At 34.9% G+C, this 144,179-nt stretch overlaps 1 protein-coding gene across 1 annotated transcript; it reads left to right on the plus strand.

The window, feature by feature from the left end:
* Positions 1-37,667: 37,667 nt before the first annotated feature.
* On the plus strand, positions 37,668-114,762 carry FSIP2 (fibrous sheath interacting protein 2). Its single transcript, XM_090287853.1, has 22 exons — positions 37,668-37,766; positions 38,073-38,198; positions 40,375-40,536; positions 41,236-41,325; positions 42,640-42,779; positions 43,868-44,009; positions 44,518-44,628; positions 48,014-48,134; positions 50,473-50,522; positions 61,926-61,971; positions 63,408-63,514; positions 65,757-65,817; positions 70,818-70,875; positions 76,633-76,669; positions 78,906-79,299; positions 79,540-85,584; positions 85,648-88,071; positions 89,809-99,290; positions 102,229-102,624; positions 107,306-107,403; positions 111,730-111,776; positions 114,626-114,762. The coding sequence occupies exons 1-22, from the start codon at positions 37,668-37,670 to the stop codon at positions 114,760-114,762; spliced, it is 20,373 nt and encodes a 6,790-aa protein (XP_090143979.1).
* Positions 114,763-144,179: the final 29,417 nt, after the last annotated feature.

The following is a 144,179-nucleotide window of genomic DNA, read 5'->3' on the forward strand; positions in this document are numbered from 1 at the left end:
ATTGACTCAGTTCACTCATTTTTGCTGCCATATGGACCACCTACGCAAGGCACGAAAGGAAACTCAACAGCTTCCACATGAGGTGCCTGCGACGCGTCCTGCATGTCGCCTGGCAGGATAAAGTCCCCAACACCGAGGTGCTGAAGCGAGCCAACATGAGCAGTTTGCATGCAGTTCTTAGTGAGAGACGCCTCAGGTGGCTCGGCCATGTCAAAAGAATGGATGCAGGCCGTATCCCCAAAGACCTCCTCTACGGCGAGCTAGCAGAAGGCAAGAGGATGACAGGGCGCCCAAAACTGCGGTTCAAAGACATCTGCAAAAAGGACATGACACAATGCTCCATCAATCTCAACACATGGGAAGTTCAAGCAGACGACCGCCTAGCCTGGAGGCTCGCGGTCAGGCAAGGTACATCACGCGCAGAGGCTGCGCGCAACGAGGAGGCGGTCCAGAAAAGATCGAGGCGGAAGCAGCGTCAACAGCAGCAACAACGGCCATCTGCCTTCACCTGTAACAAGTGTGGCAGGGATTGTCACTCCCGAGTCGGACTGCACAGCCATTCTCGGCGGTGCAGATAGACTCTCAGGAAGCTACGCCATCGTCTCTCGAGACGGACGGCTGCCGACGACGACGACGACGATGTTGGGGAGACTTATCTTCCTGGCACTGGAATCCTGGACCTGGGGCCTGGTGTGGGGCTGGGACTCCTCACTCCTGAGATATCCCTCCTGAATTTTTATGTGCCACACATGGGTGAGAGGCCAGCCCATTCCTCACCTGCACTCTCCTACTCCTCTCGATGAATGCAGTTTCTTTAATTCCATATTTGTCAGACTTCTACTCAACTCAATTTCTGATGGATCTGGCTGATGGTCGTTCTATATTTTAGTTGTAATTTTGATGTGGTTGTGTGAGGAGGCAAGTTGTGTCTGCCTATGCTGCCATCTTGACCAGATCTCCTGGCTCTGTATTTCTAGTGCAGCGATTTTCATCCCTTTTCATCCCATAGCACATAGCTAATCACTAAAATTCTACAGCACACCAAAATAATGCTATATGTTTTTGTCAATCTGATGAAAAATAAGTATAATTTTGATTCATTCATGCTGGGTAACTATTGTGTTGGCTGTTGTCACTTTTATATTTGACAACCTAAGGGAAAAGAAGTCAGTGTTTCTGACTAAATAATCAGATATGTATGTTTTGAAAATTCTTGTAGCACACCAGTGTGCCTGACACAGTGCACTGGCTGAAAATTGCTGATCTAGTGTATAAAAAATAAAAATGAAAACAAAGATAAAGGAAATGTTCCCTGATTCTAAGAATATCTGCATTGGTAAAAATAGATTTAATTATAATTTGAGTTTCCTTGTTTGTGCTCATGTAAAGTCATAATCATGAGAGAAGCAACTTCAAATGTTGAATAAGAATGTTCATTAAAAAAAAGTGTTACATTTAGACATTTAATACTTCTTTTTATATTCTGCACAATACTTGCCAGGCCAATACTCAACTTATAGCCCTAATTTACTGCTTTCATTCAATCATGGGACTAGCTGCTCTCTATTGTCAATAAAATAACTTTAATATCTTAACCCTTAGCCTATATTTTTGGATGTTCCCTTGTTCTTGCTCCAAGAGCCCACACAATGATTCAACACTTACACAGAACTTTTCTTTCCTTTTTAAAAAATGTTATCTATATTCAGCACATACAACAAACAAAATGTTGAAAAATATGGATGGAGGTAATTTTCAAGTCATTTGAATACTCTAGACGTTATGTGTCCTTACTTGAAGTCATTATATTTAAACAGAAAAAAAGGTGATATGGTTTCAAAATGCAGAACTATAGTTTGTTAATAAGAAACATGTATAAAGGGGAAAAAGTAAAAATAAAATATAGACCTACATAGGGTTTACTTCAACTGAGGATAGATGGATAATGGAGACAAGTTGGAAAGTATAAATGGAAAAGCACAAGGATACACTATAAAATTCCTATGTGACAAGCAGCTCTATGAAGAATTCAGGTATGAATTACCATAGTGCAAGCTAAGCAGCTAAAAGCTTTGGAAGGAGACAATATGAGTTGTATACTACTTACCAGTTAGTGAAAGACAAATACCATATGATCTCACATATAATAGGAATCTAATGGACAAAATGAGCAAAATAATACCAGAGGCATAAAATCATGGAATAGACTAACAGCTATAGGAGTGAGGTGGGGACTCTTTGAAAGAAGGTGAAAGGATCAGTCAAATAACATATATGAAGGACCCATGGAAATGGACAATGGTGTGGGGATCTACCATGTAAGTGGGTGGAGGGCAGGCTGGAGAGGGGGCAAAGGGGAAAAAATTGGGTCAACTATAATAGTATAAACAATAAAGCATTAAATTAAATTAAATAAATTACCAGAAACAAAAAAGAAATGAAGATGAAGTATACTGGTACCCAGCCCAGATCTAATAAATTAAGAGGTAATATCAAGGACAGGGAAAATATTTTAAAATATTTTAGCTTAACTACTTCATTGTTCTTGAAATAATAATTGTCATTGAAAAACACATGTCATAAAAAGTTAATAGGCACAAGTCACAATTTTCCTAAAAGCAAGAGACATGCTAAAGTATAAAATATTCAACACATATCAAAGATAAAAATAAAGAAAATTAACCAAGTACCAGAAAAAAAAATAATAAATTCAGAAAAATATATGGAAGATGATGCTCTAGTTTTGAATCAGATACAGATCTTGGAGAGTGTAGGAACATGTGAATTTTTTTATAGCCCTATAGTTTCCTTTTCTGGCTCCATTAAGCAGAAATTTAAATTGCCATCTCAGACTTCAAAATATATTTTAAAGCCATTGTTTTAGGATGACTTTTCTTTTACATAAGAAAAAAGTTGAGTGAGTTTTTATCTTTGAGAATGTGTTGCTGTTGAGAAAGGGGTAGAAAACATTCATAGAGAGATAAAGTTAATTCATTCCAATGGGATAATAGACCAATCCGAGTCTATAGGAATCTACATATATAGCAAGATTCCTAGCTGATTCTTTGGTACACTAAAGTGTACATAGTCGTGACTTGGGGATATAGTACAATATAATAAAAGGATTCTATTCCAGATAGGTTAGCTCAAACTGACTTTAAGGAAAAGAGAGTTTATTCTATTCAATTCCCTACTAGCTCTGTTATTTGTAATGTGAAATAAGATTATATAGTGTCCACTTCTAAATAGAAGCAGTAAAACAATTTCTTTCAATACAAAGGCCTAATAAAGAAATTGTTCCAATAAGCCTATTTTGTTTAATGTTTTTATTTATATTACAATGGGACAAGAAGATAAGTCAGTGTCATTTTAAAAAATATGGTAGTTTCTCAAAATTCATTATTGAAATAATATATACTTCATAATTAAGACAAATTTATATGTTATTTCTATAGACAATTTGAGAAGTAATTTAATTGCTTTTGTGAGTTCTTTCCTTTCTTCTAGGGACTGTTCAATGTACCAAAGACATTATCTAGGAAGGAGTTTTGATTTTCACTAGCTTAAACAATGAATCAATTCAAAATAATTATGTGGATTCTGAATCTGAGGTATTTACTGAGTAATATAGGCCCTCTCTGTGCCTTGTTGGATTTACTTTCCAACATGTGACAGCAATAAGTGGTTAAAATCAGGATTTGGGGTTAAAAAACCATTCTAATCTTCCCCTGTATTCAGAGAAAAACTAAATATTGAAAGTTGGATTGTGTTGGAGCACATGAGTTTCTCTTCTGGAGGGAATTTGAATTTTGGTCATGAACACTTAGAGCACATCTGGTATACAGGATAAGTAAAATGATAAGTCATTAGGCAAACTGCAGAGAGTCGCAATGGAGCATGTGCCCATGCGTGGATATGGGGAGTGCACTCTGGAGTAGCGCTGAGGCATGTTTGGCCTGCTGCTTTCATTTGTCCTACATGGTTTGTTAAGCAAACACAAGAACAGGGGAATCTTGTTTGTCTGAGTGTGCCAACGCTACCATCAGGCACTTCACCCATTCTTTCCAGCCCCCAACACTGCGAGAGCTGCAGATGCTAAGTGTTGGCTGTTGCACCGAGGTAATAAACATGGCTCAGGAGCCAGAAAGGATTGTGAAATACAACAATGTAAACTACAGATGCTGCACTGGAAGAATGCACAGAGGTGGAAAAATAAAGCCGAAAGAATATTAAACAGGCCTAAAATATTCATAGAAAGCAAAAAATAAAACTCACCCTCTCGGATATCTATGTAAGCAAAAGTTTTTGTATTTAAATACACTATGGGCAAGTGATATCAGTAGTGCTGTGAATTGCATGATAATAACTGAATGTATAGAGGAGAAAAACTGTCACCTGTGTGGGAAAATGGTTTGCCAAGCCACAACATAATTTGAAGCAGGACTAGAATTATAACCCAGACCTCATAATTCCTAGTCTAATTCTACTTTCACTGAAGCACGCTGCGTATCTCCCACCAACATGCTCTCTTCAGCACCAATATCACTCACATTAGTTGCTGTTCAACATGCTATCGGATTATTTTCTCACTAAATTCAAATTATCACTTGATGTTTTGGTAGTATGTGAAATGAGCATGCCAATTTTTGTTAAATTTCTCATTTTATTAAACATATTGTGATAGCAGTTTTAAAATTATAAAATTGTTATATTAAAATTATAATTTTTCCTGCGATAATATTCCTATTATTTACCCCTTTTGTTGTTGTGTATTTTATTTTTTTAGTTCCTTAAAAAACTGGATATGCTGTGTTCTTAATCCTTTTAAGGAATATTAATGAAATTTTAAGAAGTCTCTTCCATTCTTTATATTACCTCAATGCTATCTGTGTTTCAGTTTTTATACCCTGACATTTCTCTTTCTGCTGCTGGCTTTCTCCAAATACTTGTTAATCCTTAATTAGTATTTCATAGTTATATATGACAGGCTATGTTGATTAGTATAAATATTGTTATTTTATTCTTGGAATGTTGCAAACAACTTAGTTTTCTTTGCACTGTATGAGGAATAAACCTAAGCTCTGAAAAAAAAATGGGTAGGTTCTAAGTAGAGACAGCCTCCCATTTAAGGTATTCTATTAAGGAGATGCTTAAGACCTTCCAACTCACTATAATAATAACGATGCTGCTCTTGTGTTGACACACTTAATATTTATTTTAAAACTGAGCGGCACCGAATTTCTTTCTTTTTTTTCTTTCTAATTTGATCATTGACTACTGTCTTAACCTCTGTCTGCTGTCCAATTGTCACACTAGTCCCTTTATGTGGGTTGGTTATTTGGGAAGTATTTTTTGGATTTAGCCAGAGGCAAATACTATAGCCAGTTGCTCCTTGTAGACAGAAATCATATATTTTCAAAGATAGTTCTTTAATCCATTACCCTAATTTAGTTTCCAATAGTCCATCACTATATTCAGATTCTCTACGCATTCTCTTCTGTGCAAAATTAGAGTTACACGTCCTTCCCAGATGTCTCTGCCAATAAATTATCTGCTCTTTCTCTTCAGAAATCTGTCAGTGTTTCTCTTCTGTTGATGACACTATTACCTATTTTAATATGAATATAAATTGATCGCTCATATTATTACTATTATACATATATATAAACTCTTACTTCAATTAAATTGTATGAAGGAGAAGAGGTAAAAAATGTGTTCTGCCATCTTGAATTAGATAGTCATTTGCTTTTACCTTTATTTTTAATGTTTTGATCATGCATTTTTAAAAATTCAAATAAATCTGTCTTTATTTTTAGTTTCTGTCTTTGTAGTTTTTATTAAGATTTTGCCCTGTCTAACCATGTACATTAGTTTCTTATTATTAATTTCATTTCAAGGTTTTATCATTTTTTAAATTTTTATATGATGATAAAAACCTAATGGGCATGAATGGAACTGGAGAGCATTATGTTAAGTGAAATAAGCCAGGTGGTGAAAGACAAATACCATATGATCTCACCAAATACAGTACCTAATGAACGAAACAAACAAACGAGCAAAATAGAACCAGAGGCATGAAAATAAGGAACAAACTGACAGTGATCAGAAGGGAAGAGAGAGAGGGAAAAGGGGGAAAAGAAGGGGAAGGTTCTGGTCAAGGAACAGGCATAAATGATCCATGGACATCGACATCAGCGTGGGGATTGGTTGTGGGAGTGGGGTGGGGGTGGGGCAGGGGAGAGCAACGTAGGAATTGGGACAACTAAAATAGAACAGCAATAAAAAGAAGAGCAAAAATATATAATGGGCAAAAAGATAATAATAATGGGTATCAACATATGATTTACCTATTTCCACCTAAAGGAAGAAAAGGCTAAAGTTCTAGAGTATATTGTGTAATAATAAAGGATAGGACCAAGGTAGTGTGGACTTGGGTTTTCAGTAGATTATACAGTAATGAGAAAGCGACTAAAGCATTTATGAGACATCACAACCTTACAGTTCTTTCAAGTGGCATGAATTATAATCAGTGTAAATAAACTGAATATTTAAAAATCTATATGTTTACACCCTCTATCTTGGCATGGCTTCCTGAGAGAAAACTTCAGAGATAAGAAATGTTGGTTCCCATTCCCTGATTTCACCTGTGATCTGACTTGGTGATGATCATCTTGCTGGTTTGTTTGATCTTCTTATTCCCTGCTTTTACCAAAACAGATCAAATAAATCTAAAGGAAGAGCCACTATATTGACCATACTGGATTTTTGCCTTACATTCTGATTCAGGAATTTTGGATTCTGTGGAAATATAAAGAATATGTTTCATTTAATATATTTATGCCATGACTTTTTTTAATTTATCATGACATCTTATTAATTTTTCCTTTTCATATCTTTTTTATATATCAAATATTTAGTTTAATTTGGTTTATATATGGCACATTAAAATTACATGCTATGATTAATATTTTTATTAAAACTATATTTTAGGACAGTTTAATATTCACAGCAAAATTGAGGGGAAGATACAGAGGCTTCCCATATGCCCCCTGTCTCAACACAAAATTATCTATTTAAAACTTTCTTAAGAATCCTTATTTCCCTCTCCTCACCCTCACCTCCCCTCCATCCCTGTATAGAAAACCTGCACTCAGTTATACAAGGTCTGTTCAGAGGTATTCAGCCATATAATATGAAAAATAGAGACATTTATTGAAGAAGATACAAGATACAAGAAACATTGTATGTAGGACAATGACGCCTCAGTCCCCTTCAAAGTAGGTACCTTGGGACCTCACACAGTTCTTCCAATCGCCATCGGCTGCCCCATTGTATTTTCCTGAATTTCATCAATGGTCTGAAATCTTTTCTCATTAAAGGGTGATTTTAGTTTTGGGAAAAGCCAGAAGTCACAGGGTGCCAGATCTAGGCTGTAGGGGGGCTGAGTCACCTGCGTGATTTGATGTTTCTGTAAAAAACTCTTCACGAGATGTGATGCATGAACAGGCATGTTGTCACGATGAAGCTTCTACTCACCAGTTGCCCATAGCTGTGGCCTTCTGAATCATCCAGATAGTTTCCACAGAGGAATGTTCAACCTTAACATAAAATTTGGTGTAGATTCGTTGCTCTACTTGCTCAATCATTTTGAATGCAACAGTCACATGGTACACATGCTCACTCAACAGTGTCTATGGCACCAATGCACCAAATGACTAGTATAGTTAAGTCATCACTGTTGATGCATGTGCGTTCCAACCCACTCTCGTAAGCTTCCAGGTTACATCAATATTGTACAAACTGTTATCATTATTCAACAGTGGCTGGGCTTTTCCCAGACAGTCTTGAATATATAACAAGTGCTATAGTCAGACTCTCTTCTAATATCTCCTTTTATTTTTTCTGTTTTTATGCTCTTGTTTTTGTGTCTTTATGTATTTTCATTTTTGAAAATAAAGCAAATTTCTTTTAAACTTAACTAAGTTTATAAAGAAAAAAATTTTCTATTAAAGCTCTAATCTAGCATTTAAGAATATTATTAATATTACTTGAAGGGAAATTCTGATTATCAGTAATATCATAAATGAAACAAAATCTATTGGCCAATCCCACATATACTCTCTGATTCCTAGATTATGATGATGTACACTAGAAAGTTCAGGGCCGATGACTAATAGTAAAATAGTTTACATATGCATTTCTTCTATCAAAATAATAGCTTATTTTTCTGCCATTTGCAGTCAATAATTACACAGACATTTAAATCTTCATTTACTCCTGAAATGTTGGCAAAGTACACCATACTTCATATGTCTTTTACTTTCCTTTCCCTTGTCTACTCCTAACACATACCTACTTTATCCAAAGTGCTTTTCTTCTTGATATCTTTTATGATTCCACCTACTCATCAGCTGTTGTAGGCAGAGATATGGAAAGTATTCTTGACTCTTTCCTTTTTTCAGCTCTCAGCTTTTAATTTATTAATCAGTGAGACAGCTGTGTCATTCAAATCTGTGCACTTTTTTTTACATTGCTTTCATTTAAGATTATACCATAATTTTTCTCATTTTCTGAGCAGTTTCTTATATTACTCCTTATTAAATAATTTCACACACTGCAGCTATGAACAGTTTCTTTCTGAATTATTTTAACCCATAATTAAAATATATTAGTCATCAATAAAATTATTTTTTCTGAGCATATCACTATAAAGGTTTAATCAATAAAGTGGGTTTATCTTGTTTGTGTTTATAGATTTTACTATATGCCCTTTTTATTTCTGTAACTTTATGAGTACCTGCAAGCTAGCAACTAATTTTATTAAAGTTGAGGTATCTTGTGCAATGGAATCAAGCGTTAATATAGAGTATATATGTTTTTACTAAACATATCTTCAAAGCTGTCAAGTAGAATTTATTTCATTATATTTTGGGGTGGGGAGGTGACAGGATGGAGCAAAAAAGAAAAAGGATTCATGGACACAGACAACAATGTGTTGATTGCACAAGGAGTTGGTGGAGGTGGAAGAGGGTATGAGGGATAAATAGTAATGAAAAAGACAATAAAAATAAAATATTTTTAAAAATTTATTTCAGTTTTTAAACATTTGGGTATATTTATTTTTAATGTGTTAAGATAAATGAAACTGCCATTAAAATTCTATGATATTTCAGAAACAGCTCCATGGTGATATTACATTTAGGGGTAATTCAGGCATAAAGAAAAATAAGCTATATGGCCCTAGCTGGTGTGGCTCAGTGGATTGAGCACAGGCATGTGAACCAAAAGGTTGCTGGTTCAATTTCCAGTCAGGGCACATGCCTAAGTTGTGGGCCAGGTCCCTGGTTGGGGGTGTACAAGAAGCAATTGATCAATGTATCTCTCATGCATTGATGTTTCTCTCCCTCTCTTTCTCCCTTCCCCTCTCTTTAAAAATAAATAAATAAAATCTTTTAAAAAAGAAAAATTTCTCTAAAAAATAGGGCATATTTTCTAGAAAATTTTGCATGGTAACCTTGCTCATATGTATAACATAAAAAATTCTCAGGAACTAAACTATCCAGAATAATGATAAGATGGGTTTGGGAATAAAATTAAAGGTATTAATTTTGCATCTCTTCAGTTTTAAGAGATTATTGCTTATATTTTTTATGATCTGTTAATAAAGGTATAACTTAATTATTTAAATTTGCAGAAATAAAATATGACCTAATATGCCTCATTTCTTACTTAATGATGAGCTGTATTGCTTTCCCATTATTTCTTCCTATAACTTGTGAAATTATAATATCAGAAACTAATATTACTGTTGCAATTTTATTATAATAGTATTTGTACATTCTAGCAAGACTATTCATTTTATAATATTTTAACAAACTGAACTTGAAAATCTATTTTGAAGATGTTCTTATCATGTTAGGATCCATGGGGAATAAGTACATTTTAGTTTTCAAATGCTATTTTAGTCCTATAACTTTAATGTCCTTTCCCTTAAGTAATTTTAACTAATGAGATATATTGCTTATTAACAAAAAATATGTAAGTAACAGTTTTTCCCCTTGAAGATTAATATTAAGTGACAGTAACAAAAATGTACTCAGAATGAAGTATTGTAGAGAAGGGAATTACAAGAAAAGAGAATTCCAGATGTCAGCTGCTTTTGACAAAGAAACAAAAGCAATTTAATTAAGAAAGGAAACTGTTACAGGAAGGGGGGTGTCCAAAAACCCCCAGAGCTGGCTGGGGGATGGGGAAAAGGAGGCAGCTTTCAGGATGCCTTCACATGCCTGGGGCTAGGGGTTGGTGTCTTTGTTACACAAATGGCTTGGATGTTTCCAAGGCCTCAAGGAGATGGGAGGGGTCTTGGATGGGGGGGATGGTATGGAAAGAGCACACAGAGCCTGCGTGAGGTTCTCTGAATGGTCAGAACTGGGTATCATGCCCATTGCATCACAGGACACAGTTAGGGATTTAAAAATAAGCAGCAGACATTTTAACAGGGCTGACCATGCCATTTTGAGGAGGGGACTGACCATGTGGCTATGAGAAGGAAGAATTCTATGCAGTTTACAAGGAGGCTGAGAATCCACAAGGTTCTGGATTAAAAGCTGGTGAGCACCTTAACACAGACAAGACCTCCCCCAATCAGAAATGAATGATTGGCAGCTACCGGTAAAGCTGAACTGTGTCTAGGAAGTAGGAAAATGGTATCTCTAACTTTTCTAAAACTAGCCTGGTTTGGTAGGGGGAGGCAGAACTATGTGTTTGTGGGTGTTTTAAGGAAAATAAGACCTAACAGCAGAAATCCACAAATAATCTAAATCTATATAACTATTAAATAAACATTTCTTTTTCTTTTCACTAAAAAAAAAAAAAGAAAAGAAATGAAAGGATAGTTTATTTTCAACAAATGAATCTGGGACACCTGTACATTCATATGTAAAAATAAAAGTAGAAAAATTAAAATTAAAAAACATCTAAACACAGACCTTACCACTGTCAAAATTAACTGAAAACGGAACACAGGCATAGCTGAAAATTTAGCCAGCATTGGGTTTGGTGATAACTTTGAAGGTACGACACTAAACATGGCATATGAATAAAAAACATTTCTCCACTGCCAAAGGCAGTTACAGGACTGAAAAGACAAGCCATACATTGGGAGAAAATATTTGCAAAACACACATCTGATCTCAACTGGTATCCAAAGTATGCAAAGCACTCAATAATATACAAAATATACCAAACAAAAAATAAATCCTACTTCAAAAGTAAGAGAACAAGTGACCCCATTGAAAAGTGAACAAAAGATCTGGACCTCACCAAAAAAGCTATATGGGTGTTAATTAAGCATATAAACAGATATTCAACAACATATAATGCTATGGAATGGGAAATTAAAACAATAAGATACACTACACACATATTAGGTGGACTAAAATTTAAAACACTGATGACATCAAATCTTGGTGAGGATGTGGAAGGCAAATTGTACAGCCCCTTTGGTAGACACCTTGTCAGTTCCTTGTAAAACCAAACAAACTCTTAATCACATTATCCAAAAATTGTGTTGCTTGGTATTGACTTTACCCAACTGAACTGAAAATTTATATTCTCACAAAAACCTGCACACAAATGTTTACAGCAGCTTTATTCATGATGTCCAAAACTTGAAAGTAATTGAGATATACTTCAGTAGGTGAATAGATAACCAAACTGTATTATATTACAAAATGAAATAAATATTCAGCATGAAAAGAAGTACACTCTCAAGCCATAAAAAGACACGGAAGAAACTTACATGCATTTTTTCTGAGTGAAACCAGCCACTTTGAAAAGGCTGTTTCCAACTATATGACATTCTGGACATGGCAAAAATATGGATTCAGTAAACAGTGCCAGCGATTCCAGGGCTTTAGGCAGAGGGATGGTGGAGGGGAGAAATAGGTAGATCACAAGGGATGTTTAGGACATTAAATCTATTCTATATTAGACTGTAATGATGGATACATGTCATTACGTATTTTTCAAAACTGACAAAAAGTTTAACAGAGTGATTCCTAATATGAATTATGGACTTTAATTAATAATAATGTGTCAATATTAGCTCATCTATTTCAACAAATGTACCACAGTAATGCAAGATGTTAATAATATGGGCAATGAAACAAGTGAGAATGTATCTGGAAACTCTGTACTTTCCACTCAATTTTTCTGCTATGCATGCCTAAATTTTCCCTAAGAAATACATCTGTTAATTTTGAAAAATGAACAAAAGAATTGAACAGACATTTCTCCCAGAAAAATAAACCAAATGTCAATAAGCACATGAAAAATGCTCATCATTAGTACTCAGAAACACTTTAAAACCATGGGACAGCAATTCACACTCACTAGAATAGCTGCCATATATACATATACACACACACACACATATATACACATAAAAATACTAGAGAAGATATGGAGAAATCAAAGCCCTTATACTGGTGCTCATGGAAATATAAAATGGTATAATCTTTTCTGAAAACATTTTGGCAATTTCTCACAAAGTAAACATAAAACTACCATATGACTCAACAATTCTACTCCTAACCATATACCAAAGAGAATAGAAAACATATTTCACATAATAACTTGTACATCAATGTTCATAGCAACATTGTACCTAATAGACAATAAGCAGAAACAACTAAAATGTCCATCAGCTGATGATTGATAAACAAATGAGATATATCAACACAATGGAATAGTATACAACCATAAAGAGGAGTGAAGTATTAATGCATGCTACCATGTGGAGAAATTCTGAAAATGTCATGCTAAGTGAAGGAAGACAAACACAAAAGGTCTAATATTACATGATGCCACCTATAAATATCCTAAAAAAAAATCTACAGAATGGCAAAAGTGGTTAATTATTTTGGGGGAGTGTGGGAGAATATAGAGATGATATCTAAACGATATAGGTTTCTTTTTGAAGTGATCAAACAGGGTTATAATAGACTGTTTATGACTGCTCATATCTATGACTATACCATAAATCATTGAATTGTTCATTCTGAATGTGTAAATTGTATGTTATGTGAATTATCTCAATAAATCTGTTTAAAATACTATTGGAAAAATTAGTAGACATGCAAAGAAGCATCATAATTAGAATTATAAATAGTAAAAAAATCATCTATAGAAACAATATTAAAATTAAAAAATGGAAATAGAAGACAGTGAAATATCTATTATAAATATACATAAGGAAATAAATGAAAATATGAACATGAAAAATATTAAAACAGAAATGATTTTTTTATAGCTGAAAAATGTAGGAAAAGCAATATATGAGATTATCACTTAGTAGATTTAAGTTAGACACTCCAAAACAAACAATCTGTGGACTTAAAGAAATAGCACTCAGGCTATTTCTAGCACTTGGCTACTATAAATAGCACTGCTATGAACATAGGAGGGCATAGGTTCTTTTGAATTGGTGTTTCAGGACTCTTCAGTATAATCCCAGCAGTGGGATCTCTGGGTCAAAAGGCAGCTCCATTTTTAGTTTTTTGAGGAAATTCTATCCTGTTTTCCACAATGGCAGCAGAAAGAAAGAAGGAACTCCTACCTTTCATGACAGCATGGGTGGAACTGGAAAGTATTCTGTCAAGTGAAATAAATCAAGTAATAAAAGACAAACACCATCTCACCTAATACAGGAACCTAATGAACAAAACAAACAAATGAGCAAATAGAACCAGAGGCATGGAAACAAGGAACAGACTGACAGTGATCAAAGTGGAGGTGGGAGGGGAAGAAGTGGGGAAAGAAGGAGAAGGGGCTAGTAAGGAACTAGTATAAACGACCCATAGACATGAACAGCAGGGCAGAGAATGACTGCGGGATGGGGTGGGAATGGGCGGGACAGGGGAGAGCAGTGGGGGAAAAATGGGACAACTGTAATAGAACAACAATAAAAATACAGTAATAAAATAAAAAAGAAATAAGCAAAAATAAAACAGCAAACCGAAGCCTAGACAGAAAAAAATTTAAAACACTTCTTTGGTGAAATGTAGGACAATATTGAGCAGTCTTTCATATGAATAATAAAGGTTAAAATGTCAAAAGTCTTCTTGCAAGAAAAGAAAGGCAATAGAAAGTGGAATGACATTTTATAATACAAAAAATTTTTTAATTAAATTTTCAATCCAAAATTTGATATTGAGGAAAAAATTCATCAGAATTGAAGAAAAAATAGTTTTTCATACAAAAAAATGTTGAAAGAATTCATGGCTATTAGATATGAATTACGAGAACTATTAAAGTATGTGATTCAGTAAAAAAGAAAATGACATTGCATTAAAACTTGGACTTATTCAAAGGAATTACCAAAGTGTTGTAGATAAATATGAAAGATGTTTTTCAATTTATAATTTCATTAAAAAATAGTTTACAGTTAAAACTAACACTTATTGTGAGTTTTATAACATATGTAGGGAAAAAAATGACAATAGCAAAAAGAGCAGGAAGAAGGAAATGGAAATAAACAGTCCTAAGATTCTTACACTGTGAGCGAAGTGGTTTACTAGTATTTGTAGGTAGATTGTGACAGGATAAAGATGCTAATTATGTTCTCTGAAGAGTGACTAAAATCAAAGAAATATAGATATTCTATATAAGAGGTAGCATGGAACGCTGAAAATATTCAAAAAGGAAAAAACAAACTAATAGTATATGCGGGGCAAATAGAAAATTGAAACAGGATCGTGAGGCCAGGTATGCTTTGTCCCAAGCTAGTTTCTCCCTTGAACTTTAGTGTTGCTTATCCCAAAATATGTTCAGTTGTCTCAGTTTCCAAAACGATTGGTAGTATTGTTGGTCCATATTATCTAAGACCTCTACCCCATCCCACTTCTGTAGAATTTAGGATTCAGTTCCTTTAGCTGTAAAGGGAATTCTTCCCAGTGAAATAAGTTTTATGTTAACACTGAATTATCTGACTACATATAGATCACCTAAATCTTCCTAACTCTGCTCAACCAATGCTCGGATATATATATTTTTAAGTTTACATTTCCCTGCACTAAGTATTTATACCATAATTCCCTAGATGCAAGGGGTAAATGTGAATGCTATTTAGAAGATATTTTCAAACTACTTTCCATTCAGGCATACCTGGTGTTTTGTTTTTGTCTTTGTGTTGATCCCTAGAATCCTTGAGTCTCTTGAATCCAGGCTTTATACTTACCTTCTTTGCTGAAGATTTATTTCTGGGTAGTTGGTTACTTTCTATATGAATTTAGACACTGGATTTGGGTACACAAAAGCGAGACCTGTGCATAGAAGCTTTAACAAATAGGATTTGTTTTCCTCATGCAATTAGAAGTCTGAAGTAGGCAGTCTAAAGCTCATTTAGCTGTTAAAAACAAAAGGAAAATAAAAAGCTCCCTTCTACCTTTCAGTATTTGAGGCTCTGTGACTTTTTTCTCACAGTGCAAAATTGCTATTTTGGCCTTTAGTCTGCTATTTATATTCCAATGCAAAAGAAAAGAGCAAGATGAAGTAAAAAATGCTTTCTCAGAAACACATTTTACTGACTTCACATCCTAATTATAATTCCACATGGCCACACTAGCTTCAGAAGAGTGTGAGGAGGTAAGTATATTTACATGGACACATTGCCTCTCTAAACAAAAGTATAGTTAAAGAAGGGAGACACCGGAAATCAGGGATGCAACTGCACTCTTCCTCAGGTTTGCTTTGATCACGTTAGGCACATAGCAATAGCTGTATCTATGCTGGCCTTGCCAACTGGAAGCCCATAATACCGAAGGCTGTGCAAAACATTCATCCCTGCCATCCTGGCCATTTTTATCATTAACCCATTGGGCAATGAAAGGAATGACTAGGGGAAAAAATAACTGGTATCTCCAGAACAGGTCATTCTTTGGTGAGCACTCACAGGGAACACAAATACCTTCATATTTTTGACCTCTCACAGAGAGCTACAGAATTCCTTAAGAGAACAGTGGGAGGAAATTAACAGTATATATTTTTGGCAGTGTAGTAGGGTCTCTCCTTTGTTCATGAGGGTCTGGGTATGTAACTGTTAAGGTGTGAGTGTTGACAAAGGGGCCATGACTCTGTTTTGGTGATCTAAATTAGACTTACGTGAACTAGAACTAGAACTCTTTTACTTATACAGGTCAGGTAAGAATTTAGTAGACCACCCACATCTAGTTTTCCTAGGGATACCACAATTAATCAACTAACCACTGTCATAGATGTTTGTGAGTCAGACTATTGTGATCACTGCTTTGAATTTGTTACTCATTACAGTAATCATGCCAGCTTAGTGTTTGGAAATTAAGTGCCATTGTTTGGATCCTGCATTCAGGGTCATATTATTCTCAGGGCATTCAGGGGTCATGGTTTGATTGTAGATGCACCACTGTAATTTCTGACCTAAAGAGGAGAGTGAATACAGAACTCTTTAATTCAAGAATGCTGGGACTCCTTTAACAAATTTATTTCTTATATAATTCAGTAGTCATCAAGTCATCAAACATTTGTTATCCCCTATTTGCTCATTATTCTTTGCACCCACCCTACCCCCAAAAAACTTTCAACATATTTTAGTGAGTCAGGGTCATTCTAGCAAATCCTACTTCTAACACCAAATGTGATGGTGTTCCCCAACCATTCTCAGACTCAATGTTTTGCTAGTAAAACACACAAGACTTGAAAGGTTTTATACTCATGATTATGGCTTATTCCAGTAAAAGAATACAGAATAAAATTAGCAAAGGGTAAAGGATGGATTAAGATATAGAGAAAACCAGGCATACAATTTCTTTGGCCCTCTCCCAGTGGAATCACAGAAGACATGATTAATTCATCCAGTAACAATGTGTAACAATATATATATATACAAAGTGTTGCTAACCAAGGAAGATCATGGGAGCTTAGGTTTCCAGGGCTGTTATTGAGGGTCAATTTCATAGGCATAAGGTACCTGTGTAATTGGCCTCAGCTACTCAAGCTCCAAAATGCCAAAGGTAAAGATGTTACCATAAGCTATCGCAAAAAAACTGGTATGGCATGGCTCAAAGACTGAGGCATGCAAAAACATTCCAAGGGCTGACTTCCCAAGTGTCAGCCATGGAACAATCTTGAAAACAGTTTTCTCTTGGGAATGTGCAAGGTTTGAGCAGCCCACGGATGCGGAGTTAACTAACGCTTTTCTGCACAGCATGTAAGTATTTTTTAAGTCACTGTTTACTATAAAAAAACTTTCAACGTATAGAATTCTAACAAAAGATGTACAAGACTTCTGTAAAAGAAGCTACAAATATTAATGACTTTACTCATTCATTTTCCCCAGGTTTCATATATTTATATATTAACATATAACTGTGTATGTTTAAGGCATAAAATGAGATTATTTGAGATTATAGGAAGCAAATGATTTACCACAATAAGACCAGTTAATACATTCATCACCTTACATAGTTAGGTTTTGTGTGCGATGAGAACATTTAACAAATACTTTGAGCATCTTTTAAATATATAATTCAGTATTGTTAAATGTAGTCACTATACCATATATTAAATCCCCAGAATTTATTCCTCTTATAACTGAAAGTTTGTACCCTTTGACCAACATCTCTCTTTCCTCCAAGACTCCTCAGCCCCTGGACAACTATCAATCTGTTCTGTTTCTATGAGTTCAGCTATATGAGATTCCACACGTAGGTGATAGCACACTGTATTTGTGTTTCTCTGTCTGATTTATTTCACTTAGCATAATATCCTTAAGGTTTGTCCATGGAGTCATCACTGATAGACTTTTAGTATGCTGATAATATTCTAGATCATGATCTAGGTGATAGTTGCACAGTGAATTCATTTTGTAAAATTCATAGATGTATGCTTAATATTTGGCATAGCTACTGGATATAGAATATCCTTCCATAGAAAGTTAACAATAACATATCAAGCCCCAATTCGGGTACAGTTTCTTCAGCTTCAAAGAAATATGTGGCTCAGACAAGACCGCATTAAGCCTGTAGAAATCTTATTTTTTTAATAAGTTAAAGAAACTGTTATCATACTTATAAAAACAAATATAAAAATATGAAATGCAAATTGATGGCAGTGTGTGATGTTCAACAATTAACTAAGAAAATATTTTTAAATTTTTAAGTTTCATAATTTTAAGATCAACATATTTATTCTCAAAGAAAGATTGTGACCCTGGCTGCTGTGGTTCAGTGGATTGCGCATCAGCCTGCGAACCAAATGTCACTGGTTCGATTCCCAGTCAGGGCACATGACTAGGTTGTATGTCAGGTCCCCAGTTGGGGGCGCGAGTGAGAGGCAACCACACAGTGATGTTTCTCTCCCTCTCTTTCTCCTTTCCTGCCTCTCTAAAAAATAAATAAGTAAATAAACAACTAAATAAATTTTTTAAAAATGCTAACAATTAAAAAAAAGAAAGATTGTGACGGATTAACTTTATATACTCAAAATACAAATCCAGGGAAAAATTGGAAAGGTACTACAAACATTGTATCCTATTAAAGTTCTAATCACTTATTTTTCAACTCTTTGTATTTCATTTTATTATAATATAAATACATATAGCATAGTTTGTTCTCTAAATACAAAAATGAACCCTAACTAGCATGGCTTACTTGATTGAGCATTGCCTTGCAAAGCTAAAAGTCAACAGCTCAATTCCTGGTCAGGGCACATGCCTGGGTTGCAGCCCATCCCTGTTTGGGGCATGAGCGAAAAACAATGGACTGATGTCTCTCTCACACATTGATGTTTCTCTCCTTCTCTTTATTCTTTCCTTCCCCTATCTCAAAAAATAAGTAAATAAAAATCTTTTAAAAATATGAAAATAAAATGCTTATTCTTTAAATATAAAGAAAACCTTATAATTATTCTAGATTATTTCTTTGTGTACTTGTAACTACCAAAATCTTGGTAAGGAGGAGAATTACTATTACCACAATCTTCTCTCCTCTATGACTCTAGGTTAAAATTTGCCAATAAAAGTAGTTTTTCGGATATAAAACTGAACCTCATAGGCACAGACAACAGTATGGAGGTTACTAAAAGAAATGCGGTGGGGGGTAGTAAAAGGGTAAAAATAGGCCAAATATATGGTGATAAAAGGTGATTTGACTTTGGGTGGTGGGTACACAATGCAATATATAGATCATATATCATAGAAATGTACAATTGAAACCTATGCAATTTTATTAACTAATGTCACTTCAATAAATTTAATAAAAGGAAGAGGAAGAAAAAAAAGTAATTTTGTGTTATATGGAAGGCAGAAGTGAAGTAAACGTCATTATTTTCAGAGATCAGTCATGGTGCCTTAATCACAGTGACTTTGCAGATGACTTTACAAGCTCACACTGTCCCATTGAGGCAGACTTTGCAGAACACTCTATTAGCTCTCTCTTCATGTTCCTACCTTTTGGCTAAGCACACCCTATTATCAGAATTCCCTTTGAACACCAGCTTTTCCTCCCACTCCAGTGCTTTAAGCTGAAGTGATTGTTTCACTGGTCATCCAGCTTGGCATTCCAGATACTCATACTAGTCCTTTCTGCTTTTGTGTAAGTTCATATTCCTTTCACTAAACCCTTCACTCCTCTAAAATTTTAGTGGCTTAGTTTTAGCAACTAAGAAGCCACTGTCAACTTTGAAGTTTTCCAACTGTCTTGGCTCACTCACAGACTTATTAAAGACTGAACTTGACAGGTTATTTAAATACTCCAATGTAACTTAAAGAAATCTAATTTATAATAATAAGCACAAATGCATAAATGTTAGACAAGAAAGAATATTTTCTATATTTCATATGTCAACTGTAGATTTCATGAATAGATACAAAATTAATAATGAGTAACTTTCTTAATTTTAAAGGTCGGATTGCTTCCTTTATCACTCTAAAAGCCACATACTGAAAAAATTTGAATTATTTTCAACAATAGTGTTTTAATTCTTGCACTTTATGAAGAGTATAGTAATACTTTTAATTATTTTGACTGTGAAATATATTTTATGAAGCTTAATAGCTATAGATATTAAAAGTTTGCAAAGTTTGCATGTTGTAATGTTAGAACAATTTCAATTAGCAAAGGAAAAAAGAGTATTCTTAACTATGATTAACTAAAAATAATGTAGGAATTTAATGTGCCAAACAAACATCTTTGGACAACCAGATATTCATTGGTAAGAGTTTCCTACCTAGTAGCAAAATAGTCTAAATAGGTGTGATTAAATATTATTTTTCAAGTAACTTTTTAAACAAATTTTGATAAAATTTGATAAAACTCACAGAAAACTGCATTATTTGAATGAAAAAATTAATGAAAAATTAAAGGCACCTGAAGAAACTGTATATGTGTTTGAATCATTTGGTCATAGGCATACATTACACATTTTAGAGCTAAGAAAAAATTTTACTTCCACAAAGAGAAAAGGAAAAATATATGTGAAAAAAAAAAGAGAAACATAGCACATTTAAGGCTATCTATAAATCATTACATGAGGGAAACACCCTCAAATAAATAATCTTCTGGAGGGTGGGCCCCTTGTAGTACAGGTTTCCCCTGCTAGAGGAGAGTTCTAGGAATCCATCTGTATCAGTGTACCAGCTGGCATTGTTGTGAGAGGCTGCATTTGGCTTCAGTGAATTTTTTTTCGAAGACTCAATGTGTTTGCCCATTTTATGATGGGCAATTTACAAGAACACCTGCCCACACCGCACTGAGTTTTTTCTTCACCAGATTTTTTACCGAAAACAGCATGACCCCCATGCCCCACCCTCCCTATCCATTTGATCTTGATATGAGTAACTTTCTTTTTCCCCAGGTGAAAAAAGTCGTCAAAGGAAAACATTTTGCTGATGTGGAAGAGGTGAAAAAAAAAACAGCAGAAGCACTAAAAGACATCAAAATCAACAAGTTCAAAACAGTTTTGAGCAATAGAAAAACATCTTGATAGGTTATTGCATCAAATGGAGAGTACTTTGAAGGAGACTGAAGTTTAAACATGTAAGAATAAATACACAATTTTTAATAAATAAATTCTTGTTTTTTTGGTTGCCCCTTGTACAATTTTTTTCACATAAGATATTTCATTATCTTAAAACAATATGATTTGAAATAAATATTATTATTACTGCCATTTCATCAATTAAGGAACTGAGACTCATAATGCATTCAGTTAACAGTAAATATAGTAAAGGTAAATTTAGAACTATCCTGTAGAAAGGCTTATTCATGTTTTTTTAGTATAAAAAATAAATTATTTTTACAAACTATTAATATATGAAAACTCTGGAGTGATATAGGAAATCCTTACTAATTCTGTAAACTTGAACAAGTTACTAACTCTGAGATGACACAAAGGGTTCCATTTTTAAATCAGACTTACATGATTCAGAGATATTATCCAGTATAGCTTTCCTAATTATTTCAAGTTCACAATCAATTAAGAAGCACAGGCAAAGTGAGGAGAGTGAGATCCTGTTTGCATCCACACTAATCTTTTCTTCTCAAATATATGCATTATAAAATACAATATCTGTCCAGAAGGTATCCAGCCATGTAACAGGAAAAATAGAGACATTTATTGAAGAAGACACAAGAAACATTGTACACAGGACAATAATGCCTCAATCCCCATTAAAGTAGGCACCGTGGGACCTCACACAGTTCTCCCAATTGCCACCAGCTTTCCTGTCATATTTTCCTGAATCTCATCAAAGTTCTGAAATTTCTTCCCTTTTAAAGATTGTTTTAGTTTGGGAAAAGCCAGAAGTCACGGGGTGCCAAATCTGGGCTGTAGGGAGACTGAGTCACCTGGGTGATTTGATGTTTCACCAAAAAACTCTGCATGAGACGTGATTCATGAGCAGGCATATTGTCTTGATGAAGCTTCCAATCACCAGTTGCCCATAGCTATGGCCTTCTGAATCATCCGAATAGTTTCCATAGAGGAATGTTCAAGCTTAACACAAAATTTGATGCAGATTTGTTGCTCTACTTGCTTAGTCATTTTGAATGCGACAGCCACATGGTACACATGCTCACTCAACAGTGTCTACTGCCCCCACTGACTAGTATAGTGAAGTCCTCACTGTTCAAACATGCACATTCTAATCCACTCTCCTTGACTGCCAGGTTACATCAAAGTCGTGCCAACCATTCTCATTATATTAACAATGGCTAGACTTTTTTGGACAGACCTCATATATATAATATCCATGATACATATATAACATATATAATAAATCATAAATATATAATATGTACGATCTACTATATGCACCATGTATATAATTTATTGATAGAATGTATATTGATATGACATACATTTATATTGATATAACATATTAGCTTTTTAAAAATTATATTTTATTGATTATGCTATTACAGTTGTCCCAATTTTTCCCATTTTGCTCCCTCTACCCTGAACCCCCAACTCCCTCAGGCAATCCCCACACCATTGTTCATGTCTATGTCTCATGCATATAAGTTCATTAGATACTCCATTTCTTATGCTGTACTTTATACCCCTGTGGCTATTCTGTAACTACGTACTTGTACTTAATCTCCTCACCTTTTTCACCTATTCCCCTATACCTCTCTCCCTTTTGGCAATCATCAAAATGCTCTCTATATCCATGATTCTGTCTCTGTTCTTCTTGTTTGCTTAGTTTATTTTTTAGAATCAATTGTTGATAGATATGTGTTTATTGTTCATAGGTTTGATCTTCTTTTTCTTTGATAAGTTCCTTTAACATTTCAAATAATAATAGTTTACTGATGATGAACTCCTTTAGTCTTTTCTTGACTGGGAAGCTCTTTATTTGCCTTTTGATTCTAAATGATAGCTTTGTTGGGTAGAGCAATTTTGGCTGTAGGTCCCTGTTTTTCATGACTTTAAACATTCCTTGCCAATCCCTTTAAGCCTGCAAAGTTTTTTTTTTACTTTTTAAAGAAATCAGCTGAGTTTTATAGGAACTCTCCTGTAGGTAATTATGTGCTTTTCTCTTGCTGCTTTTAAGTTTCTCTCTTTATCTTTAATCTTTGACATTTTAATTATGATGTCTCTTGGAGTGGGCCTCTTTGCATTCATCTTGTTTGGGACTCTCTGTGCTTTCTGGACTTGCATGTCTACTTCCTCCACTGAAGTAGGGAAGTTTTCATTCATTATTTTTGCAAATGGATTTCTCTGCTGCTTCTGACACCCCTATGATGTGAATGTTGGAACACTTGAAGTTGTCCCAGAGGCTTCTTAGACTATCCTCTTTTTTGTAGATTCTTTTTTCTTCATGTTGTTCTGATAAGTCGTTTTTTGCTTTCTTATGTTCCAAATCATTGATTTTATTCTTGGCTCCATCCACTCTACTGTGGTTTCCCTGTAAATTGTTTTTTATTCCAATTTTTGTATTGTTTGTTTCTGACCACATTTTTCTTATGCTATTGAAGTTCACACTGAATTCCTTGAGCATTCTTACAATCAGTGTTTTGAAATCTGTATTTAATAGATTGCTTATCTCTTTTTCTGAAGTTTTGATCTGTTCTTTTATTTCAGCCATGTTTCTTTGTCTCCTCTTTTTGGCACTCTTTCTGTGTTTTTTTCTTTGTATTAGGTAGAGCTGCTATGACTCTATGACTCGGTAGCATGGCCTAATGTAGTAGGTGTCCTGTAGGGTCCAGTGGCACAGCATCCCTATCACCCAAGCTGGGTACTTGAAGTATGCCCTCCGTGAGGACTGAGTACACCCTCCTCCTGTAATTGTACTTCGTTTCTGTTGGCAGGTGAATGAGAGGGATTTACCCAGGCCAGAGAGCTGCAGGAATTGGTGGTGACCACCAACCTCCTCCCTCCGTGGCGGATCAGCTGTGTAGGGATAGAATTGTTGTGCTCCAACATGGTCCATAGCTGTCTACTGGGTGTTGGCCCTGGGGTTTCCCAGTGATGCAGGCCAAGGTCAGCCCCCACCTGTGTTTTGCCTGAGACCATCCAGCCTGAGCTATAAAGCAATCTGAGATGACTCCCACTTGTGCTGGGCTTAGATATTCCCAGGTGAAGCCATGTTGTGAAACTAGGCTGGCTGCTACAAGTACTGGGCCTGGGACCACTTAGCAAGAGGTATAGGAGCTATGGGCTCACTGAGGCTAGCTGTTGCTCATTTCAAAAGTTTTAGCAAATTGCAAAGAATTAGCCAAGACTAGCCCTTTATATGGAGAAGCCATTATTAATAGCATAAATTGGGTGAGATGGAGCCCGAGGGGATCTCCAAAGTGGGGCAAAAAGTATTAACCAGGTTGATGGAGTCTCAGATATGGCTCCCTTTTGCCAGCTCTGTGGGGGACGGTTTGAAAAAGGGACAATGGCCTCTGCCCACCTTTCTGTTTGGGAGAAAGCTGTCCCCCAGCTCTCATCTTGAGGCTAGGCACTTCATTTCCTCCCTGTATGCCACTGGTGCCTTTCAAGCTGCTACCCCGGTACTGGAGCTCAGAGGGAGTGTGTCTGAATAAGTTTGTGTGTGGGTTCTTTAAGAGAAATTGCTTGCAACTCCAGCAGTTTTTTCCACTGACAATCCCTGCAAATTTTTGCAGAAAGAAATTATGGGGTCTTATCTTCCTGGCACTGGAACCCTGGGCTGGGGGGCCTGGTGTGGGGCTGGGACTCCTCACTCCCGAGATATCCTTCCTAAACTTTTTATCCACAACATGTGGAAATGGGACCAGCCCATTCCACATTTTTACTTCTACTAGTGTGGATGGATGTGGTTTCTTTAATTCCATAGTTTTCAGACTTCCATTCAGCTCAATTTCTGATGGGTCTGGGTGATGGTTGTTCTGTAACTTAGGTGTAATTTTGATGTGGTCGTGCAAGGAGGTGAGATGTGTTTACCTACGCTGCCATCTTGACTGGAAGATCATATTAGCTCTTTTTATAAGGATAATGAGCTAATGCATGTAAAGCGCTTAGTGTAATGCTGTTAAAGTTTTAACAGTGTCAATATCAATTAATATTATTTACACTAAGAGTGTATAGTTAGTTGACACTAATGTAGAAAATCAAATATGTACTTATTTTTCAAAATGAAAACCTGTTGATTTCCTCTTATATTAATTTTGATCTAATTATTGAGTGAAAAATAACTTTTTAAGAAGCATATTTTAACAACAAAATTACAAACCACAAATTATTATGTAGATATTCAACAACAATGAAACAATAAAAGGAAAAAATAAGGAAAGAGAATATGTGAAGGAGGAAGAGATAAAAAGATAGAGAATGAAAAATTTAAAAATAATGTAAAATATTTTTAAAATTCAATTTCTGCTGCCATTGCTATGCTGGAATAACACAAGAAATTTTGCCAGCAATTTAACACTAATTTTCTTCTAAATGTTTAAATCAAAAGTACCTAATAGTTTACTTGTTTTAATAAAATAAATGACATAAAGCATATTTTCTTCACATTTCAATCATATTGTTTAATATTATCAACATAGAACAATTATAAAAATAACTTTTACTATTTTTATAATATCAATAATCATTATATAAAGATGTATTTATAAATCTGTCTTTTGTATCAAAGCAAATACATTTCATTATAAAAGTAAACTGTGAAATTGAAATACATCTTAAATTATATTAATTGCATAATTTAATAAAACATGATACACGCATCTGAACATTGAAAGCTAATTTAGACAAATCAATTGTATTATTCTTCCTATTCCTAAACAAGAAGTGAAAAAAAGCCTGAGAAAATTACTTTAATAAGCTATTACCCAACATCCTAAAATCTTTCATTATAAGGAGTTTTTTTAAGACAATTGCTTTTACATAATTAAGTAGCTACAAAAATAATGATTTCAGTGATTATCAAGGTTCACCAAGTCAGAGCACAATAAATTTCAAGTGAGAACAAGTCTAAATATGTGTTTCCAATATTTAGATCCATCAGAGACTAAAGTTCATATCTGAATGAAACATCTACATATGTAAATAAGAACACATGAAATATTAATATTTAAATGAAACTTTCTCTGAATTTTCTTCTTTCCCTCAAAGAAAAATTTTATTTTTGTATCTTCAAAATCTCACTTAGAAACAAGAGCTCTAATGGCTTTGTGATTTGGCTACAATTTTGAAAGATTATTTTCTTTTCATTATATACAGTATTCCCTCACTTAACATGGGTATTACATTCTAGACCGCCCCGCGATAGGTGAAAATCCGCGAAGTAGGAACCTTACATTTATTTTAGTATTTATATATATTTTAAGGCTTTATAAACCCTTCCCACACATTTATAAACCGTTCCCAATCCCTTATTAACCTTTCCCACTCCCTTATTAACCTTTTCCACACTTTTATAAACGCTACTTATGTTCTTAAACATATTCTATGCTCTTAAACCTACATAACTTTAACAACATACTTATACAGTACCGCAAAATACTGCGATATAGTGAAAAATCTGCAATAAATAATTAAATATAATATTTTTCAAAATCCCGTGATACAGTGAGGCCACGATAAGTGAACCGCGATATAGAGAGGGACTACTGTACTCCCTGGGCCAGAATGAAAATATTACGGGTACATCCCTGTAAGTTCATGATTGAAAAATAACTTTATTATTACTTTCTGTAAAGGAATATTTATTTATTAAATATAAAGACAATATTTCAAAAAAATTTAGAAGCAATATTTATACAAATTAATAATAAAGCAATATTTATAAGGCAGTTAAGAGCTTAAAAAGGTTAAGCAAGGAAGTCACCTGAAGAATCATAGTAAAAATAGCATAAAATAATTATACTGAGAAGAATATGCATATTGTTTATATTAATAAGCAAAATGGGTTAATTTATTAAATTTGAAAAATATATGAAATTGTCCCATTAAACAAAATCCAATTGTTTTCTGTATATAGGAGATATATCTAATACAAAGTAATTCAGAAGAATTTAAAATAAAGAGATAGGAAATGGCATGCCAAACATATGCAAATACTAGTGCAACAGGAGTGAGCTCCTGGTATCAGACAAGGTAGAGTTCAGACAGAAAAATCTTCAATATTGGAGAGAATGATTGAGAGATTTTGTAGGGGTGTGTGTGTGTGTGCAGAATGCCTTCTAGGGTCTTTTTCATTCCCATCTTCCTTACTTCTGAAACCAGGCTAAGGATAATACTTTGCTCAGACTGCTCACTGGTTAGGTGAAAAATTAACCAACCAACATAAAACAAAATAAAAACCCATAACCAATAAGCTGTTTCTTGAAATAACCCTGTGGTCCCCTGAAATGTTAATATAAATGACAAGCTTGCAGAGAAGATAAGGGTATGGTAATATTTTTAATTGGTACTTCTTCTGAACATTTATATTAGCATAGTTATAAACCAACTACATGAAAAGGTGATAACTATCCCATGTTAACAAAAATAATTTATCTTAATTCAATATTAGAAGAAGAAAAAAGTTTAAAAAATGATGTAACTACAATTAGAGGCACGTTCCTTAATGTTTAATAAACATTTAAATTCATGTTCATTCTTTTAAAAATTGGAAGATACAACCATGCTCTATGGTGACTGTACTTACTATAACAAATGTGTTTATACAATCTAATGAGTAGAGCAGCTCCAAAGTTACATGCTTGGAAAACATAAAGCACTGTATTCTCTATGATATGATGAAAACTTGACAGAAAACTTAAGTTACAAACTTAAATCTCCTGCTAATCAAATTTCAAAAAATAATTTTGTTTCACTGATCCCATGTATCCTTCTCTGTAAAATAAATGTATTCTTTGAAATGATGTCCACTAAAATTTTGAATGGTCTTTAATTTTATAAATCTTTTATTAAAATATAGACACTTATAATCTATTATCTTGTGTAACTTTCAAACTTTCTCTCCTTAAACTTATACATCTTATATATTTACATGAGCAAAATATGTAAATTACATAGCTATAAGTAAAACAAATTTGCATTAAGTAAAATTCTTGTTAAATGTGATGGACACTATTTTCTTTCTTTTCTCTTTTGCTTTATCTTTAAAAATACTGCTCTTGATCCACTGAGTTAACTTTAGAAGTTACAAACAGTTTTTGACCCTCCATTTAACAAAATAACTACAGGATCGGTAAACCCTGTACTCAGTTTAAACTGTCGGTATTGATAGACTTTATAAGATCAGTGTATGAAAGCTGAACAGTTACAATTAAAATATTCTGTTGCAGTCAAAGAAAGTATGTAACAAAGTAAACAATGTGCATATTCATTAAATAAATACATGGATGAGAGAAAAGAGGAATTACAAGCCATAACACACTTTTTAATATTCCATAGCTCATGTTTTTAACATTGTGTAGGAAAACAGTTAGTAATTTAGGGGTTAAAAATACAAGATACTATACAAAAGAAGACAATGTCAATTAGAAGGATCACTGCTCAGAGTTAAATGTGGAAAATAAAAACCTGAAGATACCCCAAAGTAAGCACTGGCAGTGTTCATTTAAGTAGTGACCAAGGAAACAAGAGAACTGATCCACTCTTACTGAAGCAGTTATTTATTGAATACCTACTATTGAGTCCTTTGTATTTAATAATAATTACCTGGCACAGTTCTAGTTATAGAAAAGTGCATTGAACAAGACAGACAAAAATCTTCTTAATTTTACTGTGATGAGACAAATAACGCAAGACTCACAAGTACAACTATATACTGAGTCCCATCTTTGGTTTTAGTTTAAAGTCTAAAAAAGATTCAGATATGCAAGATTTCCATCAAAAAGGAAAAGTGATTATTCACTGACAAATTAAAAACTCTACCTACAAAATTGATTTTTTGGAACATTCTGTTGGCTTTGTGTGTCTGGGATCCCCAAGATCACCTGGACTTTATAGCTATGCTCATTTCTAGGGTTTATTCCAGTGAAAGAATACATAATAGGGTCTGCAAGGCAAAAAGATTCAAGTGGAGTCTGGAGAAATTCAAGGACAGGTCTCAGTTAAATGCTCTCTACTGCCCATAGGGGAATACATCAAGCATGCTCTTTTCCCCAGCAGTCAAAATGCAGTAAAATATGTGCAATGTTTCTGCCAAGGTGTCCATTAGAGACTCAGGTCATTAGTTTAGTTAGACTTAGTTTTCTAGAACTGCCATAACAAAATACCACAGACTGGGTGGCTTAAACAACAAAATGTTATACGTATTCCCATAATTATGTAGGCTAGAAGTCTGAGAGCAAGGTATTGTCAGGGTTGCTTTATTCTGAGGCCTCTATCCTTGACTTGATAGTCTTCTCCTCATGTCTTCACATGGTCTTTCCTCTGTGCCTGTCTGTGTTCTAATCTCTATATAAGGACTCTAGACCTATTAGATTAAAGCCCATCCTAATGACCTCATTGTAACTTAATAACCTCTTTAGGGGTCTTCTCTTTAAATACAGTGACATTCTGAGGTACTGTCAGTTAGGATTTCAACCTGTGAATTTTAGATGGACACAATTCAGCACATAACAATTCCAGACTCCCAGAGAGAAAGCATGTATTTAATATAAACCACATTGTCTTTACAGTCTGTGTACAGTGAACCAGTGTTTTCAGTTGTGAATGGCTCAACTGCCAAGGTCCCAGATGCCAGCCCAGAGAGAACCTTGCAAGAAGGCTTTTCTGACAGATAGCAGTCTCGCACCTACTATCTTAACTCTTTTTTATGTAGTCAGGCTGACAAATTCAAGATTATTTTTAACTTGTGATATATTTTAGATACAATATATGCATATGTGTTATGATTATTAAATTTTGCTTTGATTTTTAAAGATTACAAAAATTATAGTATCTTGCAGGTTATTTTATAATACAGAACTTGAACAATACTTTTCTTTTACTCATCCACTAAGCTTATATAATTTTTAAAATAACAGAAAATTATCCAGTGATTTTGTTTCAAGTTAGTTGAGCAAAGTTTTCAAAATACAAAATAATAAATAAAGATAGTGAAAATTCAGGGAAAAGAATCTCTATTGTCTCCAAAACAAATAAAAAATAGGAAACTAGTTTAGTTATTACTTGAAATTACAATTTGTGAGAAGTATCTACCCAGAATTTTCAAAAAGACACTAACAGCAGGTACATACCTTATCAAATCTCCATTTGGGGAATGATAAACTAGCGTAACTGCTTTAAAATCAACATGTCCTTCATCCAGTAATCTATGTAAAAAGATACAGACTTTTGTAACAGAAGTAAATCTAAAAATTCATAAATAGAAGACTAGTTAAATAAATTATGATAATTAAAACATTATATGCCCTAATGTGTAGTTAAAAACTAAGTTAAATTGGTGTGCATATATGGAATGATCTTCAGGATATATTGCTCAGTGAAAAATGTAATGGTGAAAATCAACACTAAATAATTCATAAGAAATGCTTGCACATGAATAACAATACACAGACTACTGTTATTTGCTTCTGAATATCGTCGTCGTCGTCGTCGTCGTTGGCAGCCGTCCGTCTCGAGAGACGATGGTGTAGCTTCTTAAGAGTCTATCTGCACCGCCGAGAATGGCTGTGCAGTCCGACTCGGGAGTGACATGGTAGTATCTGTCTCCTCCCGTGTTGAATCGACATCTTGCGATGACGCTGAAGCTACAGAGCCTGGGCAGGGTAATATGGAGGGTCTGCTGTTGCCCATGCAGCAGACCCCCCCTCTCTTCGCAGCTGAAGGATCCAAGGGAAAGACGGAGTCAATACAGCTTGGGTTCAGGTGCGCCGCAGGAGTTGCCGGTGTTGACTACAACGTCAAACCACCTTAGGGACTCCGGCTCCGGATTTTCTGTCGGGGTTTACTCCCTTAGCCTTTCCCCAGAAGAGGTATGCCGCAAGGCAGCGGAGGTTTTTTGGAGTCAGAGTTTTCCTTCTCTGATGTGCCCTGACTGGAAGATCGAACCAGCGACACTTAGCTCGCAGGCCGACGCTCAATCCACTGAGCTAAACCAGCCAGGGCTTGCTTCTGAATAAGAGCATTAGGATCTGGAAGTGAAGGTGAATTATTTGACTTTTTATTGTTTAAATTTTTACCCAGACATATTATCGCTTTACCAAAATAAAATTCTACCTCCTGTGCCTCTGAGGGACACTAAAGTGATTAAATCAATTAATAAAAGAATAAAATTTGAGGGCTATCATTGACATCAATACATCTTAGAATTTAATACAACACAGTCAAATTGATAAGTCTGGCTCACAGGACTCAGAGCTCTTACCTATAATCAAATTTTACTAATAATTTCAAGCAAACATAATCATGAAGCACAAGAAAAGTTCAGGACCTCTCGTGCAATTCCACAAGTCCTAACATGCCACATTAGGTGCACTCTGGCCCCTGTTAATATATGATGTTTCTATGAGGTATGCAATCACCTCACTTTCATAGAAGGAGCCAATTAGGTTATGAGATATTTATATTTTATAGTTAGAGGTTTACATAGATTATGTAACATCTTCCAAGCAGCCATTAGCCATAAATCCATTTATTCCAGTTTGCTTACCATAAGCACTTATAAACAATTAGGCATATCCTGCTAAAAACATTCTATAGAAAAAGATTCTCTTGCTGGCAAAAACTTTATTGTCGTTGTTGCTGTTACAGAGGGTTATCATTAGTATGTATGCAAGGGGATTAGTTTGGGTCACTTGCTTTCTTCTTTCCCTGGAGAATCCACAGCAAAGAAAGAGATTGCATTAAAGACCTGCAACTTAACATTTTCCTTTCCAAATGACAAGGATGAACTACCATGGATGGGTTCACCAACTATATTTACATTAGAGTGGGGAGAGAGCTAGTTAACTCTTAAGGGCCAGGGAAAAAAATTAATGTTTAATTCACAACATAGTAAATTTATATTCTGTTGTATTAAGCACAGAAAATTAATGAAATTAAAATAAAATAGATGTTGCTAAATAGACATATGGGATCATAATGAATTATTGCAGAATATAAAGTAGTCTAGAGATTGTATCTTTAATTAACATCTGAGGTAGAATCAAAGAGATTAATCAGTACATCAGTCCTCTTATGACATGACCCTGACACCTATTTCTGGCTCTGTCAAGGTCATAATAATACACAGTATAGAAAATGAAGCTATACCCATGTTGTGGTTTTATTGCTAGTTTTCTATTATTTTTCCTAATTTTATGCTAGTGTAGTTCCACATGAGAAGAACATATGTACATAGTTTTTCAAGATATAAGGGAACGGGCAATTGTAGTCAGCAATGTGGTCAGAAGGTACAAACTATCAGTTATAAGATAAGTAACTACTAGGTATGTAACGTATAACATGATGACTATAGTTAGCAACATCATATGATATATATAAAAGTTGTTAAGAGAGTACATCCTAACAGTGCTTGTCACATCACAAGGAATTTCTTTTAATTTTTTTTGATTTCTCTTTTTATTGTATCTATATGAAATAATGGATGTTAACTAAACTTACTGCAGTAGTCATTTTACAATATATGAAACTCAAACCATTATACTGTACATCTTAAATGCATACAGTGATGGATACCAATTATACCTCAATAAAACTGAAAAAAAGATTTAAGATGTAAAAAGTAATTTTACTTAAGAAAGTGATGAGAAGAAAGGAAAATTGTTTGCCAGTTAAGAATCTCTTAGAACTGAGACATTTTTATAGCTTTATAATGACAGGCAAACTAATTTCTCCAAGCCTAAATTTCCTGTTTGCTAAATGGAGATTGTAAAAACTGTCTCACAATATTAATGAAATGATTTAATGATATACACCCCAGTAGCCACCTAACACAATGAATGGTACATAGTAAGCATTAGTTACCTATTGCTATGTAATAAATTGTCCCCAAATTTAACAGCTTAAAACAACAAACTTAGTATTTCGCAATTACTGAGCCTCAGGGATCTGGACACAGCTTAGCTGTGCGCATCTGGCTCAAGATCTCTCACAAGGTTGCAATCAAGCTGCCGAGCAGGGCTGATATTTTAAATACAAACCACATCTGCTTGATTAATAGAGCAAAAATATTCCTTTTATTAGCTATTTTCCAACTCTTTTTCAAACTGTTTTTTCCTGAAACACACCAAATGTATACAACATCCTCCCATTAATAACAGTGATCAGGATTGTGGGGGCAATGAATTCCAATAAATAAAATGAAAAGAAATACATCTATAATAATCAGAAAGTCCAGTTCTTCATTGTCTCTCTGATTTTAAGCTGCAAGATGTGATACAGTGGCCAGTACTACACTGAACTGGGACAGACTGCTCACAATTTAATCATGCCCCTATTAATGCCACCCAATAAAGTAATGCTAATAATAAAACTATCATTGATTGAGAATCTCTATAGGTCAGACAGAACATATGAAGTGACAGTTTTCATGCCACTGGGCATTAGGCAAAGTAAGACAATGATCTCTGAGAGATAATAAACAAAAGAGCTCAGGCATTGTATTGTCCCCACTTACCAACTTGAGAGAGTTTCCAGACCACAGCATCTCCCAAACCCAGGAAAACCTATATGGCTAGAGTGTGTGGGACAGAGAACTAAGAAGACAAGAGATGCTCAGAACAAGAACTTCCAAGATGTACAGGAGGTCATCTTTGAGATTCCCTGCCTACTGCTCAGCACATACGTGTGAAGGAACCACCAGATACTGCGGAAAGAACCCTTCAGAAGGATCTGAGCCAGTTCTGGGGACTCAAAACAGAGTTTAAATAGTAGTGCTTCTTCCCACCAGGCACTGCGTAGAGTAGACAGAAGTGTCTTGTCTCAGGGCTATTCTTGTCCTTGCTGACTACTCTTAAAAATAATATCTTAAAGGCACAGTTTTGTAATAACTTTTAAAAGAGCTGATGACAGCTCTCAGCCTTCAATCTTTCAGCTGAAGTTTCAAATGGCACAAAGTAGAGGCAAGCTGATTCCTCTGTGCTTCACCTGAATCCCTAAACAACAGAAACTATGAGAGGTAATGTTATTATTGTTGTTTTAAGACTAAAGTTTTTGGGAAATTTGTTATTTAGCTATAATTAAGTTCATAGACCTCTGAATTAACAAGGGCAATATCTAAAGAACTTCCCCTAGACATGACTGTAGATCACAAGATACTGAACTGGTAACATAATCGAATGAATATTTTGTAGTCTAAGAAGTGATAGTATTTAAATATGGAAGGAACGTGAGTCAAAGGGGTCAGAGAATGAACTATAATGATTTTAGGTTTGCCGCCGTGGGAGACATCCAAACCCTTACATAGTTCCTTCCCATGCTCACTCCAAGCTTGGCTATGTAACTTGCTTTGGTCAATGGGATGATATAAAACGAGATGCTAGCAAAGATTTGTAAAGCACAAAAGCACATTAATGTTTACCCTCTCTTGCTGATGGGATCCCTGAGATTCCATGTAGAAAATATGATCTAACCACCTGGAAGATAAAAAGAACATCTGTAGAAAATGGCCCAGCAATGCCAACCACTCCAGCCATCCCATCTGAGGCCCTCACATGTGAGTAAAGCCATACTGGATAATTCAGCCCTAGCTGAGATAGCCCAGGCCAAAAGAAATGCAACCCAGAGAGTTGTGAGAAATAATAAAGCACTGTTTAAAGCCATTAAATTTTGTGAATTATTTGTTATGAAGAAAATGCCAGCACAAACAATCTCTGAAAAGACCCCAAACTACATACTCCTCTAACAATTCCAAGAATGCAACAAATCCTTCTTTACACATAAATATAGATTACTGTCTTTCTATTCTGAGTCTCCAAACTGCTTTTCTTATAGAAAGAACTCACATATTTGATATACTTTTTAGGGAATTCATTTACTTTTCTGGCTTAACTCTTCCCTCCAGAATCCACATTTGTCATCTACCCTTATCCACCTCACAACAGCAATCATTCCATTCAACTCAGTTGTTTTTAAAGTAGGTGAGATGAGGAAGAACCTCAAGTTATGACAATGTTGCCTCAAATGTCTCTCAACTCCATTCTATTCCCTTCATTCCAATTGCCTTTGACTCGTTATTTTATTACTTGCTTGTTTCTTGCCAATGTGACTGCGTATTATGAAGCCTACCAGGTTTCTAGTTTCCCCTTTACAAATACACCCTCCAAATTGTCACCAGAGAAATCTAAGGACAGCGAATGTATACTTAGGGCTCACTAAATGCTTGCTAGGCACTGTGTTAAAGCCAAATAAGCCAATACCTGCTTTCAAGGAGTTTCCATTCTATTAAAGTGAGACTGACAGGTAAAGAGATATTTTTGATGTAATGCGAAAATGCTATATGGAAGGAAACAGAGGGAAAAAGTCATCAGAAAGGCTTACTAGAGCTGACAATAATGAAGAAGTCTGAAAATTTGATTGAAATTAGCCAAGCATTGACATACAAAGGGCTGCCAGGCAGATGAAACAGCATAGCAAAGACACAGATACTGGAATCTCCAGGCTCAGTGAAGGGAACTACTGCACACAATGCTGTGTCATTCAGGTTCAATTTTCAAAGGTAGTATAGGGATGTTCTGTCTTAGAAAGGGGGAAAAGAGCTGTGGTAGGTAGTATGACATCCCCAAAGTTGTCTGCATTATAATTTCCAAGATGTGTGAATGTTAAGTTTCATAACAATGGGGAATTAAGATTGCTGATGGAATTAAGGTTGCTAATCAACTAACCTTGAAATAAAGAAATTATCTGGGGTAATCTAGATGGGCCCAGCATAATCAAAAGATTTTTGATGATGGAAGAGGGAAGCAGAGGTCTGAGTCAGAGAGAGATCTGATGATGCCACACACTGGATTTGAAGTGGGAGAAAAGGGAAGCTTTGAGAAGCCAGAAAGAGCAAGGACATATATCTATGTTGCCTATAGACTCCAGAAAAATGCAGCCTTGCCAACACCTTGATTTCAGCAATAGATTCATTTCAGACTACTGACCTCAATTATTGTAAGATAATACCTTTGAGTTGTTTTCAGCCACAAAGATTATGGTCATTTGTTACAGCAGCAATAAGAAACTAATATAGGGACCAAGCTACAGAGCCTGTTATATGTATGTTAAGTCTTCCTGCGAGAAATTAGGAGTTCAATGCAGGGTAGAGAAATGTCATCAAAGATCAATTTAAAAGAAGGATTGTTGGGAACAAGTGGTAGTAGAAATATGTTTGTTATAAGGCAATGGCAATCACACAGACAAAAAAAAATTAGTGGCTTAATTGGGGAAGTACTATAAAAATAGACAGTAGAGGACCAATTAATTTCAGTGATAAAATCAATAGGACTTAGAGATTAAATAAATGTGAGAAATAAAGGAGAAAGTATCTAGGAGCATTTCTCTCAGTTTCTGACTTAGGAAGATACTGGTATTGTGATTGGGATGGAAAATGGAGACAAAATAAGGCCTTTGTTTTGTCCTATTGTGGTGGAGTGTGTGTTGTTGGCTGAGATTTGAGTACGATAAATTTGAGATGACTGTGATAGATTCATGTGGAAAGCTGGCAGTGGACTACATCCCAAGGTTAGATTTCAAATTTAGAAGTCCTGAGTATATGAGTAGCATCAAAACAAATAGAGCAGATCTACAGTAGTACATGTGAATTACGAAACTGCCTTTGGGGACACTATTTAATAGGGATTCTAATTCTTCTTTAATCTTTGAATAAAAAAGGGTCATTATCCACAGTGCTGTTGTCAAGGTTAAATATGGTATTTAGTACAGTGTCTGGAGTTAGTAACTTCTCAATCAATGGTAGGTATTATTACTAAGTGGCCAAGAACTAACAGAGAACAAAGAATCTAAGAGGCTAAGTCCAAATTCCTGAAATCAGGTCCAGTCTCTGCCCTCAATGTACTCACAGTCTACTTAGCTCCTTGAAGAAAAGGGTCATATTTTACCCATCACTGAATCTCCAGTGCCCAGCTCAATGACTGGCCCAAGGGAGTCAGTCACTTTATAAATTTCGGCTGAATGGCTGTGAGGAGAAAGAGGGATACAAGAGAAAGCAAGAGAGTGAAAGAGAACAGAACTGGAAAGGAAAGTGGAAGACTACACGGAGGAGGCTGGGAGGAAGGCAATGAATGAGCCCATAAGGAAGCCAATGCATGTTATGTAAGAGCTGGAGTGGGAAGCGGTTGAGGAGCCAGGGATAGGGTGAGGGGGGCGGGTACAAAGAGGCCTCGGGCCCTAGAATGGGTGGTACAATCATTCCGGGAATTTTTTTTTTTTTTTTTACCATAGGTGTTTGGGGGGCCAGGGGAAATAAGCTTTATATGTTGAGATTTTTTTATTTTGTTTCACTGTTGGATTGGTGTTGCTTTCAGAGAGGATATTTCGACTGTAGGCCTCTCAAGCCAGGGCCCTGGAATTGATATTCCCAACTCTCAGTCCCTACGCCTCAAGCGTGAGGGGCCAGCCCTTTGAGGGCTCCACCCTTTGAGACCCCACGTTCTAACCTAGAACGCCGAGGAGGGTGGGACCTCAGGGACAAAGGGGTACTGTCCATTCCCGGTCCGGTGCGGACAAGGGACGAGGAGGGGCCCGGGTCAACCATGGACCTATACCTCAGCGCCTGCTCCAAGACTGCCGGCGATGCCGCCACCAAGACAGCCACCAGCAGCGTGGCCGAAAGCAGCCATCAGTGCGGAGACGTGAGTGGCAGGAGGCCTAGTGTCCTCGTCTTCCCGTGAGGTGGGGCAAGGGCAGCCAGAGCCAGACAGGGCCCGCAGTTCCTAACCGCCGCGCCCAGGGTGCGCTCGGGCTGCGCAGCAGGGAGCGGTGTCCGAAGCTGGTTGGTGTCCGGACGGGAGGTCTTCCGGGCTGTCAACCAGCACTGGCCCCTTCAACCCTGAGTGTGTGCCTTTTCTGTTCCTTTGGTTAAAGTAGTTGTAGATCATACTAAATTAAGTAAATAAAGCCTAAAAAGAAAGACAAAACTCTCCGACTGTACCTGACAGGGCATGCACAAAACCCACTTTCCGGGGATCGGAGCGGCTGAATTACTGGATCTGCCTCTCGGGGTCAAGCTGCCTGTGATCCCAGGGAGCAATACTGTATACTACACCACGAAGTTAAATGAAAAGGTAACTTTGGTCTTAGCGTTGGTTGTCTTTGCCCACGTCTGCTTGCTGTAAAAGTCAGGCGCTATAGCATACAAAATTCATTAAGGGGACTTTTATTAAAAGTCATAGCAAAAAAAGAAAAACAAAAACAATACAAAAAATAAAAATAAACCTACATCTAAACCAAGATATTTTTTACTATTTATGCCAAGCAACTACATCTAGTACGACTTGTATAGAATCATGAGCTGGAAAGTTTAGACGCTTAGTTGTCTCTTAAAAAGATATTCTATTCTTTATTGCATTTATTCCTTCAAGTTGTCTTCATTTAATTATATTTAGGCACCATACTATTTCCTTGAAGACTGAATTTGTGAGTGTTCCTTTTCAGTAAAAGCTCCTCAATGAAGTAATAATTTATATTTACACCTTTAGGTTTTCTTTTATTTTTTTAAATGAAGACAAACCAATTACTTTAATTGACCACAAAAGGGTTACCCTGACTCCAGTGAATGGATTTGTTTAAAAAATGATCGTTGTTCATAGGTCAGTAGCCCAGGCTTGATCTTGAGAAACAGTGAATAACAGTTACAAGTCAGCATCTCATAAAGAAGTCAACAGCTAAATGTCAATGTACGAAAGAAACAATCAGTCCAGTCCTTGACTCATGATTGTTGGTTGTTTCATATTTGAATGCAAGAAATTGCCCTAAGGAGTTCCTTTCTTTGCCTTCTCCGGGAAGCACTGGTGATTAAGGAGTTACGCTTTGTGATTTCAGTTCTTTGGAAGGGATCGAAGTCTGGTGTTAAGCAAGAGAACAGAAGTTTTCCAAGGAGGCTTTAAATGGAAAAGGAAAGCTAGCATCCTATCTCTTTTCATCTATCTGCCCCTATGCCCACATAAGTTGTGCTCCCACCTACCTTAATGGAGTTCTTTTGACGATCCACCCAACCAGGCTACTGTAGACTGACATGGCTACTGCCAGACAGAACAGCAGAGAGGTTACAAATTGGTACCTGCAGACAAGTCAGGACTGTGGAATCTTATAAATTGAATTGGATGCCTGCAAACAGGGCAGGTGCTCTCAGGCTTGTCAAGAATCCCACACATTCCAGTTGTCTTTCACATGAGCCGGTTCCTGCTTTGACATTGCTTTAGACCAAAACTACTTTTTTTGGGGGGGGGGGGGGCAAAAAAAAAAAAAAAGGAAAAAGAAAAAAAAACATGAAGGTAAACAACAATAATGTAAAGACATTAGGAAGTGTCCACACCTACAACTATCCTCCACTTTTTTTCCCTGTCACAGGTTCTCTCTTAATGTATTAACACCAACCTGCTATTGAAAAATGGACTAAGAACTCACTCACACAAAAATACCTACAATTGTAATGTTTTAATTTACAAACGAAACTAAACAACTGAGCTGTTTCCTCTAAAGTAACAGATATAGAAACATGACTATTTGCTTCTATTTTCTTCTTTTATATGTTAATGGCTATTACACAAGATTGTATTTGGTATTTACACGAATGAAAAGATTTCAATTCCTATCTATATTCTTTATAACTTGTTCTTCAATATATTTAACTTTATAATTTAGATTTTGAATTTTTTCTTACTGTAACACTCAGAGATTGTTGGGTTTCTTGTATTAGATAAGACCCCAAGATACAGTAACTCTTTAATCCATAATCATTAATATCAGAGTTTCACTTCTATTTTTGATAAATTTGTTTCCATGGATCTTGAAAAAAGATTCCTCATTTTCAGAATGAGATATAATAGTCATAATTAATATTATCTCTTTATCCTTTGAATGCAGTGCCTTGACTTAGAAATGAGAGGAGGAAAATGGAGGACCTTAGAATTAGCTTTATACATTTAAACAGATTTTATCCTATTTTCTTTCTTTTCCTTGCTTCCTTTCTTCTCTGGCTCAGGCCAAGGACTGATGGAGATCAAGGGAAAAATTGGGTGAGGGTGGGTTTTTTAAATAATTTATGTCAGTGGGAGAAAAATTAGGAATAAGCGATTGGCATTAGTCAATCCAAATCTTTCTGTTACTGGCTTTCCCTACTTCAAATTCTTCTTGCATGGTTGATTTTTAATGAACGTTCTAGGCATTTTAATAGGTTGATATTTAAAAGTGAAACTCATTAATTTTACATTTGTTATATTTTTAAATCTGTATTTGCAGCTTTTTCGACCTTCTTATGGTTTTAATCTGACTGATCCTTATTGTCGACTTTTGGAAAATCAATATAAAAGTCTCCATGATCCACATTTAAGAGCATACCATACCCGCAAAGATATCCTGACGAGATTAAGGAAAGGTGGCTATATCACCAGCAATAATAAAGTATGTCGAAGATTACTTCTTTTTAATCATCGAAGACTTCCAAGACTTGATATGAGCTTGCTTCTATGCCTCACTGGGGTCAGGGTGCGGCTTCACCTTTAACTTGGTCCTGAGAGATACTTAATGCGAAATTCTGTAAATTACTTAGTATTTTAGGTCAAATCAGACAACTGTTGTTTCTAAATGATACTACTTCTTCCACCTTTTTTATTTGTAATATCAAAAGATGATTACCAAAAACTTGAGGATATAAAGATAATTTCCCAACTGTATCATAGTTCTCTCTCTGCTGCTAATGGTACTGTACGTCTGTCAAAGATTATGTTCTATTGAACTTTTTAAAATGTTGAGACAAAATAAAACACAGCAAAATTAACCTGATAGAATCCTCATAGAACATAAGAATAACCATATATTTTAATTTGTGTTGAATATTATTATTACAATGGTATTTTATTCTAATAAGTCCAATTGTGTGTCCTAAATTAATAAATCATAATAAAGTAATGAGATTTGGAATGAAATTTCCTGTTGTTAAACAGTTGTAGAGAGATACTACTTACAAAGTTGTTAGCAATTTTTTACTCAAATTTTATCAAATTGTATATTATTACTATTTTCCTCATGAAAGTGATTGCTATGATTTTAAAATGTTTATATTTATGTTTTCTGTTATTGTTTGGTTTTGTTTTGTTTTAGATTGTATGTAACTTGAGAGAATTGAATAAGTACAGGCAATATCTTACCAGTTTAAAATTAGACTTCGAAAGAAACTATGTAAGAGAACAAGTAAGTTACATAATTAAATTTGCTTTTCTACATAGGGTTTGGAAGAAAGGTTTATTTGTATGAAAAGTATTATAATATTTTTACCCTTAATTTAACAAGCTAATTAAATATTTCTTTGCAAATGAAAATTTATAGCAGGAATAAATAATAATTTGAGATTGCTATAATGGGCCAAGAAAAGGGAAGGGACCAGGTCATCTATTGATATGCCAGTGGTAGTTTGCATAATTTAGTAGTTAAATTGCTACTCCAAAGTGTTCATTCTGTCTGAGTTGGGGCCAATAGGAAGAGTCTATTGTGGCAGCAAGATTTTCATTCTAGAACCCAAAACAGCTTGGATAACAGGAAAGTATCAGTGTGAATAGTTATAATGTCCTACAGTTAACTCAAAGAACATGTACTCTGTGTGTTTGTACCCACAGCTGTGTCATCCAATAAAAAATTATAAAGGTAAAGGAGAATGATTAAGTGTAGAGTGAGTGTGTATAAACAGTGACTTCCTTTCAATTTTTGACTCAAAGTTAGTGAGTGTATGTGTGTGTGTGTGTATGTGTGTGTGTATGTGTGTGTGTGCGCACACATGTCCATGAGTGAATTCAAATTTAGGGCCAAGGGGTTTGAATAAAAATTAGGAAGGCATAACCCTAGCTAGTGTGGTTCAGTGGATTGAGCACCAGCCGGCAGACTGAAAGATTGCCAGTTCGATTCCCAGTCAGAGCACATTCCTGAGTTGTGGGCCAGGTCCCCAGTTAGGGACATGCAAGAGGCAACCAATCGATGTATCTCTCACATGCATTGATGTTTCTCTCCCTCTCTTTCTTCTTCCCTTCCCCTCTCTCTAAAATTAAATAAATAAAATCTTTTAAAAATTTAGAAAAGTATGTGTGCACTTTTTAAAATTTATATTCAGAGATTGAGAGAGTGATATAGAAATGAAAATGACTTACCTATCCCTTTAAATGTTCTATATTTTCCCTATTTTCTCCTCTGTGTCTAGAGTTTCTCCTACCTTTCTTTTATATTTTCATTTAATTTTTTCAGAATGGATGGAAATGTATGATGAGATATTTAGCTTTCATTTTCAGAGAGAGAAGTCTTTACTTTGGTTCAATTACCCATGTCTGTAACGGATTCAAAATAGATTTAAATGCAGTTAAACAGAATAAATACTTAGAAAGTATAAGAATTTTACTGAACACAATATAAAAAGGCATATCAAAGGCCAGTTTTATTTCTGGTAAATTTTTAAAAAATTATATACACATAAAGACATACAGATATGTGCATATATATGATACACACTTTTTTTAATAGAAAATACTTGCAAAACAAGTCAATAAACTACAAGAAAACAATCAAATACCTGGACATTTTGATGCTACACAGTTCCACAACTGGTTGTTACAGGAAGACACCCAATCTTTTAAGGACCAAGAGCGATTAATAAGACACAGGTAAAATTGAAGTTAGTGCATATTTTATGTATACATTGTGGACTCAAATAAGTTGGAGAATACTACAAAGAATTGGAGGTAGAAATTTTTTAAGTACTAGACGCTATTTAACTCCCCTGTTGCCCTCAGTATGAGAAGAAGGGTGATCAAGGAGCACAGAAACTGGGCGCTTTGATGTCAAGGGAGGGAAGAGCAATTTCCACCAGAGTCCACAGGGTTTCTTGGGAGTTCAAGAGATAATTCACAATCCTTCCTGTAGATGGAAATGAAGGAAAAGTATCTTTTAGCACATTCCTCTAGCAATAGCTTTTATGATTCATCTTTAAGGGCTGACAGCATTAAATTTGAGGAACTTAGTGCAAAGTCAAAAGTGGAAGTTTGTTAAAACTGTTTCTAATAGCAATATAAATATAAATTGTCCCTAAAAGACAATGTGTAAGCTCTTCATATATGACCTACTCATGTTCAATTATTACCATTCTGTAGTCAAGCTCCTATTTTAGGAAGTGAAGGGATATTATATTTCTTTTTCTTCTTCCTCTTTCCTCTTTCATAGGTGAGGGATTGGGCTTCACAGCTTGACTTTTATAGTCCGCGGTTTCATTTTGTGGTAGTTTCATAATGCATAGTGATGTACCAGAGACCCAGACTATGATGGAAGATTTGCTCAAGCCTTTGTAAATCACAGGAGACCCAGGATACATTTTTTCTTAGGAAATTTAAATCTTTTTTTTTCTAGATTCGAAGTCAATTTTTCAGTTATTTAAGCCTTCTTTGCCAATTCATATCCATAAACCCAATGAGTTAAGAATAATTACTGTGCACATTTTTTAATGAGTCTGTTCCACATCTTAACATTGCCTTGGCCAGAAGAGAGGATGCGTATATGGTAGGGAGATCTGTATAACAAAATATGGTGAGAACTAGTTTACAAGCCCACGGACAGAAGTGATAGAGAAACTGTGAAGTTCCTGTAGTTCAAGAGCTAAAAAGTGAGCAACGAGGTGGTCTGGGCATATCAAAGGAGCTGATGCCACGATAACGGAAATACCCAATTCACCTTTACTTGCATTTGCGCTTTTATTTAGATATTTGGATATGGTAAGTAGGGAATTGGAGCAACGTGAGCGCACAGCAGAAGATCAGCGCCTACTCCAGAAGGACAGAGAAGAAAGGCGACAGCGGGAGCAAACAAGAAGAAAACTTTGTCTTCGTAGAAAAATTGAAGAGGTGAGGAGATATGTTTAAAATATTAAGAGAAAAATTGTGTGCTGTGTTTTACTTGCAAATAATTTTAGCTGTCTCTCATACTTCTTAATGTCATTTAAGATCTAAATAATTTACCTACATTAATCTTTCCTCATAACTGTAATGTACAAGTTGTTATATAAAATAATTAGGCTAACGCCATAAACTATATATATGGGCCAATATTAGCTCTTAAAGAGATGACTGTGAAAGTTACTGGACACTGTTTAACTCTCCTATAGCCCTCAGTGTGAGAAGGATACTTTTTAAAATTTAGCTTTAGTAGAAAATATCCATACCAACAATAACCATGCCTGCATTCCTAAAAGAAATGAAATAAGGAAGACCCATTTGAAAGCCAATCTAAGACCTTCACTGTACTTGACCTGATTTCTGTTAGGCTCTTGACTAGTTCTAATTTGCTTGTTGGTGGTGGACAAATACAAAGGTTTCTTGTGAACACTAAGTACAGTAACGTTGTGTTCTCTAGGAATGGAAGGCAAAAGAGATGTTACTGCTGAGTAAGATTGGAGAAGACGTTAAAAGAGAAGCTAGGATAGAGGAACAACGGCGGAAAAGCAGGGAAGAGAGTGACAAGAAGGTAGATTGAACTTATTTTACCTCTAATTTGGGCTGTTAGAGAAGCTTTTGCTAGTTTTGATTTTTGAAAGTATACTATATAAGACAGCAATGGATCAGTTCCCCCAAATGATATGCATTATCAAAACTGAAAGTTACAAAAATTTTACTATACTTGTGCCATATTATATTCTGACTATAATATAAAAAGAACTACCCAGTTATTTAATATAACTCTTTTTGACTTTATCTTAAACCATAAACTGTACTTGTAATTCCTATAGAAAAAAAGACATCATTGATTTTCTCTTAAAATCAAAGTTTCTTGTAAAAGTTCTCAATTTTTACCCACCAGTTTTGTTAGTGCTTTTAATTTTAAATAATATATAATATTTTATGATTTAGAGTCTAAACTGTATAAAGAGAGAGAAATCACTTGTAATCCTAGGACCACTATATTAACTTATTGGTACACACACATGCACGCACATACATGGCATAATATTTCTATGAATATTTATGTATTACAATAAGGAAATAAATTCATGTTCTTATACCTCATAGGCTGTTCCATAGCTTGACTTCTCATTTAATTAAATAGCAATAACAACTTGACACATCAATAAATGTTGATCTAATATTATAAATAGTTATCTTTATTTTTGACAAACCTAGAAATAACTGAGATTTACATAATTTGGTTATATTGATATATATGCTTCTATGTCACAACTTTTTTAATATTGGAAATTCAAATATATGTAATATGGTAATCTTATAGTGTATTTTTGTCACATGGACCTTTTGGTATTATCAGGAACTCGCTGCTCATATGGCAAGCTCAGTTTATTCCAATTTATTGTAATTATTATTTTTAATATTCAATTTTCACCACTTTTTAAAAGTGGGATTTCTGTCCAAGTTAGCCTTTTTGCCTTCAGACCTCTCTGAAAATATATTTTTTTTGAAAGAAAAAAGAATGCTCCAGGTTCCCCCTTAATTTTTGCCTAATGCTACTTCCTGTTCAGTGGGTCCTAGCCAATTTTAGTGGCAACTAGTACAATGGATAAGTCCTGGCACTGAGAGAACCCTTTAGAGACCACTGATGGTAGGCCTGGTAACGCCACAGACAGTTCAAGCTATGTTAATGGCAGAGCTATTCGAAGTATTGATATTTCCAATGGAGTTTTTGTAAACTGTCTTTTAAAATTATGCTTTAATACAAGAGGATTTTAATTCATTTGTGTGTGTTTCTCAATATTTTTTAGATATTTTTTCTTCCAGATTAGACATTATATATATTTTTACTCCACATTATGAGCTTAATTAGAGTTATATAAATCTTTAAATAATTTTTGTCTTTGCATCTTTGTGGGAAAAAAGGTTGTATTAGTCTATTTTGAACTCTTTTTTTGCTCTAACTTGTCTAATTTACTGTCTTGATTATTATATTTTTAATAATTATTTAAATAAGTAGTACTGTAACTGAATGCAGTCTGGCTGCCTGCTGCTTCAAAAGCCAATACTTGAGAAGAAAGTGGTTTATTCAGATGCTAGCTATCTGGAAGATGAGGGGATCTTGTCTCAAAGCCCATCTCCCTGGGAAGATGAGAGCCTCATGTCTCAGAGCCCATCTCCCCATCTTGGTGCAGGCAGAGGTTTTTATAAAGAGATAGAGGGGAACAGAACAAAAAGATCAAGAGGAAGGGATTGAAAAGTTCTCTATGTACAGACAAGCACAGTTCATTCTAATAAGGCAATGGACGGTCCAGTGTACATCATCGTGGGTTAGTCATCCTGGATTTACGTCATCCTGGATCCACAGTCAACAAATTTCCTGGAGCTGGAATACCTGAAGATCTGAGTCTATATCTTTTGAAATTAGTTCCTAGGATTCTTATATAAACATGCTGTTTATCTATAAGCTACATGTTAATCAGTCAGCAGTGACAGACACAATGTCAATAGTGGAGTGGGTTACATCATATTGTCTGTAAATAAAGGTAGTTTTATTCCTTCTCTTTAAATTCTCTTCTCTTTTTATTTATTTTCTTGCCTGATTGCATGGACTAGAACCTCCAGTATAATGTAGAATAGAAATAGTGATGGTAAACATTATTATCAAATTTTTTTTTTGCCCCTCTCGTCTCTCTACAGTCATATTGGCTGCTTGATGTACATCTCACTGATATTCTTTTTGCTTTGCAATTTTTTTTCTCTTAGTCTTTTCTTTTAGATGGTTTCTCTTTCTCAACAGACATTAATTAATCTCTTCCTTTGAACTGTCTACTATGCTATTAATATATCCATCACATTACTATCTTATGCATTCTAAAAATTGATTTAGATCATTTTTACATCTTTCATGTCTCTTCTTTACCTTTTAAATATGTGGAATGTAGTTATTTATGTTAATGTTCTTATTTTAATTCTAACATTTGTGTCATTTCTGGATCAATTTTGATTTACTCATTTTAGGGGTCATATTTCCCTGCCTCTTTCTATGATTAGAAGTCTTTGATTGGTTGCCAGATATCATGAATTTTACTTTTTAGGTGCTGTGTATTTTTATATTCCTATAAGTATTTTTAACTTTTTCCTTGGATGTAGATACTTTGTTTGGAGACAGTTTGATTGTTATAGGTCTTGCTTTTTAAAATTCATTAGATGGAATCAGAACCATGTTTAATCTGGGACTAGATATTCCCCAATACCGAGGTGAGACTCATTTTAACACTCTACCAAATGCACTGTGAATGAAATATTTCCAGAGTGGCTGGTGAGAATAGATATGATAGGTAGGTGAGGAGCACTATTCTCTCTAATCCTTTAGGATGGTCCTTTCTGTGGCTGTGGTAAGTTTTTTTTCCCCACATACATATACTGACCTATTTTCTTGTTGAATATACTAGGGAACCATTTGAGAAGTTTGGAGGTTCTTGCTCTGTGCAATTATATCCTTTCTGGTACATCCAGGGTGGATATTAGTCCGGAGATTCACAAAGGGAAGTCACATTTCATGTATTATATTATGTTTACCAATGATAGGCCTGAGTGACTTGTGACTAAGTCCCTCAGTAATCCTCCAATTAAAGATGATTTAGAAATTTCCTTAAATTCCCAGGATAACTATGGATTAAGAGACCAGCCTTTCTGATCTGAAACTGGACTACTTCCCTGAATATGTATAGTGAAGTAAATTTTATCTCTGTGTTAAATGTGTATATTCATCATATGTGACCACAAATAGAAATTCGCCCCTAGTACCTTTCATATTTGTACTTAAAGTAAACTTACAAGTCACAAAACAGGAATGACTGTTCATTTCCAATATTATAAATATTTGTTTTGCGTTTCTAAGTAGTAGCAAGTTGATGTTAACCAATAAATTTTCTGTAATGTTTTAGAAACAAGCCCTTTTAGAGAAAAAAATGGCTTATCACTTACAAAGAATGCAAGAAAATGGCTATAAAAGAGAAGAGATGGGAAGAAATACGTCTGATTGTGGAGGACAAGATGGAACACACTGTGAATGTAAGAACATTAAAAGTTGATGTGGCTCTGTAGAAAGTACTTCTTCTATGTATCTATCTAAAAATTATTTTGTAAAACTTTGTTTACTTGCTATACCTGCTTTGTACCAGGCACAGCTCTAGGCATTTCCCTATTATAGTTCAAGCTGAAAAGTAGACATATGTATTATAATTAAAGCAAACTGAAGTGATCTTAACCAAGTGGTTCAGTAGAGAAGCTTGCCTATACTGAAGTTCTAATCAATTTCTCTATATTTAAAATAATGTATTTTTTGCCACTGAAACTTGACAAAGTTGTGTGTAAGATAATGCCTATTATATACCAACATAGTTTTCTCCTATGTTGCCAACCAGAAAGAATAGTAGAGGGTACCAGAGAAAAACAAAGGGAAGAAGGAAGGGAGGAGTCAGAGAAGGGAGGAAAGTAAAGAAGATTGGAAGAGAAAAAAGGAAATGAAGGAAGTTTAAAGGAGGAACATCAAGTCACAACTTTGTTATACCCAAACTGTCCCAGCTTCCTTTTTATTTATTACATTAAAAGACTATAGGGAATTTGTAAAATCAATTTAATTAATGAAATTAATTAAATTTTCATGACCAGAATGGAAAAATCTAGAGTTGTTAATAATTATTTGTGACTGTGTAGTATCAGGAAAAACATGATCATCTTCCATGCAGTTACCATCATAGTATCCTATCAATCCTATCTTTGCCCCATTAATCCTGTTTTTAGGTGAGAGCCTACCTTTGTCACTCTAGTCGATAACTTCTAATCTCCACTGACTCTTAATTTAACTTAATTCAAATCCACTTTTTAAAACTGCTACATAATTATACTCAAAACTCTATTTTGATGGTTTCTCCTGACCCCAAAACTTAAAGATCCGTATTACCTCTTAAATGAATCTCAGACTTTTTAGGCAACCATTAATCATCATCTAGAGTCCAAACCAAATGTAACATTTTTGCTTTATTTCACGTATCTCCTTGAAGAAGGCAACTGTGATCTAAGCATTACATACACAGACTCTTGAGACAAACCGCTGAAGTCCAAGTCCTGCTTTAACATTTTCTAACCATGTAAATAGCTTGGACAAATAGCCTAAGCTCTGTAAGCCACAGTTCCATCATTTGAAAACAATTAACAGTCCAAAATAATTCCTATCAAGTGTTTAAAACTTATAGCCCATAGTTAGCCTTTGGCTTATTTAACTTCTCAATCAAAGGAGACTACTGACGTGTGACTCTCTTGCAATGGTCTTAGACTGGAATGACAGGCTCACCGACCATCTATCCAAATCCTATAATTCTTTAAGCTCCACTGTAAATGAAACTCCATCAAGTCTTTCTTAATTACCTTAATTGGACCATCCTTCTCCTTTGAGTCCCTATAGTACTTTGTGTCATTCTTGATACAATTATTACATACTCCTGTCTTAATCAATCATAGTATTGTAACCTTGGTCCTTCACAGAGCACTCATTACTGTATGTATGAATGTATGAAAAGAAATCACTTCAGTAACTGTATACATTCCTTACTTTTCAACTGTTAATTGTCTTACTAAATAGGAAAAGGGTTTCAAGTAGACATTTTAAACAGTTACTACCTCAAACCCCCCTTTTGAAGAAGTAGAATATAAATTTAATTTGTATTATCAAGGTGACAGAAGATAAGAAAATTTGTTTCACAAATGAAATTAAATTGTACCTCTATAGTAATGCTGTCATCTTCCACGAAGTAGGCAGCTTCCAGAGGTACACAAAGAGAATGGGAGAGAAAGGCACTGTCAAGTGACTCTGCTCCAATGAAGAGACAGATCATTCTCACATTTTACATCTCTAATAAAAACCCATTGAGCACACATGTTGCGAGGATCCTTTACCCTTGTAAATGGTGAGGAGCAGGAACTAAATTACCTCTATCATGAAGAAGGGGTATGTATATGTTTGTTCATGCCAGGCTGTGAGGCACATCTAACAACTGCAATAGTTACTGTGGGCTGGTGGGTCTCCCACCAGTAGTTACATTGGTATGCATCCCCACAAAGAGAAAATTACATTTTACAGTTGAGCTGTGTGCAGCTTTTCCTCTGTGCCAGAAGAAAAATCTGTCCCTCCAACTATATCATTTAACTTGAAGGGATAATATTTCAAGAGGTATTGTCTTTCTTCATATTTCACATCTCTCCATTTTCTCCAATTCCTCTCCACAGTCCCACATATAGATTAGCATATGGCTTAATTTACTCTAGGACATGAGGAGATAGTCTATCTTGGGTAATTCTGTCATCACTATTATTAAAAATAAATGTTTTATTACCTTTCTTTAAGCTTATTCTCCAAAGAAGAAGAAGAAGATTCATGATGATATAAAATTAATTTATCCTGTTGCTGACCAGAAAGCAAATAAAGGTGCTTATGGTAAGTGACTTGTGTGATAAGAAATACTACATAGTGATTTGGGAAAAGCTGGTGTTTAGAGGGCTTATTTTGCTTAAATATAGATAAATCTGCAAATGACTGCTTTAGAGTGATTCTTACCAACAATTATACCTATATTGCTTTCAGAATTTGATCCCTAGTACTGATTTAGTGTTTTGAATTTAACATTATATCATCATTTTAGAAAAATTAAATGAAGGGTCTATTGCTATTAAATGAACAGTACATGAAACCTAACAAATTGCAAAATAATGTTTGTAATGCTCAAAATGATTTTAGAAAACTCTGAAGTGAGTAATAAATAAAGTACATTAACTGCAAAGCAACTGTGAGCCCTGTAGAAATATCACTTTATTATTTATCTCATACTGTGTTACTTCATGTTGTCTATTAGAGCTCACTGGAACCCAGATGACAGCATGAAAATCCTCTAAATAGTACACTATTAAAAATTATAAGACTGTTCACAGTTAAACAATATTAATCCCCTCTCACTATTAAATTTCAAGGGAAAATTTAAAGTATAAAAGTTAAATCTTTTGGTTCTTATCAGTTAATATCTAAGGGGGAAAAGTCCAAAATCTTTCCTCTCTGAGTAAGTAGTTTGATTAGTCTCATCAAGATTCAGGAGCCTAAGGAGAGACAATGTTGCCTTCCCTGAAGCTGTATTTCACTCTCAGTATCACTGAGGTGGAGTTAATGCATCTCTAAGCTTTCTGGATCCTCCCCCCCTTTTTTTTGATCCCCTTTTTAAATTCCAAAGATTTTTGTGTAACACATCAAAGAGTCCTTGCAACACACACAATTATAAGAAGACCAGCTCCATATCTGCTCAAATGTAGACAATAAAACTAAATTATCAGTCTCTAAACCAGTTAAATGACATAGGATGATCTAAAACTCCAGTGTTTAACGCAGCCCAGACTGGTCTTACTGATATCAAAACGTCTCAGTGGTATTGAAGGAAAATATGCTAGATGGAAAATAGTTTTCAACCTCCCCAGGTTACCTGTCTATCTGTGACAACTGTCCAGGGATCAAACCTGTAAATTTAAGTGTAGCTGGGAGTCATAATCTATTAAATGATGAATTCTGAAACTATATTGATGCATATTGGGAAGGGGGAGCGGCGCTTAACTATCTACTCTCCACCCTAAGAATAATGGCATGTGACTCATTCTGTTTTGTGAATTTTAGAAATGTACAGTAGTAACATCACAAATTATATATTATTAGAAGTGCCCCAATTTCCCATTCACCAAAATCAAACCTTAGTTTCAATTTTAACCCTGAACCCTGAGGACAGATTCTGTACAGCGTCACTTCTCTTACGCTCTTAGGGCTAGCAACACTAAAGGAGAGTTAAGAGCTCTGAATTCCCTATAGTCCCTGCTTCTGATCTTGTCTCTGCATTTTTTTCATCTCAAAAAAAGATCCTGAGGTATTTTGCTTTTAAATTACTCTAAAGCAAAATTGAATTTTTGGTACAATTTCATGAATTTTTAACGTGTGTGGATTTGTGTGGCCTTCAAGACAATCACGTAAGAACAGTTCCAACATTCTAAAAATTTCCTTTTGCAGTCATACCTTCCTCCCTCCCACTAATAACCCTGAACAACCACTGATACGTTCTGCATTACTATAGCTTTTTTTCCTTTGGAGAATGTCTTATAAATGGAATCACAAGGTATTTTGCCTTTTAATAATGACTTCTTTCACTCAACATAATGCCTTTGAAATTCATGCAAGTTATTGTACATACCAATAGTGTACTCCTTTTTATTGCTGAGTGGTATTCCATTGTATGTAAGCACTAGAGATTGTTTATGTAATCACCAATTAAAGAAAATGTGGATTATTTCCAGGTTTTGGTGATTATGAATAGAAAGGTTAGCAGTACGTATTTTAAAAAATCCCGCAATACAGTGAGGCTGCGATAAGTGAACCGCGAAATAGCAAGGGACTACTGTATTTGTATTCAGCACTTTGCGTGAACAGGGATTACTGGGTCATATGGTAAGTGTATGTTAAAGTTTATGATAACTGCCCCAGTTTTCCAGAGTGCTGTAACATTTTACATTCCCATCAGTAATGCAATCATTGGTATTATCAGTAACATTTATTGTAGCCATTCTAGTGGATGTAGTGGTATCTCATTATGGTTTTCATTTGCATTTCCCTGATGGATAATCATGCTGACTGTCTATTCATTTGCCTTTTGTCTTTGTAAATCCTACATGGTAAAGTATCTGTTGGACATTTTTGCTCATTCTTAATTAGGTAGTTTTCTTTCTTTTGAATTTTGGGAGTTATTTATGTATTCTAAATACAAGCCTTTTTCAGAGATGTCATTGTAAATATTTTCTTTCTGTCTGTGATTTGCTTTTTCATTTTCTGTTTCATTGATTATCCCTTACTAATTTTGTACTGTCTTTATTATTGTAGCTCTTTATTGACTTTAAATCAGGTATAATTCTACCTGTATTTTTTCTTCTTCAAAATTTTTATGGTTATTTTAATTCATTTGTCTTTTCTATATAAATTTTATAATCAGCTTGTCTACAAAAGTTGTACTCGGCTTTTTTAAATGAAGTACATTAAATTAATCTATATATCACTTTGAGGAGAAAAAAATATTTACTAAGCAGGGTCTTCCAATCTATAAATATGATATCTTTATTTATTTAGGTTGTCCTTGATTTCTTTAATACAGATTTTACAGTTTTCAGCATAAAGATCTAGTATATGTTGCATTGTATTTATCCATAGATATTTCAATATTTGATGCTATTGTAAATGGTATTTTTTAAATTTGGTTTCCAATTGTCCATGGCTATTGTTGTTACTATGTCTCTTTGTACAAACTTTTTAGGTTATCGTTCCAGATAACAAGGTGCTTAGCTTTTTACAAGCAATTATGAATAAATATTTTAACTTTTTAAGTGGAATGTAGAAATCTTAGCCCTATATATGTCTCTTTATCCCTCTCACCTTTGTTATAGTTGTTATGTATTATATCTACATACACCAAATATCCACTTAGATAATGTAATACTTTTGCTCTTAAATAACTAAACAGGGGAAGCACAGTCTATTATATGTACTTAAATAGTTTTAATTTTGGTTTCCCTTTCATTCATGATATTTCAGGTTCCTTTCTAACTCTGTCTTTCCTCAGTCTATAGAACTTCCCTTAACATCTCTTTTAGAACAGATTTTCTGGCCCTGAATTTTCTGTCCCTGAATTATTTTAGTTTTTCCTCATCTAAGAATGTCTTTTTTTTTTAAGTACATTTTATTGATTATGTTGTTACAGTGGTCTCAATTTTTCTCCCTTTGTCCCAATCTGCCAAGTACCCCCCTTCCCTCCAGCAATTCCACACCTCTTAGTTCATGTCCATAGGTTGTGCATATAAATTCTTTTGTTTCACCCTTTCTTATATTATTCTTAACTTTCCCCTGTCTATTTTGTACCAACAAATTATGCTTCTTAATACCTGCACCATTTCCCCATTTCTCCCCTTCCCCGTCCCAGCTAATAACCCTCAAAATTATCCCCATACCTATGATTCTGTTCCTATTCTGATTTGCTTAGCTGGGTTTTGTTTTTATTTTTAGATTTGGTCGTTGATAGCCGTGAGTTTGTTGTCATTTTAATGTTCATAATTTTGATCTTCTTTTTCTTAAGTAATTCCCTTTGACATTTCATATAATAATAGCTTGGTGGTGATGAGCTCCTTTAGCTTTACCTTGTCTGGGAAGCACTTTATCTGCTCTTCCATTCTAAATGATAGCTTTGCTGGATAGAGTAATCTTGGTTGTAAGTCTTTGCTTTTTATCACATTGAATACTTCTTGTCAGTCCCTTCTTGCCAGCAAAGTGTCTTTTGAGAAATCAGCTGATAGTCTTATAGGCACCCTTTTGTAGACAACTCCCTGCTTTGCTCTTGCTGCTTTTAAGATTCTCTCTTTATCTTGAACCTTTGGCATTTTAATGATGATGTGTCTTGGTGTGGTCCTCTTTGGGTCTAGGTCATTTGGGACTCTCTGTACTTCCTGGACTTGTATGTCTGTTTCCTTTGCCAAATCCTGGGAGTTTTCCTTCATTCTTTTCTTACATAAGTTTTCAATTTCTTGTTCTTCCTCTTCTCCTGGCACCCCTGTAGTTTGGATGTTGGCATGTTTAAAGTTGTCCCAGAAGTTTCTAAGCCTCTCCTCATTTTTTTCAATTCTTGATTCCTCATTCTGTACTGGTTTACTGTTTATTTCTTCTTTATGTTCCAAATCGTTTATTTGAACCCTGGTTTCCTTCCCTTCACCATTGGTTTTATCTAGATTTTCCTTCATTCCATTTAGCATAGTCTTCACTTGTTCCCTTATGCATTTGCCATACTTAAGCATATCTGTCAAGCTTGTGAGCATCTTTATCACCAGTGTTTTGAACTCTGTGTCTGTTAGGTTGGTTATCTCCTCATCACTTAATTCTCCCACTGGAACCTTGATCCATTCCCCCTTTTGGGTCATACTTCTCTGTCTCCTCATCTTGACAGGTTCCTGTGTTTGTTTTCCTCTGTGTCTTAGGTAGAGCTGTCACTCCTGTTATGTTATAAGGGGCAGAGCCCTAAGTATTCATCAGTACAGGGCAATTCATTTCACCACATTGTGGTGCTGTACCTGGGGGAGGGGTCTGAGAGGGAACAATGCCGCTTGCTCAGCATTTGCCCCTTTTCTAGGCACTTCTCCCACTTCATATGGGACTGGAGCCTCTTAGCTGTTGCCCTGGCTGTCATTCCCAGAGTGGGTGGGTCTGCAGACATTCTAGGACTCTGGGGGCCCTTTAAACAAGCAGACTCTGCTGAGAAACTGGCAGTTTCTTCCTCCGCCCCAAACCTCATTGGTTTTCACAGTCAAAAGCAATAAGGCTTTATTTTCCCCAGCGCTGCAACTGTAAGCTATGTGGTCTGGTCTGGTGCCGGGAGTGCTCCCCATGTGTCCCTCTCAACTTTTGAAAATGTGTGCCTGTGCTTTCTACCAGCCTGCCACTACCGCTGCTGCTGCTGCCGCCACCACACCGTGTCCTCTCCACCCCAGCTTGGCCCCTCCTACCTGTCTGGATGAGTATTTCTTCTTTATATCTTTGTTTGCTGGACTTCCATGCAGTTTGATTTTCTGGAACTTCTGGTTGTTTCTGGTTTTTAAGTAGCTGTATTCCTTCTTAGTTGTGGAGGAAAACGCAGCATGTCTGTCTAGGCCCCATTTTGGCTGGAAGTAAGAATATCTTTATGTTACCTTCTTTCCTGAAAGAGACAGTTTTCACTTGAGATAGAATTCGTATGTTACAGGTGTTTGGTTTTTTTTTTCTTTCTCCCAGATCTTAAAAAATGTTGTTACACTTCATCGTGGTCACCATGGTTCTAATGAAATAACTACAGTATTTGAATAGTTAATCCCCTATAATTAATGTGACCTTTTTCTATGGTTCTTAGGATTTTTTCTTTGTGGGTGGTAGTTTTTTGCAGTTTGATTATGGTGAATCTTGGTGTGGATTCTTTTGTGTTTGTTTTTGTTTCGTTCCCCCTTTAGCCTTCACTGAGTTTCTTTAAATTGTTTTACCTTTTGCCAAATTTCCTTTAAGAAGCCCTTTTTCCTGACAAAGAGAACTATCCAAATTTGATGATTATCATAACCATTATTTTAAAATATATTTCTATAATAATGTGTACTCTTAAACTACAGATAGACATATAAGTTTAGATACCATTATTCATATATTTTAATGTAACTGATAATGTTGCTGTGTATTGTTTTTACACTCAGCTTTATGTTCCACAAGTTTTATCTATGTGCTGCCTGGCACTTTATTTCATTACTAATCTTATTGTATTATGTGAGTATACCACAATTTATACATGTGGTTTTTTGTTGTTGTTGTTGTTGATAGAATTATCTGTTATTTGAACAATCTTACACTAAACACTCTTGTACATATAAACTACTGGTACTCAGGGACAAGAGATTCTCTACCTAGATATAGAATTTTTGAGTCATGCTTCCTTTTCTGAGAAACTATCTTTTCAAGTATCTTGTCCATTTGCCTAGTGGATTGTTTTTCTATGGATCTGAAAGATTTTTAGTCCTATTAGACTCTCATTATTATATACATATATATGGTATAGCAGATTTCTTCCAAATTATGTCTTGTTTGTATTTTCTATTTTTGATTACAGAAGTTCTTAATTCAATGTAATGCAATTTTCAATATTTTTTCCTTCATGGTTTGTATATTTTGTTACTTTTTAGTTGAGGTCAATTTGTATGAATTATTTTTGATATGGCAAAGGTATTACTTTTTTGTCTTATTTATGTGGCAAATATTCTTACAGTTTCATCAATGACTTTTCTTTAGCTTTTCTAATTAAACATTTGAAACATTAAAAAAAAACAAACAGAACCCTTATATGCCTATCACTTAACACATTGCGTACCAGGGAACTTAAATGCCTTTTAGAAATGATAAGAATTCTCGCCACCCATACACAATGTGTTAACTTGAACAATAACTCAAAGAAAATTGTGTTTTATCTATATGCTCAATCTCTCCCTGCTGTCATATTTTCTAAAGAGCATCCCACAAATAATAGCATTTCATCCATCAATATGTCAGTATGTATCTAAAAGATAAGGATTATATTTTAATACATAACCGCAGAACCATTTTCACATTGCACAAATTAATAATTCCTTAATGTGATCAAATATTTAATTACTAACTTTCTAATATCATGAATTTTATTTAAATATTTTGATGTTAGTTTGAATCTACATTGACACACATTGCCAATAGTTTGTTCTATATTTCCCTTTATCTTTCTCCCTCCCTCTTTTTAAGATTACAATATATTTGTTGAATAAATTGAATTGCTTATCCTGTTGAGTTCCTCACAGACTGGACTTTTGCTGATGGCATCTATATGGTATAGTTATGTATATTATTTCTTCTGTATTTCCTATAAAATATTGGTTAGATCAATACAATCTCAGGTTCAACTTTTTAGTAAAACTGATTCATAGATGATGTTGTATCTTTCCACCAGGAGACATATAATATCTCATTGTCTTTCTCTCTGTGATGTCAGCAGCCATTTATGTCCAAAACCTAAGTCTAAGGTTTAATTAGGGGCTGCAAAATTGGTATATTTTAGATTCTGTCATTCCTTCTCTGTAGATAGGCTGGAATGCTTCTATTATATAAAAAGAAACTTCAACTACTGTTTGGTTACATTGTGGTATAGGACACTTAAGAAAAGCAGATTGATACTTAATATTTAACCATCATCTATCAGTTTACAATATAAATAATGGTTTGGTAGCATCTTCCAATATTCAGCAATTGTTTGTGTGTGTGTGCATGTGTGTGTGTGTGTGTATGAATTCAGAAATTTAAATAAATTTGACATGCTTTAACATATTGCCGTTACTGTGTTTATTAATGCTGAAATTGTGACAGCTCTGGCCAGTGGAAGCCCCTTCACTATAACTCTTTGAGTCCTTTGTGACATAACCCTGGTGATTTTTGATAGCTTCTTTTCTCTCTGGGAGGACAGAATTATCCAAGCATATCTTGTACACATTCAATTCGTCGGTGGCGGCATCGGCGGCAGCCGTCCGTCTCGAGAGACGATGGTGTAGCTTCTTAAGAGTCTATCTGCACCGCCGAGAATGGCTGTGCAGTCCGACTCGGGAGTGACACGGTATCTGTCTCCTCCCGTGTTGAATCGACATCGATGACGCTGGAGTGTCCTCTCTAGTGAAGCTGAAGCTACAGAGCCTGGGCAGGGTGACATGGAGCGTCTGCTGTTGCCCATGCAGCAGACCCCCCCCTCTCTTCGCAGCTGAAGGGTCCAAGGGAAAGACGGAGTCAATACAGCTTGGCTTCAGGTGCGCCGCAGGAGTTGCCGGTGTTGACTACAACGTCAAACCGCCTTAGGGACTCCGGCTCTGGATTTTCTGTCGGGGTTTACTCCCTTAGCCTTTCCCCTGAAGAGGTATGCCACAAGGCAGCGGAGGTTTTTTGGAGTCAGAGTTTTCCTTCTCTGATGTGCCCTGACTGGAAGATCGAACCAGCGACACTTAGCTCGCAGGCCGACGCTCAATCCACTGAGCCAAACCAGCCAGGGTAACACATTCAATTGCTTCAACATAATTGTTATTGGCATCTTTGAAAAGCTAGTGACAAGCCCCGGATGCCATGGCTCAGTGGATTGAGCATCGGCCTGCGAGCCAAGTGTCGCTGGTTCGATTCCCAGCCAGGGCACATTAGTAGGTTGCATGTCAGATCTCCAGTTGGGGATGCAAGTGAGAGGCAACCACACAGTAAAAAAAGAAAAAAAAGGAAAGCTAGTGACCATGTATAGATGGACCTGTTTATGGACATTCTCTCCTGTTTCATTGATCTGTTTGCCTTAATGTGAATACATTATTTTCTTAATTACTATAGGTTTACAATAAATCTTGAGTTGGGTGGTTTTAGTCCTCCAACTTATTGCTCACAATTAACTTACTTTGTTAGGGCCTTTACATTTCCATAGAAATTTTAGAACAAGCTTTTCAATTTCTACAATATAGTTGCAGGGATTTTATTTGGATTCATCTTTCATTCTTTTCCTTGGCTAGATAGGACCCCCAAGATGGTGTTAAACAAAATGTTGATTGTATACATCCTAACCTTGTTCCAAACCTCAAGGGAAGGGATAGATATAAAATAGAATATTAGTTCTAACCTCTTAAAGATACTTTTTATCAGAGAAAGGACATGCCTTCGTATTTCTAGTTCACTAAGAGGTTTTGTCATAAATGGGTGTTGAATTTTATCATATTTCATGCATCTTTGACATAATATCTAAATTTTCTCCTTTTTTCACTTCATGTAGTGAATAACTTGGATTTTTTTTATATTTGTGTATTTTTAGAAAGAGGGGAAAGGAGAAAGAAAGGGGGGTGGAGAAATATCAATGTGTGGTTGCCTCCAACTGGGGACCTGGCCCATAACGCAGGCAGGTGCCCTGACTGGGAATCAAAGCAGCAACTCTTAGGTTCACTGGCTGGCACTCAATCCACTGAGCCACACTAGTGAGGACTTATTTTTGAATGTTAAACTAACGCTGCATTGTTAGGATAAACCTCACTTATTCATTATGCATTATCTTTATTATATATTATTATTTCAGGTTATTTTATTTATGATATTTTTGCTCATGAAAAATATTGACTGAGCTGTTCTTTTCTCATAATATCTTGTAATGATTTTGGTATCACAGTGATCCTGGATTCAAAATATGATTTAGGATAGGCATTCACTCTTCTTTCATTTTTCAGAAGAGTTTGTATAGAATTAGTATTACTTCTTCTTAGATAGTTGGTATAATTCAGAAGTGAAGTCACTAGAGCCTGGAGTTTGCTTTGTGGAAATGTTTTAAACTACATATTTAATTTCTTTAATAGATATATGATTCTTATCTATTCATCAATGAAATTTGGTAGTTTATGTTGTTCTAAGTGTTTGCTCCTTGCATGTAAATTTTTTAAATTATTGTCCTACATTTTTCACAGTTTTATTATTATTTTTAGTATTTTCTGTAAAGTCTTTTGTGCTGTTATCATTAATTTCCCTGTTGCTAGAAATTTGTGTCTTCTTTTTTTTTCTGACCAATCTGGCTATCTATCCCTTTATGAACTTTTCAGAGTGAGCTATTAGTTTTGTTTTTCTTTTGATTTTTTTTCTTTGATTTTCATTTCAATCTTTATTAATTTATTTCATATCTTACTAAGTATTGACAAGATATGAAAGAATTAAAATGCTGATGCACTGATGAATGCTATGTAAAATGGTAAAACCACTTTGGAAAACAGTTCGGCATTTTTAAAAAGTTAAACACATACTTACCAGTCATTCCACTATTAAGTATTTACCCAATCAAAATGAAAAAAAAAAAAAAATCTACAGAGTTCATGAAAGTTCATAAAGTTTTAGTTGCAAAAGGCCAAAATTGTAACTAATCCCAACAACAGGGAGTAGATAAAAAATGGTGATGTATCCATACACTGGAAGTCTCGTGGGGAAAAAAGAAACAAATTTTTAATACATGAGACATTATGTTAAGTGCAAAAAGCCAGACAAAAACAAAAGAGTACATACTCTCTGATTTTATTCATATAAAATTCTATACACAGGTGGGTAAGAAAACTTGAGGGTATTGGAAATATTATTTTGATTACAGTGATGATTTCACAGGTATGCACATTTTAAAACTGATAAAACAATTCAGTTTAAATAAGCACAGTTTATTGCATTTCAATCATATTTTAATTTTTTAAAAAAATACTACAGTGTTTCTTTCTTTTATTCACTTTTAGAACCCACAACAAATGTTATTTATCAATCACCAAGTATTTCAAGGAATGTTGTGAAAAAAACAGCAACTCCAGTTGGTTGTCAGTCATACATGCGAGAATATGGTACTGAACAAAAGGTATAAAATTATGCACAAAACTTTTGTATGCTGATTATTAATTTATCTAGTTAACTTTCACTTCTATGAACTACCTCTTTCACTACTAGCATGGAACTGATTGGTTAGAGATATTAAGGTCTAGTCATGAGACATGATCCCTGAAAGTGTTGAGTTAACTTTATGCTAAACTTGTTATATAATTTAGCATAAACTAATCTACACAAACATTTAGCAATACTAATGGTAATACTAGCTAATATTTATTTAGTATCTACTGTTGGCCAAACCCTGTGCTAAGCCAGAGGGAAGGGAAAATAGGAAGATTAGGTCACGTGGGACACAAAGATGAATAAGAAAATCACTTGAGGGCTCATTGTCAAGTGGGCCAGAGAGACACGGTAAAATGTTTTTTACAATAAGATAAGATTTGGGGGTGATAAATTTTATTTTGATTCTAAGCAATGTGTTCATTAAGCATTAGATTACATTGGAATAGATTGGACTTCATTCCTTTGAAACAAACTGAATTACTCTATAGTTTTAGAACCAATCATTGAATGGACTCCATGATTTAAACAAAATATGGAATATTAGAAGAGGAACATGTCTGGACATTGCTACATACTGAGCTCAATCTCAAAATAGTTAAATCTGAAATCCCTGGGAAAGGTATTCTTGGAGGTTCATAAGATGTATTGTCCCTGAGACCATTTTTATGAGAGAGTTAGGGGATGAAGGGCAGGGGGATTCTGTTGGTTGATAGAAGGCAAAATCTTTTTCAAAAGTACAGTTACTAATGACTGCTTTTTTTTCTCTTTAATGTACCATATAGAAAGATGGACTGATAACTAAAAAATCAAGTATTTGTAATGATAGAGGTAAGATAATAAAAAATATAATTGTTTTGATATTTGTTAAGGATATAATTATGGTTTCATCATAGTTTTAAAGCTATTTATTTTACCTTATTTTATAAATCATGGTTATCTTATAAAATAAATCATAGTATAAAATTGTTTATAATCTTAGATGTTATAATTAGCTCAAATATTTGAGTAATTGCTTGATGAGTATGGCTTTTGAAATTTGCAAAGTGTGAAAGTTAGGGTCCCTGCTGTGGCTATTTATAGCGGTAGGTAGAGTAAGTTACTGACACATTATGTTTCAGTAAGTTATAGTATAAAAATCTGTCACCAGGAAGATCCATATAGGGACCAGTGCCATCAATTCCCCATAGATAATACATTCTATTTCTCATATCCCTTTGAGTGGAATGTACATTGACTTAAGTTTACATGCCTTGTTAGATTTCTGGAAGTCACTAAAAATCTCCTTCTTATGCTTGTCCTACATATACACACAGAAAATATTAGACATCTACATCCAGTGGCCTATAGCCACCTCAAATTCAATACAAAATGAAATGCATCATCTTCCTGGTCCTATTTTCATGCTGGAACAAAACCCGAATTATCCTTTACTCTTCCTCTTTCTTGTACTTTGCATCCCAAAGTTGTCACTTTTTGTATAATCTACCTTCTTATTTTACCTTGCCTTTTCTTCTTTTGCATTCCCACAACTTCTGCCTTGTTTCCTCCATCCTTTAATATTTTAGTACCCTTCCTCCAATCTCTTCCTCCTTTTTTATTTTATTGTTGTTCTTTTAAAGTTGTTACAATTTTTCTCTGATTGCTCTCCCCTGCCCCGCCCATCCTTCACACCCACAGTCAATCCCCACCCTGTGGTCCCTGTCATTTATACATGTTCCTTGACTAGACCCTTCCTTTTCTTTCCCCTCTGCTCCCCTCTCCCTCCCTTCTGGTCACTGTCAGTCCATTCCCTGTTTCCATACCTCTGGTTCTATTTTGCTCATTTGTTTTGTTCATTAGGGTCCTTTAAATTCACCATACATTTGTTGTGAAAGCATTCTTCCTAAAAAATAGCTTTGGTTATTTAAGTAGTTAGTAGTTTTCCATTGCAGTTTGAATGAAATACAAACAGTTATTTCTGGTCTAAGTCTTTGGTTAGTTATAGGGATTAAACTTGTCTTAAAATTAACTAAATTAGGATCAGGCATTAAGAATTTGAGATTTTGTCTTGGAACTATGGTGAACCACTGGTAATTTATAGCCCATGAATATCAAAACAGGTCATGCTATCCTTTTAGATACTTCCTTAACTTAAATCCCTCATTGAGGTAATCCAGTAATTGTGGTAGCTCAGCAGGATAAACACTGGATCAATTTTATTAATATTCACCCTTGTCCCAGCAATATTATCTTCGCTTATTTAAAATTATCTCTTCTTTTTCCAGGAACTGTGTACATTTCATCTCAAGATTCAATTATTTCAACTCAAACTTCACCCACAAGAAATTTTCCCAGATCTTCACAGTCTTATTTGGATCCTACAAATGTTGAGGTACATAGTATTTCTTTTACCCAAAATGCAAACAGAATTAATGCAGTACCATCTTAAGCTCATCATTGGTAAAAAGATTTCATTCATAAAGTGACCATACAGAACAGCTTTACTCCCTGTAATTAATTATGCCATAATAACATTTGAATAGCACTAAGATAGTCTTCCTAGAGTACATCATGGTATTTCACAGAATGTACCCGTAACCTTAAGAGGAAGTTCTTGACTTTGCCTAGTACTAATTGTTCAGAGACAGCCATACTATCCCTCCCATTCCCTTTCAACCAGTTATCAGATTTTGCGTTAGGCTTGAACATTCCTCTGCGGAAACTATTCGGATTATGCAGAAGGCCGCAGCTATGAGCAACTGGTGATTAGCTGCTTCATCACGACAATGTGCCCACTCATGTATCACATCTTGTGAGATTTTTTTGGCTGAAATAGCAAATCAAACCAGGTGACTCAGCCCCACTGCAGCCAAGATTTGGTGCTCTGCAACTTTTGGCTTTTCCCCAAACTAAAATCACCTTTGAAAGGAAAGATACTTCAGACCATTGATGAGATTCAGGAAAATACAATGGGATAGCTGATGGTAATTGGAAGAACTGTATGAGATCCCAAGGTGTCCCCTTTGAAGTGGACTGAGGTTCCATTGTCCTTTTTACAATGTTTTTTGTATCCTGTATCTTATTCAATAAATGTCTCTATTTTTCCTAATGCATGGCTGAATACTTTCTGGACAGGCCTCGTATATGGAAGACTACATTATGCATCACTTCTACAATGTAGTATGTTTATTATTATGCATATTATAGACGAGCGGTTTATTATAAATAAAATTTTAAAGTCAATGTTCTATGTCAATATCTACATGTATAAGAGTCATAAAATATTTCTAATTACTCTGACAAAGTTCTCATATTGCCCAACAAATTTCTAAGGCTATGTCTTTTACTAAAAACAAACAGATAAAACAACTCTTTCAAAAACAGTGTCTAAATTTCATAATTGACCTTTTTAGGTAATATGTGTATTTTGCCATTCACATTATCTCAGATGAGTATCAAAATGTCAACAAACATCTAATTTATGAGAAATTCTATTTTATTAATATAGTTATTCATCCTGTTTTCAACATGTTGTACATAGACTGCCAGTCAGAAAATGTATTCCTGGTGGCCTATGTTCATCCTTTAGAACTGGTGAAAAGGTAAAAATAAAAAATAAAAATCAAGAGAAGTCCGTTGCTCTGGATTTACCTCTCTGAGCGGGTTGAACTGTTGGAGAAGTCTACAGAGCTGCATCCTTACGTATTCAGAGAACCTGTACTGTCTTGTAGCTATTTTAAATTTCTCTTTCTTGTTAGCTTTGTTAAAAAACATACCTATTCTTTTGTCCCATTGAGTTGATTGACTTCCTTACTAATCCATGAACTCCAGAGATAATTAATTTTAGAATACCAGTGAATACTATTGCGCAGAAAAGAGTTAATACAGCAGACTTGAGACTGTGGTTTTTAAAAAGGCCTGCTTGCAGGCTTGGCCTTTGGCTAGTGTATGGGAATTTGGCTTTTCTAACACTGGTATAGAACTTCTCCAAATTGAATAGTTGGGACACTGTACCTAGACTCTGCAAAGAATGTAATTTTTACTAAATATTTGATTACCTTTTGGGAGGCTGGAATTTTGGTACACACTAAGGCAGGAGTGTCTTTGTGACTAGCCTCCAATAAAAACCTCAAGTGCTAAGGTTCTACTGGATTTTCCTGGGCATAAAAATTACACCTTTCTGCATTTTTTACTGCCGGAGGGGGGAAAAAAAAAAAAAACATGGTCAAGCATATTATCCCACAGGAGAAAGAGAGCACAAAGAAGACCATGTATGGATTTTTCTGGACTCAGCCTCTTAATTTTCCCCTCAATTATCTTATAGTGTATCATTTACTGTAATAAGTCTTCAATGTAAACACAAATATACTCTGAGTCTCATGATTCTTAACAAATTACCAAATGTGTGTGTAATCTTGTGGAACACTTATGATACAACTATGAAATTTTAAATTCTGTAAATTATAGATGTAATATAAGCAGCAAAAAATGTGTGTACTTCTTAAAAATTGACATTTAATGGAGATTCTCAAAATCTTAAATTTGTGTATTTAAATATGTGTGTGCGTGCTGATGTTCAACTCCTGGAAAAATGATTTGAGGATGTTTGTTTGTTTTGTGTTTGGATTATACAGGACATAAAAGGTGATTGGAGTAAAAGGCAAAAGAAGAGATCAAGCTTTGTCTATGAATCAGGTAAATATCAACAGCAGCTACTGAGTAAATTATGCGATCTTTTAATTCATTCTTTCAACTAACATTTATTGACTCCTCACTCATGTTGGGTGTGGTGCTGAATATTGAAAGAGAAAAACCCATGGTTCTTATCCAGGTCTGTTAAAGTAAAGAGAAGAGATGGTCATGCCAATAACCACAACCCATAAAAGTGCAATAAAGATGATAGGTGTATACAAATCAGAGCAAGTAGAGAGAACACAATGCCTAGGTCTACTTAGGGTAGTCGGGAAGCTTTTATACAATGGACATAATTGAGGTTTTGACCAAGTAACTCAGTTGGTTGGAGTGTCACTCTGATATGCAAGGCTGTGGTTTTGATCCTCAGTCAGGGCACATACAACGATCAACCAATGAGTGCATGGGTGGGTAGAACAACAAATCAATGTTTTTCTCTCCCTTCTCTCTAAAATCAATGAATACAAAAAATTTTTTTAAGGAATAGACATAAGTGAGACATACTATCTTCCCAATTTAGAAATAAATTGTGTTTGTCATAATAAAATTTTAATAGTTTTAAATCAAATCTCTTTTATTATATTGATTTTTAAAATTATGTTAAGTGATAATCATTTTATCACATGTATTATTCTTTTCCTATGTACCTGGATTCAATATGACAATGCTTTTTTTTTTACATTTCTATTTCTGCAGTCATGGTAGTGATTGGCCTATAATTTCTATTTCTCATGTTTTTATCCCCACATAAAAGCTATACTATCCTCATAAGTATCTGTCCTTTATCTTCTACTGGAAGAGCTAAGGAGAATACTGTATTAATTTTTTCCTTAAAGATTTAGTAGAATTTACTGGTGAAGCTATCTGGGCAAGGAATTTCCTTTGTTAGATAGTTTTTTATTACAATTTAAAAATTATTTATATATGATTATTTAGTTGTTATCCTTAGTAAGTTAACTTTTTCTAAGAATTAGTTGCCCTAAGTTTTCAAATGTATTAGCATAAAATCATTCATAATATATCATTTTATGAATATATTTCTTATACTAATATTTTTATGTTTTAGTTAGAATTAAAAGCTTTCAGGAAATACAATTTTTTGTGTTCAGTAAACAATCACAAAGCACACAAATCTATGTAACCTCAGATATGGACATGAAATATAAAATAATCTGCACTGCAAAAGCCCAATATTTCCTTTTCAAATAAAAATATCCTGCCTCCTTCTCTAATAACCATTCTCTTTATTTCTATACAGTTTAATATTGCCTGTTTTTGAAATTTATATAAATGGAATGAAGATATATTATGTTGTTTCTCTCAATATTATATTTCTGAGAATCACCACTTAATTTGTGTGCAGTTGTAATTTATTTTAATTGTTGTATAGTTTATGAACTATATAACTTATTCTACTGTTTATAACTATATGGATTTTTCCATATATGAGCTGATAAAAGGAATTTTTTATGAACTCTCTAGTATGTGTGTGTGTGTGTATGTGAGAAAGAGAGAGAGAGAGATGGATATTGGATACATATCTAAGAAGAATAAAACCACTGGGCCATTAGGTATATATGTGTATGTTCAATTATAGTAGATAATGCTCAAGAATTTTCTGAATGGGTTATATCCCTTCAGAAATTCAGGAAAGTTCTTGTGTTTTCATATCCTCAACACTTGATACTTTAATCTTGAATTTTAGCCATTCTGGTGGGTTGGTATCTCATTCAGGTTTGAATTAACATTTCTCTTATTGGTAATGAAGTTTCATATCTTTATTAGCTATCGGAGATCCTGTTTTCGAGGGTTTTACTTAAATCTCTTACCTAGTTTTCTATCATATTGTGCCTCTGTTTCTTACTGATTTGTAAGCTGGTTTTGTTCCATTCCAGATAAGGAATCCTGTTATGGGTATAGTGATGTAATTATATTCTCACTCTATATGCCTTTCCTTTTCTATTTTTTATTATGGCTTTTGAAAAATGGGTTATTATTCAAATTATATTTTATTTTTGATTAGTTATTTCCCTGTCTTGTGGAAGAAATATTTTCCTAGTCAATGTTCATTTATTATTTATTTATTTATTTTTATTTTTTGTGAAAAAATTTAAGGTCTGCTCTATTAGCAAATTCCAATTATGCAATACAGTATTATCAATTACAAACACTATGTTATACATTAGATCCTCAGACTTTACTCATCTTATAACTAAAGGTTGGCCTTTTACCAACCTTTTCCTATTTCCTTCGTTCCCCAACCCCTGGAAACCACCATTCTATTTTCTGTATCTAGGAGTTCAACTCTTATTCTTTTTTTTTTTTTTTTTTTTGGTTGCCTCTGACTCGTGCCCCCAACTGGGGACCTGGCGTGCAACCTAGTCATGTGCCCTGACTGGGAATCGAAACAGCAACACTTGGTTTGCAGGCCGACGTGGCCTAATCTAATTTTTTTTTTTTTTTTTTTGGTTTTTCAATTACAGTTGTCCCATTTCCCCCCTATTTCTCTCCCCCACCCAGCCCTCCCCCTCTCCCACAATCATATCCCTCCCCGTCACCCGTATCCATGAGTCATTTATACGAGTTCTTTGACTAAACCCTTCCCTTACTTATCCCCCTTCTCTCCCTCCCCCCTCCCCCCTATTGACTGCTATTCTGCTCTTTGTTCTATTTAGTTCTTTTGTTTGTGTTGTTCTTTAGTTTCCTGTATTACGTGATATCATATGGTATTTTTCTTTCTTTACCTGGCTTATTTCACTAAGCATAATTCTCTCTAGTTCCATCCATGTTGTTGCAAATGGCAGGAGTTCCTTCTTTCTCTCCGCTACATAGTATTCCATTGTGTAAATGTACCACAGTTTTTTGGTCCACTCATCTACAGATGGGCACTTAGGTTGTTTCCAGCACTTAGCTATTGTAAACAGTGCTGCAATGAACATAGGGGTGCATAACTTCTTTTGAATTGGTGTTTCCAGATTCTTCGGGTATAATCCTAGTAGTGGAATCGCTTTTTTTTTTTTTCTCCTAAATCGCTTTTTTTTTTTAAATTTAAATTCTACGTAAAAGTATATGTCTTTGGTTTACTTTAGCTAGCCTAATGTCCTACAGGTTTCCCATGTTGTCACGAATGACAGCTTTCCTTCTTTTTAAGGCCAAATAATATTACTGTGGGTGTATATGTTTGTGTGTGCATATGTATACACACATATATATCATATTTGTATGCATTTATTCATCAACAGATACTTAGAATCTTGATTATTGTGAAAACTGCTGCCATGAGCATGGGAATGCATATATCCAAGACAGTGATTTCATGTCTTTTAGATCTACCCAGAAGTAGAGTTGCTGGGTCTTATGGTAGTCCTATCTTTAATTTCTTGGGGAACTTCCATACTGTTTTCCATAGTGGCTGTACCAATTTGCATCCCCATCAACAGTGTATAAGGGTATTCTTTTCCCCACAGCCTCACCAGCATTTGTTATTTCTTGGGATTTTTTGATAATGACCATTCTAACAGGTGTGAGGGGATATCTCGTTGTTGTTTTAATTTGCATTTCTCTGATGATTAGTGACATTGCACATCTTTTTATATGTCTGTTGGGGGACTCTTAGTTTTAATTCCCCATCTGGTTTACCCCTGATGCCTTGGTTTAAATCTTCTGACCCACTGTTAAGTTTGCAGATGTGGCCAATGCCTATAGACAGGCATTAGCTTCAACACTTGCTAACCTCTCCAGATTTGTGTTTACCCCAATTTTTACTCTCAAGAATTTATTTTACCTCCTTGAAAGTTTAGCTGTTTTTAAAAGGATGGTTGTAATGTTTTATTCAGAATTGTGGGCATAAATTATTTTAGAATATTTACTCCAGCATATTACTAAAAACTGCAGAGGAGTTTTATTTTACTTTTAAAATAGTATTGCCTTCATACTTAATTTCTCAGGTGTGTGTACTCCAGTTGCTTCTTCTCCAAAACTGAGCATGCATTAAAATATATTTACACCAACCACCTCAAAATGTTTCATAGGATTTAAATAAGACTTCTTATACAAATTATGGGTACCTATCAGTCACTCATTTATTGAAATAAACAACTGTTACCATTTAAACTTCACTTTGAACTGGCTCTAATTACTAATACTACTTTCTGTAAACAGGACATTCTGTTTGTCTGAAACTTTTATTCATTTGAGTATTTGCATAATTGACACACTGTAGAGATGTTATGCACAAAGACTTCCTATGTTATCCTCATCCAGAGTATTTACTAAAATCCAGTAATGGAATCTTGCTAGATTGCATACAAAGCAAGTTAGAAAATATTTTAGTTGGAAGAGATTAATTACAGACAAATCAATGAATAAGGGTTGAGGAAACATATTAATAAATTATGTGTTCAACAAATAAACACTATTAAATACTTAATATGTGTTAAGTTCTGAAAATATAGTGACAAATTTATGTTGTAGCCAGGAAGACAGAATTAGTAAACATTCAATTACAATATAGCATTATGAGTTTTATAATAGAAACATACAGAAATCTTTAAGGAAAATAGAGAAGGATATTTACTTACTTAGGCAAGTGTTGTCGAAGGCTTTCTAGAGGACTTAATACAAGTTGAATGAGACTCAAAGATGAGAAGTTAAAAGAAGTCATAAGGTGTTCTATACAAAGGAAACAGCAAAAACAAGGGCTTAGAGGCATGGAAAAGATGGTACATTTAGAAAATTATAAGTTATTCCATGTGTTTATACTATAGAATACATGTAAAAGACTAGTCAGAGAAGACACTAGACAGGTAGGTAAGAACATCAGAGCATATGGTATATTTCATGCCTTGCTAAAAAATTTGAACATCATAGTAGAGAGTTTCTACAGACTTTTAAACGAGGCATTGACAGTAGAGAATAACACTTACTAGGGGATATAAATACAATTTTAGAACTTTCTGGGGAAAGACACAAACTAACTGTAATTTAATTTTTCTGATCAATAGGACCTCAGGCTTCTGCAGCAGCCCAGGGTATTTTCCCTTCTCATGTTTTCTCAAATACGTAAGTATATAAGAAAATTAATGTGTAATTATAAATTAATATTTTAATAATTACATGACTTCTATTCAACAGTTAATGATTATGTAGGATCCTTCATTCTTGTAGTTCTACTTGGATTTTTTGATAATTCTATATTTGATAACTCTTAGCACTAAGTTTAAATTATAAAGTAGACAAAGTGAATGTTGTTCTTCCTTCTCTATTCCCTTATCCTCATAGTAGTTCTGCACTTTCCCTATATTCAGAGCCTTCATGCCACTTTCAGGTATGTCCTACCATGACCTCTCCTCTTCATGTGGCTGTTCAGGATTTGGGCTTGTCCTTCTGTCTTTCTCCCCTTTCAAATATAAACCATTCCTTAACCTTTTACAGATTACTGGCTTCCTATGGATGGTAAGTGATATTGCTATAAGGATTAATGACTTAAACAGTTATTTATTTCTTAAATTAATTATATTTGCTGTATAATCCAAAATAATAATCTCTAATGATAGAAATTACAAGTCTTTGAGAAAGAAATTTTAGGTATCTGAGGGATTTTCATTCTTCAAACTTTAGCAGTCACCTATTTTGTTGGTGTTTATATATGGCTTTCTCAACTTTAAATGAGAGAGACTTTATTTTAGACTCAATACCATCACCTTTAAAAGTCAACATGCCACATAAGGTCCAGGATACACACTTTACAAATCCCAAATTTCTACAGAAATAGTTGGATAAAGTTAAGTGGTTATAGGGCAGTAAAAAGTGACTTATTTAGACCAAGATTTCTTGAAAAAGGATCTTCACTTTAGGTCTGACGGATGTCAGTTTGACTGACTGACTGAGTGTTCATGGAATCCACAGCACTGTAACAGGTGCAGAAAGAAGAAAACTGACTAGTCCAGGTAAAAGAAAAAGAACAAGGTGCAAGACTGATGAGCAATGTACAAAATGACCATTTTTTATTTACTAAGTCAATTTGTATTTAGTGAAAATATTTCTGCCTCTTTATTTTAAGAAATAAGAGGAGGCTTAAAATGAAGTTTTAATTCCTACCTCTTTATTTTCCCCCACCTAAGATTACAGAACTACAATTACTTGACTGTTTCATAGCAAATACTTTGCAAACTCTTTTATTAAAATTTTAGATCAGCTAATATGAATAAATCTATGCAGGACCTGGAGCTTCTTCATCACTCCCTACCATATTGATGGGAATAAAATACTTTTAGCTGTACCCAATCTACATCAGGTCAGAAGACAAACAGAACAACAGCTACCAATACTTCCTAGTCTCACTCTGTCCATCTTACACATGTCACATTCTGATTTAGCTTCAGATTTCATGACTATAGTGTGGAATCATCACATCTGTTTTACCACTCACCTCCTTGTTCTCTATTGCTTAGTTCTAATTTTTCTAATGGTATTATGTATTCAGAAAGCTTTATAAAATAGACGTGTAAATCTAGAACTCAGAGAATGAAAACAAAGATGAACAGTGGGGTACCCAGAGTTGCAAAAATTAAGCATTGCATTTAGATAATAAGTTCATATTATTGGGGTGGAAGATATAAGGAGTGACAGAGTAAAGAAGACAAAAAATCTGCTGCCCTGCCAACTATGGTCAGAAATTTGCAGTTTGTTTATTGGGTGACATTAATAAATTGTCATATATTGACATTGGTTTGGAGAGGGAATATAATGGTCAAATTAGCATGCATGATGGATAACTCTGGCAGCAATATATAAGAAAAATTGGGACTTCCGGCCAAGATGGAGGCTTAGACGGACACGCTAAGTCTCCCTCTACAACTAGAGAGGAATACAACTACTTCAAAACAAAGGATAAATAGAAATTCCAGAAAATAAAACTACACGGAAGCCCAACATATGAAGTTATAAACCAGCGGTGCCATTCGGGCAGGTAAGAGTTAAAGAGGGCAAAGCGGTTGGCGGAGCGGCGGGGGGCGAAAAATCCCGGCGGCAGTCAAGCCCCTGGCAGTGCGCAACCCCAGCACTGGGGAGAGCAGCCACCGCATCGCCTTGAACAGTGAGACCCAGGGGGGTGGGAGGACGGATCCCGGTCTCCTAGCTGAATAACTGTGTGAATCCATTTTGGACCCCCGCCCCCAAAGAAAGAAAGCACCACAGGGCTGCGAAATAGGTTGCAGACAGGCGCCGGTCGCTGACTTGTGACGCCAAACGGCGCCGGTCGCTGGGTCATTACGAGTACACAGGCACTGCCCCTGACAGCCGGCCCAAGAAAACAAAACGCATCTGTCAAAATGTGGCAGACAACTATAGAAATCCCGGTGACACAGTTCACCAGGCAGCAGATAGAGAACCTGACAGATGAACAGATAAGAAACCTGTCAGAGGCTCAGTTCTGGGCCATTGTTATCAGGTGGCTTACAGAATTCACAAAAGAGCAGGAAAAAGATATGAAAGAAGCGAAAAACTTTCATAACGAAAGGAACAAAACCGCATACGAGACAGATGGTGAGGAAAAAAAATCCAGAGTTCATTTCAACAAACTGGAATATGGAGAAGGAACAAGCAGTCAACCAATGCAGCGAGAGGAAATGGGAAGCAACAATGAGAGGATCAGAAACCTCTGGGACAGCTATAAAAGGCCCAACATAAGAATCATTGGTTTGCCAGAGAATGAGGAAGATGAACTAGAACTTGAAAAATTGAGTGAAAATATAATAAAGGAGAACTTCCCAGACTTGGGGAAGGGAATAGACTTGCAGGTCCAGGAAGCAAGGAGAGTTCCCAAGAGACTGGACCCAGGGAGAACCACTCCAAGACACATTATAATCAAAATGTCAAAAATTAAAGATAAAGAGAGAATCTTAAAAGCAGCAAGAGAGAAGAAAAGAATTATGTACAAAGGGGTCCCAATTAGACTATCAGCAGACTTCTCAAGGGAAACCCTACAGGCAAGAAGGGACTGGCAAGAAATATTCAAAGTAATGAAAATCCAAAACCTACAACCACGAATACTCTATCCAGCGAAATTGTCATTCAGAATAGAAGGACAGAGAAAGTGTTTCCAGGACAAAATAAAACTGAAAGAGTTCATTAGATCCAAACCACTGTTATATGAGATGTTAAAGGGACTGGTTTAAAAAAACAGAAGCTAAGGAGATGAAACAAAGGCAAACTAAATAGGCAACGAGAGTGGAAAAGGAACCGTGGGTACGGGAAGCATATTGGGGGGAGGTCAACAGGGAGGGGGAATGGGGAAAGGGAGGGAGATGATATAGGAATTGGGGATCAAGGTAGGAGGGAATGGAATAGACGGAGAGAGGTTGGGAGGAACTGTATGCACAACTAATGGACATAATCTAAAAGGGGGGGACAACTGGGGGGAGGGGGGCCACCGGGTGGAGGGGAGCAGAGGGAAGGGAAATTGGCACAAATGTAATATTTTAATCAATAAAATACATTAAATCTGAAAAAAAAAAAAAGAGAATGAGCTCAGGAAATTTTCAATACTGCAGTGTGTTAGATTAACAGAGAAAGAAATTCTAATAGAAATTGGATTAAAAATACCTGCATGTGCTCAATTACTTTCATGAACATAGCTAATATTGATCAATTGTTTACTGTGCTAGATTACTGGGAATATAACAGTGAATAAAGTTCATCTGCCTTCAAGGACAAAAAAAAAAAAAAAAAGAAAAAGAAAAATTGAAGGCAAAAAAACTAAGAACCAATTCTAAAGGTCTGTTTTTGACCTGCACAAAGACTTCCTTTTGGATTAAAGAGTTGGCCCAAATCCCAAACACTTTAAATGGGAATTTATTTATCAAACATTTTATGAGAACCTACTATGTTCAAAATACAATGCTAGATGTTAAGCATATAGAACAATGAACAAATATGTCCTTGTGGCGGTGAGGTGTTATTTTTCAAGGACACTATGGAGCTGGAGAAAGGGGTTGGAAGGGAATGACAAGTTAAAATACCACAAAAGCTCACTATTCTTACCTAGATGAGCTATTTTTCTTAAATAAACACATTTTGGTATTCTGAATGCTTTTATGAAATTTTCAGAGTTATGAAAACATTTACCATGAAATTGTTAAAAAAAAAAAAAAAAGATTCCAGCTCTGGCCAGAGTGGCTCAGTTCATTAGAGGGTCGTCTTGTAAACCAAAATGTCACGGGTTCAATTCCCTATCAGGACACATGCCTGAGTTGCGGGTTTGGTCCCAATTCGGCACATACAAGAGGCATCCAAGTGATGTTTCTGTCTTGAATCAATGTTTATCTCCTTCTCTTTCTCCCTTGCTTCCCTTCTCTCTAAAATCAATAAGCATGTCTTTGGGCAAGGATAAAAAAATTTTTTCCAGTTTATCCATTACTTTTATGGAGGAATAAATTTTCAGAGCTCTTTACTCATCATTTTTACTAATATCTTTATCTGGTTATTAAAATTGTTTTTTAGTGGTCTTCCTTGAAGTTTTCTCAGTTATTTGGTTTATTTTATTCCTAGGTCTCCGTTCTTGGTTTAGATCTATATGCATGCTTTTGAGGCAGGAAGCTTGTTGAGCCCAAGTATCAATCAATACATTGGACTCCTTGAGTTCTATTTGGGACTCATGGTATAATGTGAAGAGAACAGAAAAGTAAATATGGGAGTTAGGTTGCAGAATATCTAAAAGAAGAAAACTATGCTTAGGTTAACCCAGGAAACCAGATTCTGAAAAAGTAAGAGGCCAACAATAGTGAATACGTCACTGACACCAGCTTTCCTGCTCCAAGTTCCATATTGCATAAAGAAGACTAGTCTAAGTATGAACTATTCTATCAATCTCAGTTCCTGAGCTGAAACCAGTCAGGTTTCTTTTTCTGCCAAGATCTAGGATATAATTCTCAGGCTTAATGTTTCTCATAATTGAATTATAGGCTTTGGGAAAATCAAATTTTATAATGTAAAGTACAGGCCTAGAAAAAATGAAAAAGGAGTGTCAATTTTCTTTTAAGAAAGCAGGAAGAAGATAAAGGGCCAATGTTGAAATATATGAAAACAAATATTATATATCTGAAATATATGAAAGTAAATCAGAATTAGTCTTATATCTTATTAACATTTTGTTTTGTTATTCTGAAATTTTATTTATTGAAATATTTTATTATAATTCAGAAAACTTTTATATATCAGCATGTAGTGGTTATTCTAATTAGAAAATATGATAGAGTTGTTATACATAAAAAGGAGCTACATGTCAATTAGTATTGAATATGGCTAGAAACCTATGATTTTTAACCACAGTTATTGAATAATCATCCACATATTCTCTTCCTACTATTTGATGAGAATGTGGATGGGACTATGGGACTTGAGAGAGTAAAGGATTATCAGAAAACTGGTCAGATGCTTTGCCACCTCGTGTCTTTTAGAAGACAGAGAGGACTAGCCCACCCTCTCCTTCCAGTGGGCTAGTCCCTTCCTCAGTGACCCATAAAGCAGGCATAAATAAGGTTGCTCAGAAGTAGAATTTTCAGATAGATGCATATTTTATGCAATATACATATTTTATTACTCCTCTAATAAAGCATGTGGGTCAATGTCTAAAATTGAGGAGAAATGGGTGGATCTTGGGGGTGGGGGGTGTTGGACAAAAAGTTTATGCTTCCTTTTGAATTTCTGTAGAAAAACACTCAGATATAAAGAGAAGAAACTGGTTCAATGATTAGAAATTTTGGAAAAATTCCATAAAATTTTTACCTTAATTAACTAAATGATCACCTTTCTTTACAGACAACATAACTTCCTACAAGATTGCTTGCAAAACAAAGTATGTATCATAAAACCCATTGATAAAACAGCATATTAATGATACTTTCTAATGTGTCATAACAGAAAAACTGCAAATCAAATCATCAGTTATCATTTATTGATATTAGTGAGTCTCTCTGTGTCCCTTTTTTCTTTTTTAATGTTTAGTTTTTATTAATTCTTAGATTTTGTGAAAGATAATGTTGACCTTGCAGGAAGGGGTCTCATGGGAATAGGAGGGGAAAGGGGCATTGATGAATGCAGTCATTATAAGAACAACATCAGATCCCACAAAACCATTCCATCATGAGAAGCCATTAAATGACATGGCTTTGCAGACTTGGCTGGTGAGCTGGGATGCCTGGGTCTGTCCTTAGCCTTTTTTATAATGGAGCTGGTCACCCAAGAAATTCACATAAAAAGGTACCTGGTCACCTATGAACTGAGACTTGGAACAGATGGATAAGGAAGGTATATTTTTAAGACACAACTCTGGATCTAGTCAGACCAGCCAGGTAAGGGAAAGGGGTTAGAGCACAGCACATACTCTTACACACTTTTTTCACATGGACACCTTCTCAATGCATAGAATGCATAGTAAATACAAGAACTTTGATTCAAGGGAATATTTCTCAATTTACTATTATAATGGAATACAACTGAAAACTAGATTCTAGTTACCATATTTTACTACTTAGAAAACTTTAGGAATATATCTTTCTTACATATCATGGTTAGAAATACTTCCTCTCACTTAGCCTAAGGATAACAATGTAACTATATTGTTTATTACCTCTGATTATAAGAAAAATAAACATATATTGAATGTCTTAATTTATACATGTTACAGTGGATTAGAACAATTACTTTCTCCTTTAAAATTTAGATTTTATTCTTAATGTATTTGTTTTAGGATATGATTATGTGAGACAAATATTATATAGCATATTCTGTCATTAAAAATATATTGTACAATTGTACAATAAGTGAAAAAATATCTTTAGGAGATTAGGTGATTAGAGCAGAATAAAATGGCTTTCCCTGGTGCACGCCCAACATTGTCAAATGCACCAGGAAGAGTATGCTACATGGGTATTAACTTTTCTTTAAATACTGGCCTGAAACATGAATAATTTCCATGATAACTTGGGCAATATTTGGGATGTGAACAGCTCCATTACAAGAAACTTATTGTTTACCTTGGTACCTACATACCAGCCTTGCACACTTTGCTGCCAATTAGTGTTTATAGCCTTTATCTCTTAAGAGTAATAACAATTTAAGAACAGCTTACTAGTTTATTATAGGCAATAGGATTTTTGCAAGCCCAAAGTAGATTTTCAATAAGTAGAGGGATATAGAATTGCACAGATATATTTGGTTTCTACTCTTGGTCCAGTTTAATTTGTGACAATACCTTTGACATCTAAAGAAATGGTCATTCAAAGATGGTCCTTCTGTTTTATTTTCAGTTCAAAATGAGAAATTCTCCACTTTCTCTACCCTTGTCCAGCCCTTCTGACTCTTAAATATTCTATTCTAGATTGGCCTTTATTTTCTATCTAAATCAGTGGTTCCTTCATTGCATCATCCGTCCTCAGCCTTCCTATCCCAGACAATTTGCACTGATATTCTTCTGTTGGATACAAAGGCTTTCAAGCTCTACAAAGCATTACTTTTTTTGTTTTCTACTGAGTAATTCTTAAAAATTAGCTGCAGAAATTTCCATCTATACAGATCATAGGGTTCATCTCTGCATCAGGAAATGGGGAGGGGAGATGAAATATTTTTCATTCTTACATTTTAGCTAGACAGATGCTTCTAAAGACACCCAAAGTTTTTACTACATCTGTTTTGAGAAATATTTTGTTAGAAATAATCTGGTGTATTTTGAGAAATTTGCTGGGTCATAGACACTTGCTACCATACTTGCATATTATGATTCTAGATGACATTGGTGATTATATATATTAATCAAAAAGTCATATATCCCAGCAATAAATGTTGGTGGTAAAAGTTCTGAGGGAATGTGAATCAAATGGGAATGTCTATAAAAATATTTTATGGTAGTAGCGAATAAACCAATTTGAAATTAACCTGAAGTCCTAAATAGATTCTATACATATTCACTTTATAATCATGATGATATCCAGTTATTCATTGCTTTATATAAAAAAATGAATGTTACCTTCTATCTCAGAATAGAGTAAATTGCTACATGATTTTCTTTTCATTCTTCCTTTCCTCCTTTCCAGGTAACTTCTGAAGAACTGAATAGTATAATTCAGAACATAATGACCTGGGTTGTGGCTACAGTGACCAGTATATTATACCCAGCCATCACAAAGTATGAAGAAAGGTTGCAGCATAGGGCATACACAGTGTCTGAAGATTCTCTCCTTTCTTCAGATAGTTCAAGTTTCTGTAGCACATGCAGTGAAGAGTTTACATATGGAAGCTATACATCTGCAACAACTAAAACATTTCAGAAAGAGCCCTGTGCATTTTCAGTTGACATTTCAGTGAGGCAACCACCTACACCTTTAAAACCACCTTCTTCCCATGTGGAAAGAACAGTTGTTGAAAAAACATGTCACATGAAAGGACCACCTTCTGCCCATGTGGAGAGAACAGTTGTTGAAAAAACAAGTCACATGAAAGGACCACCTTCTGCCCATGTGGAGAGAACAGTTGTTGAAAAAACAAGTCACATGAAAGGACCACCTTCTGCCCATGTGGAAAGAACAGTTGTTGAAAAAACATGTCACATGAAAGGACCACCTTCTTCCCATGTGGAAAGAACAGCTGTTGAAAAAACATGTCACATGAAAGAACCACCATCTGTCCATGTGGAAAGAACAGTTGTTGAAAAAACATATCATATGAAAGAACTTACGTGTCATAAAACCAGCATGAAATATGCATACCCTAAGCTCAGAAGTTGTAAATCTGATAGTTACCTTTTAGCATCATTTGAAACAGGCACAAAAACACCTAAGGATGCTACCACTGAAACAGATGGCTTAGAGGCTCCATACTTTGCTAATCAAAAAGAAAAATCTGAAATAAAGAATTTAAAGAATGTTTTTGTTAAGTTTAAGTGTCACTTAAAAGAGGAAACTGAATTGATTTTAGAAAGCATTTTTCAAGAAATAATGTCTGATTTAACACAGGCCATTCCCTCTATTTCTTCTGTTACTGCTGAAGTTTTTGTTGATGAAAGTGAGCCTGAAAAAAGAGACTTGTTCTCCAATGTTGATATCAGCTCAGTAGCTTCAGAGATTGTAGAAAATATGCTTGAAAAACTAGAGTCTGTAGTTGAGAAAAAATGTGTTGAGATGTTTACACAAGAAAATTTGTCACCCGATGTAAAACCAAGCTTAACACCCAGTGAAGAACATCTCACTCCATTGAGTGGAAAACCTTTAAAAGCTTCACTGCCTTATACTATGGAACCCATGTGTGATATTGCAGAGGATATGGTGCATGCTATTTTAGAACAGCTGATGACTCTTGCATCTTGTACGCAAGATGAACTTGCTCATCTCAAAGATGCAACTAAACTTTCCTATCAGCAGCATGTAACAGACCCAACACATATGTTCCTTAAAAAAGTTGACAGAAAGACAGGTAGTCCTGGACCTGATGCAGCTAATTTAATTGTTAAAGAAGAAATACAAAATTTAATACCAAATATTTTTTCCCAGTCCTCTTTGGTTGGCTATATAGAGGAAGCAATCAGCACTATACTGGGATATATACAAACTGAACTTAACAATGAGAGGCTTATTGCATCTGAAGAAACAGTAGTATTCCTCCAGATACTTGATGATATTTTTACACAGCTACATCAGGAGCCAGTAAAAGCAAATGTTCAAAGAAGTAGACACTCTAGACTGAGAAATCCTTCTGAGACTTCTGACACTGAAGAAAAGTACAGACTAACTGGCACTAGATTATCCAGTGACCCCAGGGCTAAAAAACGATTTCCACCTGTTAATGTTCCTGGCATGGTCTTTTATTCAGAAGATGATAATGAAGAAATAGACAAAATTGTGAAAAATGTGCTTGACTCATCTATTAAAAATGAAAAAGCAAAATTACAAGAACAGAACCCTGAATATTGGTTTACGAAAGGAAACACTTGTTTTGAATATAAAAGAAATAGCAAAACACCCCCAGAGCCTGCTTCTCTAAGAAGGAAAGTTGCGTTTGGTGAAGGGGGATTAAAGTCTGAGTTGCCATGTTTGAATAATAAAGAAATTTTAGAGAAAAAACCCTGTTTGAATAAAGACACTTCAATTTTCAGCCAAGATCAAAAGTATCAAATACAAAAGGCTTCACAAAATGCAGTCAAAAGTATTTTAACAGAAATGGTCAAGGGTTTACCTTCTGTTCCTCCTGGTAACTTAGGCATTAAAACTGGAAAAGAAGCTGCAGTTCTTGTTTCAGAAAAACCTCAAGGACTGTCACTTCAAGAACAGATAGACCAGATGTTCTCTGTGTCAGAAATTAATACAGTGGCTCAAGAAATAACAGATGCTGTGTTAAATATACTTCACAAGGCATTGAGCTGCAGTCCCAATAGCACCAAAAGATCCATTTCATCATCAGTTCATCAAACTTCTCCCAATAGTTCTGATACTCCCAATATGGTCAAAGAAGCACCAAGGAAAAAACCATTAAAATTATGGTTTGACAGTGAAAAGAAAATGAAATATTTATCTTCACTCAACTTAGATCCTGCAAAACCTTCCTTGTTAAAGTCTGAAGAAAATGAACTTATCCCTGTAGAAGATATTACAGATAACATCATTAATACAGTGTTTAAAAAGCTGAAGTTACTCATTTACCCAAAGTTGCAAACGGGCTTCAAACCTTCACTTGCAGAGCAATCTTCATTACATTCTCAACTTAGTACCTACACAGCTAAGGTGGTAAACATTGTTTTGCATGCTATCCAGAATGAAATGGAACTCAATAAGAAAAACCTAAATCTACAGGAAAAAGAATACACCAAATCCCTTACAGGTAAAGAATTTTGTGCTGACACTGATCAATTAGAATCCCTTATCTCAAGTTTCAAAGATTACATTAACGCATCTCCATTATTAACTTGTATTTGTGAAATGTTATCATCAAGTGAACATTCGGATCAAAGTAGTATTTCATTCCTTTCAGAGAAGCCAAGGCCTTCAACTTCATATGAATCTGACAATGTTGAAAAGCAAAACAGGCAAGATAAAAAATCTTTTCACCAATATTTAGCAACTCCATGTGCTCTTCACAGTGACTTTAATGGAAAAGATCTCAAAGGGAATGCCAGATTCCAAGTGTTAGATAGTATTGGGGAAGCACTATATGAAATGTTGTGTAAGCTTGTAGGAGTGCATCCTGACTGTCCACTATCATGCAGTAAGCATAAGGGAGAGAAGATGAATGAGAATCAACAAACATCTACTAAATTGCAGTCTAATATTCAGCTCATTTCCAAAACAATTTTGGAATATATCCTTGCAACATTATGTAGTGTTGACATGGACACCAGTTTTGCAAGCTCTGGAATTAAAGCTGTCTCAGAGCCTCTTCATATTGATAGCCTATCATTTGATTCAATTATTGAAGAAATGGCCAAATGCATTGACATAATCTCCAACATAGTTTCCAGGATGGCTCAGGAGAGTGATAATAAAAAGGTGACTAAAAGAAAAGCAAAAACTATTGCTCCTGTGTCTTTCAAAACAGGAAGCACAAAAGAAACACAGCTAAATAAACTGAAAGCTATGGCTTCTGATATTCTTAATATGGTCTTTGCTAAGCTGGAAGGATTTGCTAATGGAAATTTAGAAACTCTGGATTCTATTAGTGATGGAAATAAAAAAAGCAATAAGATGGACTTAAAATGTGAAAATCCCAGTGTTTTCACAGACACACATAAAGAACTATTGCAGTCTACGTTATATATGCATGCAAAGAAAGTATCAAGTACCATTTTGAAAGCTATTCAAACAGAATTAAATATGAACTCATTAGATTTGAGGACAAGTGTAAAAACCCCACCATGTGAGAAACAAATTCTTGAGAACATAGTCAATTTAATTTTAGATGCAGTAGCCTCAGATATGTTTAATGAAACTGAATCTAAAGAGCAAGACATTAAAACGTTTCATTACAAACCAACTTATGGAAATTTTCTTCCGGGAGGAGCTGAATCAGATTCATTTCTAGAAGATTCTGCACATACAGAGAAAGAATCAGATTATCTTAAACGATGGATTCTGGAAAGAGCCTTAAACAAAATTGAAAAGAAACTGAAGGAACCACAGAAATCTCCACTCATCCCCATTATAAGAAATATCTTGAATGAAATTTTTCAAGGTGCTTTGGTCAATCAATTAAATATGCCTTCTCTGTCCCACTCTCATTTAAGTGACATCCCTCACAATGTTGGTGAGCCAGCTGCTCAAGCATCTGTTCCATTTACAGATAGAATGATGGATCCTTTAGTGTCTGAAGCAGATGTAATCATAGTAGTAGAGGATGTTGTCAGAACTGTATTTCGTAAACTTCATTCAGTTGCCATGACACAGAGAAATGCAAGTGAAAGCAGGTGTAAAAACATTACCTTTTCAGCAAATGTTTCTTTTCCGGAACACATTTATGAAGAAAAGTCTTCTGCTACTGTGCTGGACAAGGATCCATGTGCTATTCAGTCCAGAGTCAATGCTGACAAACAGGTTAAAGTAAATGTAGCTGAAGATATTGTACAGGCAATATTAACAAACCTAGAGACTTTTGCTACTTCTAAAGTAAAATCTCTCTTTTGTCCCCAAATCAACTTCACAGTTACATGGGCTCTACCTGGTCAGCAGGATAAGAGTACAATAAGTCAAGTGTCATCAGCCAAAAATTCATATTCTGATGATAAGTTTTCTTGCTGCACAGTGGATCATATTATATCAGAAAATACCAGCTTATGCCAATTCTCTTTAAATAAATTAAATACACATGCAACAGAAGTAGCCAGAAAAATTTTACAAGGAATCAAACATGAGTTAGACAAAGAAAGGGAAAGTCCTTTCTTAACTCATAACATTGTGATTTCTGAAGGTATTGCAAGTCAAATTGTCAGTACAGTGTTAGATATTGTATCATCTAAAAGTAAATCTGACAAAAACAATTCTGACAAAGAGCTTAATTCATATCAGCAAGAAGATATTATTGAAAAGATGTTTAATAAGACTGAATATCGAGAAGTACTTCAGTTTCAAATACAAGATACCATTGAATGTATCTTAAGTGATATTTATGAAAAAACGCTGTGTCAAAATAATCTCTCATTTGCTACTTCCATGCTGAAATGCAGCATAGCCAGTAAACATTCTGAAGTAAATTCTGAAATGTACATTGAGGGTGTAAATAAGATTATTCCAAAACTTGCAGTCCCTAAGTCAGATGTCATTTTGATATCCAATGACATCGTGGATATTGTTCTTCATAATCTCAGTTCTGCCGTCATGCTTGGCATGAAAGCAGAGGATCATACTTCTGCAAGATTGCCCCTTACCTTTTGTGACATGTTTCCGCAATCAGAGTGTCAACGGCCTCCTCTTACGGAGTCCAAAAGTGAAAGGAAAACAGAGTGTTTTTCATCTTCAACAAATCTGAAATTAGCTTATGCTGTTGATAGTCAGATGACTCTAGTAGAGAAAGAAGACACCAAGAAATCTGCTCCTGACCCTTGTGAGCAAAATGCTAACTTCATTACTAAAACTATTTTTAAGCAGTTAGAATCATTTGCCACAGAAAGAATAGATTCGTTAATTACTCTTGCTTTCCAGCCTAAAGAAGAGTCATTTGTTAGTCTGGAACTGGAAAAATGTAAACAAGATGACAGCATTTTTCATGAATCAAGCCAAATGGAATCAAATGTGAATGTCCTGAAAACACCCACTGAAACTACTCTCAGCCAAGAGCTCACAGCTTCCACATTTGCCAGTCACAGAGAAAAACTTGGATCCACAATTCATCTATCACAAGCTAGTCTTAAGGAATATGCTGATATCATCGCCCATGTCATTTTGAAGCTTATTAAAAATGACTTAGACCTAGAAATCCAAAAGGCATATCCATATTCAAACAATAATTCATTCCAAGAAAACATGATTGTGAGTGAAATTGTCAATGGCATCCTAAAGATTTTAAGTGATAAAAGCTCTGTAAAGGAAATTAGTTTTTACTCAAAAGACAATCTTAACTCATTTTCACATTTAACTGTATCAAATGAAATATTGTTGGGACAAAGAGAGCAGGAAAAAAACACCAAATTATCTCTGTTTTCACGGTATCCATTAGAACAAAACCAAATGACACTGGGAAAGGAAAGCCAGAGAACTATTTTGGAAGAAATATTTATGAGGAATGGAGACTCAAAACAAAAAGAAAGAACTGCCTTGCTCAGTGCTGTGAAAGAACTTTTAAATAAAGTGTACCAACGAACACAGGAAATCAAAGGCCATTTGTCTCCATTTCATGAAACCCCCCACTCTGTATCTAATTCTAAAATTAAAACACCTGACATAACACAAAAAATCTTTTTTCAGCTGCATATTAACAGTGTAGCAAATGACATAATTGAAATTGTTTTAGGAGAAATACACTCTGTAGTGGTGTCATCCTTATATGAAAGTAATAAGAAAGAAGAAGCATGTGACAACAATGATACTTTACCCGAGAAACCATTATGGGCCCTAGAAACTAAACAAGCAGGAACAGGAAGTGATTCCACTAGACACATGACACAACAGCTTTATCCTTATATGGGCAATGAAAATGTCTCTCTATTACAAAACAGTTTTCTGCAATTTTCACCACTGCAAGTGGGGAAAGATTTAGTCCAAATGGTTCTCAGTAAGATCACAAATTTTGCTTCACATCATCTAAGAGAAGCTTCGTATCCTGAAGGCTGTCCTCATGAGCTGCAACCTCTAAGGCTACATAGTTTTAAAGTGGGCTCTAGGGAGAGCCCTAAGCCAGGTTTTAAAACAAATTTAAAAGCAAAAGCAAAAAGTACTCCTTTGTCTAAATTTAGAACAAAACCGCACCTAGGACCTACTAGTGTTAAGGCCAAAAGAAAGACCAAGTCAGGCCCTGGAGAGAAGACTCCAAAAGACAGCCTGTCCAAGACTGCCATTGGGCGGCCACACGTCCTAACAGCAGGAGATGCTGAAAGCTTACTAGAAGTGAAACTGCCCACTTCGGAACTCAAAATATATGCCAAGCATATGATTAGTAATATCCTGGAAACAACTTTGGAAGAATTTGAAAAGGTGAAGCATGCTAGAGCAATGGTAAATGTGAAAGCTCTACCATTTGATGAAATCATGGCAGCAAATAACATAGTTAATACAGTTTTGCAAGGATTGTATGCTACAAATCACCAAAACTTGGTTCATCCAATCAAATTCTCACATGCGGATGATCTCAAACATTCACAGGGGAATATCGGTACAGGGTCTCTTGCCAAAACACAAGCACGTTTTTACTTGGAAACTGTTTCTTCACAGCTAGAACAGATTTTTCCTAAAGATGGTATATTTAAAAAAATGTTTGACAAATGGCACGCAGAATCAAATGACATGGAAAGTGAAAAGTGTACATTATTGATGATAGCTGAGAATGTTTTGACTACAATTTCAATAAAAGCAAAAGAATTAGAATATTCTCTTTCACCTGTAAATTTGCCACATCTTGAGGATTGTGAACGTAAATTCCATACTTGTTTCAAAGGAACTTCTACCAGAGCTGAGGATACCAAAGCACAAATTAATATATTTGGAAGGGAAATTGTTGAAATGCTATTTGAAAAATTACAGCTGTGCTTTTTGTCCCAGATGTCCACCCTTGATAGTAAAGAAAGTCTAGCAAGCAGAAAATGTGGTCTTCCAACCAAGGACAGCCTCAGCAGTGCACCCATCTATAACATGAACACAAAAAAACAAATTTCTTTGGGTTCTAACAAGCAAATTGTTCTAGAAATTGTAGAAAGGGTTTTAAACATGTTAGAGTCATTTGTAGACTTACAGTTTAATCATATATCTAAATATGAGTTTTCAGATATGGTAAAAATGCCTATCAAAAACCTTTTTCCTGTCCAACAAAGACTATTAAGCAAAAAGATGTTGCCAAAATTACAACCACTAAAAACATTTTCTGATGAATCTAAGTCAAGCACTGTTCTTTCCAGGGAAAATGTACAGAATATTCTTCTACATATTCATTCATTCTATTCAGAATTACCTACATATGCTGTTAGTATCATCAGTGACATACTTGGTATAATTAAGAACAAACTAGACAAAGAAATAAGCCAAATAGAACCATCATCAATTAGTATATTGAATGAGAACATTGCAGCAAGTGAGATCATTGGCTCACTGATAGACCAATGTACTTATTTCAATGAGTCTCTAGCCAAAAACCTTCTTATGGAAAGTGTGTTCCCAGGAGTGGAAAATACCTACATTGTTAGTCAGGTTGAATTTGCAACTAATGTGGAAATTCCCAAATCAAAGCAAGTTAGTTTTGCAAATAATCCTCCACAAATCAGTGTCCCTGGCTTGGTGTTAAATTCTGAAGAAGATATGAGAAAAAACTATAGGGCATCATCAGATTTATCTTCATATATCAGAGCCTCTACAGAAGACCCAATTAAAAGGTCACAGCCAATGGAAAGGCCTGATTCAGAAAATATGCCACCATGTTTTAGAAACAAAGTACAAGACTATCATCCAAGGGAATGGCCATTTGATCAAGACACAAAAGGAAATAGCTCCCTTCCTGAAGGCAGTGTGTTACAAAAAGTGCTTAAGAAAGTGAATGAATCCACAGAAGAATCACTAAAGCAAAGAATGTCATTTATAGAAATGGGAAAAAGTAAAAATCCGAAAGTGTTTCATTACGAGACCCTAAAACCAGTTGTTGAACCAAACCAAACTCAGACAGCTGTTTCTCCACTCAAAATATGCATAGCTGCAGAAAATATCGTCAATACTATGCTGTCAAGCTATGGTTTTCCAAGTCACCCACCCAGTAATGAAAGCGTGGAAACAATGAAACCGTTTTTCGTATCAAAGCAAAACCCTGAAGGACAAAAGAATGAGAAGAAAAGTTTGTTTAGAATGTGGGATAAAAGAATCAGCTGTATACCTGAAGAGCAAAACAAAACCTCTGAAGCAAGCAGGGGAGATTTTTCTTTATTGCAAAAATGGGAAAATAATAAGTACCCAAAGATAAAGACTCTGAAGGAATTTGAAGTCATCGCTTTTGCTGATCTTGAACTGGGTCCAAATGAAATCAATTTGGTAGCAAAACATGTAACTGTATCTGTGATCACATATTTCCAGAACTTCAAAACTACAGGTAAGCAAGAGATGACTTACTTTAAAAGCATAAGTTAGAAAAAAACAAGTCAGATATGTTTAAAAGTCTCTTGTCCAAGAAGCCACATTTACTGTTTTTCTGAAAACATCCTTGGAGCTGGGGTATCAAAGTTAAATACCTGGTTTGAACCTGAAAGGGCCCATTGCAGATGAGAAAAAAACTGAACTGTATTAAAGCAGGGTTCAGCATGAGGTATGAGTTCCAAAGAGTTTTTAAAGTTCTTATGCATGACTTCTTTATACCAAAGCCACAGTTATTCAAGGTTAGTGATTTATCTTTTCAAGGTGTACAGCTGAAGTCTTTGCCATTATTATTCACAGTTTATAAGAACAGTGGTATTACACACCTTATTTTGTTTATATTGCAGTATTCTTTAATTTATTTTATGTGCAATACTCTATTTTCACTCCCTTTCTAAGGATGCTTGTTGGTATATGTTAAGTTGAACCACATACAATAGCCATTTTTTTATGTCCAAACCTATTGATTATTGGCAATTCCATAAAATTGAATCTAATAATACTATAATAGCCCTGAACTGGATCAATAACTCCAGTTCCCAGTAATTAGTTGCTCCATTACCAATCCAGATAAATCACTTGCCCAACATTCAAATGAGAGAGCATATACTACTACCGGTCCTAACACTTACAGGTAGAGGTCATTTTCCACTCTTAAAACTAGCATGTGTTCAAGGCAGGCAGTGGTGTGACTGCAGCTGCAAGTTCATAAACAGATTTTCTCCAAGTGTAGCCTAATTGAACTTAACAAAAAAAAAAAACTAACAAAAGGGGATTCATGATTCCATCCTATTGACATTTGGCTCTTTTGCCAAATAGTCTCTATTCTCAGACACGTCCAGGGCCTTCCAACGGTTTCACTCAGGTACCTTCTTTCATGTGGAATATTCATTCCTCACTCCCTTCATCTCAATACGGGTAAACCTTGTGAAGCAGGCAAAGCTCAGCTAAAAGCCTCCTGTCTCCATAAAGACTTGCCTGATTCCACATGCAGAGGTATAATAGACAATTAAGTTCAAGGAAGTTTTGAGAAACAAGAGTTGCTCTTGTTGCCACTCCAAGGAGTTGGCCATCACAATCGGGCACATGATTTGCGGTAAATATTCTGTGGAATGGAAGAAAGAGGAGAATCCTAAGTCTGGCTAGTTTGGCCTTTCGTGTTTGTGAAGAACTGCAACCTAGGGGTTAAAGTACTACTGACATAGTTATCTATCTCTTACATTTCTAAAGTTAGCACACTTATTTCACTCAAGTTGTTGTTGCAACACAACTCCTTAGTTTCCTAAAAGTAATATATAGAATAGCATTAAATATTTTGACTAAAAATATTTCTTATGTAATTATGTGAGGTCTCTGTAGATCACTGCAGATCTTCTAAGATGTAAAACCCAGCTTGAAAATCATTTTTCTACCCCAAAATTTCCAAATTCTTAGACCCCATAACCATCTAAGCAGGGCAGCACTTGACTTAGAAATTTGAATTCCTTAGGATTCTTTTATCAACTTTCTGGCTAAAATTAAGATTCCACAAGGTGGAAAATAAACATCAGAAGGAAAAACCAATTTTTTCTTGACTATATATTTTTTTCTTTAGTGAACTGTTCCAAAGATGAGATTTATATGTAAATAATTATTGATATATTGGATTTTCTGTATTTCTCTTACTGCATGCTAATGCTTGTGTTTTCTTTTTAAGTGTCCAGAGAGATGTCTATTGTTTCTACACTATCAAGGAAAAAATATGAATTGAAACAGCCTCTAAGATGCATATACAATGGTTCTTCACTTTATCAATTTTGTGAACATCTCACTGAGTCTGTCATTTGCCATTTAATTTTAAGCATTTCTGATAACACCAAAGATGGTACAGAAACAGAGAAAGCGTGGGAAATCCAAAATGAAGGATTTAGCAAGATTATTTTAATTTATTCTCAAGTGTTTGAAAACAGGTCAATTTCTATTGGAGAACTTGCTTTAAGTATTTCTCAAATGATTACTAATATTCTTTTTAATAGTAACATTATAGAGCCTGACATTACACAGGAAATGTGTTCTTTAAAAACAAAGTACATTTATTGCCCAGGAATAGCTGCTGCTGATTTTGATAATCTCTTTCAGGATCTCCTAATAGGAGTGATTCATATACTGTCAAAAGACATAGGAATAACTCATCATTTTGAAAGCAATGGAAGAAACGAATCATTTTCCATGCTTAGAAGCAATGGTATGCCAATTTGCAACAAAACAAATACCATGAAAAGACAAATGAGTTGCAGAGATTGGGAAACATCTACTCAGCAAAATGATCATCTCATTCAAAGAAATAAATTAAATTATCTTGCATATAAGTTAGACAGGCTAGTTAGCAGCCTAGAAACTTGTGAATCCAAAGAAGTAGTCAATAAAGTCTTCAATATTGTTTTAGACTTATTTTCTCCAGAGGAACACCCACATGAGGCTATGGATTCTGATAACAAAGCAAGAAAGATTTTCTCATCCTCAAATGATCAGCAAAGTAATAGAATACTTGGAAATAACTTAGGGCTCACTCCAAAATCACTTTTTCTTCTTAATGTTGTGTGTGAGAAACTTATTAGAACACTTCTGGAAAAATGCACAAGCACTGTCTTTCTTGATAATGGCTCCTTTTCTGATGAAATATCAACAGACGAATGTCAACTTTTAAAAATACTTCAAAATGTAGAAGATGAAGAATTTGATTATTGTAAGGGAAAAATGGACTATGAACAATTTCAAGGAGATTATATCTCAGACCTTTGGGAACATCTGGCAAAAATGGATCAAGATTTATTGTCATCAGACTCTGTGCTCACTATCATATCCCACAGTTTGGTTAAATCACTGATGGACAAACTATATCACAGTATGCAATTCCCCCAAAGTCAACCTACTGCAAACAAGCGCTTAAAGTATGAAACAAGAGAAATACAGTCTAGTTTTATAAAACCAAAAAGGTCAGAATTAGGACAAGGTACAGGTTCTGTAGGATTCATGAATTATGATGGGAGTGCTTTGACAGGATTCCTAAATAATCCCAGTGTGGCTAGCTCCACAATAGAAGCACCGTTTGCCAAGAATTATCCAGTAAATTCCTCTTCTGCATCACCTCTTAACAGACAGGGAACAAAGGATATGGATACAATAGCCATCCACAATAAGATATATCTGGGAGATATGAATACAGTTTATTCAGCCACATTTTTGGAGGAAATAATTTCAGAACTGTTTTTTAATCTCTCTACTTCACTGTGGGGCAAAAATGAAAACATTACTGAGACACGACTTAATGAGATGAATACATTATTTGTCAACAATGTAGTGAATGAGTTTAATAATGCGCATGTCACTGTTTTACGGAATGCTGAAGAAAGGCTATGTTTTCCAGCAGTCCATAAAGAAACTGTTAGTAGGATTGTCAACTCAGTTTATTATGATGTTTTACATAAATATACATGGAAAGTGACCTGGGGTGATAATCTGGCATATGACAATACCTCAATAGCAGGACAAATAACTAATGGCATATTATTAGAGATTTTGGACTACCAGCTCCCATCTTGTGTCAGGGAAAAGCTCATACCTAATTCATATTACCCTCTCAAAGCTGAAATAATACTGCAGAAACTACAAAATAAACTGAGAGAATTCACCTCCAAGTTCAGGTCTTCAACATGCTATAGCACAAGGTTGTCACACTTATTTTTAGAAGATATCATCCGAAGACTTTTACCTCAACTCATTGCTCCACCCAATAAGGCTTCTTCTTCAGGGAAATTATATTTCATGAGTTCAGATTTTAATGAAATGTCTAACTGTATAATGAATAAAGTTATATCAGCCATTTCAAAACATAAAATTTGGTTCACTATATATGATAATCAACATCTATGTACAGGAAAAAACCTACAGAAGATGGTGGATTCTGTTTATAGTAATATTATGCAAATGTCTGACTCTCTTGTTTCAATACAGAAAAGTATAGTCAGCAGAAGCCCAGCTATGATTGACCAAATAGCTAGTTTTATTATCCAAGAGATAATTGAAAATCATCTTGAACCATTTTTGAGTGAAGAAGGTTTGCCTCGTCCAAATTCTCCATTCGGTGCAATATCAAACATGGTTAAACAGGTCCTCAGTGAAGTCATAGGGTCACATGGATTCAAGATGCCATCACCCATAGGTATTTACCCTGACATCTTCATTCGGGAAATTGTTGCCAGACTTTTATCAAGGATTTTCAGTTCAAAGCATAACACTGAAATTGAGCTAGAAAACATGACACAAAAAATTGTGAATTCAATAAATAACCACTTTGACAAAGCTAAAATTCATATTCTATGTGATAGCAAAGAACAGTCTTACCCCTCTGTAGGTACAGACATTGTGGATGAACTCGTCACCTCGGTTTATAGAAATGTTTTAAAACAGCATGGGCTAGACCCTGAGTTTGATAAAGAGTCTAAAGACAGTGAAATTTTTGTGGAAAATATTACCAATTTAATTTTAGCTGCTATTTCAGATTGCCTTCTTCATCCACTGTTTTCTGGGGATTTGTCATCATCTGCCTGTTCTATTTCCACAGCTGAAAATATCATCCAGGACATTATTGGTAATATCAATAAATCTACCAAGACAAGTCAGAGTTTATCTCCATATAACACCTTGCTGCCATACAAATTTTTAGAAGACATGATCAGAGTATTATTATCCAGAATCTTTCCTTCTACATCTAACATTGTCCTGAACACAGAAACTCTAAAAGATAGATCAAAAGTGAATTTCAATAAAATTGCTTCAAATTTAATCAATGATATTAGGATGAAAATTTCTCAACATGAAATTCAATTTTCAAAAGATGAAGGAGAAACCAAGTTTGTTTATTCAGAAGATGATATTCAGCATCTTGTTGACTCAATAGTCAAAAATATTTCACAAAACTCTGAGTCTCAAGAATCAGTTGAGCAAAATATCACAGGCAGTAATGATGTTCTTATGGATAGAATAGCAGGTTTTATCATTAAGTATATTTGTCAACAACATCTTCAGCCATTTCTAGATAGAAAGTCATTGTCTTCATCATCATACACATATCTTGACAGTGAGACAAGGCAGTGGTTTTATGCCAGTGTTTATTCTTCAACCTTTTTGGAAGATGTGGTCTCTGGAGTTTTGTACAAAATATTCCACAGGGTGTTGGGCATTGTACAAACAAAACCAGTAAGAGATTCAGAAGGTGACCTTTATGATAAAGCTGAAAAACTCATACATTTGATAGCAGAGGAATTCTCAAAAGCCCAAGTTAGCATTATAGAGAATGCAGAAGAACAATTGTGTTTGCCTCCAGTGGAGAGGGATATAGTCAAAAACATTATTGACATGGTGTTCAGCAAAGTCGTGCAAGAATATGATATGGAAATAATGCCCAATAATGATTTCCTAAGTGACACAAAGACATTGGCTGCAAGGATAACTAAAATCATCTTGGCCGAAATTTCTGATTTCCAAATTCATCCAAATATTATAGGAAAGCTTCCTTTTAATTCACACTCCAAACTAAATGTTAATGTTTTGATAAAGAGAGTTCAACGTGACATTACCAAGTCAAGATTCCAAAGACAGGCATCAACAATATATACAACTAAGCTATCACATACTCATTTGGAAAAAATAGTCACTCAACTTATATCTCAAGTGAGTCCATTGGCCTCCAGTGCAGAATGTACAGATACTTCTCAATCAGACTTAAGTAATGCCATCATAAAACTGATAAATGAAATTATATCAATAATTTCAAAACATGCAATATGTATTATTAAACATGGCAATGAAAAACAAAGTATGATTTCAGAGAAAGATATCCAGTGTATGGTTGATTCTATTTATGCTGATCTTTCATATTCAAATTGCTACCAGTCTCTTACAAGAGATAAAAAAGACATAAGTAACATACCTGTTTCAAAAATAGCAAGTTTTATAATAAAAGAAATATTTAACCATCATCTTCAGTCATTTTTATCTGGAGATAAAACTTTCATTTTGGCTGAACTTGATCAAAATAATAAACAAAAAGCAATTGATCCCAAACAAAGAGAGTTATCTTTCATTGTGAACTCAGCTGTCTTTTTAGAGGAAGTAATTTCTGAACTTTTATGTAAACTCCTTTATGCATTCTCACATAATGTTTTTGCCACTGAAAACCCAGATACAGTAAAAGTCCAAATTACTGGCATTGTTACAACATTAGTAAAATCAATTGTTCTGGAGTTCACCACATCAGAGATTTTAGTTGCAGATTATTTCAATAGTGACATGTGTTTTTCAGAAAGATATAAAGAAATGGTTCAAAAAACAGTCAACCAAATTTATGAAAAAATATTAGATGAATATAAGTCTCTGATTCAAGTATATAGAGCTATACAAAGTGACACTAATTGTTTTGGAAGAAAAATATATCATTTGTTACTAGAAGAAATTTATGATTATCAGGTGCAATCATTAGTTTCAGGAGAATTAGTGTCTTCTTCCTATTCTTTCCCTCAAGCTGATAATATTACAAAGAAAGTGCTAAATGTCATCTTGAAGGATAGTCACACCTTCCCATCATGTATTACTGTGCTTCCTTGCTCTCTTTTAGAAGATATAATTCACAAGCTTCTAGTGCATTTCTTCCCTTCAACTGACACTGAAAACGAATTAAAAGAGGAAGATGTTTCACCAGATCATGAGTTTGTGGATGCAGCTTCAAAACTGACTGATGAAATTATCAAAGAAATTTCTGAACATGAAATCTGTGTTGCCATAGCCGAAGAGAATGCAGAAAGTATGCAATTAGAAATGACTGAGAATTTGGTTGACTCTATATGTAATAATATCTTGAAAAAATCGGAATTTCAAGATGAAGTGCAAAAAGATACAGACAAAAAAGGAGGCTCATTCCTCAGTAAAATAGCTCATTTCATTATAAAGAAAATCATGGATCATCATCTGCACCCATTTTTACATGGTGAAGAATTTTCTCATAGTGATTATGACCATGTCTCTGTACTTAAGAAACCTGGTGAAGAGAAGACACAGACTTCCCTATATTCAGCTAAATTTCTGGAAGATGTAATTGTTGACCTTGTTCACAAATTTTATCCTCTTCCATGTATTACTAGAGATTCTGAGAAAAAAGAAATGCCAGAGGCAGATATTGTGGGCTTGGGTATAAAATTTGCAAACTCTCTGATAGGAGAATTTAGGAAAAGTGAAATTAAAGTTCTACCAAATGCTGAAGAAATGCTTGCTTTTCCACCAATTGATAAAGAGACAGTTGATAAGGTGTCCAATTTTGTGTATGATCAATTCATAGGAAAGTACGAGTCTAATGACATTCAGAAGGACAATAAAAGTTACAGTGTAATAGAAAAGATTGCCTCTTTAGCCCAAACGGCAATCTCTGCTTTCAAGATTAAACCACTTTTTTCAGGAGACTGGTCATCTACCTTCTTTTCATTTCTAAATCCAGAGAACATTACACAAAGGGTTCAACACCTACCACAGGAAACCTCTACACAGAAGAACAGACAGGTAAAAGGAAACCAACTTACTTTTTCAGAGCAGCCATATAAACACACTTCTCCAGCCTCAGTCCAGAAAAACTTGTTGGACACTTCGGAAACAGATAGAGGTGAAATGAGTGGAAAGAAAGGTTTCCGAACTGAGGAGACATCTGTAAAAAAAGGCAATATTCAAGATCCAAAAGTTACCTCTATAACTAGAACTATGAAATACAGCACTGTTAATCTGTATTCAGGGTCAGCTGCAGGTGTGGCAAATAAAAAGAAAGAGAATGAAAATAAAATGGCAATTTCAATTAAAAAACATACTGGAAATGTATTAAAAATTACATCTCCAACAACTAGTGTGAAAAGTAAAGATATTCACAAGCCAGATGTGAAGGTAACACTTAAAAATGATGAAACTGAGAAGAAACACAAATCAGCTTCAAAAGACAAAGAGAGGCAAGGTAATGAGGTACACACACAAATTCTAGCAGCCACTGATGATACAGAATGTAAGGAGGAAATACTTGAACCAGATTTTGAAATAAACAATGAAAAGAAGATTGGCAAAACAAGAAAAAAATTATTTAAAAAAGAAGACAAGCCTTTTCAGCCATCTTTGACATCCAAAGAGAGAAAGGCAGAAACCACAACAGAAAAAACTGAGAAAACAGTAACCCAAAAGCTAAACATTGAGGAGATAAAAGACAATCCACCTCTAATAGATATAAATGAGAAACAGTACTCAGATTATGAACATGTTCAAAATATCACTGAAAATATATATGACAATGTCTTTAAAATAGGTTGTTCTCAAGAATCAGTAGATAATTCAAATCTTCAAAGTCCTTTAAGTGATACATTTTCTGTAATTGAAGAGGGTAGCGAGGATTTTGCACAGTCTCCTTCAATAAAGGATGTATCCCTCTCAGTTAATGAAAATCTCCCTGTCAATAAGAAGGAAAAGGAAAAAGAGAAAGAGAGAGAGAGTGAAAGAGAGAAAAAACAAGAGAGAGAAAAAGAGAAACGGAAAGTTAAGGTGATTGAAAATGAATCTAGTAAACCAAAGAGGCCTCAGGGCCCAGCAAAAAGTAAACCTGGAATTTTTCCTGCTAAATTTTTAGAAGATGTTATCATCGAAATGGTTAACAAATTGATCTTTTCTGCCTCACCAGAAACACAAACGTGTGATAAGCATCAAAATGTAAGTGATGGTCAAAGTCAAGCTGAACTCTATGACACAGCTATGAAGCTTATTGATTCACTGTTAAAGGAGTTTTCAGAGGCTCAAATTAAGGTATTTAGGCCAGATAAGGAAAATGAGTTTTTCCCAGCTGTAGCTAAAGTGTCAGCAGTTCCTAAAGTTCCTCACAAGCATAAAGAATCAACTGCAGATGAAACATCATCTAACATTAAGAAAATAACTGTGAACAAAATGTCACATATGCATAAAGGGACTAAAAAAATTCCTCTTAATAACATATCTTTCTCAGGTGAAACACCAGCAACTGATAAAACATTGGTTAACAAAGTTGTTCACTCCTCTCTGTGCAATATTTTGAAGGAATATAGATCTCAAGATTCCATTTGTAAGAATATAAAGAGTAACGGGAAAATTTTAGCAAGAAGGCTGACTAGTGCAGTGATAAATGAAATTTTTGAACATCAACTTAATTTGATATTTTGTGATGAGGTTCCAGCTTCAGCATGTTTGCCACTGGAATCTAAGGATGTTGTTAAGAAGGTCCAAAGGGTGGCTCAAACAGCTAGCAAAGAATGTCAAACATCATCACCATATACCATCATGCTGCCTCATGAATTTTTAGAGAATGTGATTTCTGCTCTTTTATCTAAAATTTTCTCCATAGTATCCAAAACCAAAGCAGAAACATCTGAGTGCAACTGGCTCACAGAACTTGATTTCCTTCAAGTGAAGTTATTAAGTACAGTCACAAAAGAGATCTCCAAAGATGAAGATATGATTATTCAATATGTGGAATCCTTACATCCTAATGATGATGAAATTATTCAATTAGTAGTTCATTCTATTTATAAAAATCTCTTGTCACAGTTTGGATCACCAGAGATTATACAAAGTTGTGTAGCAAGTGGATGCAGAATCCTTTCAGAAACCATAGTTGATTTAGTCCTACGAGAAGTGGCTGGTAATCAGTTGCAGAACTATTTTTCTGGAGAGCTGACTCCACATCAGTGTGCAGAAGTTGACGGTATTGTTGAAAATATTCTTAAAGACGTTATGCAAACCACTGACGCTCCCCAGTCTCAACCATCCCATGCTCATATACTACCTTATGACATAATAGAAGAAATTGCTGTAAAATTTTTATCAAAACTTTTATCTATGTTTCCAAAAGTGGATAAGGAAAGAAACAAATCCCTAGAAACTGAAATGCAAAACATAGCCTCAAAAATATTAAATTCAATACAAGGATTTATCTCAAAAAATAAGATTAAACTTACACCACCAGCCAAGGAATCTCCTACTGTAACTTTAGCTGACAATGCAACTATTGAACGAGTAGTTAATTCTGTTTATACCAGTGTTTTAAACCTTTCTGGCTCACATACTTGCATATACAAAGATTTAATGGGAAAGAGCAATGTCCTCTCAGATATAATAGGTTTTCTAATGGTGAAGGAAATTTCCAAGTCTGAATTTCAATCTCAAGTAAATGAAGAGGTATCAAGTTCAGAATTAGTTCTGGAAGCTGTCAAAATTATGGAAAAAGTGGTCAAAATTGTTGACGAATTTAAGTCCCAGGAAAAGTTTCCATCCGAAAAAGGTTCTGTGTTAGATGCTGCATTTTTGGAAGAAGCCTTGGCCTTATTCTTAGCTAAAATAATAAGGTTGCCAGGTACCTCAAGCAAAGATGCAAAAAACTTATCAAAGCCTGAGTTAAATAAAATTGCATCTCAACTGACAAAATCTGTAACAGCTGAAATTTCCAAAAGTAATATTAGTCTTGTTGCTGCTGATCCTGAAGAAGAGTTTTTAAATCCAGAAAGTGTAGAAATGATTTCTCAGGTTATTGACTCTGTTTATAGTAATGTGCTACATCAATCTGGAACCCATAAAGACCTTTACTATGATATAAAAGGTACAAACAGAGTCTTCCCTAAAAAAGTGGCTAGTTTAATCATTAATGAAGTTTCAAACTTTCCATCAGATACAGGTGGCTCAAAGAATTCAAATGCTGATCTCTTTGGTGATCTAGATATTCATAGAATTGTTGAAAAGGCACAAGAACATGCTTTTAAGATGACTGACATTGAGAAAGAAGAGTCAGATCAAAGTTCAATTGGGGGAGATATGCCAATTAAAATAGTTCCACATATTGGGACTAAGCCAATCAAAGTAGATCCAGACATTATTTCAGACCACTTAGCAGTAATTTCTGTAAAAACTCAACCTCTTGAGAAACTTCAAATGGAGTGTTTAAGAAACACTGGACATAGCATAGCAGAAGTAAGAAGAGCATCAATAGGTGGGAGAAGTTACTCTTCGTTAGGCAGTACTAGCGTTGAAAGGATAAAGAAAGAAAGACGTACCTCATTGAATAACATGGGACGACTGAATATAAAACCCTTAGAGGTGAGTGCAAAAGCAACTAAGTATTTTGGAGTGCATATTTTTTATTTATTTATTTTGTTATTCCTCATCCCCAATAGGAGGATTGGTTGTACTGGTTCATCAATATAGTCACATGACTTACTGGGCTTGCCATATCTGTGGTTCACTGTAAAGGTCTCAGGCTAGTGTTCCTAAGACTATCAGTTTAAACTTGCTTTATCAAAGTGATAGAACAGGAATACACAGATATACCCATAACAATACAATCGAGCTGACTGAAGTTATAATCTTCATTTGAAGATTCAGAAGAAACACAATCTCATGTGGTTCTTATATTTCTTACTTTGGATACCTAAAAGTATTTGGAAGGGCCAGTTAGAATATCAGGATATATGAAGCTTTAAAAACTGTGTAAAACAGTTTTAATTTCTCAAACTTAAGCTAAGACTCTACAGCAGTAGTACTCTTTTTACTTTTAACATTTATCAACAAACAGTAGATTACAAACTCTTAAGTTATACTTGTTTCTTATTATTTCACTTTAATTATATCAGCCCTTTTCAATTTCTACTCTATTCCAACAAAGTACTTGGTTCTTTTCTCTTCTATCTGTGTTCAAGATCCAGCAGCCTAAACACTGTTATTTTATGAACCCATTTCTTTTCACCATAAACCTAACTGTGTTTATGTATATAATCTGTGGCCTGGAAAATTAGGGAAAAATGTATAGAACTATTCCCCTTGGAGCATAAATTTGAAGTGAATTTTCTCCAGCACTGCCTTGCAGCTCACTGAACTAAGTCTCGGAGCTGGTAAACACAAGCACGTTAATGAATGCCATATGTTTTCATACCCAGATTACTGAGACACTAAGTTCATTTATTTTTTGTCCTAAACTTTTGGACTAGATAACAGTCCTTTCCAGCTCAAAAATTTGCTGTTCCATATGGGTTCTCATCATTCTATTAGCATATTAGTTGGTAGTCTTCATTTACATATAAGTAATCTTTTAGGATTAAAATTTGTATGAACAGACTATAGAATAACTACTCAAATCACTTTTTAATTATCTGTAGAATTTTCTGTCACAAATTTTACATTTATTTACCAGGTCTCTTTACTTAATTCATTCATAGACCCCAGAAAGCAGGAAAAAAAATATTTTAATCAAATAGTTACCCTGTCCTTTTAAGGGAAAGGAAAGCAATCCTAAAAATAAAAAACAAAGAAGCAGGCATACAAGGGGGACTCCCTAAAAATGGAATTTTCTTCTGGAGGGTGGGCCCTTTGTAGTTCAGATTTCCCCCACTAGATGAGTGTTCTACGAACCCATCTGTATCAGTGTACTAGCTGGTGTTGTTGTGAGAGGCTGCATTCAGCTTCAGTGAAATTTTTTTGAAGATCTTTCAAGGCATTTGCTCATTTCATGATGGGTGATTCACAGCACACCTGCCCACACTCACTGAGTGTTCAGCAGTTTTTGACCAAAAATGGCATGACTTCTGTGCCCCCCTCTCCCTATTCACCCAATCTTGCCTTGAGCAACATTTTTTTTTGTTTTCATTTGATGAAAAAAGCACCTCAAAGGTAAACGTTTTTGCCAATGTAGAAGAGGTGAAACAAAAAGCAGCAGAAGCACTAAAAGGCATCAAAATCAAGTTCAAAAACTGTTTTTGAGCAGTGGAAAAAAATGCCATGATAGGTATATTGCATCAAATGGAGAGTGCTTTGCAGGTGACTGAAGTTTAAATATAAAAGAATAAATGTGCCATTTTTTATAAATCAATTCTATTTTCTTGGGGGCCATCCCTTGTAGCAAACTCTGTTAAGATATGTGATTTATACCAATCTGGGTACCAATACTGTCTATCTCCCCCATAAAAGAAGAGACAAAAGAATAGTAAATTAGATCAAAGAACCCAGACATTTGTTGGCTCCATCTCAAGGCTTTATTTTCTTTTTGAGGTACTATAAATTCCCATCTCACTAGGCATATACATTATGGATGTGGAAGAGGGTATAGGGGGGGGATAAATGGTGATGGAAAATTACAACAAAAAATGAACCATTAAAACTTGTTAATTAAAAGTTAAAAATCATATATAGTAACCAATTTCAAAGCCATATAGAATGATTTTGGATCTTCTATACTACTGGTTCCCTCCACTAACACAGAAAATCAAAATTGACTGTTTTAATTTCTTAAGGAGGCAGGTGTCTACATTTCATTTCAATAGAATTACTTTTTTAGAGCAGCATTTTCTGAAAACTGGCTTACCATGTTATAAAAACATGTTGAGGACTATGATTATTAAGTCAACTTGGAAGTTCTGTGGCATCATTGAAGGCTACAGAAGTGGGAAAATTCTATCTTTGAATTATGGTTGTCTTTAAACTGCCTTAGTCATTGAAAATGGAAATTTAATTTGCCTAGGGGGGTGAGGTTGTGTCCAAAGGTTCAGAGTAGAAGGACATGGATGAAAAAATCAAAAACCTTCACAATTTTGGTTATTCATATTTCATAAGTCAACATTAGATAATAACTAGATTTTTATTTTTAAAAAATTAGGTTTCTCTATGATTTCTTATCTAGAATTTTAGGAAAATACATTTTCATGTCTACTTCTGTCACAGAACTTTACCAGTAAATGTACAAAGAGTAAATTATGATGCAACAAAATATAAAGTTTGAGAAAATAGGAATTGTGTTAGACCTTCTAGATTGTGAAGTAAGTTATGGTGGATTAATATGATCTCTTTGTGTAAAAGAAATGATAGACACAAAATATTTCTTATAATTTTCACTTATTTTCTCCTAAAACATTGCTAACATACAAGTGAGTGGCATGTGAAGATAATATTACCTAATTAAAACTAGAAATCATATTAACATAGTTATATTACAACAGAACCACAGGAAAAGTGATTGAGGCATTTGTCATTGTAATTTCAATTTCAGGTTGTTTGCAGAAATTCATTTCAGAATATAAGGAAGCCTGATATCACCAAGGTGGAGCTTTTAAAGGACGTGCAGAACAAAAAAGATCTTCTCATCCGATTAGTAGCTCATGATATTGAAGATAATTCAGAAAGTAACATAAAAGAGGAACTAACATCGGATGAGTATGAAGTTGTTTTAAGAGAAGTTATTAAAGAAGAATGCTTAGGAGAACTTGAAGATCAAGTGAAAGAAGCCATGAGAACAAATATTGAAAGCACCCATGCAACCTCAAATCATATAATAGAACATAAGGAGATAGAAGTTAAAAGACCTGTTGCTGAACTTGATACACCTACTTGTTCAACAGCCATGGCTGTAACAGACTCTTTTTGGGAGAAAAACTCACAGCATAAGGTGAGTGAGAAACATGATTGTAAGTGACCAGATATTCATGGAAAGAGTAGAGATCCTCAGAAATTCCATCCAAACTGTACTTTAATTAGGCAGAAAAAATACTTAAATGGTTTTAGTCTTTTCCTAAGCCTGGTAATATTTATAGACTAAGAGAAATAATGAACAGATTAAGCTATAAAACTCAATTGAGGAAAAGCAGATATTGAAAAGAAATCTAAATTAGTTAGAAGCCCAAGGAAAACAGAAAAATGGAAACCAGGTAAGAGAAATAAAAGCTAATATTTATATATATATATATCACTTAATAGATTTCAATACTTTTGTATTTTAATTAGTAAATACCCATTGAAAATTATATGTACAGAGACTTATACAAGTAGGATGTGAACAGAAGGTAGGCCAAGGTAAGAGGAATTAAAAAGATCCACACAAATTCAGATTGTATAGGTTTGAATTGAAAATTATTTGAAAAAATAATGGCTAAAAAATTCCCTAACTTGGTAAAGGAAATAGACATCCTGGCCTGGGAATCCCAGAAAATTTCAAATGAGATGAACCCAAACACAGCCATATCAAAATACATTATAATTAAAATGGTAAAAAATAAAAACAGAGAATCTTAAAAGCAGAAAGAAAAAAACAACTTATTACACATAAGGGAAATTTCATAAGGATACCAGATTTTTTAGCAGAAACTTTATAGACCAAATAGGAGAGTTATGACATATTCCAAGTGCTGAAAAGAAAACTTTCCAACCAAAAATTTTCTACCTGGTAAGGTGATCATTCATAATTGAAGGAGCAATGAAAAGATTTCCAGGTAAACAAAAGCTAAGTTCATCATCTGTAAACACTCTAAACAAGCCTTACAAAAAAAATGTTAAAAGGACTTTTATAAACTGAAAAGAAAATGCACTAATTAATAATAAGAAGACATATGGAAGTAAAAAATCTCACTGAAATAGATAAAAGTACAGTAAAAATAGTGCATCGATCATCCTCAAAGCAAGGATAAACATTAAAATAATAATAATAAGATAAAATTAACTAAAGTGTCATCAAAAAAGAAAACAAGGTATGAGTAAAAATATAAAGCTTTAGAATGTGTTTCAATTAAAGTTGATAACAGCTTAAACTAGACTGTTTTATATTTATGATGTTATATGTAAACCTCACTGTAACCATAAAAAACAAAACTCTATAGTAAACACACAAAATAAAATAAGAAAGAAATCTAAATATAACACTAAACAAAGCCATCAAATCACAGGGAAGAGAAAATAAAAGAAGAATGAAACAGGGTAAATGGCAGTTAATACATACTTATCAATAACTACTTTAAATGTAAATGGACTAAATCTACCAATCAAAAGATGGAGTGATTGAATGGATTAAAAAAACAAGACTCATCTATATGCTGCTAACAAGGGAATGTAAAAAGATAGAAAAAATTATGCAAATGAAAACAAAAAGCTCTGTATCTATAATCATATCAGCCAAAGCAGACATTAAAACAAAGACTGTAATAAAAGATAAAGAATGGCACTACCTAATGTTAAAAGGGACAACCATGCAAGAGACCATAGCATTTATAAATATATATGAACTCAAATAGGAGTACCAAAATATTAATGGACCTAAAGAGAGAAATTGACAGCAGTACAGTAATAATAGCAGACTTCAACACTTAACTTACATCAATGGATAGGTTGTTGAGACAGAAAATCAATAAAGGAACATCAGCTTTAAATAACACTGTTGACCAGATGAATACATACAGGATGGGTCAAAAGTAGGCTTACAGTTTTTGTATGAAAATAATGTTGATAAATAAAAATGTAAGAATAAACTCTGTTTCATGTAGTCACAACTGTAAGCCTATTTTCCCCATCCTGTATATGCATACACCGACCATTCAATCCAAAAGCAGCAAAATACACATTTTTCTCAAGTGCACTTAAAACATTCTCCAGGATAGATCACAAGTTAGGCCACAGGACAAGCCTCAATAAATTCAAGAAGATTGAAATTATCAAGCATCTTTTCTTACCACAATGGTATAAAACTAGAAATCAATTATAGAGAGAAAAAAGCTGTAATAACTGAAACAGTATGGTATTGGCACAAAAGTGAACCCACAGACCGATGGAACACAATTGAGAGCCCATAAATAAACACATAACATACGTGGGCAATTTATGACAAAGGAAGCAAAAGCAAATAATGGAGAAAAGAATCTCTTCAATAAATGGTGTTGGTAAAACTAGACAGCCACATGCAAAAGAATGAAACTTGACCAGTATCTTACACCATACACAAAATTAACACAAAACGGATTAAAGACTTGAATGTAGGACCTGAAACAATTAAATTCTTATGTAGACAGCAAGCTCCTTGACATAGCCTTGATGTTTTTGTGGATCTGACTTCAAACACAAGGGAATTAAATAAAAATGAAAGCAAAAATAAACAAAAAGGACCATATCAAACAAAATCTTCTATACAGTAAAGGAAACCATCATTAAAACAAAAAGACAACATGCTGAATGGGAAAATATATTTGCAAATTGTACATCCAGTAAGGGGTTAATACCCAAAAATATAAAGAACTCATGCAACTCAAAAATAATTTTTAAAAAGACCAACCTCATTAATAATGGGCATAGGACTGAAATAAACATCTTTCAAAAGAAGATATACAGATGACCAACAGGCACATGAAAATATCTCCAACATCACTGTTACTAGGGAAATGCAAATATAAACCACATATCTGTAGAACAGTTATTATTGAATAGGTAAAAAATGCAACTGCCTTTTGACCCAGTGATCCCACTTCTGGGCATGTATCTTAAGAAAACTGAAACACTAATTCAAAAAAATATATGTACTTTTATGTTCATTGCAGCATTATTTACAATAGCCATGATTTGGAAGCAGCCCAAGTGCCCATCAGTAGATGAGTGGATAAAAAAGCCGTGGTACATTTACATATTGGAATACTACTCAGCAGTAAAAATAAAATAAAATAAAATAAAAACTTTACCTTTTGCAACAGCATGAATGGGCTTAAGATTATTATGCTAACTGAAATAAGCCAGTCAGAGAAAGACAAATAGCATATGATCTCTCTTATACATGGAATCTAATGAACAAAGTAAAATGATGAACAAAATAGAAACAGAGGCATGAATACATGGAATGGACTAACAGTTATGAGAGAGGAGAGGTGTTGGGGGATTGGATGATATAAGTAAAGGGATTAACCAAAAAACATATATTCATAACACATAGACACAGACAACAGTGTGGTGACAGCCAGAGGGAAAGAGGGGTAAGTGGAGGTGGGCAAAGAGGGGGATGGAGGCAGAAAGAGACTTTGCTTGGGGCGATGAACACATGATGCAGTGTGTAGATTGTGATTTATTGAGTTGTATACTTGAAACCCATATGGTTTTGCAAATCAATGTCACCCAAATAAATTCAATTACAAAAAGAAAAAGAAAAGAAATAACAAATGTTAGCGAGGATGTGGAGAAAAGGGAACTCTTTTACATTGTTTGTGGGACTGTAAATAGGTGCAGCCATTATGGAAAAGAGTATGAAGTTCTTCAAAAAATAAAAAATAAAACAACCACACAATCTAGCTGCTCCACTTCATTATATTTATCTTAAGAATATGAAAACACTAATTTGAAGAGATATATGCACCCTTATTTTCATGCAGCATTATTTACAATAGCCAAGATACAGATGCTACCTAAGTGTCCACCAATTAATGAATAGATAAAGCAGTTGTGGTTACATATACAATGGAATACTACTCAGCCATAAAAAGAAAATAATGAAATCTTGACATTTTTGGCAAAATGGGTGGACCTTAAAGATGTAATGTTAAAATATGTTAAATGAAATAAGAAAGAGAAAGGCAAGTACCACATGATTTCATTCACATGTGAACATATAAAAAAAATAAACAGAAAAACGATCAAAACATAACAAATCTCATAGATTCAGAGAACAGATCAGTGGTGACCAGAAGAGGGTAGTGGGATTGGTGACAGTGTGGAAGGGGATCAATTGTATGGTAACGGATAGTAACTAGTGACTTATGGGGGTGATTGCTTTTATTGTATGCAAATGTTGAATTATAATCTTATATACCTGAAACTTACATAATAATAATTTTTTAATTATTTTAGGGTAACAGCAAAAGTTAAAATAGATTGTATGAATAATAATCCCCATAATAGTAGCCTTTTTTAGATCTCAATAAACATTAAAATAAAGACATTCTCATAAAAAATATGGCCATGAAATTACACATGATTTTCCAACAAACAGATCAGAGCACTGGTTACAATGAGTGACCTGACAAGCTTCTGAATTGACCAGAGTTATATCTGTTCCTCTTATTTTTGAATTCAGTAAGATATGATTAAAATATTAGTAAAGTGGTAAACTATATTCTTCAGCATTGTGTTAGGCTTGTATTTAAAACCTTTGCAAACGCCAATATGATAATAATAGATCATTGTCACTGAGCCAATTCCAAAGAATTATATTGGAAAGAAATATTTTAATTAGAATTATAGGGTTCATCCATCTTTCAAATAATCTCTAAAATATTTTCTCATATTGTAAATTAGAGTGCAGTAATGCCTGGTTTTCACTTTTTCAGGAAGAAGAAAATACTATTACTGAACCAACATATTATTTTTTACACAGAATTATGAGTTCATCTTCATACAACCAAGAAGATCTTATTTCATGTGGCAGGTACATGAAATTAAAGCAATACAAAAGTAGAGCTCTGATATGATATCAATGCTTATAGGAAGAATAGTTTCCTTGGTAAAATAATGACTGGGCAAGAATTTAGTCCTAGACTTCCCTTTATCCCTTATTTATTCTTCTCTCCCAGACCTCTCTATTGTAGATACTTCCTACAGCTTCCCCTTTTATTTGATCCCCCAATTTAATTCTCCCAGCTTTTGCATTCTGTCTAGCCTAGCAGTGTCTTGGATCAAGAACTTGCTAGTGCATGTTTGTTTGTCTGTTTGTTTGTTTTTAACTGGGAGATAATCACTGGGTCACAACTCTATTTGCACCACCTCACCAAAGGCTTCTTGCTCAAATCTCTTAAGTAACTCAATGTTTAAGTCCTATAACTGCTCATAAGAAGTATCCAAAGGAGAGAGGGAGCCATGTAAGTTGAGCACATACCAAAATAAATTCTAGAAAGCAATGGAATTTGATGTGGGTCTGTAAGGTTGGATACCATTTATATGAGGAGAAGATAATCGAGGTTAGGATGACTATAGGGTCAGAGTCTAGATGGTGTGGCATTTTTGGAGGACAGAGAGCAAAGTACAATCTAGACTTGACATCTAATTAATAAGTATATCTAGAACAGTTAAAACTTATCTAAAGTTGCTTAAGTTTATAAAACTATGCATAAGCTGGAAGAGTTAACATTTTCTGCTGTGGGAAAACAGTGGGTATAAGAAAAATATACCTGGTTACATTTTGTTCCCATGCACATGAAGGAATTGTTTCTTTTTGACCCTGACACTAACACTATTTTGGGACATTTATTCCTGAACCATATTGCCTTTTACTTCTGTAAAATAGTTATTTAAACATATATGATTAGTAATGCAAGCATCTTCCTACTATTTATATCAATGATGAAGACAAGGGCATAGAAAATACCAAATAAATGTCAATTTAGAACATGATGAAATAGCAGAAAACTGAAGGCTCTTTTTCACTCAGGGACACAAAAAATAAACAACTACGAACTGATAAAAAAATTTAATAGGAGCTCTGGAAACCAGCCAAATAGCAGCAGCAATCAAGTGAATGCTCAATCAAGGAAAAGCCACATTCAAAATGGTAGGAAATCCCGCAGATTTTTATTTTCCATTTTTTGCAACACTCTCTGTAACATAATGTGGCACAGTTAGGTAGAAATAGCCCGATATCCAGTTTCTTCCCTTGGGATGGAAAGAGTAGATTTTAACTACTCTGCAGTATTCTGGCCTAACTTGTGGACTCTGAGGGAATGTTTTTGTTCTCACTTGAAGAGAAGCTCTAATTGGGAGCAGTGGCTTAACTTGGATCTAAGCCTAGAAACCACAGAAGCTAGTTGATGTGTGCAACAATGCAGATAAAAAAGCACCTGAGAGCAAGAGGGTGACTCTAGGCAGAGAAATACAATACAGCACCTAAGGCCCTGTGAAGAACCATGATAAAGGCTCTTGGGAAATAAAACACTTAAAACTAGATCAGGAAAACTGAGGAAGAAAACAAGTACAACAATAGGTCCAGAAAGATATATGTCTAGAAATCACACAAATTCTTTCCTAATCACAGTGGAATTAAATTAGCAAAAGAAAAACTGGAAATTTCACAAATACATGGAAATTAAACAGCAGATTTTTAATCAACCAATGGATCAAAGACGGAAGTATTTAAGGCAAGTGAAAATGAAAATAAGATAGTACTGAAACTTAGAGATGCAGTGAAAGTAGAGCTGAGTGAAATTTACAGCTCTAAGTTCTTTGTTTAAAAATCTTACAACAATAACCTAATTTATACCTGAAATAACTAGGAAAAGAAAAAACTAAACTCAAAAAATTAGCAGGAGGAAATAAAGATTAGAACATAAATAAACAAAGTAAAGACTAAAAAAACAACAGAGAAAATCATGAAATCAAGAGTTGTTTCTTTAAAAAGATCAACAAAATTGACACTTTCTTCTAAATTGCCAGAGGGAAAAAAGAGAATACTTAAATATCTAAAATCATAAGTGAAAGAAAGAACATTACAACTACTTTTTATATTTAAAAAAAGGGATTATTAGAGAGTACTGTGAACACTTCTATGACAACAATTGGATAACCTAGAGGAAACAGATAAATGCCTAGAAACACACAACCTATCAAGAATGAATCATTAAGAAATAGAAAATCTGAACAGAACTAGACCTAGTAAGGAGATTAAACCAGTAATCACAAACCTAATAACAAAGAAAAGCTCATAACAGATGGTTTCACTGGTAAATTGTAGAAAACATTAGTAGGAGAATTAACATCAACCCTCCTTTAAAATCTCCCAAAATATTGAAGAAGAAGGAATATCTTCAAACCATGAGGCTCAAAGTACTTTGATACAGAAGTGAGACAAAGACACTACAAGAAAAGAAAACTACAAATAAATATTCCTGTTGAATATTGATGCAAATACCTTTTAACAAAATCCTAGCAAACAAAATTCAACAGCTCATTAAATAGACAATACACCATGTTTAAATGTGATTTATCCCAAGAATACAAGGAAAGTTCAGCATACAAAAATCAATCAGTGTAAAACAACACATTAACAGGGTGAAGGAAACACACATTCTCATGTAAATTAATGCATAGAAACCATCTAACAAAATTTAACAACCATTCAAGATAATAACCCTGAACACACTAGGAATAGAAGAAAATTACCTCAAAATAATAAAAGCCATATGTAGAAAATTTACAGCTAGGCTTCTATTTAGTGGGATAGAATAGAATCCCAAAACAAATCATTCATGTATGGTCAAATGGTTTTTTATAAGCATGCCAAGACTAATCAATGGGAAAGAACAGTCTTTTTAACAAATGGTATCAGGAAAACTATAAAACCATACACAATTGGAAGCGGTGATCATTTTTTAGATATAACACTAAAAGTACAAGCAACAACAAAAAATTTTTTAAATTGGACTTTTCCAAAATTAAAATATTTTGTGCTTCCAACGATAGAGTGAAAAGTCAGCCCACAGAATGGGAGAAAATATTTGCAAATCATATACCTGATATATCCAGAATATATAAAGTACTCCTATAATAAACCACCACCACCAACAACAAATGAAACATGATTAAAAACTAGACAAAAGATTTCAATAGCTCCAGAGAAAATATATACAAATGGGAAGTCCCATCGGCAGCCGTCCGTCTCGAGAGACGATGCTGTAGCTTCTTAAGAGTCTATCTGCACCGCCGAGAATGGCTGTGCAGTCCGACTCGGGAGTGACACGGTATCTGTCTCCTCCCGTGTTGAATCGACATCTTGCGATGACGCTGGAGTGTCCTCTCCAGTGAAGCTGAAGCTACAGAGCCTGGGCAGGGTGATATGGAGGGTCTGCTGTTGCCCATGCAGCAGACCCCCCCCTCTCTTCGCAGCTGAAGGGTCCAAGGGAAAGACGAAGTCAATACAGCTTGGCTTCAGGTGCGCCGCAGGAGTTGCCGGTGTTGACTACAATGTCAAACTGCCTTAGGGACTCCGGCTCCGGATTTTCTGTCGGGGTTTACTCCCTTAGCCTTTCCCCTGAAGAGGTATGCCGCAAGGCAGCGGAGGTTTTTTGGAGTCAGAGTTTTCCTTCTCTGATGTGCCCTGACTGGAAGATCGAACCAGCGACACTTAGCTCGCAGGCCGACGCTCAATCCACTGAGCCAAACCAGCCAGGGTTATGATGGATGAATGGGTAAATAAAATGTGTTATACACATTCAATAGCATATTATTCAACCTTAAAAAGGAAGGAAATTCTGAGACATGCTTCAATGTGTATGAACCTTGAAGACATTATACTAAGTGAAATAAGTCACAAAAGGACAAACGTTACATAACTCCACTTACATGAGATACTTAGAGTAGTCAAATCAGAAAGTAGAATACTGGTTTCAAGGGATGGAGAGAGAGGAAAATGCGGTGCTAGTAATTAATGGGTACAAATTATCAGTTTGGGGAAATGAAAAATTTCTACAGATGATTGATGGTGATGGTTGCACAACAATGTGAAAGTTCTCAAGCGCAGAACTGTACACTTAAAATAGGTTAAAATGTTACATTTTATGCTATTTATATTAAACCAAAACTTTTAAAGTGGAAAAAAGTCAATTAGAAATCATATTTATTAATTTGGAAAGTCAGCAATATAGTATTTCAAGTTTATTTCTATATGAAGATTGACCGACAGATTGTTCTTCTGTTTAACTGGTAATTCATTCATTCATTAAATACATGGAAAATGAAATGCTCTTTTTTATTGTTGCTGTTTTAGTGAGACTGAAGAGCATACTCCAGATACCCATGCTAAAAAATTAGAAGGTAAGATTTACTTAAATGAGAAAGTATTCAAAAAAAACTTTGTTTACTGCTTTGATAAATTTTTAGTTATCAAATCTAAAGTTTATACTGTGTTGTTGTCATTTGTTTTAACTACTTTTAGAAAAATGATCTAGTCCTATATCACTCAGTTGTTTAAGTAAGCCATAGTTTGCCTTGTCTGAATTGTTATTAAGATTTTAATGATTTTGATCAAGGATCTGGTATGATATTATGAATTTACATTTACCATGCTCCTGTGAGAAATATACACAAAATAGGGTCTGTCATACCATAGTTTCTATCTGATACTAGGATTTAACAATTTTTTTAAATGTATTCTTCCTTTGTGCTTAGCCCTCCCAAAATGTACCTAATATAGGGTAAGGCTTTCAGAGCTAAATTTATTTGCTATCATTACAATATGGCTAGTATGGACCTCACTTTTTTAAACCTCTTAGTACCTACTCCTTAGAATACTTGTGAGAACTTCTTTGGTTTTCTATTTGTTGAATCCTCAGAGAATCAGTATAGTTCTAATAATGATAGCATGTATGACAGATGGAGTGCTGTGCTTACTGTTAAGTGGCCTTCAAACTCAAACCACCAGTTTACCCTGGCTATTTCAAACATACAACCGACTCAGGAAATATATTCTCTCATGGAAAGTCAAAGTGGAAATCCTTTTCATTAAAATGGTTCATAGTAGCACAGCAGTAAATATGCCAGGATTCTATGAACACACCATAACCAGAACGGGTCACAATAATCACTGATGTGATGCTTGTATTATGGAATCATAGACTGTTAAAGTAAGAAAGAAACTATTTAATACAAACTCCGTAATTGTTTGCATGAAGAAATTCAAGTTCAGGGGGAGGAAATGACTCATCCAAGGTCACTTTGAGTCAGAGTCCAGTCTAGACCCATAAATTCAGTTTGTTTTGCTTTTTCCTACTTTGTTGCAATCATCATGTTTAATATTTAGCAGTATTGCAGCTGTCCAAGTCAATCATTTATTTCTACATTCATTCATTCAAGAAGTTATTGGGTATCTCTCTGTGTTACAACCCATGTGTGAACAAACCCAACAAAGTCCTTGCTCACATAGAATTTACATTGTATCTTGCAACAGAGCATCAAAGGGTAAGAACATAAACAAGATAATTTCAGATAGTAAGTACTTCTCAGCTTATCTGGGACAAAAACCAAAGAAACTGCAATAGCTTGCAAAACCCTACATCACCTGAACGTTACCCCAGTCCCCTATCACCTCTAACCACCTCTTCTGACTCACTTTGCTCCAGCTTCGCTGATCGCATTGCTGTTCCTTTAACACCCCAGGCAGCAGGGACCCTTGCACTTGACCCTCGAGAGTACTCTTCCTCCTTTATCTTCATTGCTCAGTCCTCACCTTCAGATATTTACTCAGATGTCACCTTCTTCGTGAGGTCTTCTTTGACTAAATTCTTTGAAATTGTAACCTCATTCCCAGTACTGTACTAACTACTCCACTTCTTTGCTTTTTTTTCTCTTTGGCATTTGTTATTACCTGATTGTTCTTTTATTTTATTTTTTAAACTATCTCCTAGAATTTAAGCTCCATGAAGATCACAGCTGTATTTTCAAGAGCCTAAAACAAGCATATAGTAGAATGAGGCATTTAGTATAATAGGAGAGGCTATGGGTGTAACTAAGGAGAGGGACACATAAATTCTGTTTTGGTGATGTTAAGATTGAGGTCCCATTAGATATTCAAGTTGACATGTCACATGAGCAATAGGATATTGAGTTTGGAGCTCAATGGAGAGGGGAGGGTTGAAAATATACATGATTAGTTTTATATAAAATATACAATGAAATCTCAATTTAAATCTGAATATCTGAATTCCTAAACTATCAAGCATTTTTCTACAACTTTTCAAACAACAAGACAATGTCTACGACTTTTAAGGGAGAGGACAAAAAATGTCAATCACTAATGTGGCCAAGATTTTGAAATTTTAAATCTGGGATTGTAAAAATTTCCATGAAACAATGGCAAATACACTTCAATCAAATGGAAACAAAGGGGTTCTCAGCAGAACTTAAGTATATGTACTCCTCTGAGACACATGGTAGCATCTGCTCCCTGCTTTTGGATTAGAGATCCTCATCTCTGATTCTCACATGTTAGAGTTATGTGGGTATTTATTTTTAAATATCAATATCTGCCCCACTCTCAGGGGGTTCCAGTCAATTGGTGGTCTGTGATCCAAGGATTCATATTAGTTTTAAATTTCCACAGGTAACTCTATTAAGCAGACAATGATAAGAAGCAGTGCTTTAGACCACTCTACTCCATTCTATTCCTCAGGCATCCTCTTTGAAATATCTTGATACATACACTTCTGCTTGCACTTGACCACTCTGAAATAGACACCTGCACTAGATAGAATTGAAAGCTAGTTCTCCATGTGAGTTTAGTTTATCAGGATTCTTCAGAGAGTTTTCTGCTTGAAAATGAAAGGCAATTTTTGAACACCTGACTGAAGAAGCCTCAGAGTGCAATAGATATAATGATGCAATGAGAGTCAGAAGGCTCGGCTCTATCCCCCACCTTGGCCACTTTCCACTTTGTGACCTTAGGCAAGTTGTGTGACCTCACCAATGTTCAGTGTCCAAAAATGAAGGTACCATTCTTCCTGTTTCCTTCATGGGAAAATAAAGAATCTTTGCAAATGATGTTAAACCCATATATATACTTATATTTTAAGTGTCAATTTCTAAATTCTAAAAAAACAATTCTGTAGTGTGATGTAGTATTAAAATGCTTAATAAATATCCATATTACTTTTTTGCTTTATCCACAGAAACTCCCAAGGCCAGTGTTTCCAAACAAGGATCTAAAATGCTGGCAAAGATATCTTCAGCCCTGTCAAAGGTGTTTTCTAGAACTAATGCTGATATTTCCAAATCTTCATCACCACCTCACCCAGACAAACACTGAAACCTTTATACTTAATATAGCAATTCTTACTTTCCTTAGAAAAATAAAATGATTTTTAAAGCATATCATAGTGTCCAGTAGATAATTTATATAATGTAGACCAAAAACTTAAGAACAAAAGAGAGTAAAATAGAGGCCTGTATAAGAGAAGGGTTTGGTAAGTGTTTTTGATAAGCACTTTGGTTTGAGAAGATATTGAGTGTTAGCATTACCTGTGTGCCATGAGGTTAAAGAGACAAAAAGTATACCCAGTGTACCAGTCAGCCCTCAGTTACCACCAGAAAATGAACTTGAATTTTCTTCTATTAAGTTTTAGAGGTATTTTTACCAAAATAGTTAGCAAATTGAGATGAACCTCAAGATGGAGTCTATTACACAGCTGTGAAATTAATTGGTTCACTGTTAAGTGTGTATTTGGCTGTTCAAGAAAAAATATTTATACCAGATATAAGAAATCAGTTTTTCCCACCTAAAGATAAATTTTCATCATTTTATAATATACCTTCCAAGCAGAAAGATCTAAATATGGGTAAAGTAGCATATAGAAGTAAATAATTACTGTATATAAAAACTAGATATTCATAAAATGACCCTTATAACTAAAAAAACAAAACAAAACACTATTTTCAGACATAATACCTTTGTAGATAAAATAAAAACTCTAAATAAATCATTGGTCAGTAATGTTATTAAAATCTTTATGTAAGTATTTTAACATGAAAATAGTTATCAAGTTTCTATTTGTGAAAAACAATAAAAAGTAAAGAAAAAATTGACAAGATGGATATCTAGTACAATGATAAAAGAAATTTTTCAAAATCAATTAACTTGATACTTTGCAATATGGATCCAACTTCAACTTGTTTGGCCATGGAATCTAAGAATCTTGTTTAAAAGATCCAAAAAAGTGGACCAAACAGCAAAGAGTGTCAGTCATCATCACTGTCAGCCCTAACGCTGACTTGTGAATTTTAAGACATGAGATATCTTCTCTTTTATCTAAAATTTTCTTGTCAGTAACCTGTGCTAAAACCAGAAGCATCAGAAAACATTTTGTTTTACCAAGCTGGATTTTCTTTGAAAAAATTAGTCAGTGAGGGTAAGACTGGGAGCTCCAGAGAAAAGGATGTGATTATAAAGTATAATATTTACAGTCCAATGAAAATGGGGTTATTTAATCCGCAGTTTAGTCAATTCATAATAATTTCATATATTACTTAATCTCAAAGAACATACAAAATCATGTAACCTATAGACACAGACCTTTTCAAAAATGACAGTTTATGAGAAAAGACTGGCAATCCAGTTTAAAACTATTTTCAGGAGGACTTTAATCAAGATGGAACAGGTAAACACTATGCTCGCCAACTCCCGTGAAAACATTAAAATTACAACTAAATTATAGAACAGTCACCCTTGAGAACCACCTGAAGACTAGCTGAACAGAACTCCTGTAACTAAGGATATAAAGAAGGAGCCACATCAAGACTTATAGGAGGAGTGTAGACACAAAACAGGTTGGTCCCATGCCCACATGTGGCAGTTAAGGATCAGGAGGAATATCTCTGCTGCCAAGGTTCCCCCTGAGGAATGAAGGGTTCCAGCCCCAGACTGGGACCCCCAGTCCTGAGCACCAGTACAGGAAATAAGAGTCCCCACAATATCTAGCTGTAAAATCAGTGGGAACTTCAACTAGTGAGATGGAGGCTCACTGGAGACTCAGCCATCCTCTTAAAACGCTTAAGCACAGACTCACTCACCAAACTTGCCCTAAGCTCCAGAGAATAAACAGCACCTTAAAAAACACCATGAATATGCCTGAGACATATGGAGAAAAATTAATTGTCGGCTTCAGGGAAAGGGCTAGAGGGGCCGCTCTCTCTGAGACTAAAGTCCCAGCTGGCAGCATTGTTTCTTCATTGATCCCTCCCCCACACAGTCAGCAGGCACAGGTGGGCAGGTGCCAAGTTTGACTAACATCATTCTCACTGTCGCCCTACCCCAATGATTCTGTGACACCCTGCTGCACCCAACCCAAAGACCTTCCAGAGAGTAATTAACACAAGCAGCCAGCCTGGGCCCATGCTGCAGACTTTTCTAAGTTTCTCAAAGGTCCTCAAACTCTAAACAAGCTGCAGCTGCATGCTCTGTAATGTGCTTTGTAGCCTCAGGCCAGCCACCAGTGGCAGCCAGACTGGGTTCACAGCATAATCATTCCCAGGTACCTCTAAGTCCAACACAAGCAGCTACCACATGAAGATCACCTTGTAGCTCCTACCAGAAGACCCCAGGACAGAACACAGGCAACAGTTGACCTTGGCCTACACAAGAGCACCTCCCAAGAGATCCCAGACCACACCAGAGCACCACCCTACTAACTATGGAAATGAGACACTGAATGGTAAACATGGCAGGCACCAGAGCCTTAATAAAGAGAATCCCACTCAGTAAGGTGAGCTCCCACAGCAGGTCAGCACCCAAACAATAGCTCATCCACTGTCTTCATGGTCAGTCCTCACAGCCAGTCATCCTGAGGGTCAAGCCCACCCTTTGACATGCCAACAGCAATCAAGGCTCAACTACAATAGGAGGTTACACATAACCCACACAGGGACCCATCTGGAGCACCCGTCTAAGATGAACTGCCACTAGGGCCCACAGGACACCTACTACGTAAGGCCACAAAGCTAAGATTGAGAGGCATAGCAGATCTATCTAATAAATAGAAACAAATACAGGGAGAAAACAAAAATGAGGAGACAAAGAAAGATGTCCCAAATAAAAGAAAGGACAAAACACTAGAAAAAAAACTAACTGAAATAGAGACAAACCAGATATAGAGTTCAAAACAATGTTTATAAGAGTGCTTAATGAACTTAGGGGAAGAATAAATGATTCAGTGAGAACTTCAACAAAGAGATAGGAAACAAAGAAAGGAGATAGAAAACATTTAATAAAATCAGACACACAATATAATAAGCAGATAATGTATTATAGAATTGTAAACCTGAAACATATATAATTTTATTAGCCAATGTCACCTCAAAAATTTAATTTAAAAAATCATCAAGAACAAAAAGAACCAGACAGAAATGAAGAAAATGATAACAAATGAAGAAACATTAAATGGAATCAACAGAAGATTAGATGAAGCAGAGAATCAAATCAGCAATTTAAACAATAAGATAACAGAAAATACCCAAACGGAACTGCAAAAAGAAAAAAAGAATTCAAGAAAATGAGGAGAGCTTAAGGGACCTCTGGGGCAACATCAAGCCTAACAACACCAGAAGGAGAAGAGAAAGCAAAGAATCAAAAACCTACTTGAAGAAATAACGACTGAAAACATCCCAAACCTGGCAAAAGAAATAGACACATAAGTCCAGGAAGTGCAAAAAGTCACAAACATGGACCCAAAGAAGCCCACACCAAGACACATCATAATTAAAATGCCAAAGTTAGAGACAAAGAGAGAAGTTTAAAAGCAGCAATAGAAAAGCAGTTAGTTACCTACAAGGGAGCTGCCATAAGACTGTCAGATGGTTTCTCAACAGATACTTTGCAGGCCAGAAAAGACTGGCAAGAAATACTCAAAATAATGAAAAGCAAGGACCTACACCCAAGATTAGTCTAGCCATCAAGGCTCTCATTTAAAATGGAAAGAAATATAGAGTTTCCCAGATGAGAAAAAGCTAAAATAATTAATCACCATTAAACCAGTACTGCAAGAAATGTTAAAAGGACTTCTTTAAAAAGAAGGAAAAAAATTTAAGTAAGAATAAGAAAATATTACAAAAAAAAACCTTCTTACTGACAGCGGCAAATGCATAGTAAAAGCAGTGGATCAACAAACACTAAAGGTAGTATAAAGGTTAAAAAGCAAAACGTGTAGGAAGCCCATGTATAATTACACAGTAAATTAATGGATACACACAAGCACACAGAAATAAAATAATAACAAAAACCAGTGAGGAGGTTAGTAAAAATGATAGTGATGTAGAATGCATTTGAACTTAACTGACCCTCAACTTAAAATGGACTATTATAAACATAGCTTGGTATATATGAATACATGGTAGCATGAACCATAAATCTATAGGAGATATACAAGAAATAAAGAGAAAGGAATCCAAACACAACACTACAGATAGTAACCAACATATAAGAGACCAAGAGAATAAGAAAGAAACAGGGAAGAACTACAAAAACAATCAGAACAAAATAAAATGGCAATGACTACATGCTTATCAAAAATTATTTTAAATATAAATGGATTGAATGCTCTAATAAAAAAAACAAATGGATAAGATGTGGTACATATATACAATGGAATATCACCCAGTCATAAAAAAATCTTATTTGCCACAACATAAATGGACCTATAGGGTATTATGCTAAGTGAGATAAGTCAGATAAGGACAAATACCATATGATTTTACTTATATGTGGAATCAAAAAACAAAATAAATGAACAAAACAGAAACAAACTCATAGATACAGAGAATAAACTGATGGTTGCTAGATGGGAAAGGGGCTGGTGGGCTGGGTGAAGAAGGGGAAGAGATTAAGAAGTACAAATTGGCAGTTACAAAAGAGTCACAGGGATGTGAAGTACAGCTTAGAGAATAGAGTCAACAATATTGTAATAACTACGTATAGTGTTAGGTGATTGCTAGACCTATCAGGGGATCTCTTCCTAAGTTATATAAATGTCTAACCACTATGCTAATGTAAGCAGAGCATGAAAGATAGATGAAAAACAAATCTACACATACCAAATCACATCATTTTTAAATTACTGAACTTTCAGGTCTGTTGGAACTATATAAATCAATTTGTAAAAAGTTAAAATGCAAAAAACTTTTGTAATAAAAGAAGATAGCTGTACAACTTATATAAATATCAGTAAAGAAGTCTGCTATATGAACATCATGGAAAAGAATCTGGAAGTCAGATACAAAAATGTGTAAAGAAATATTTATAAATATGTATGTATATAAGTAGAAGTCTGGAAGGTGATATGGAAAATTGAGACAGTGGTGTTACCTCTCAGTAGCACTCTTTTTCTTTTATAAACTATACTTGAGGATAAAATAAGTAAAATTAAATACTTTGTAGAATTCAAATATTCATTACTTATTATCTCTTCTAATATGAATTTTAACATTAAAAATCACTTCTTTTATGTTTCAATGTCACAGAGTTTCAAGCACTTTTAACCACTGAAATGCTTCAAATAATGGTAAATTTAGCAATGTTAAAAAGAGAATTATATAAAAATGCATATTTACGAGGCACCTTTCTTTTGCTACATCAAAAGTATTTGGGTAGGGAAGTTCTAGAATATGAATTTTATTTTTAGTTTTCTGGTTTCTCCAGAAATGCTTAGTTTCTCAGTTGCATAAACCCTCACTATGGTAGATTATATAATCATATAATGTGAAAAATTCATCAGATACTTGCACATTTTCCAGATTTACAGTCAGGATTTTGTCAATTCATTTGTCCATAGAATAGACATTAGAAAAGAAAATGAAATAGTTTTTAATTCTCTTACAAGTATCCATTGAGTAGTCTAAGTATGCATCCTCAAATAGTCACATTTCAAACATATTTGGGAATTGCTTGACACCATGCTTCTATGTATGTTATGTTTTGGATAAGCTGAAGATCTATTTTTAATTATTAATAAAACATATTAGATAATAAGTGCATTGTTCTTATCATTATTATAACACAACAGTCAAGTTGTTTAGCTTGTTTACATGAAATTAATTAAGTTACCATTGCATTTCACTGAAAGTAAGATTATTAATATTTGAACAAAATGAATTTTTTACATAAGAACAAAAGGACACGTCTATCCTCAATTTCAATCATTTTACGGTCAAGATCATGTTTTAAATCCCTTTTCTAATGAATTTTTAATAACTAAGCAAAGGCAACACATTCCCAAACCCTGTAACAATATTTTAATCAAATGGGAGATATATAAACAACATATTCTCATTCACTTTTGTCTACTATTAAATGAATTAATCATCATATGATTGGAGAATAAGACCTGTTATGCAATAATTGTTTCTTTATCTGGCGACTTTAAACATTTATTAATTCAATCAAAAGACATTACTAGATACATATTCTGAAACTTTTCCTAATGTTATTATATAACTGTTAAAATTTGAAGTGATTTTATCAAGCCAAAAAAATTGATACACATAAATGATTATATTATTCTATTATGACTAGAACTAGAAAAAACAACAATGAAATATGTGAAAAAAATATGTATGTGTCAAAATAATGGGAAAGTAGAACTTTTTAAAAAGACTTTTCATAATGCCAAATATTAAACACTAAGAAATGGTGTTAAGGAAGATTTGAAAGTTTTTCTGAATAATTTTATCGACAAGAATGAGTAACTCAAATCTAGAGAGATAGCAGCATGTGACCAAGTGCCATCTGCCTTCCTCCTTCCTTTACCTGCTGATACATGACCAAACAGACAAAGAAATTTTACTTATGGAAAACCTAAACATATGCTGAAACTAAACAATGGTGACAAAATTCTAAGGTAACTGCAAAGGAATACAAGCAATGAATTAAATGATGGCTAACTAGAAATTGCCATTTCTAAAATAGCATCATAACGTTGCTCAATGGGAAACTCCTCTGGCTAACTTGATTAGATATGAAAAGGATTGTGAGTGAGAAAGAACTACCCACCACATAGTTTGTAAACACACAGAACAAAAATGAAAGAAAAGGAATCCAAACACAAGGCCAAATGAGTTTTAGGAGAATATTTTCTTGTATTTGGGACCAGCCATTGAATAATTACTCAGGAATATTATCACTAAAGAGCATAAAAGAACATGAAAAAATGGAAACTTTATTTGGAGTTACTGCATTTGCCATCACCATGGTCTAATAGTAGTTAGATATTGCATGAAGCCAGCTGACATGTTGGGGCAATAGAAAAAAATACATAAATTGGTTTCACAAAATTATACTTAAATTTATTCCCTATACATATCTACAGAGCAAAAAGTAATAATAAATATCAACTCCTACCTCTCACAATACACAAAATTTTACTCCAAATGGATCATAGATCTAAACATAAAGGCTGAAACCATAAAATTTCTGTAAGAAAATATGAGATACTGTAAATTTTTGGCATCTAGTGTAAGAAAAGATTTCTTTAAAAGTATGCAAACTATTTTAACAGACACTTTACAAAACATTCTTTGTTGGCCAATAAGTACATGAAAAGATGCTCAGCAGGTAAGTAGATTTTAAAATGATAGTATATCTATACATGGTATAAAACTACAATAAAAAGAAAATGAACTGTTGATACATGCACCAACATGGGTGAGTCTAAAGATAATACTCCTCTGTGAAATGAAATAGACACAAAAAGTATATATTACATGATTCCACTTATATAAAATTTCAGAAAATGAATCATATATCAATAAGGGGCAGATCGGATTGCCTGCAGCCAGGAGCACATGAAGGGATGGGCTACATAGGTGCATAAGAAAACTTTTTGTCATGTTGGATGTTGTCTTTTTCTTAATTGTGTGAATGATTCTACAAGTATATTATTGCTCAGAATTCATAGAATTATATACCTTCAGTGGATTATTTGTACACATGATAGCAAGAATTAGATAAAACAAATATATAGAAGTAGTTTGTACAAGGATGAACATTGTGCTACAATAATTTTAAAAGAAAATGAAAGCATAGTTCATTTTCAAACTGTTTAAATTAATCCAGTTGCCTAAATCAACTCCACTAAAACCAGAATTTGTTTTTAATGTTCAAAGAAGCATCATTATAACTAAAGTTTATTAGACTTCCAGAATATTTGGCCCAAGAGATCAGAATGTACTTTTATGGTTTTAGAACTTGGTTTTGTAAACATTTAGTATAATAACATCAACATTCCTTTTTCATTATTTACATTAACCATCTACTAGTGTGTTTTCCTTATATTATAAAATGCATGTCCATACATGTGGTTTTGGTTAATTTACTTCTAAGCATTATAACCTGGTGAATAATAACAGAGTTGGGAAGCAAATATAACTGACTGCATATTCATTCTCTACCATCTACTAGCCATTTTACCTTGGACAGTTTACTTACTCTCACTGTATTTTATTAGTTTTAGGTGTACAGCATAGCAATTAGATATTTACATAATTTACAAAGTGATCTCCCCAATAAGTCTAGTATCCCCCATTACCATATATAGTTATTATAGTATTATTTTTAAGTATATTTTATTGATTATATTGTTACAATAGTTCCAATTTTTTCCCCTTTACTCCCCTCCACCCAGCACCCCCCTCCCCCAGCAATCGCCCCCCAAGTCCATGCCCATGGTTCATACATATAAGCTCTCCCACTTCACCCTTTCATATATTCTTCTTTTTATAATAAATAAATGATTAATTAATTATTTTAACAATAAAAAATAACAATCCCTCCCTCTCAGATATTAAGACACTTTATAATCTTATAAAGGACAATGGGTGAAGGTCTCAAGCTCCTCTAGCTGCTTCAAGTTGGACATGGTCATTGTCCTACCTACCCTTGGGTCCAGAAATCCCTAATAAGAGTGGGGGTGTGGAGGGGAGGGTTGCCTTTCCACATGGGGAAGAATCGTGCAGACTCCAGTTCAGTTGGCTGTCCCCAGACAACGGCGTGCTTGGTTTAACAGGCTGGCATCCTTGTTGTATTCTGGGGGCAACAGATTTAGTGAAAAGGGTTAAAAGACATCATTCAATCCATAACCACTAGATAACAGAAGGCAGTGATTAATTTTTCAATGTCCCACACTAGGGGGAAAAAAGGGGGGGGCTTCTTTGGAGGAAGGTGTGCCAGGCACATCTTACCTGTCCAAAACCCTTTTGCCCATTATACTTAGTTTGGGCTGAGGGAAATATTTTAGGTCCCTCCCCCCACCTTAGACCTCTGGGCCCTTTCAGTCCAAGCCATTAGGATAGAAAAGAGAAAGCAGTTTTAAAGTGAAGCCCACAGACCACTCCATTCTTCACCAACCCAGCCACTTAGCTCAGCCAAACCATTGAGTCTCAGGAGGAAGCGCTGCAGAAAGGATTAAATGAGGCCTATACATACAGACAATCACTCAGGTAATGAGATCATAGGCTTATGCCCTTTGAAAACAGAAAACACATGTAAATTTATGTAACATAACCCACAAACAAGTCTCTAAATCTGTAAGACTGTCTTATCGGAAAGACATCCAGTTGCAAGGCATTTGACATTCTTCTTGCCTGTAACCTAAATATCTTTGACGATACCACAGACATAGTTTAACTTTCAAGTGAAAACATATTTTAAATGAAAAGAGACTTTAAAGACCGTTAGCTGCACTACTTTGTAGTCTGTCACTGATCATTGTGATTTTCCTTGAATAATGATTTTTCTCCCTAAGATTACTCTCCTTGTCATTAAAGGGACTGCATTAAGTCCATTTTTAATTTATCCTGTTCATTTGCATAAACACAACAAGAGCAGCAAATGGGATACTAAGAATTCTTATTTCATAGAGATGTTATGAAGAATTATTGAGACATGTAGATGATGTTCAATACTTGTTCTTATTACTTCCGATTATTACCAACTACTCATCTTATTTAGTAATTGTGCTTTACAGATGAGAAAACTTAGATTCATAAAAGTTAATAGACTGATCTATGGTCACAGACTGCTCAGTTTAAAGGTATGTTAGAGCTATTTACTTTAAATACTAGTTTCTTTGCTATAAAACATGTTGATAGATTTTAGTTGAATTTACCCTCTGTCACTTTTTTCTAAAATTAATGAATGAAGATGTATCATTCACGAATAGTTTTCATTCAGATAAAATACACTCAACCCCATGACTTAAAACAGTGCCTTAATGTGTCTTTATAGGCCAGAAATACTTCCACCACTATTAAGGCTTATGCAGATAGATTTTCTATATGCTATTAAAACATAGCCCTGGCTGGTTTAGCTCAGTGGATTGAGCGTCGGCCTGCGAGCTAAGTGTCGCTGGTTCGATCTTCCAGTCAGGGTACATCAGAGAAGGAAAACTCTGACTCCAAAAAACCTCCGCTGCCTTGCGGCATACCTCTTCAGGGGAAAGGCTAAGGGAGTAAACCCCGACAGAAAATCCGGAGCCGGAGTCCCTAAGGCGGTTTGACGTTGTAGTCAACACCGGCAACTCCTGCGGCGCACCTGAAGCCAAGCTGTATTGACTCCGTCTTTCCCTTGGACCCTTCAGCTGCGAAGAGAGGGGGGGGTCTGCTGCATGGGCAACAGCAGACCCTCCATATCACCCTGCCCAGGCTCTGTAGCTTCAGCTTCACTGGAGAGGACACTCCAGCGTCATCGCAAGATGTCGATTCAACACGGGAGGAGACAGATACCGTGTCACTCCCGAGTCGGACTGCACAGCCATTCTCGGCGGTGCAGATAGACTCTTAAGAAGCTACACCATCGTCTCTCGAGACGGACGGCTGCCGACGACGACGACGATTAAAACATAAGAAGGTGAAAATCTCACTGACCCCAATTCTATGCTCAGAAACCCTTCTTGCTCTGCAGTGAGAAAAATGAGAAAATTTTTAGGACTCACTTTGTTTGTTTTTCTTAGAGTGTTACAGATTTATACTTCGTTTTGTCCAATGTCTGAAAATAATTATTTCATATATTTTTGTTAGCCTTTATTTATTTATTTATTTTATTTTTTTGCATGAGGAAAGAAGGTTAATCCAGTTCATTGCTTTGTCATGGATAGAAGGGGGAAGTTTTTGTTATATTTTTAGTCTGCTTTTAAAACAAATTTTATCAGCATTCTATCAGGTAATTTTAGTTGGAAACTTTCTACCAGGTTCTAGTCAGCTAATATATTAAAATATTTTATGGATTTTTCCAGTACAAGAATTATATACACTAGGGTTTTATCATTCAGTCATGATCAAGAGGATTTTATATACACTCCGTACTGTGCACATAATTCCCTCTGGGTTTGAACCATCAAGTCTAAATATACTTGACTTTAGAAAACAACTAAGAGTATATGAGTTTCATTTTGTATTGATTTCAGAAATTCGGTTTAGCTCAATCATTTTTTGATGTTCTAAACAGGTTCATCATATTATTCAGGAACAATTACATTTTGTGTTTTCAAGTTTCCCATTGTTAATGTGTCAGGCTTTGATATAGTTAAATATATTTATTAAATATTTTACATCTGATCATCTTTTGTATGTGATAACACAAAGGATTCCAAATTTCAATGGCTTCACTTTTCTTTAAAGTGTGAATTGTGGGCATTTTATTTGTCTTAACTAAGAAATAAAAATTTCAAAATAATACTACAACACATTTAGAATCATTGATCATTATCAATATGTTTTGTTTTAAATTACATATTTATTTTCTAAAAATTATATATTTATAACTAGCTGACAGCCTATTTTAAACACTAAATAAACTATTTTACTCTCCGATGTATTTCCCTTTTGGTTTTTTTAGTGTAATTTACAGAAAAGGAAAGCAGCTGCATTCTCCAGCTGTGACAAAGTGCTTCAATAACTGAGACAAGCAACATCAGTAATAAATAAAGCAATCTACTTCTTTACAAAAATGACTGTCTCTATTTAATATCAAAGCGGTAGCCCGTAGTAGAGCCTAGGAGTCAGTACAGTTAAAGTGAATACTTACTGGGAAATTAGGTTGTCACTATGTCAGCTATATTACACTGACAAAGGAATACTAACATTACTGCAAAGAACATTTAAGAGCTTTTGAATTCACTACCATTTCACTTGGTCACTGATATCAGTTCAGTGACATAATACAGTTCATTGTTGCTACTGCAAAGCAATTAACTTCCACTTCCCATTGTAGGCAGAGTCCAGAGTGCTCTTCAATGAGAAATAGGAATAAAGGTACTAAATCTATAAGATTTATGCAAAAACTATTATATACATTTCCAAAGGTTGCTGTGTTTCTAGAATGGTTACAGGTAGTGAAAATAGAGCATGTTCCACAAACCACAGCACTTACCCTGCTTTATCAACTAGCAGAAGTTACACTATTATAACAAAATTAAAATTTCCTAAAGTGTCTTCAGAACTAATTGTATTTTCCAGCAACCACTAAATCTATAAGGATCTATGGGTAAACTGAGTTGTGGTCATTGGTCACTGGAGAAACCACACAACTACCCAAAAGTTCTGTATTAACTCTCAACCAGTAATCATATTCTCACACTAATATTTGGATATTAGTGATCTAGGCATCATCTATTCATGGGCCCTGGTATATGTATTAAATTTACTTAAAACTAAGGAATAATATTATGTTCATTTCTATAGAAATATTTAAAGCTTTTATTTGTATATCACCTTACAGTTTACATCATATTTTGCGTATATTAACATATTTTGTAACTATGTAAGATATGAGAAGAATTGTTGCCTCATTTGAGATAAGGTCACTAATTTCAGAAGAGTAAGTAATAGCCTAATGTTACATATCTAATAATTCACAATCTTTATGATTGTTAGATTGTGAAAAGGATAAAGTCCACAGAAATTATCAAAATTAAGTCATTACCGGGGACTTCTGGCCAAGATGGAGGCTTAGACTGACATGCTCGGTCTCCCTATACAACTAGAAAGGAATACAACTACCTCAAAACAAAAGATAACTAGAAATTCCAGAAAATAAAACTACACGGAAGCCCAACCTACGAAGTTATAAACCAGCGGTGCTCATTGTATAGGTAGGAAGAGCAAAAGTGGGCAGTGCTATTTGTGGTAGCACCAGGGGCAGTGGTGGGGAGAGCAACCCCAGCTGCAGTCGAGCCTCGGCAGCTCCTGACCCCAACGCTGGGAAAGGCAGCCCCCACATTGCCTCGGACAGTGAGGCACAGAGGGCAGGAGGATGCATCTCAGCAGAGAACAATGGCAGGAACCCATCTTAAACCCCCGCCCCCACACAAAGCACCACAGCACCGTGAAATAGGTTGCGGATCGCCACCAGTTGCTGGGTTGTGATGAGTATACAGGCTCCACCCCCGATAGCCGGCCCAAGAAAGCAAAGCAAAACACAAATCTGTCAAAACGAGGCAGACAACTATAGAAATCCCAGTGATACAGCTCACCAGGCAACAGATGAAGAATCTGACAGATGAACAATTAAGAAACCTGTCAGAGGCTCAGTTCAGAACTATTGTTATAAGGTGGCTTACAGAATTACCAAAAGATTTGGAACAAGATGAGAAAGAACTGAAAACCACACATACTGAAAAGAACAAAAACAAATATGAGACAAGTGGTGAGGAAATAAAATCCAGAAATCAAATCAACAAACCGGAACACAGGGAAAGAACAAACAGTCAATCCGTGCGGAAAGAGGAAACAGAAAGCAAGGAAAGTGAGAAGAGGATCAGAAACCTCTGGGACAGCTATAAGAGATCCAACATATAGATTATAGGATTGCCAGAGGGCAAAGAAGAAGAACTAGAAATTGAAAAATTAAGTGAAAATATAATAAAGCAGAACTTCCCAAACTTGGGGAAGGAAATAGACTTACAGGTCCAGGAAGCACAGAGAGTTCCAAAACAACTGGACCCAGGGAGAACCACTCCAAGACACATTATAATCAAATTGTCAAAAGTTAAAGATAAAGAGAGAATCTTAAAAGTAGCAAGAGAGAAGAAAAGAATCATGTACAAAGGGGTCCCAATTAGACTATCAGCTGACTTCTCAGGGGAGACCCTGCAGGCAAGAAGGGACTGGCAAGAGATATTCAAAGTAATGAAAAGCAAAAACCTACAGCCACAAATACTCTACCCAGTGAAATTTCATTCAGAATAGAAGGGCAGAGAAAGTGCTTCCAGGACAAAATAAAACTGAAAGAGTTCATTAGATCCAAACTACTATTATATGAGATGTTAAAGGGACTGGTTTAGAAAAAGGAGGATCAAAACTATGAACATTAAAATGAAAACTGCATCACAAGAACCAACAACAGAAGCTAGGGAATTGAAACAAAGACAAACTAAGTAGGCAACGAGAGTGGAAAAAGAACTATAGGTATGGGGAACATATTGGGGGGAGGTTAGCAGGGAGGGGGAAGGGGGGTAAGAGAGGGAGATGGTATAGGAATTAAGAAGCATTGTAGGAGGGAATGGAGTAGACAGGAAGAGGTGAGAAGAACTATATGCACAACCAAAGGACACGGACTAAAAGAGGGGGACAACTGGAGGGAGGGGGGGCACTGGGTGGAGGGGAGCAGAGGGAAGGGAAATTGGGACAACTGTAACAGTATAATCAATAAAACATATTTAGAAAAAGAAAAAAATTTAAGTCATTATCATAATACTAATATACCAAGTTGGGGGAAAAATTAATTATAGAACTAATAAAAAGCTTATAATAGACTATTGGTGGAGAAAGGAGATGATTACAAATGAATTTCTGATAAACTTGTATGTTCTCAATATTTCATCCTCTATCTTTTTACGCTATAGCTAGAAATGCATTTCTGTACATAAACACCCAATTGTTATGCATATAATTGGTGGAGTAATTCTCTGTTCTGTGTAAACTGACATTCTTGTCAATTTGCTTGAGCTGCTAAATGCTCAACAGCCAATACTAATGCGAATTCCTATATCCCCAAAGGTCTGACACTGAGGAAAAATTGGAGAATTTTTCCATAGCTGTCAAATGTATAATAAGTGATTATAGAAAACTAGTAAGTAACTTTAAAAGTTTGCTTCTTGATTTTCTATATCCCATGAAATGCTCAGAAAGGTCAAAACTATTTTCCTCTTTCTTTTTTTATGTTTGTTTTTTATTTATTTTTTAAATTGAATTTATTAGAGTGACATTGCTTTGCAAAACTTTTCTTAATAATACAAGTTTGTCTTTTTCATACTTTATGAGTATTCTGGATCACATGATGAATGATATTACAAGAGAGTGAATAAGCTCTCATCTGTTAGCCCAAACCCAGAAGAAATTTTCAAAATGATATAACAATGCCATTCTTCTTGTTATTATTTTTTTTCTTTGGATAATAAAATTATTTTTATAGTTCTTCAAATGTATAAAAAATTTTATAAATATACTTGTATTATCTATTTTGTTACATATTACATATAACAGATATTTAAGTGAATTAATAAACAGATATTCTCTAAATTCTCCATTTAAATTGCTACTATCATAAATGTAGACAGAAATTACAAACATGAAGATTCTCAATAATTTTAAAGAATTTAAAAAGTTGTTGAGACCACATTTTGAGCACCACTGCCCTAAATTAAGTATTAGAGTATGTTATACCAGGTACATAATTAATATCTTTATCCTTTCAAATGGGAATAGATTTCTGTTTATGCTACATATAATGTAATGAGTTCTCTTTTTGTCTACTAATTAAGAGTATTAGGATAAATATTTTTGAATATTTCCCAATATTTTGCAAATATTGATAAAGCATCAAGCATTGGAGAATAAAATACAAATTAATGTTAATAATGTATGTCAAAATTGATATTTAATTTGATAGTTTATCATTATACATGATAGACTTTATCTTATCAGAGTCATGACAATTAATTAATTATGTTGGTGACTGTCTAAAACTTATTTATATCAACAGTAGAATATTCTGAAATAGATAAAAAACATGTAAACACTTCCAGTAAAGATCAAAAATTTTAAAATTCACAAATATGTGGAAATTAGTAGCATACTCATAAAACACAATGAGTCAAAAACAAAGCAAAAGGAAAATCAGAAAATATGTTGATACAAATTGAAATTAAACCACAACATACCAAAAATTATGGGATTCATCAAAAGCAGTACCAAGAGAAAAATTTATAATGATAAACACCTATATTAAAAAGGAAGAAATATTTTAAGTAGACATTCTAAATTTACACTTCAATAAACTAGAAAATAGAACAAGCTAAGCCCAAAGTTAGTAGAAGAAAGGAAATAAGGATTAGAGCAGAAATACATGAAATACAGACTAAAAAGACAATAGAAAAGATGAAACTAAAGGCTGTTTTCTGAAAAGATAAATAATATAGATAACTTTTAGTTAATTTTACCAACAAAAAAAAGAGAGAACTCAAATAAATAAGAATTAGAAATGAAAGGAAAGACGTAACCACTGATACAACACAAATACAAATAATCATAAGAGACTACTATGAACAATTATACCTTAACAAATTGGGCAATTTAGAAAAAATATATAAATTCCTAGAAACAACACAACCTACAAAGACTGAATCATGAAAAATATATAATCTGAACAGACCAATTACTAGTCAGGAGATTAAATCAGTAACAAAAGATCTTCACTGGTCAATTTTACCAAAGACTTACAAAAAACTTAATGCTTATTCTTTCAAACTCTTCCAAAAAACATGAGGAAAAAATACATCCAAACTCTTGTTAAGAGACCAACATTACCCTGATACCCAAACCAGACAAGGACATTGTAAGAAAGGAAAATTACAGACCAATAACACAAAATTCAAAAAGGATGAAGGACTTAAATGTAAGACCTGAAACTGAAAAGCTCTTAGAAGAAAACAGAAGAAAAGCTTCTGAACATTAATCTTTACAGTATTTCCTTTATGACACCAGGAGCACAGGCAACAAATGCCATAAATAAACAAGTGTAAAAACTAAAAGCTCTACACAACAAAGCAAAGAACCAATGAAGTGAAAAGGCAGCCTAGAGAATGGGAGAAATTATTTGCAAACCAAACATCTGATAAGAGGTTAATTAAAATATATATAAGAAAGTCCTTCATCTGAAGTGTAAAAAGTAAATAAATAAATAAATACAATACAATACAATACAATAAAGAAGCCAATTTAAAAATGAGCAAAGGACCTGAACAGGCATTTCTCCAAAGAAGGCATTCAAATGGCTAACAAGTATATTAAATGCTCAAAACTACAATGAGATATCATCTCACATTTACTAAGATGGCTATTATTTTAAAGAAAACAATAGTGTTGGTAGAAGTGAAAAATTGGAACTTGTGTATACTGTTGATGGGAATGTAAAATGGTGATCCAACAATTCCATTTCTGATTATATATCCAAAAGAACTGAAATTAGGATCTTGAAGAGATATCTGTGTTCCTGTATTAATTGAAGCATCATTCACAATAGCCAAGATATAGAAAAAACCTAAGTGTCCCTATACAAATAAATGGATAAAGAAAAATGTGGTATATGCATACAAGAGATTGTTATTTGGTGTTTATAAGGAAGAAATCCAGCCATATGCAACATAGATGAACCTGGAGGACATTGTGCTAAGTGATATAAACCAATAACAGAAGAACAAATATTGCATGGTTCCACTTAATGAGGTGTCTAAAGTAGTGAATTTCATAAAAGCAGGTGAAATGAAGAATTGTTATTCAACAGATACAAAGTTTTAACTATGGTGGATGAACAAGTGCTAGAATATCTGCTGTACAACATAGTACCTATATTTCATAATATAGTATTGCGCACTAAAATGTGTTAGAAGAGTAGATCTTATATTAAGTGTTCATATCACAAAATGAAAAATAAAAAGGAACATGAAAACTCTGGGAGATATTGAATATTTGTAGTACCTTGATTGTGGTGATGGTTTCATAAGTATTTGCATATATCCAAATTCATAGAAATATACATATTAAATATTCACAGTTCTTTGTAAATTATTTATTGTATATTTTAATAAAACTGTTAATAATCTGATAAAATGAACCTACGAAATATCTACAGCCTAAATCTCCTTTAGTAAAGGAAACCTGAATCATTTCCCTGTGTAATTAGGAAAAGGATAGTGATCCCCACTTTTAATACTCTTATTTACCACTATCCCTGCCTTTGCAATAAGGCAAAAAATAACTAAAAGACAAAAAGGAAAGTAAAGAGTAAACCTTTTACAGAGAGTACAGTAATAAAAAAATTCCCTGGAATCTATAAAGAAATTACTAAAATTTATTTTTTTAAATATCGCAAAGCTCAAAGGTAAAACGTTAAAATAGAAAAATGAGTCATATTTTCATTAACTGGTGGCAACAATTATAAAGCATTTAATTTCCATTATTATACACAAAAAGTAAAATGCCTAGGACAAAATCTAGCAAAAGATGTACAATATCTCTATAATGTAAACTGCAAAGCATTAACAATAGAAAATTAAAAAAATGTAACTGAATGGAGAGATAAACAATATTCATGGACTATAATCCTTAATATTTTATTAAAACCAACACTTCTACACAATTTGAACTATGCATTCATTAAATGCAATTCCAGTTATGCAAATTGACAAACTGATTTTTAAAAAGATTTTTACCCTCACTACTTCCAGCCAAGATGGAGGCTTAGACAGACACGCTCGGTCTCCTTCTACAACTAGAGAGGAATACAACTACTTCAAAACAAAAGATAACTAGAAATTCCAGAAAATAAAGCTACACGGAAGCCCAACGTATGAAGTTATAAACCAGCGGTGCCCTTTGGGCAGGTAAGAAGAGCAAAAGGGGGCAGTGCTGTTTGCGGTCGCACCAGGGCCAGCGGCAGGGAGAGCAATCTCAGCTGCAGTCTAACCCCTGCAGCTCGCGACCCCAACGCTGGGAGAAGCAGCCACCACATCGCCGAATGGTGAGGCCCAGAGGGTGGGAGGACGGATCCTGGTCTCCTAGCAGAATAACTGCAGGAATCCATCTTGGAACCCCACCCCTACACAAAGCGCCACAGCGCTGCGAAATAGGTTGCAGATCTCCACGGGTCGCTGGGCAGTGACAACAAAGTGCCACAGCGCGGCGAGAAAGGTTGCTGGACCACCGCCGGTCACTGGGTTGTGACGAGTACACAGGCACTGCCCCCTGTAGCCGGCCCAAGAAAACAAAATGCATCTGTCAAAACGAGGCAGACAACTATAGAAATCCCAGTGATACAGCTCGCCGGGCAACAGATGAAGAACCTGACAGATGAACAAATAAGAAACCTGTCAGAAGCTCAGTTCAGGGCCATTGTTATCAGGTGGCTTACAGAATTAACAAAAAATCTGGAAAAAGATGAGAAAGAATCGAAAAACACTCATAATGAAAGGAACAAAACCACATACGAGACAGATGGTGAGGAAATAAAATCCAGAGTTCAAATCAACAAACCAGAACATAGAGAAGGAACAAACAGTCAACCAGTGCAGAGAGAGGAAACGGGAAGCAAGGAAAATGATGAGAGGATCAGAAACCTCTGGGACAGCTATAAGAGATCCAACATATGGATGATCAAATTGCCAGAGGGTGAAGAAGAAGAACTAGAAATTGAAAAATTAAGTGAAAATATAATAAAGCAGAACTTCCCAAACTTGGGGAAGGAAATAGACTTACAGGTCCAGGAAGCACAGAGAGTTCCAAAACAACTGGACCCAGGGAGAACCACTCCAAGACACATTATAATCAAAATGTCAAAAGTTAAAGATAAAGAGAGAATCTTAAAAGTAGCAAGAGAGAAGAAAAGAATCATGTACAAAGGGGTCCCAATTAGACTATCAGCTGACTTCTCAGGGGAAACCCTGCAGGCAAGAAGGGACTGGCAAGAAATATTCAAAGTAATGAAAATCCAAAACCTACAACCACGAATACTCTATCCAGCGAAGCTGTCATTCAGAATAGAAGGGCAGAGGAAGTGTTTCCAGGACAAATAAAACTGAAAGGGTTCATTAGATCCAAACCACTGTTATATGAGATGTTAAAAGGACTGGTTTAGAAAAAGGAGGATCAAAACTATGAAATCTAAAATGAAAACTGCATCACAAGAACCAACAACAGAAGCTAGGGAATTGAAACAAAGGCAAACTAAATAGGCAATGAGAGTGGAAAAAGAACTATAGGTATGGGGAGCATATTGGGGGGAAGTCAGCAGGGAAGGGGAAGGGGGAGAGGGAGGGAGATGGTATAGGAATTAAGAAACATCATAGGAGGGAATGGAATAGACAGAGAGGTTGAGAAGAACTATATGCACAACCAATGGACATGGACTAAAAGGGGGGGAAAAGGGGAGGGAGGGGGACCACCGGGTGGAGGGGAGCAGAGGGAAGGGAAATTGGAACAAATGTAACACTGTAATCAATAAAACACATTTAAAAAAAAGATTTTTAATAGAAAGAAAAAGTTAAAAGAGTTATTCTACCTAAACTCAAGAATAAAGCTACAAAAGAAAAATGCTTGGTATTGTTACCATAGGTAGTTAATTAATTATTAATAATGAAGAGAAGCAAAGGGAATTAGACAGTGAGCTTAATAAACTGGAGAGAATGAGCCTGTTTGCTTTACCAGAGAGCTACAGTTTCACACTCCAGGGGATCATAGCATTGCTCTGCCAAGGGGATTAATACTCTTCCCTTCCCTGACTCTGGTACTGAATTGTTGGGGGTACAGTGGTGGTGCCTGACCTTAGAGGCCTGTCAGTCTAGCCTAGGGAAAGAGGGATCAGTTAAGAGGCAGACCCATCAGAAAGCTCATGAAAGCTTGAAAAGTTTATTGGTTCTTTTATAAAAGCACCTAGTTCATCCTATACCCAAGCTAATATAAGCCCAGGGGAACAAAGGACCCGCTCCCCCAACCTGGTAACAAACACTTAAGTTTGTGCATTTGTGCATTCTTTCTCACCCAGGAGCACATGACCGTGTGTGTCTACAGCTAACAGGACCTGCAGCAGATGGAACGCACTCCAAAGACTAAGCTTTAACATGAAGCGGAAACTCTGGTCAGTGGCTTTTGTTTTGGCCTAAGGACATGGTTGTACTTTTTCCATGAAGGGACAGACAGAGATGGGACATTGGAGACACAGGGGAGTTTTCCACATAAATAAACCATCGTGCCACACCACAATCTCCCATGTGTGGGTCATTGGAATGCTTTCCATCCCAATAACCCCAGAGGAACAAAGCTCGCTCTCTCTCTCTCTCCCTCTTTCTGTCTCTCTCTCTCTCCCTCGCCAATGACTCATACTTGCACAATGCACCCACCTGTTCTCTCCATGGCCATGTGGCCCTAGCACCTGCATGGCCCATGGTCATGCGAACTCCATACACAGGTCTAGGAGAGAACCTGAATATCACAGCGCAACAATCAACTGAAGCTGAATTCTGGACTGAACTGGACTTTAATATGAAGCAGAAACTCTGGGCAGTGGCCTTTACTCTGGCCCTACTGAAGACAATATGTATAGGACATTTTCCATGGCAAGACAGATAGAGATGGAACATTGGAGAGTCAGAAAGAGAACCCCCTTAATTTTCCACCATCATTAAAGGTTAGCATAGAACCCTATCCCCCAGTATGTGTCTCAGAAAATTCTTTCCTTGCAAAACCAGAAGAACTCCACTTTCACTGATAACATAAGGCCACCAGTCATATTGGATTAAGGTCCATTCCAGGACTTCATTTAACTTTAATTGCCTCTTTAAAGTCTGTATTTCCAAGTGCAATCTCATGCAGAGGTACTGGGGGTTAGCACTTCAACATATGAATATACAGGGACACAATTCTGCCCATAAAACTGAGATAATGCAGGCAAGAGGCAAAGAAAAATAAAAGTGCAGGCCTGCCAATGTTCCCTTTTCCCCATGGAATGGTACTAGGAGAGGGTCAGTTGTATGATATTCAATGCAGTGAGGGGAAATTATCTCAGTGCTCAGGATCCTGGGGGAAAAAAACCTTACCTTTTATTGACCCAAGTGGCCAGAAGGAGGGGGAGGAGGATAGCTAAGAGTGAGAGGGTGCTGAGTCAGAGTGGAGAAAGCTTTCTTAGGAAGGAGGTTTCAGCTGCTGTGGTCTCTGAATGGAGGTACCTGGGCTAAAAATGTTGATATGCATATGAACGTGGCTAGCCAGGTTTTGGGGGCTGTGTCCTTGACTGCTGCTCCCTCCACACTTAAACTCTCAAAACTGGGTGTTCATAAATACAACTTATAAATAAGTGAAAGTCCACATTTTCATATATTATGAATATATAATCTAGATGCAATTAAAATTAAATTAAATTATCACTGTACTAATAAAGGAACTGTGGCAATACTCAAAGACAACCCAAATGAGAATGAGCAAAAGCTGTTTATTTAGAGCTAACTATATAGCCATCAACCCTTTTGTTTGGTACAGACTCAAAAGCAGATAGATGAATGGGAAAGCTTTATACAAACGAAACATGGAAAGGCTTCAAGGACCCTCTGATTGGAGGCTGTTGCCACAGAGAAGCTGTAAGTGGGCCAACTGGAAGCAGGGCATCCTATATGATTGGTTAGGGTACCTATTTGGCTTTCTCTGGTTGGTCCTAAATTGAAAACGGGAGCAAAAATTAGTGAAGCTGTCATAATTGATCAAGTCTTGACTGTTTGGGGCCAATGTCTCGTGAAGCTGTGTTTTAGTCTCCTCGGACTTGCCTGCTGCTGGTTGAGGGGCAGAATTGGACTATATGTGGTTTGGATATCCTTCATTTGTATACTCAGTCTCTTGATGAAAAGGCAGTAAAACATTAGTACAGAATTTTATGACCGAATTATACTATCAGTTTCTGAATATAGCACAAGGAATCTATATTAGTTTGCATTGTTTCCTGAAAACTAGAGTTTATATGTGGAATTGAAAGTAACACTAATATGTTATTTGTAATTAGAATTAAAATTATATTGTAAAGTAGAGAAAGTGTTCAGAAAGTACAAAATTAAGTGCAGTATGCACAAATGTACTATAAAACACTGAACAGAAAAATATCAAAGCCTGGGGTTTTCCAGAGGAGAGCGAATGCAATGAATTCACAATTAAGGCATATGCTAGATCAGCAGATTTGAGATCCTAAAGGCAAATTTTGTTTTTAATTAGTCACATTTTTTCTCAGAAAAAAGCAACCACTTGAAATAGCATGTTAGAGAAGACATATATTCTAAGGCATTGATAAAATAATGATTAGAGCATAAACAAAACTTTAAGCTGTCCCTCAGCTAGGGTGAAAATAAGTGCCGTTGTATTTGCTCCTTTATTTAAAAGAATGAAAAATACCAAAACCTCAAAGAAAGAAAGTAATCTTTTACTTTTAATGATAAAAGACATTTCTCAGAACCAGGTAATTTAATATGATGATTGATAGTATACTCTCTGAAATCAAACTGCCTTAGGTCAAATCTTATCTCTGCCACTAACAAACTGATCACTTTCTCTACAACAAGAGATTTTTGTTATGATTATGTAATATATATTTAAACCACTTAATATAACACCTAAAATCTAGGTTAGTATCTTCAAATTCTGTTATAAATATATTATTCACATTAGAAATAAGTATCAATGTTTCAAGTGTTAAGATTTCAATCTTTTTTATAGCTGATTAATATTTTACATTATATATGTACCACATTTTTATCCAATAGTCTATTGATGGGTACTTGGGTTCATTCCTTCATATCTTGTCTCTTTTTAAAAACACTCAATGAATATAAGGGTGCATATATATTTTCAATGTAAATGGACTCACTAGGTATTATGTTAAATGAAATAAGTCAGTCAGGAAAGAACAAATATCATCTGATTTCACTCATATGTGGAATCTAAAGACTAAATAAACAAAACAAAAAAAAAAACCAAAAGTGACTCATAGATACGTTGAACAAACCAAGAATTACCAAATGGAAGGGTGTATGGGGATAGGTAACAAAAATGAAGAGAGTAAGAAGTTATTAAAAAGTCACACAATGTAAAGTTAAGCTTAGGGAATATAGTTAATTATATTGTAATAACTATGTATGGTGCAAAGTGAACACTAGAATTATCAGGGGGTCACTTAGCAAATTATATAGTCTAACCACTACACTGTACACCAGAAACAAATATAAAATCTAAAAGAAAAAAAAGTAAGTATAGGGTAACTATTACTTTCCCGTCACTGTTTGAAACATTGAGGATACAGTAATTAACCAAATAGACCCAGTCCCTAGTTTATAGTTGCCTTCTGGGGCTATAGAGTAATGGTATAAAGGAATGTTCTTTGTGAAATATTCCAAGATGAACTCTTTGACAAAATAACCTTTCAGCAGAGGCCTGAAAGAGGAAGGAAAAAGCCACATGGAGAAGTAGAAGAATACATTTGATAGAAGCAACTTAGAGTGTCAAGTACATTTCAATGCATTCTTAATATGTTCCAAAAACAACAGTGCCATATGGGTGGAATGGAAACTAGAAAGTATTTTAAGAGCCACAAAGTCTATCTGGGTGAAGAATGGCCAGAGAACACAGAAGGTCCTGCCCCACACCTTAATAAGAGATCTCATAAGCCACACATCCAAACACCTCCCACCATTTGTAGATCAAGTCTAAGTCTGAGAGACTAAGCATTTTTTAACTAGAGAGACTGAATATTCCCTTGAAAGATTCTTGAAGTAATTTATTTTTCTATAAGAAATCTACCTTTCCTGTTTATTTTCCTTTACCTTCAATCCAAGAAAGGGTTTGGGGAGGGCCTGTAAGAAAAAAGAAACTATTTCTAGAGAAGAAGTGACCATTCATCTGCTCATGTGTGTGGTCGTCTGAGGATTTTCTTGGGTCCTCTGCTTGTTCATTACTTAAGATTTTGGTATGGGGGGAAGTGTGTCTGATAAAGAACTTTATGATTGTTTGTGTTTTCTTTAGTGCTCAATTCATTAAGTTTACAAATTTAAAAATATACTTTCTTTTAAACTTCTAAAAACTGTTATAATCTGGTATATTCTATTATAGATATAGTAATGTGAGTTAATGTTAAATACCTATATTTGGAATATTTGTTTTTAATCAAACTTTATTAAGGTATGATTGATATACAAAGAACTATTTAATGTACATGATTTGATGAGTTTGGATATTAGCCAACTCCTGTGATACTATCACCACAATAAGGTAATAGACACCCAATAGCTTCCAAAGTTTCCTGACGTTCCATTTCTGTGTCCCATTTTTAATTTTCCAGTAAGAACATTTATATGAGGTCTACCTTCTTAACAAATTTTGAAGTGCACCATACCTTATTTTTAACCATCGCTACTATGTTATACAGCAGATCTCTAGAATGTATTCATCTAGCACAAATGAAATGTATCCACTGAACAATTCCCCATTTCCCCACTCCCAGCCACTGTTTTATTCTATTTTCTGTTTCTATGCGTTTAACTATTTTCAATACCTTATATAGGTGGAATAATGTTTAATTTTCAATTAATATTCTTTTTTTCATTTTTGTTTATGTTATAGTTGTTCCTCTTTGTTTTCCTTTTTCCCACCTCTACCTAAGTCCACCCTCACACCTCTCTTTATCAATCTCCATACCATGACCCATCCATGTCCATGGGTCATGTATAAAGTATAAGTGTTCTTTTGTTAATCTGTTCATCATCTTTCATCCAGTCCCCCATCTCTGCAAGCTGTCAGTCTGTTCCATGTATCTATACTTCTGTTTCTATTTTGTTCATCAGCTTATTGTGTTGATTAGACTCCACATATAAATGAGATCATGTAGTATTTGTCCTTCATAGACTGGCTTATTTCACTAACATAATATTCTCCAGGTCCATCCTTGATGTTGCAAAAAAGTAAAGATTTCTTCTTTTTTACTGCTGCATAGTATTCCATTATGTAGATGTACCACCGCTTTTTTATTCACTCACCTACTCATGGGCAATTAGCCATTTCCTGATCTTGGCTATTGTAAATAGTGCTGCTATGAACAGAGAGGTGCATATATATTTTTATTAACATTCCAGGATTTTTAGGATATATTGCTAGAAATGGAATTGCTAGGTGAAAAGGGAGTTTCATTTAAAATTTTTATAACACTCCATAATGTTTTCCACAGTGTCTGCACCAGATTTCACTCCCATCAATAGTGTACTAGTGTTAGCTTTTCTCCACATCCTCAACAACTTGTTATTTATTGATTTATTAATGGTAGCCATTCTGACAGGTGTAGGTGGTATCTCATTGTGGTTTCAATTAATATTCATTTTGATAAGAAATTTTTCTAAAAATCTAGCAATGTTTACAAAGTAGATTTTATCTGTTTCTAAGACAATTCAAACTACATCTGAAAACTTAGTCTTAACTGCTTGCAAACATAGCCAGTTTCCTAATGTTTGAAAAATGTTTGCATCTACAAATTAGTCTAATTTTTCAAAAAATCACCTCAAGTGTTTCTACCAAACAGGCACAATTATTTTAAAACTTGTCACTACATCTGTCAAATAGAATTTAAACCAAAGCATTACTGTTATAGATTTTGCTAAAAGTCACACATACAAATACTTGCATGCATACACATATGCGTGAATAATTGTGGGTCTAAAGGACAGCATTAAAAGAATTATATCAACTACTTAAACACTAGGCCGCTCATAGACACCTCCCACTTTCTCTCCTTCTCACAACCACTTACTCTTATATCACGTTCAAACCATTCACCCATGGCCATAAAAAAGAGCCATATATACAAATGCAGATATAGACTCACATTTATATATATATATATATATATATATATATATATACATACATATGTGTGTGTGTGTATATATATATATATATATATATATATATATATATATAACTGGACTGCACTTACAAATATTGGAATAAAATCAATCCAAATAATCTTGCCCTATTAGTATATTCTGATGCTTTAAATATCTATGTGATAAAATCAATAATATCAAAATATAACAATTGAATTGCTAAATTTATTGTTGCAATATAAAATACTCACAAGAATTCTTGAGGGACTGGCAACTATATAGCATATTGGTCTTGTTTTATTTAAAATACATTACCTTGTTTTGCTCCAAAAATGTAAGGAATCACTTTTAGTCCTTAAAGTGAATGTCATGATGAATGGAATATTTTTGTATAACATGTTTCTTATTGAATGTTGACACTTATTTCAGTCATTTTTATCATTTTCATCTTTTAATCTGGCCATTAGAGTTTTGTTTTTTGTTGTTTTTTTTTTTTATTTTTTTATTTTGGTTTTTCAATTACAGTTGTCCCCTTTTCCCCTAATTTCTCTCCCCCACCAAACCCACCCCCTCTCCCACAATCATATCCCTCCCCGTTGTCCATGTCCATGAGTCTTTCATACAAGCTCTTTAATTAAACCCTTCCCTTACTTATCCCCCTTCTCTCCCTCTCCCCTCCCCCCTATTGACTGCTATTCTGCTCTTTGTTCTATTTAGTTCCTTTGTTTGTGTTGTTCTTTAGTTTCCTGTATTAGGTGATATCATATGGTATTTTTCTTTCTTTGCCTGGCTTATTTCACTAAGCATAATTCTCTCTAGTTCCATCCATGTTGTTGCAAATGGCAGGAGTTCCTTCTTTCTTTCTGCTACATAGTATTCCATTGTGTAAATGTACCACAGTTTTTTGATCCACTCATCTACAGATGGGCACTTAGGTTGTTTCCAGCACTTAGCTATTGTAAACAGTGCTGCAATGAACATAGGGGTGCATAAGTTCTTTTGAATTGGGGTTTCAAGATTCTTCGGGTATAATCCTAGTAGTGGAGACATTGGTTCAAAAGGCAGTTCCATTTTTAATCTTTTGAGGTAATTCCATACTGTTCTCCATAGTGGCTGCACCAGTCTGCATTCCCACCAACAGTGCAGTAGGGTTCCCGTTTCTCCACATCCTCGCCAGCACTTGTTGCTTGTTGATTTGTTGATGATGGCCATTCTGACTGGTGTAAAATGGTATCTCATTGTGGTTTTTATTTGCATCTCCCTGATGGCTAATGATGTTGAGCATTTTTTCATGTGTCTATGGACCTTCTGTATGTCCTCTTCGGAGAAGTGTTTGTTCAGGTCCCTTGCCCATTTTTTAATTGGGTTGTTTGTTTTCTTGATGTTGAGTCGTATCAGCTCTTTATATATTTTGGAAATCAGTCCCCTGTCTGTGATGTCATTGGAAAATATGTTTTCCCATATGGTTGGTTTCCTTTTCATCTTGCTGATGTTTTCTTTTGCTGAGCAGAAACTCTTCAGTTTGATGTAATCCCATTTATTTATTTTTTCCTTTATTTCTCTTGCTTTAGGAGATGTATCCGTGAAGAGATTGTTACGTGAGATATCTGATATTTTCTTGCCTATGTTTTCCTCTAGGACTTTTATGGTGTCACAGCTTACATTTAAGTCTTTGATCCATCTTGAGTTTATTCTCGTGTGTGGTGTAAGTTGGTGGTCTAGTTTCATTTTTTTTTGCAGGTCCCTATCCAGTTCTCCCAGCACCATTTGTTAAAGAGGCTCTTCTCACTCCATTTTATGTTCCTTCCTCCTTTATCAAAGATTAGTTGACCATAGAGGCCTGGGTTTATTTCTGGACTCTCTATTCTGTTCCACTGATCTATATGTCTGTTCTTATGCCAGTACCATACCGTTTTGATTACAGTGGCTTTGTAGTATTGTTTGATATCTGGTGTTGTGATTCCTCCTGCTGTGTTCTTCTGTCTCAAGATTGCTTTTGCTATTCGGGGTCTTTTTTGGTTCCATATGAATTTATGGAGTATTTGTTCTAGGTCTGTGAAATATGTCATTGGTATTTTAATAGGGATTGCATTGAATTTGTAAATTGCTTTGGGTAGTATGGCCATTTTGATGATGTTGATTCTTCCCATCCAAGAACATGGTATTTGCTTCCATTTATTTGTTTCTTCTTTAATTTCTTTCTTCAATGTTATGTAATTTTCAGAGTACAGGTCTTTTATCTCTTTGGTTAAGTTTACTCCTAGGTACTTTATTTTTCTTGTTGCTATAGTAAATGGTATTTTCTTTTTTGTCTCTGTCTCTGCTATTTTATTGTTGGTGTACAGAAATGCCTTAGATTTCTGTATATTTATTTTGTACCCTGTGATTTTGCCAAATTCACTTATTATATTGAGTAGTCTTTTAGTGGAGTTTATAGGATTTTCTAGGTATACTATCATGTCATCTGCATATAATGAAAGTTTCACTTCCTCTTTCCCAATTTGGATGCCTTTTATTTCTTTTACTTGTCTCATTGCTGTGGCTAGGACTTCCAACACTATGTTGAAAAGGAGTGGAGAGAGTGGACAACCTTGTCTAGTTCCTGAGTTCAGGGGGAATGCTTTCAGTTTTTGTCCATTGAGTATGATGTTGGCCTCAGGCTTCTCATATATAGCCTTAATTATGTTAAGATATGCTCCCTTTATTCCCATTTTGTTGAGTGTTTTCATCATAAATGGGTGTTGTACTTTATCAAATGCTTTTTCTGCATCTATTGATATGATCATGT

Source organism: Furipterus horrens, unplaced genomic scaffold (assembly GCF_987537825.1).
Source record: "Furipterus horrens unplaced genomic scaffold, mFurHor1.1.pri manual_scaffold_1, whole genome shotgun sequence".
Classification (NCBI taxonomy): domain Eukaryota; kingdom Metazoa; phylum Chordata; class Mammalia; order Chiroptera; family Furipteridae; genus Furipterus; species Furipterus horrens.

Excerpts from the sequence above, each read along its gene's own strand:
- FSIP2 (XM_090287853.1), top strand. The coding sequence starts at position 37,668 with ATGGACCTATACCTCAGCGCCTGCTCCAAGACTGCCGGCGATGCCGCC. Across the intron at positions 70,876-76,632 it reads TCTCATGTTTTCTCAAATAC|ACAACATAACTTCCTACAAG; the intron begins GTAAGTATATAA and ends CTTTCTTTACAG. Across the intron at positions 99,291-102,228 it reads TGAATATAAAACCCTTAGAG|GTTGTTTGCAGAAATTCATT; the intron begins GTGAGTGCAAAA and ends TTTCAATTTCAG.